The sequence below is a fragment of the Mus musculus genome, chromosome 3 (genome assembly GCF_000001635.26).
Source record: "Mus musculus strain C57BL/6J chromosome 3, GRCm38.p6 C57BL/6J".
NCBI lineage: Eukaryota > Metazoa > Chordata > Mammalia > Rodentia > Muridae > Mus > Mus musculus.
In genome coordinates this window covers 15,460,707-15,604,885 of record NC_000069.6, presented here as the reverse complement: position 1 = coordinate 15,604,885, position 144,179 = coordinate 15,460,707, and the positions used below count along the sequence as shown (strand labels likewise).

The 144,179-nt window shown below is 38.0% G+C and overlaps 1 protein-coding gene and 1 pseudogene across 6 annotated transcripts; one reads left to right on the top strand and one right to left on the bottom strand.

Moving 5' to 3' along the window:
* The first annotated feature begins 29,818 nt into the window (after nt 1-29,818).
* Sirpb1b (signal-regulatory protein beta 1B) lies at nt 29,819-109,132 on the top strand. 6 transcript variants are annotated; one of them, XM_017319689.1, is made up of 7 exons: nt 29,819-30,008; nt 55,945-56,295; nt 61,633-61,950; nt 62,414-62,728; nt 65,665-65,715; nt 101,670-101,784; nt 108,930-109,127. In XM_017319689.1, exons 1-6 carry the CDS (start codon nt 29,936-29,938, stop codon nt 101,780-101,782), a joined length of 1,221 nt encoding a protein of 406 aa, XP_017175178.1. In that variant the 5' UTR covers nt 29,819-29,935; the 3' UTR covers nt 101,783-101,784; nt 108,930-109,127. The 6 variants fall into 6 exon arrangements, with proteins under 6 accessions (XP_017175178.1, XP_006530146.1, NP_001166931.1 ...); XM_006530083.1 differs by having other exon boundaries at nt 29,821-30,008; nt 55,939-56,295; XM_006530085.2 differs by lacking the exon at nt 55,945-56,295 and adding an exon at nt 56,339-56,488 and having other exon boundaries at nt 29,838-30,008.
* On the bottom strand, nt 89,249-90,528 carry Gm21014 (predicted gene, 21014; annotated as a pseudogene).
* Nucleotides 109,133-144,179: the final 35,047 nt, after the last annotated feature.

The window sequence follows — 144,179 nt, the reverse complement described above, 5'->3', positions numbered from 1 at the left end:
AGATGCTCCAACATCTTACAAACATACTTTTTTCAATTACGTTCATATCAGCTGTATTTGTAATAGTCAGAAACTGGAAACAACCTAGATGTCCCTCACCTAATGAATGGATTAAAAAATATGGTACATCTACACAATGGAATACTATTCAGCTATTATAACCAAGATGTAGGTTTTTGTTTTTGTTTTTGTTTTTGTTTGTTTTTATCGCCTGAAGATTTGGGTTATATTTACCTTCACAAGACTCTCATGAAACACAGAGCCATGATATGTTAACAAACATCTGAAGGCATAACCAATAAAAAATGTTAGATATTATTTCATTGCAGTATCCTGTTAGGTGAATATAGGAGAAAAGTAAAACTGTCCAAAGACAGAGTCAAAAAGTTAAGCAAGAAATTGTCTCTTCATTTCAGAAAGTGGGCAAAGGCAAGTGAATAATTCTGTGGATGTACCTTAGATTTATGTGCTTCGTTTTAGTGCTAATATCAATCATATTTATGTTACTTCTACTTGTACTTTGAACATCTGTAGTGCAGTTTTTACATTCTGGAGTTATGGATTTGACTTTACAAAAATTATGTGCTATGAAACTTAGCACAGAGTTATTTTTACAACATACTGTATTAAAACTCATAGGAAGGGGAGACTTAAGATATTGTATAAATGAAGTTATTTACTCAAATGATGGGATTGTTTTTCCAAACTATCTCAACAGGCCCATATCATACAAGGAAATAGAAGAAGCCATTAAAAACCTCACAAGCAAAAACAAACAAACAAACAAACAAAACAAACAACCAAAAATCAACAAACAAAAAATAACAACACAGGGCTAGATGGATTTAGTGCAGAATTTTACCAGACATTCACAGAAGACCTGATACCAATTTTCCTCAAACTATTCCATAAAATAGAAAGAGAAGGAACACTACCAAACTCATTCTATGAAGCCACAATTACTCTGATACCAAAACCACACACAGACCCAACCAAAAAAGAGAACTTCAGACCAATCTTGCTTATGAATATCGATGCAAAAATACTCAATAAAATTCTTGCAAACCAAATCCCAGAACACATCAAAACCATCATTTACCATGGTCAAATAGGCTTCATGCAATGTTGGTTTAATATATGAAAATCCATTAATGTAATCCACTATATAAACAAGCAGAAAGAAAAAAATCACACGATCACGTCCTTAGATGCAGAAAAAGCATTTGACAAAAGATAACACCCTTTCATGTTAAAACTATTGGAGAGATCAGGAGATCAAGGCCCATACATAAACATAATAAAAGGAATTAACTGCAAACCAACAGCCAAGATCAAATTAAATGGTGCCATACTTGAGGCAATCCCACTGAAATCGGGGACAAGACAAGGATACACACTCTCCCCATATCTATTCAATATAGTATTCAAAGAGTTAGCTAGAACAATAAGACAACAAAAAGAGATGAAGAGGACAAAAATTAGTAAAGAAGAAATAAAGTATCACTATTTGCAAATGGTATGATAGTATACATAAGCAACCCCAAAAATTCTACCAGAGAACTTCTCCAGCTTATAAACAATTTCAGCAAAGTGACCAGATATAAAATTAACTCAGATAAATCAGTATCCTTCCTGTATATTTTTCATTCTTAATCCATTCAGCATACCCATATTATTTGTTAAAAGGATCAAGACAATGGACATTTAATATTTTATTAAAAGATAAGTGTTGACGTTGTTTGACTATTGTTTTTCTGTTTTGTATGCATGACCCTAGTTAGTATCTCAGTAACTATAATATAATTTTCATTGAAATTTTTTTGCTGTGTTTATCCCTCTCCTCAGTTTGAAGTGTTGCTTCCAGTATTCTCTGTAGGTTTGGTTTGGTGGACATGAATTCTTTAATCTACTTATATCATGTCCATGTGTCTCAGCCTTGGATCATCTTTTTTCTTAAATTTACTCTCTTATATATTACATCTACATCAAGTTTTCCCTTCTTTCCTCTCCTCTTAGTACCTCCCCCTCCCTCATCTCGTTATATATCTTCTTTCATTCCCAGCAGAAAAACGCCAGGACTCCTAGGATATCGACCAAACATGGCATAAAAAATTAGACTCCCCTCTCATACTATGGTCAGATAATGCAACAGAGTAGGTGGAATAGTGTCTCTAATCCATGAAAAAAACATCAGAAATATCACCCAGTCAATTTGATAGGAGCTTCACAAAAACAGTAATTTATGCTATTATAACATACATACAGAGGGCATTTATTGGACCTATGCATGCTCCTCCAGTCAGTTCAGACTCTGTGAGCTTTTATGAATGGAAGTTCCTTGGTTCTGTGGGTTTTCTGTGGTGTCCAAGACACTTATGGATCTTTCAATGACTACCCCCCAACTCATCAAAATTCCCTGAGCTCTGCCTAATGGTTGGCTGTGGGTTTCTGCATGTTTCCATCAGTTGCTGGAAGAAGGATTTCTGATGACAACTGTGTACTCATCAGTCATATTTCCCTTTCTTGGTCTGGATTAATTAATTCTGGAATAGTTTTTAACTTTCCATCCCTTTGATTTCAAATTTCATAATATCATTTTCTTTAAGAGCTGACTAACACTTCATTGTATAACTACCATATTTCCTCAATCCATTCTTTGGTTGAGGGATATCTAGGTCCTTTACAGTTTCTTGTTATTATGACTGAAGCTGCTATCAATAAAGTTGGGCAAATGTCTTTGTGGTAGGATAAAGTATCCATTGAGTGCATGGTAAGGAGTGGTGTAGCTGGATCTTGAGGTAGATTGAGTCCCAATTTTATGGGGAACTTTGATACTGATTTCCAATGTGGCTGTACAAGTTTGAACTTCCACCAGAAACTGAGGAATATTCCCTTTGCTCTACATCCTAACCAACATAATTTATTTATTTGTTTGTTTGATTATTTATTTATTTAATGTATAGGAGTATACTGTCTCTGTCTTTAGACACAACAGAAGAGGGCATTTGATCCCATTTCAGATTGTTGTGAGCTATCATCCAGTAGATGGGAATTTAATTCATGAACTTTAGAAGAGTAGTCAGTGCTCTTAACCACTGAACCATCTCTCTAGCCTGCCAGCATGAGTTTTTATTTTAACCATTCTGGCATGTGTAAGACGGAATCTCAGAGTCAATTTGATTTGCATTTCCATGATGGCTAAGAATATTGACCATTTGTTTAAGTGTTTCTTGGCCATTTGAAATTCCTCTCCTGAGAACTCTCTGAACCTGTACTCTGTTTAATTGGATCATTTGGTTTTTTGATGTCAGGAAGAAGGTAAGACTGTTTACTATCTCTGTATCTATTCAATACAGTACTTGACGGTTCAGTTGAAGCAATAAGATACTAAAGGAGGCCAAGGATATACAAATTAGGAAGAAGACATCAAAATGTTGATATTTGCTGATGATATGATGTACAAATTAGGAAGAAGACATCAAAATGTTGATATTTGCTGATGATATGATATATATATATATATATATATATATATATATATATATATATATATATGTAAGCAACTCCAAAAAATTCTCAGGGAACTTCATTTGATAACCATCTTCAGCAAAGTATCTGGATACAAGAATAAATCAAAAGTCAGCAGCCATCCTATATATAAATAACAAGTTAGTTGAGAGAGAAATAAGAGAAAGAACACCATGCCCAATACCCATAGATATTAAAAAATATCTTGCAGTAACTCTAACCACACAATTGAAAGACCTGTATCACAGCAACAATGTTTCTGAAGAAAGAAGTTGAAGAAGATATCAGAAGATAGAAAGATCTACCATGCTCATGGATTAGTATATTTAAGGTAATATAAATGACCATCTTACCAAAAGCAATATACATGCTAAACAAAATTGTGATTAGTACTCCAAGACAAGTCTTTATGGATTTTGAAAGTACAATACTCAGCCTCACATGGAAAACAAAACACATTATAGTGAAAAATGATTGCATACAATAAACAAACATCATGATGTATCAACATCCACAATATTTTTTTAGAGACAGGTTTTCTCTGTATAGCCCTGGCTGTCATAGAACTCACTTTGTAGACCAGGCTGGCCTTGAACTCAGAAATCCTCCTGTCTCTGACTCCCAAGTGCTGGGAGCAACCACCGCCCAGCAACATCCACAATTTCAAGCTCTACTGCAGAGCTTTAGTAATAAAAAGTGCAGGGTATTGACATAAAAATAGAGATGTCCATTAGTAGAATCAAATTAATGTCCTAGACATAAGTCTACTCACCTATGGACACCTGTATTTTCATACAGAAGCCAAAATTATACATAGGAAAAAAAAAAAAAAAACTTCAGCAAATGGTGCTCATCTAACTGAATGTCTGAATGCAGAATACTGCCAATAGACCCACATCTATCACCCTGCATAAAACTCAAGTCCAGTTGGATCAAAGGCCTCAACATAAAACAAAGCATATTGCACCTGATGGGAGAGAAAGTGGCAAATAGCCTGGAATGCATTGGAACAGTATATAACTTCTTTTGTTTTGTTTTCCAGCCAGGGTTTCTCTGTATAGCCCTGGCTGTCCTGGAACTCAGTTTGTAGACCAGGTTGGCCTCGAACTCAGAAATTCACCTGCCTCTGCCTTTCAAGTGCTGGGATTAAAGGCATGCGCCACCACGCCCGGCTTAGTATATAACTTCTTAAATAGAACACCAGTGCACTGGCATTAAGATCAACAGTGGGATCCAGATTCAGATTAGGATTATAAATGAAACAATAAAACTGAAAGTTTTCTATAAGACAAAAATCATCAGCAATAGGACAAGATGGCAGCCTACAGAATGGAAAAATATTTTCTCCAATGCTATATAGGTCCAGTTTCTAAAATATATAAAGAAATCAAGAAACTTGGATCTTCTTTTAATCTTTGCTCAATGGTCCTCTTCCAATATGCCTCTGTACACTTCTATGTTTCCAAGTTCTAACTTTCTAACAGATTCTTATTTCTGTAGCCATTCTAGATATTTTTCTCTATTATCTATCATTTTGTAAGATAGTATGTTACTTACATATATATTTATTACTGTCATTTTCCTAGTAGAATCTAACTTACACACAAGTAGCTAGGCAGTCTATTTTACTCACAAATGATACACATGTTCTTATAGTAGCTTCTAGCTCATTGTAAATATCCTGTAACTCTAACTTACAAACAGGCAGGTATGCAGTCTCTTTTATCCACCAATGATACATATGCTTTTATAGCAACTTCTGGCTCATAGCAAGTATCCTGTAATTATTTGCATCATGTATGAATTGCTCAGTGTGACATTACAAAAGTCACTAAAATGCATTGTTAATTGATGAATATGTGGCATTTGTCAAAAACTCAGCCTTGTGAAAAGAAAGCGTTTTTCATGTGTGGTGGAAACTGAAGAAGTACAGGAGAAGAAAAAACAAACAAACAAACAAACAAAAAAAACAAAAAACTCTCCTGTCAGTCCAGTCTCCCCAGTACCCCATGACATAACGTGAGAAAGCTCATAGGAGAGATCAAGGTATCTGAGAACAGTAATGTTGAAGGCATTACTGCAGTCTAACTACCTGAATTTGAACCACATCTCTAGTCATTGTTGCTAAGGGATTTTGAAGTTCTTTGTGTCTTTGTTTGTCTATAATGTAGTAAAAGACAAGTACTTACCTGGACTAATATTTCCACATGAGTCAGAGTTAGTGCCTGCCACATAGTATTTATGAAATAGCAAATCTATTAGTCACCTTCTTGAATCATGTAGGATTTGACTCACATTAGAGTATCTGAATAGACTTACAGGGATGGGTATCAATTTAAAGGTGGATATATATCTAGACATAGATGTGGATATGAACCTGGATGTGGAACAGCTATGTAAACATAGCTGTTGATGTAATTATAAATTCTGAGCCAGGTGGTGGTGGTGCAAACCTTTAATCCCAGAACTCGGGAGGCAGAGGCAGGCAGAGTTCTGAGTTGGAGGCCAGCCTGGTCTACAAAGTGAGTTCCATGACAGCCAGGGCTATTCAGAGAAACCCTGTCTCAAAAACAAATCAAACCAAACCAAACCAAACCAAACCAAACCAAACCAAACCAAACAAAACAAAACAAAACAAAGCAATAAAAATTCTTGTCTTACTTTTGTTGTGGTAAATACCTGACACAATTATTCTGAATAAGATAGGGCTTTTTTGGCTTACACTTTCTGGGACTCAGCATATGGCTGACTAGCTCCTTTACAGTGCTGCTATGTTCATCCTCAAGTTATAGAAGCACATGGTAGATGGAAGTTTCTTACTTAATTGTGGGTATGAAATAGGAACAAGAATGCATGTTTGCTAAGTTTTGACTTCAGGGGCACAGACATATTCCTAACCCTGTAGGCTTAGATTTTTTCAAAGCCTTCTTTAGTAAATGTTCCAACAGAGGTAGGGGAAAAGAAAGGTTAATAGGAAATAGGAGTGGTGGACCTGTTTGAATGCAATTATTTGGGGGCAATTTCAATCCTTCTTCTCAGGATATCAGCAGTTCTATCTAAAAAAATCAAACACAAATCAGTATCTGCAGTCCAATGTAATAGGCAAAGACCAAATCTGAATCAGTAGCAGTGGCTTGATCCGGAAGAGAGCTCAAGGGTTTACCAAACTTTACAGGAATCTGGGGAAGTATCAAACTGCAGCTGGAACACCAGGAGAAATTCTGAGTTGCATTTTTCTCTATGAAGTCACAGCAAACAAAGGATCATAGAATTGCAAGGCAAAGCAATGAGAGAGCATTTTCAGTGAAGACCAGAGAAGTGTTGCAAGTAAATTAAATATAAGAACATTGTCAACTCTCTGTTTTGGTTATACTTATACCCATTTCTTTCTTTCTTTATTATTATTATTTTCTTCATTTACATTTCAAATGCTATCCCAAAAGTCCCCTATATCCTCCCTCTGCCCTGCTCTCAGACGCACCCACTCCCACTTCTTGGCCCTGGCATTAATCTGTACTGGGACATACAAACAAACTTTAGTTTGCAATACCAAGGGGGCTCTCTTCCCAATGATGGCTGACTAGGCCATCTTCTGCTACATATGCATCTAGAGACATGAGCTCTGGGGGTACTCTCAGTACTGATGAGTTCATATTGTTATTCCACTTATAGGGTTGCAGACCCCTTTAGCTACCTGGGTACTTTCTCTAGCTCCTCCATTGGGGGCCCTGTGTTCCATCCTAGAGATGACTGTGAGCATCCACACTGTATTTGCCAGGCACAGGCATAGCCTCAAAAGAGACAGCTATATCATGGTCCTTTCAGCAAAGTCTTGTAGGCATATGCAATAGTGTCTGGGTTTGGTGGTTGATTATGGGATGGAACCCCGGGTGGGGCAATATCTGGATGGGCCATTGTTTTGTATTAGCTCAAACTTTGTCTCTGTAACTCTTTCCATGGGTTTTATGTTCCCTATTCTAGGGAGGAACGAAGTATCCACATGTTGGTCTTCCTTCTTGATTTTCTTGTGTTTTGCAAATTGTATCTTGGGTATTCTGGGGTAATATCCACTTATCATTGAGTGCATATCAAGTGACTTCTTTTGTGATTGGGTTACCCCACTCAGAATGATGTCCTCCAGATACATCCATTTGCCTAAGAATTTCATAAATTCATTGTTTTTAATAGATGAGTAGTACTCCATTGTGTTAATGTACCACATTTTCTGCATCCATTCCTCTGTTGAAGGACATATGGGTTTTTTCCAGCTTCTGGTTATTATAAATAAGGCTGCTTTGAATATACTGGAGCATGTGTTCTTATTAACAGTTGGAACATCTTCTGGGTATATGCCCAGGAGAGGAATTACTGGATCTTCCCATAGTACTATGTCCAGTTTTCTGAGGAACCACCAGACTGATTTCCAGAGTGGTTTAACAGCTTGCAATCCCACCAACAATGAGGAAGTGTTTCTCTTTCTCCACATCCTCGCCAGTATCTGCTGTCACCTGAATTTTGAATCCTAGCTATTCTTACTGGTGTGAGGTGGAATATCAGGGTTGTTTTGATTTGCAATTCCTTGATGATTATGGATGTTGAACATTTTTTCAAGTGCTTCTCAGCCCTTCAATATTCCTTAGTTGAGAATGACCCGTCCAGCAGGTCCAGTTATTCGAGGGTCTCGAGGGGACTTCTCCTAAGAACCAAATGGGGGTTAGAGAGATGAGAACCTTGTGCAATGAAGGACACATGGAAGCAGTCTGAGTAGCATCAAGGTCTCACTATATTAACAAGGCTCAAGGCTTAAATGCACAAGCAAAAGGGGAAGTACTTCTCAGCAGGAGGAATGGGGCACCAGAAATGCACCTCAGCAGGAGGAATGGGGCACCTGAAAAAGAGGAAGTACTTATCAGCAGGAGGAATGGGGCAGCGGAAATTTTTCTTTTGGCAACTACAGGGGGAAGCAGGAACTTGGTGGTATCAGGGTACATCTTGAGGTCAGGACATCCAGTGCTGACTTAGGGCTGGAACAATCTGTGGTTGTTCTTGGAGCAGTACGTTGGTGGCCCGCTTTTGACCCCCTTTTCTTCTTGGAGAGGCCCAATTCAGAGATCAGGACAATTGTGTTGTCTTAATGGCTCCCAACATGAGAATTCTTTGTTTACCTCTGTACCCCATTTTAATGGGGTTATTTGAATTTCTGGAATTCAGCTTCCTGAGCTCTTTGTATATATTGGATATTAGTCCCTTATCAGTTTAGGATGGGTAAAAATTCATTCCCAATCTGTTGGTGTCCTTTTTTGTCTTATTGACAGTATCTTTGCCCTACAGAAGCTTTGAAATTTTATGAGGTCCCATTTGCCAGTCCTAATCTTACAGCACAGGCCATTGCTGTTCTGTTTAGGAATTTTTCCTCTGTGCCCATATTTTCGAGGTTTTTCCCCACTTTCTCCTCTAGAAATTTCAGTGTCTCCAGTTTTATGTGGAGTTCTTTGATCCACTAAAACTTGAGCTTTGTACAAAGAGATAAGAATGGATCAATTCAAATTCCTCTACATGATAACTGCCAGTTGTGCCAGCACCATTTGTTGAAAATGCTGTCTTTTTTTCCACTGGATGGTTTTAGATCCCTTATCAAAGATCAAGTGACCATAGGTGTGTGGGTTCATTTCTGCATCTTCAATTGTCTTCCATTGATTTACCTCTCTTTGGATGTACCAGTACCATGCAATTTTTATCACAATTGCTCTGTAGTACAGCTTTAGGTCAGGCATGGTGAATCCCCCAGAGGTTCTTTTATTGTTGAGAATAGCTTCTGCTATCCTAGGTCTTTTGTTATTCCAGATGAACTTGCAAATTGCCTTTTCTAACTCAGTGAAGAATTGAGTTGGAATTTTGATGGGGATTGCATTGAATCTGTAGATTGCTTTCAGTAGTATAGCCATTTTGCCTATATTAATCCTGCCAATCCATGAGCATAGGAGATATTTTTATCTTCTGAGATCTTTGATTTCTTTCTTCAGAGACTTGAAGTTCTTGTCATACTGATCTTTCCCTTCCTTAGTTAGAGTCATGCCAAGGTATTTTATATATTTATGACTATTGTAAAGGGTGTTGTTTCCCTAATTTCTTTCTCAGCCTGTTTTTCCTTTCTGTAGAGAAAGGCCACTGATTTGTTTGAGTTAATTTTATATCTATCTACTGCACTGAAGCTGTTTATCAGGTTTAGGAATTCTCTGGTGGTATTTTTAGGGTCACTTATATATACTATTGTATCATCTGCAAATAGCGATATTTTGAATTCTTCCTTTCCAATTTTTATCCTCTTGACCTCCTTTTGTTGTCTAATTGCTCTGGCTAGGACTTCAAGTACTATATTGAGTAGGTATGGAGAAAGCAGGTAGCCTTATCGATTCCCTGATTTTAGTGGGATTGATTCCAGCTTCTCTCCATTTACTTCGATGTTAGCTACTGGTTTGCTATAGATTGCTTTATTATATTTAGATATGGGCCTTGAATTCCTGATCTTTTCATGACTTTTATCATCAAGGGGTGTTGGATTTTGTAAAATGCTTTTCAGTATCTAATGAGATGATCATGTTGGTTTTCTCTTTGAGTTTCTTTATATAAAAGATAATGTTGATGGAAATCCAAATATTAAACCATCCCTGCATCCCTGAGATGAAGCCTACTTGGTCAAGATGGATGATCGTTTTGATGTGTTCTTGGATTCAGTTTGCAAGGATTTTATTGAGTATTTTTACATCGATATTCATAAGGGAAATTGGTCTGAAGTTCTATTTCTTCGTTGGATCTTTGTGTGGTGTAGGTATCAGAGCAACTTTGGCTTCATCAAATGAATTGGGTAGAGTACTTTCTGTTTCTATTTTTGAAATAATTTGAGAAGAGTTGGAATTAGGTCTTCTTTGAAGGTCTGGTAGAACTGTGCACTAAACCCATCTGGTCCTGGGCTTTTTTGGTTGGGAGTCTATTAAGAACTGCTTCTATTTCTTTAGGAGAAATGGGGCTGTTTAGATTGTTAATCTGATCCTGATTTAATTTTGGTACCTGGTATCTTTCTAGGAAATGTCCATTTCATCCAGGTTTCCCAGTTTTGTTGAGTATAGCTTTTTTTTTTTAGTAGGATCTGATGATATTTTGGACTTTCTCAAGATCTGTTGTGTAGTCTCATTTTTCTTTTCTGATTTTGTTAATTCGGATACTGTTCCTGAGCCCTCTAGTTAGTCTGGCTAAGCGTTTATCTATCTTGTTGATTTTCTTAAAGAAACAGCTCCTGGTTTGGTTGATTCTTTGAATAGTTCTTTTTGTTTCCACTTGGTTGATATCAGCCCTGAGTTTGATTATTTCCTGCCATCTATTCCTCTTGGGTGAATTTGCTTTCTTTAGTTCTAGAGAATCTAGGTGTGCAGTGAGACTGCTAGTGTATGCTCTCTCTAGTTTCTTTTTGGAGGCACTCAGTGCTAAGAGTTTCCCTCTTAGGTCTCCTTTCTTTGTGTCCCATAATTTTGGGTATGTTGTGACTTCATTTTTATTAAACTCTAAAAAGCCTTTAATTTCTTTATTTCATCCTTGACCAAGGTATCATTTAGTAGAGTGTTGTTCAGTTTCCATTTGAATGTTGGCTTTCTTCTATTTATGCTGTTATTGAAGATCATTCTTAGTCCAGGGTGATCTTACAGGATGCATGGGATAATTTCAATAATTTTGTATCTTTAAAGGCCTGTTTTGTGACTGATTATATGCTCAATTTTGGACATATAATATGTATTCAGTACCATAAGGTACTGAGAAGAAGGTACATCCTTTTGTTTTAGCATAAAGTGTTCTGTAGATATCTGTTAAATCAATTTGTTTCATAACTTCTGTTAGTGTTCATGTGTCTCCCTTGAGTTCTGATTCGAGGATCTGTCCACTCGTGAGAGTGGAGTGTTGAAGCTTCCCGCTATTATTGTTTGAGGTGCAACATGTGCTTTGAGCTTTACTAAAGTTTCTTTAGTGAATGTGGCTTCCCTTGCATTTGGAGCATAGATATTTAGAATTGAGAGTTCATCTTGGTAGATTTTATCTTTAATGAGTATTAAGTGCCCCTCTTTGTCTTTTTTGATAACTTTGGGTTGAAAGTCAATTTTATCTGATATTAAAATACCCACTCCATCTTGGTTCTTCAGACCAATTGCTTGGAAAATTGTTTTCCAGCCTTTCACTCTGAGGTAGTGTCTGTCTTTGTCCTTGAGGTGGGTTTCCTATAAGCAGCCAAATGTTGGGTCCTGCTTGTGTAGCCTTTCTATTAGTTTATGGTTTTTTTGGGGGATATTGAGTCCATTAATGTTAAGAGAAATTTTTAAAAAAAGTAATTGTTGCTTCCCGTTATTTTTGTTGTTAAATTTGGGATTCTGTTCTTGTGGCTGTCTTCTTTTAGGTTTGTTGAAGGATTGCTTTCTTGCTTTTTCTAGGGCATAATTTCCATCCTTGTGTTGGTGTTCTCCCTTTGTTATCCTTTGAAGGGCTGGATTTGTGGAAAGATATTATGTGAACTTGGTTTTGTCATCTAATACTTTGCTTTCTCCATCTATGGTAATTGAGAGTTTTTCTGGGTATAGTAGCCTGAGCTGGCATTTTTGTTCTCTTAGGGTCTGTATAACATCTGTCCAGGATATTCTGGTTTTCATAGTCTCTGGTGCGAAGTCTGGTATAATTCTTATAGGCCTGCCTTTATATGTTACTTGACCTTTTCCCCTTATTGCTTTGAGTATTCTGTCTTTATTTAGTGCATTTGTTGTTCTGATTATTATGTGTCTGGGGGAATAATTTTCTGGTCCAGTCTGTTTGGAGTTCTGTAGGCTTCTTATATGTTTATGGGCATCTCTTTCTTTATGTATGGGAAGTTTTCTTCTATAATTTTGTTGAAGATATTTGCTGGCCTTTTAAGTTGAAAATCTTCATTCTCATCTGCTCCTATTAACCGTAGGTTTGGTCTGCTCCTTGTATCCTGGATTTCCTGGATGTTTTGAGTTTGGATCTTTTTGCATTTTGCATTTTCTTTGACTGTTGTGTCCATGTTCCCTATGGAATCTTCTGCACCTGACATTCTGTCTTCCATCTCTTCTATTCTCTTGCTGATGCTCACATATATTCTTCCTAATTTTTTTCCTAGGTTTTCTATCCCCAGAGTTGTCTCCCTTTGGATTTTCTTCATTGTTTCTACTATCATTTTTAGATCTTGTATGATTTTGTTCAATTCCATCCCCTGTTTGTTTGTGTTTTTATGTAATTCTTTACGGGATTTTGTATTTCTTCTTTAACGACTTTTACCTGTTTAGCAGTGTTCTGCTGTATTTCTTTAAGTATTTCCCGTATTTCTTTATTAATTTCCTTCTTAAAATCTTCTACCACCATCATGAGAAATGGTTTTAAATTCGCATCTTGCTTTTCAAGTGTGTTGGGGTATTCAGGACTCGAATAGTGGGTTTTAATGATGCCCAGTGGTCTTGGTTTCTGTTAGTAAAATTCTTATGTTTGCCTTTTGCCATCTGGTAATCTCTGGTTTTAATGTTCAAGCTGTCTCTGGATGTAGCTTGATCCTCCTGTGATTCTGTTAGCCTCTGTCAGCCCTCTTGGGAGTCCAATTCTCACCTGAGTTCCAGTGATCAAAGCACTCTCTGCAGGAAAGCTGTCCTCTTGCAGGTCAGGTTTCCAGAAGTCTGGAGCTCTGATCTACTTCCTGAGTCCTGGGTTCAGAGCCCTCCCTGTAGGCTGACACTCCTCTGGCAATGAAGGTGCCCAGGTGTCTGGGTCTTAGCTCTGCCTCCTGGCTGAGGATTAAGTCCTGACAGGACCCTGTCCAAGAAGCTCTCTTACTTCTGTCTTCCATGTGCTCTCAGGTGATCATGAGGTCCTGGGTGTGCTAGGGGTGCTGTAGCATGGAGAGTCCTCTGGGGTCCTAGATGCCCTTGGTATGTTCATGCAGAAGATGCCTGGCCCTCGACCTGAATGGATCCCTGCCTCTGGTTGGACGAGGTTCCTTCTTCCCTGTTCCTGCGGGCACATGACCCTCCTTGGAGCTGATGCTGTGTTCCACTCACCTGTGATCCCGAAGTCCTATGGCATGGAGAGTACTCTGGAGCCTTTAGTGGCCCCTGCTGGGTTCAGGCAGAAGATGGCAGGGTGTCCCGAACTGGAATGGATCCCAGCTTCTGGTTGGTCAGGGTTCCTTTGTCTTACACCCTTTTCAACATCATCTGTTCTGTCAAGCATCTGTTCCAGCAAAATATCACACGCCCTTTCACACGAGAGCTTCTAGAAAAGACTACATGTCTTCTCTCAGTAAAGTATCCTCTCACCAGTCTGATTTAACAAAATATCCTCTTATGAAACAACTCTCAGAAAACCATCACATGACACAACTGAGTCTCCAAAGAAACCAGAAATTTCACTTCAACTTTCTAATATTACATCATCTCTCAAAATAGTGCTCTAAGCTGCTTACAAATACCATAAAACAAGACTTTAGAATCAAAGTGCAGTATCTATGTTAGAAAGCTTCCTGATAATAAAATTATTAGGAATACAATTTCTATAGCTAATAAAGAGATGATTTATAGTTTTATATCTTATGATCCATCAGTTGTCCACTTGATATTGGACCCATGGAAAGGCAGATTAATAGCATTAGGGAAAGAGCACTAAGAAAAGAGTGCCCATGGCAACTGTACAAATAGAGAAAAAAAATGGAACACTGAACCACAGTACCCATAGAAGGAATGTCACAAGCCACCTGAGACTTCCCCAATCTCTTCCCTTAAAGGTTTCACAATATTCTACTAAATCTGTTCTAGGGACCAAGTCATTAAAATACATGGAGAACTAAAGAACATATTCAAACAATTGCATTTCTATTCTCCATCCATAAATTTCTCACTTCCATGAACTCAAGAGGAATCCAAGGCCAAAATGTACAGAAGTTCAGTCTTGAGAATAAGGTATTTTACCATGAAAACTTTTTGCTTAGTGTGAGCATTTAGCGCAATTTCAAGAGTTGAGAGAAAAGAAGTGGGTGGGGAAGAGTACTGAGTGAATCTGAACCTGAAACTACAGCACTATGTTAATATTATGGACATTTGAAATGTAATTTAAGTAGTAATAAATAGTGATTTTTAAAAGTCCTGTACCTGTGTGTGTATAATGATACAAATACACACCAACCCACAAGCACTTATACAACCAGAGTTGTATATGTACAAAACATAAAAATATGTGACCTTCCATACTATTATATAAGGTCGTTTTCAGGACAGGAAAATTTAACACTGAAAGTTTAGCAAAGTCTTTGCAGTGATAGAAAGACAACACATTATTTATGAGAATATGAGGACACAGACTGTAGTTTTGACTATAGTCATCTAACTGTTTTCTCAGTGTTCAACGGGATTATAAAGAAAATCTTGGATATAAGTAAATCACACAAATGACTGTGCAGGTAGGTGTCTTGTGAAATCAGATGTCATGTTGGACAGCAAGCAGGAGTAAAGACAATGTTTTTTTCTTTTATCATGTTGACCATTATTATTCATCATAAGGATACAAAGGGGTGGTTAATTCTAAGCGCTTTGATGCATTTTTAAATTCTTTCTGCAGTTAACTTATTATGAAAAGCCTGATAGCACACAGTAGTTAAAGAGTCTATGTTGGAGGTTGAACGGGGTTAGTAACTTAAGAGTGAGCACAAATATAGCATGTGTGAGACAGTGATTTCAATTACCCACTCCAAAACAAAAGAAGGAAAGAGCAAATGAAAAGAATAGTAAAAGGAGAAATTTCAAATTGAATGCCCCAGATTTAAGTCGGAGCTTCTTCTGTGAATAAGATAGGTTATAGAAGGAAATTCCTCTCTCTGGCTCATTCCCTCTCTATCCAAGTGAAAAGGATAATAGGAAAATAGTGAAAGCTATTGTAGAGAGATATGGAGCAGATTTGACAAGTATGGAGCACAAGATGCTAAAATCATCTGAGCTCATTTAGGAATGGCCCAGCACTCTGTGAAATGTAGTGATAATGTCTTTTAAAAGTTAGATGCTCAGAGACTGTCCCACCCAGGGATCCATACCATATTCAGTCACCAAACATGGACACTATTGCATATGCCAGCAAGATTTTGCTGAAAGGACCCTGATATAGCTGTTTCTTGTGAGGCTATGCCAGTGCCTGGAAAATACGGAAGTGGATGCTCACAGTCATCTATTGGATGGAACACATGGCCCCCAATGGAGGAGCTAGAGAAAGTACCCAAGGAGCTGAAAGGGTCTGCAACCGTATAGATGGAACAACAATATGAACTAACCAGTGCCCCCAGAGCGTGTGTCTCTAGCTGCATATGTAGAAGAAGATGGCCTAGTCAGCCATCATTAGGAGGAGAGGCCCTTGGTCTTGCAAAGTTTATATGCCCCTAGCACAGGGGAACGCCAGGGCCAGGAAGAGTGAGTGTATGGGTTGGGGAGCAGGGTGGAAAAAGTGTATAGGGGAATTTCAGGGTGGCATTTGAAATGTAAATGAAGAAAATATCTAATAGAAAATTGTTTAATAAAAAAAGTTAGATGTTGGCCCTCTATGTCTTAAATGGTTATCCTGAGACCTGCTAGATCCAAATATGAGGTGATGGATTTGGATTCATGACAAGACTGTGCAGGAAGTGCACTCTAGGAAATCATAAACAGGCCTCCAGTGTGCCTAATCCTACATGTCACAAGAAGCCGAAAAATAAAGAATACTGGAGAAAGTCAAGAGGATGTTTGCAGAAATGTTATAGATGAAATATATCTAGGACATATGTCAATGCTACACTCTGATACTCAGAATATAACTATGTTAGTTATAGAATCTTTACAGAAAAAATTAAGGTCAATTAAGATCTTTAGGATAGGTTTCAATCAAAAATGACTGGTTTGATGAAAGAATTGAAGAATACACAAGCTAAGGAAGACCGCATGTCAAAAAAGGAGAAAATGTGTCAACAATTAAAGAGAGTAGATCTGTTAACACCTTGGATGTGAGCTTTTAATATGAAGAATTATGAGGAAATTAATATCTGTTGTTTTGTTGCAATTTTACAATGGGACAGGACATCAGCAAGAAAGAAATGTACAAACTTTCTGGATGATACCTAGCACCTTGCCCAGTCTCACTGCCCACGACAACAAAAGTCACCTTGGGCTCTGCCATGACAACCAGTTTTCTCAGAAGGAAGCACCAAATAGATGCTTAGAGACAGAAATAGAACCAGTTCTTTGAAGTGACCCCATTTGGCAATAATTTATTGATATACTCTATAAGACTGCATAGAGCAAAAGTAGCAATGCTAGTCATGTGAGAATATAGAGTTACCTCAGTTTGGGTTTCCATTGTTATAAACAAACACCATACAAGGGAAATTGTATAAAGGAATATATTTAATTGGTCTGGTTTACAGTTTCAGAGGTTCAGTCCATTATCATCATAGCAAGAATGGCAGAGAGGCATGGTACTGGAAAAGAAGTCAAGACATCTACATCTTGATCTCCAAGAAACCAGGAGTATATTTTCCCTTATGCACTGGGTGGAACATGAGCATAGGACCTCCAAGCCTAACCCCAAAATAACACACTTCCTCCAACTATAAAATAACTATTTGAATAAGGACACATTTCTTAATATTGCCCTTCCCTGTGGACCAAGCATTCAAAGACATGAGTATTCAAACAACTGTAAGGGTTATACTGATATGTTGGTTACCATTTTATTGCTGTTATAAACACCATGAACAGGTAAAAATATAAAAGAAAGAAACTACATTGGCTTATCATTCCAGAAATTAAAGGACCATGATGATGTATCAAAGGAAGAAGCAGAAACAACTGAGTGCTCTCTCACACTCCAGAACTTTAAGCAGGAGGTAGACTACATGCTGGGAATGCCATGAGCCTTTTGAAACCTAAAGCCTGCTCCCAGTGATACACCTTCTAACCCTTCACAAATAGTTCCATGAACTGCCTATTATTTAAACATATTAGCCCACAGGAACAATTCTCATCCAAACTGTCACAACTGGCATAGAAATAGGGCACATAGGTCTCTGAGGGAGGTCAAGGGCTATCATATTCATTTCCAAACCCTTTTCCATCATAAGCTTCTGTTCAATCTCCACTGCAGCGTTCTGAGAGTGTTGGGGGTGGGGGTAGATCTCACCTAGCAACAAGGTTCTAGACACAAAGGTGAGAATTATCTTAGGTTTGCCCATGGCCAAATATGTGAGGGATTTTGCAATTTGGCAATTTGAAGAGGGAAGACCCACCTCCCAAGTGGGAGGATCCATTTCCTGGACCCAAGCTCTGAATTGAATAGGACAAAGAGATGCAGCAAAGCTGCAGCATTCATTTCTTTCTTCTTCCTGACTGTGTAAATCATATATGACCACATGTCTCAGGCTCTTACTAACATGATTCCAGTAAAATGTAATATACCTTCCCACTGTGACTCAACATAAAGTACTTCCTCATTTAAATTACTTGTATCACGATATTTCATCTCAGCAACAGGGAAGACCACTAAGCTAGAAATCATCCCTCTCTTGTTCTGAACCACATTTTTTTATCTGAAGCCCAATACTGTGCTTTCTGGTTTTTAAATTTTTAAATCCATATCTTGATAGAGGAACTATTTTACTACAGCCATATATTCAAGTTCCACATAGAAGTTTAGTTACTTAAAAAAAATAAGGGAAATGACTGAGGGAAACTTCAGTTTCTTCTAATCTTTCTTCACTGGAAATTGAATACTCAAATCCACTCCCTCCAAACACTATATCACATATCACAACACTCTATATATCTATAATATGTATCATTATAATATATCACATATCATTATATTGAAGTACATACATTATAATTACAATTTTTGAACCAAACTCAAGATATAAAATTCACAAAAATTAACATTTTATTCTTTTTAAAAAAGATTTATTTATTGTTATATATAAGTACATTGTAGCTGTCTTCAGATACACCAGAAGAGATGGTTGTGAGCCACCACGTGGTTGCTGGGATTTGAACTCAGGACCTTTGGAAGGTTGAGAGCAGTCATTGCTCTTAACTGCAGAGCCATCTCTCCAGCCCAACATTTTATTCTTACATTTCAATTTATATTCTCTAGGATTATGAACATTTTATACTGTGTCTCTTACCTAAATTCCATTTAGTTCCACCAGTGTTTGAAATATAATGCAGAGCTAAATATCATTCGTTGTTATGTAGTAAATATTTTAAACTATTGAATCATGGGAAATCCTTACTTTTGGTACATCATTCAAGTGTTTATTTATTCCAGATTTGTTTAGCAAGATTTTAAAGCTAGGGTCCAAATATTTTAGCAATCCCTAATTTTGAAATAGTAGTTTCTGAAGAGTATAAATCTTTATATATTATGAGTAAATGATTACAATACCTAAGTAAGGTCCCAGGTCTACTTATCGAGTCTTCTTAATGCACTGCTTCATTTTCTTTTCTCTCGGGACTGGAGCTATGTTGGAGCTTGGTAATGTTGGGAGTGCTTAGTATGCATGAAGCACTGGACTCAATTCTCAGAACCTCTGTAAAAATTAAACAAAAATAAGAAGGAAAGAATAAACTGGAGGGAGGTAAGGAATGAAGGATGGAAAGAGGATGACAGGAGAGATGAGGGTAGAGGGGGGAAAATAGTAAATGAAGGAAGGAAGAGAGAAAATTGACAAGTTTTCCCCTTCACCCAATATAGATTTGAAACTTAATCATTGCTAGTAAATAGGTAATAAATGGATTAAAAGTAGAAGACATGAATGTGCATACCAGTTTAACATATGTAGCCACAGAAAATATAAAACTCAAAGAAAGACCAGACGATTGATGATTACATTGAAGAGATTGAAGCAAGGAAGATGTAGACAAGTTTACAGGGATAGTAAATGATTTGAAGGTAAAATAGACTTCTAGTGGCTCATGTTCCTCTAGATTCTATGATATACAATAGGTAGTCTTTTTAGATTTTCTTCTATTACTTCAAGTGATAGCAATGTACACAGCAAGGTCTGGTGTTTGTTTAGCCTTTACTGGGATTTTTCTTGATGTACTATAACAACATGTACAATAACAATATAAAGAAGTACAAGAGAACCAGCTTGGGTCTGTTTTTAATAAAGCTGCCAATGCTCTCATGGAGTTCTTTTCTTTTCTCTTCTTTTCTTATCTTTTCTTTTCTTTCCTTTCCTTTCCTTTCCTTTCCTTTCCTTTCCTTCTCTTTTCTCTTCCTTTCTTTGTTTGTTTTTGTCTTTGCACTTCTTATTTTTTTATTACATATTTTCTTTATTTACATTTCAAATGTTATCTCCTTTCCTGGTTTCCCCTCTGAAAAGTTCCTACTCCCTATCCCCTCCCCCTGCTCACCAACCCACCCACTCATACTTCCTAGCCCTGAGTATAGAACCTTCGCAGGACCAAGGGCCTCTCCTCCTATTGATGACCAAGGAGGCCATCCTCTGCTACATATGCACCTAGAACCATGAGTCCCACCACGTATTTTCTTTGATTGGTGGTTTAGACAAAGGGAGCTCTGGGGGTACTTGTTAGTTCATATTGTAGTTCCTCCTATGGGGCTGCAAACCCTTTCAGTTCCTTGAGTACTTTCTCTAGCTCCTTCATTGGGGACCCTGTGCTCAGTCCAATGGATGACTGTGAGTATCCACTTCTGTATTTGTCAGGTACTGGTATAGTGTCTCAGGAGACAGCTATATCAGGCTCCTGTTGGCATCCACAATGATGTCTGGGTTTGGTGGTTGTATATATGATCTCATCTAACTATCTCAAAAGACCTCTCACCAAATACCATTAACCTAAAATTAGAGGATTAATTTTTCAACATATGCACAAACTTTAGAGGATAGATTGGAACCATAGCATTCTGTCATTTCTCACAAATGTGTGTCTAAACACATAAATTAAATTCAAATAATCTTAAGGTCTTAACCCTTCCTGATAGCACTGACTCAAAAGACCACTCATATTAAATATGGGTGAGACTCAAGGCATGAACTATTTAGGGGCAAATTCACTTCAGTTGTAAAACTGAAATCACTAAAAATCATCTACATATAAATGAAACACTGGGACAAGCAAAGGGCAGCCATATTTTTTCAAAGGGGAATGATTGGAAAGCACAAAATGAAAGGCCCCAGTCTGTTCAAAACAGAGAGAACATGAACACTTAAACATAGAGAACATCGTTCTCAAATTTTGTTCTACTCCTAAGGGTTTGGTGAGTTATGGCCTCATTTCTCTCATCTTTTTGTTAGGATTCTCTTAAGAACTAGAATTCTCCTAATCTAGAATCTATGGTAGGAGTCCTCAGTTTCTAGGTCTCTATAATGGAGCTGTTGCCTCATTTTTTTCCTTGTTTTTTAATTATCTTTAATCTCTTTAATCTTTTTTTTTTTTTTTTACAGTTCAGTCATGAGTCCCCTCCCTTTCCACCCTTCAACACTTTCTCATCCAATTGTTCCAATACCCCATCTGCAATAGGATGTCCCATCACCCATTCAACAAGGCCCCCCCACTCCCTGGGGCCTCAAGTCTCTCTAGGGTTAGGTGTTTCTTCTCTCACTGAGGCCAGACCAGGTAGTCCTCTGCTACATATGGTCCAGGGGTCTCGTACCAACTAGTGTGTGCAGCCTGGTTGGTAGCTCAGTGTCTGAGAGATCTTGGGGGTCCAGGTTATTTGAGACTAGTCTTCCTATGGGAAAACCCTCCTCCAAAACTCCTGCCAGCCTTTTCCTAACCACCAACAGGGGTACCCAGCTTCTTTCCATTGGCTGAGTATAAGTATCTCCCTCTGACTCGGTCAGCTGCTTGTTGGGCCTTTTGGAGCGCAGCCTTGTTAAGCTTCTTTCTGTCTTCCATCCTGAGCAGGGTGGAAGCATCAGGACATGGCTTGGGGATTCTTGTTGGGTCTTTAGCCAGCCCCCACTAGCTGGACTTTTCAACAGTCTGGAAAGTCATTTTTTTTTATTTTGAAATTATCTTCATTTATATTTCAAATGTAATCACCTTTCCCGGTTTCCTCACCCCAGAATCTCTTATCCCATGCACCCTCACCCTGCTTCTATGAGGGTGTTTACCCACCCACCCACCCACCCACCCACTCCTGCCTCTCTGCCCTGGTATTTCCCTACACTGGGGCATTGAATCTTCACAGGACTAAGGGCCTCCTCTCCCATTGATGTTAAATAAAGCCATCTTTTGCTACACACGCAGCTGGAGCCATAAGTCCCTCCATGTGTACTCTTTGGTTGGTGGTTTTGTCCCTGGAAGCTCTGGGGTGCGGGGTTGCTTGGTTGATATTGTTGTTCTTCCTATGGGTCTGCAAACCCCTTCAGGTCCTTCTAAGAATTTCATGAATTCGTTGTTTTTAATAGATGAGTAGTACTCTGTGGTGTAAATGTAGCCATTTTCTGTGTCCATTCCTCTGTTGAAGGACATCTAGGTTCTTTCCAGCTTCTGGCTATTATAAATAAGGCTGCAAGGGCTTTGCCTCAGCATCGGCCAAAGCCATCTTGGTTCCAGGACTCCGTCGAAAGTAGTCTGCACAGGTGAGAGTGTGCACTACAGAAGCTAACAGGCGGGGCAGGCGGGAGCCACAGAGCTTCTGAGGCAGCCCACTTTTCTGGCTCCAGACATCCGGCCACCTTCCTGGCCAGAGGATAGGAGACTGCCAGGCCCGGGAGGGCTTTGCCTCAGCATCAGCGGGAACCATCTTGGTTCCAGGACTCCTCTGAAAGTAGTCTGCACAGGTGAGAGTGTGCACTAAAGATGCTAACATTTTCTGGGACAGGCAGGAGCCACAGAGCTTCTGAAACAGCCCCCTTTTCAGGCTCCAGACATCCGGGCATTTTCATGGCCAGAGGATAGGTGTCCACCTGGCCCTGGAGAGCTTTGCCTCAGCATCAGCAGGAGACATCTTGGTTTCTGAAAGTAGTCTGCACAGGTAAGAGTGTGGACTACAGAAGTTAACAGCTTCTGTGACAGGCCAAAGCAACACAGCTCCTGGGACAGGTCCTGTTTTGGGCCTTCATCTTCGGCCATGAGGGAGGTCCAAATGCCAGATATCTGTGCATTTTCCCTGCAAGAGGAGAGCTTGCCTGCAGAGAGTGCTCTGACCACTGAAACTCAGAGGAGAGAGCTAGTCTCCCAGGTCTGCTGATAGAGGCTAACAGAATCACCAGAATAACAATCTCTAACCAGAGACAACTATAATAACTAAATCCAGAGATTACCAGATGGCAAAAGGTAAACGTAAGAATCTTACTAACAGAAACCAAGACCACTCACCATCATCAGAACCCAGCACTCCCACTTTGCCCAATCTAGGGCACCCCGACACACCCGAAAAGCTAGACCTGGATTTAAAAGCATATCTCATGATGATGGTAGAGGACATCAAAAAGGACTTTAATAACTCACTTAAAGAAATACAGGAGAACACTGCTAAAAAGGGAGAAGACCTTAAAGAGGAAGCAAAAAAATCCCTTAAAGAATTGCAGGAAAACACAACCAAACAGGTGATTGAATTGAATAAAATCATACAAGACCTAAAAAGGAAAGTAGACACAATAAAGAAAACCCAAAGTGAGGCAATGCTGGAGATAGAAACCCTAGGAAAGAAATCAGGAAACATAGATGTGAGCATCAGCAACAGAATACAAGAGATGGAAGAGAGAATCTCAGGTGCAGATGATTCCATAGAGAACATCAGCACAACAATCAAAGAAAAAGGAAAATGCAAAAAGATCCTAACTCAAAACATCCAGGACATCCAGGACAAAATGAAAAGACCAAACCTACAGATAATAGGAGTAGATGAGAATGAAGATTTTCAACTCAAAGGACCAGCAAATATCTTAAACAAAATTATAGAAGAAAACTTCCCAAACCTAAAGAAAGAGATGCCCATGAACATACAAGAAGCCTACAGAACTCCGAATAGACTGGACCAGAAGAGAAATTCCTCCTGACACATAATAATCGGAACAACAAATGCACTAAATGAAGATAGAATATTAAAAGCAGTAAGGGGAAAAGGTCGTTTAACATATAAAGGTAAGCCTATCAGAATTACACCAGATTTTTCACCAGAGACTATTAAAGCCAGAAGATCATGGACAGATGTTATACAGACACTAAGAGAACACAAATGCCAGCTCAGGCTACTATACCCAGTCAAACTTTCAATTACCTTAGATGGAGAAACAAAAGTATTCCACGACAGAAACAAGTTCACACATTATCTTTCCACGAATCCAGCCCTTCAAAGGATAATAACAGGGAAAAAACCAATACAAGGATGGAAACCATGTCGTAGAAAAAGCAAGAAGGTAATCCCTCAACAAACCTAAAAGAAGACAGCCACAATAACAGAATGCCAACTTTAAGAACAAAAATAATAGGAAGCAACAATTACTTTTCCTTAATATCTTTTAATATCAATGGACTCAACTCCCCAATAAAAAGACATAGACTAACAGACTGGCTACACAACCAGGACCAAACATTTTGCTGCCTACAGGAAACTCATCTCAGAGAAAAATATAGACACTGCCTCAGAATGAAAGGCTGGAAAACAATTTTCCACGCAAATGTTCTTAAGAAACAAGCTGGAGTAGTCATTCTATTTATCTTATAAAATCGACTTCCAACCCAAAGTCATCAAAAAAGACAAGGAGGGGCACTTCATAGTCATCAAAGTTAAAATCCTCCAAGAGGAACTATCAATTCTGAATATTTATGCTCCAAATACAAGGGAAGCCACATTCATTAAAGAAACCTTAGCAAAGCTCAAAGCACACATTGCACCTCACACAATAATAGTGGGAGACTTCAACACACCACTTTCACCAATGGACAGAAAATGGAAACAGAAACTAAATAGGGACACAGTGAAACTAACAGAAGTTATGAAACAAATGGACTTAACAGATATCTACAGAACATTTTATCCTAAAACAAAAGGATATAACATCTTCTCAGCACCCCATGGTATCTTCTCCAAAATTGACCACATAATTGGTCACAAAACAAGCCTCAACATATACAAAAATATTGAAATTGTCCCATGCATCCTATCAGATCACCATGGACTAAGGCTGATCTTCAATAACAAAATAAATAATAGAAAGCCAACACTCATGTGGAAAACTGAACAACACTTTTCTCAATGATACCTTAGTCAAGGAAGGAATAAAGAAAAAAATTAAGGACTTTTTGGAGTTTAATGAAAATGAAGCCACAACATAGCCAAACTTATGGGACACAATGAAAGCATTTCTAAGAGGAAAACTCATATCTCTGAGTGCCTCCAAAAAGAAATTAGAGAGAGAACACATTAGCAGCTTGACAACACACCAAAAAGCTCTAGAAATAAAGGAAGCAAATTCACCCAAGAGGAGTAGATAGCAGGAAATAATCAAATTCAGGGGCAAAAGTCAACCAAGTGAAAACAAGAAGAACTATTCACAGAATCAACCAAAGGAGAAGCTGGTTCTTTGAGAAAATCAAGATAGATAAACCCTTAGCCAGACTCACTAGAGGGCACAGGGACAGCATCCTAATTAACAAAATTAGAAATGAAAAGGGAGACATAACAACAGATCCTGAAGAAATCCAAAACACCATCAGATCCTTCTACAAAAGGCTATACTCAACAAAACTGTAGAACCTGGATGAAATGGACAACTTTCTAGACAGATACCAGGTACCAAAGTTAAATCAAGTTCAGGTTAATGATCTAAACAGTCCTATATCCCCTAAAAATTAGAAGCAGTCATTAATAGTGTCTCAACCAAAAAAAGCCCAGGACCAGATGGGTTTAGTGCAGAGTTCTATCAGACCTTCAAAGAAGATCTAACCCCAGTTCTTCACAAACTATTCCACAAAATATAAACAGAAGGTACTCTACCCAACTCATTCTATGAAGCCACAATTACTCTGATACCTAAACCACAAAAAGACCGAACAAAGATAGAGAAATTCAGACCAATTTCCCTTATATAAATCGATGCAAAAATCCTCAATAAAGTTCTCGCTAACCGAATCCAAGAACACATTAAAACAATCATCCATCCTGACCAAGTAGGTTTCATTCCAGAGATGCAGGGGTGGTTCAATATACGTAAATCCATCAATGTAATTCAGTATATAAACAAACTCAAAGACAAGAACCACATGATTATCTCCTTAGATGGGGAGAAAGCATTGGACAAAATCCAACACCCATTCATGAAAGATCAGGAATTCAAGGCCCATACCTAAACATGATAAAAGCAATCTACAGCAAACCAGTAGCTAACATCAAAGTAAATGGTGAGAAGCTGAAAGCAATCCCACTAAAATCAGGGGTTAGGAAAGGCTTTCCACTTTCTCCCTATCTATTCAACATTGTACTTGAAGTCCTAGCCAGAGCGATTCAACAACAACAGGAGATCAAGGAGATACAAATTGGAAAGAAAGAATTCAAAATATCACTTTTTGCAGATGATATGATAGTATATATATATGTGACCCTAAAAATTCCACCAGAAAACTCCTAAGCCTGATATACAGCTTCACTGAAGTAGCTGGATAGAAAATTAACTCAAACAAACACCCTTTTCAATAGTCAGAATAATATAAAATACCTTGGCGTGACTCCAACTAAGGAAGTGAAAGATCTGCATAAGAACTTCAATCTCTGAAGAAAGAAATTTTAAAAAATGTCAGAAGATGGAAAGCTCTCCCATGCTCATGGATTGGCAGTATAAATATAGTAAAAGTGGCTGTCTTGCTAAAAGCAATCTACAGATTCAATGCAATCCCCATCAAAATTCCAACTCAATTCTTCAATGAATTAGAAAGGGAAATCAGCAGATTCATCTGGAATAACAAAAAACCTAGGATAGCAAAAACTCTTCTCAAGGATAAAAGAACCTCTGGTGGAATCACCATGCCTGACCTAAAGATATGTTACAGAGCAATTGTGATAAAATCTTCATGGTACTGGTATAGTGACAGACAAGTAGACCAATGGAATAGAATTGAAGACTCAGAGATGAACCCACACACCTATGGTCACTTGGTCTTTGACCAGGGAGCTAAAACCATCCAATGGAAAAAAGACAGCATTTTCAACAAATGGTTTTGGCACAACTGGGGGTTATCATGTAGAAGAATGTGAATTGATCCATTCCTATCTCTTTGTTCTAAGGTCAAATCTAAGTGGATTAAGGAACTCCACATAAAACCAGAGACACTGAAAGTTATAGAGGAAAAAGTAGGGAAAAACCTTGAAAATATGGGTACAGGGAAAAAATTCCTTAATAGAATAGCAATGGCCTGTGCTGTAAGATTGAGAATCGACAAATGGGACCTCATAAAGTCGCAAAGTTTCTGCAAGGCAAAAGACACCTTCAATAAGACAAAAAGATCACCAACAGATTGGGAAAGGATCTTTACCTATCCTAAATTGGATAGGGGACTAATATCCAATATATATAAAGAACTCAAGAAGGTGGACTCCAGAAAATCAAATAACCCCATTAAAAAATGGGGCTCAGAGCTGAACAAAGAATTCTCACCTGAGGAATACCAAATGGGAGAGAAACACCTGAAAAAATGTTCAACATCCTTAATCATCAGGGAAATGCAAATCAAAACAACCCTGAGATTCCACTTCACTCCAGTCAGAATGGCTAAGATCAAAAACTCAGGTGACAGCAGATGCTGGTGAGGATGTGGAGAAAGGGGAACACTCCTCCATTGTTGGTGGGATTGCAAGCTTGTACAACCACTCTGGAAATCAGTCTGGCGGTTCCTCATTAAATTGGACATAGTACTACTGGAGGATCCTGCAATACCTCTCCTGGGCATATATCCAGAAGATGTCCCAACCGGTAAGAAGGACACATCCTCCACTATGTTCATAGCAGCCTTGTTTATAATAGCCAGAAGCTGGAAAGACCCAGATGCCCCTCAACAGAGGAATGGATACAGAAAATGTGGTACATTTACACAATGGAGTGCTACTCAGCTATTAAAAAGAATGAATTTATGAAATTTCTAGGCAAATGGATTGACCTGGAGGGTATCATCCTGAATGAGGTAACCCAATCACAAAAGAACTCACATGATATGCTCATTAGTCTTTGTTGGACTTACTATGAGCAATGACTGTCAGTGGTTATGTTACTGATGAATACAAATGTAATTCTCCTACTATTTGGATATATTTTCTTCTCAGTATAAGAACTAAGGGCACAGAAGGCACAAATTCAGCCACACAAGTACATTTCCATTCCCTACTTGTTTAGTGTATAATATTATGACACTGGACAAAGTTTCATGGACAATTCATTATGTGACTAAAAAAAAAATCTTTTCAAAGTTAACTTTCATATGCTTTCAGAACAACAACATCATATTCCACTAGAATTATTTCACTGTAGCAAAAATGAAGCAATTAGAGTTCAGAAACCCAAGGTGAAAGATATCACAGTGGCTAAAACAGCCTTTGGCTCAGCCTTGCCAGACTTTGTCAAACATATGTGCTGGCTTCATGGCTCTTGCTCCATTTTATTAGTCATGTCTGTGCTACCCATGGGGCAGCATAAAGTAGGAAATTGCTCAATTGAGGTTCCTGTTTTCAGCTGTTGAGTTCACAGTCAAGATTAACATTTGCACACACTGAAATACCAAATCAAATAGTATTTATTTATTTATTGATTGATTGATTGATTCATTCATTCATTCATTCATTCATTCATTCATTCATTTCATTGGTTGTTTTATCTTTTGCAATTCAAATATTATCCTGCTTTCATTTCCCCTCCACAAATCCTCCATCCCATCCCCCTCCCCTGCCTCTATGAGAAGGCTCCCCTACCCACCCACCTTCCACCTCAGCACCCTAGTATTCCCATACGCTGGGTCATTGGGCCCCCACAGGAACAAGTGGCTACCATCCTATTGATGCCTGATAAGGAGGGACTAAACCACCAACCAAAGAATACACATGGGAGGATTCACGGCTACAGCTGGATATGTAGCAGAGGATTGCCTTATCTGGCAAACAGCTCCTATACATGCATTACAGGAAATAAATTGTATCTTGAGGCTTAGCTTTCCTGCTCATTTTCCTACACACATATCTGAGATTGATGAAGGCGCTTATACCCATCTTACCCAAATTCCTATCTGCATATAGTAAGAATTGAAATATCTTATTTCTGTCTAAAATGGACTCTGACATCATTATGTCCAAAAATAAGCTATTTAATATTCTTTGCAGTATACCATTTCAAACTCCATCAAGCATATACTTACTAAAGTGTTCCCATTTGCTATCTAGAAGAAATCAAAATGATATGACTGAATACCCTGCCAAAGACAATTTAAGAGATCATGGGTTTTTTTGGGCTTAGAACTCCAAATAACAGTTCCTCATTGCAAAGACATCAGGGTGGCAAGATCATGATGCAGCGTGTCACATTATATCCACAGACAGCAGCAGAGACCAGTGAATTAATGCATGCATGCTAGTATTCAACTGGCTCTATTTTACACTTCAAGATGCTCTATGTAGGACAATATTTGACACAAAATTAAGATGAGATTTCCTAAATCAGTTAACTAGAGATAATCCCTTACAGATGGGCTAAGATATAGTCAGACTTCAACAATTTCTCACTGATGTCTCTTGTGGCTTCCTTCTTCTGTGAGAAGTTGGCAATTGATACTAATTATAACATAATTTACTGTGCTTGTGTAGGCAAAAAGACTCCTAAGTTTCTCTTGGACTACATTTATTGATATCAGTAAAGGATATCCAAGGGATCATTCCCAGAGAACCACTGGTTTATTCCAGCATTGGGCTGATCTTACAAATATTATGAGCCAAACTTAGAACTTTATGTGTCACTGAAAAAGAATATGACACAAATCAACAACATCTAGGATCTTACGTGTTTGGGAAACATTCTTTTGTACTGGATTCTAACTGGTGTGTTACCAAGACAAGACACTTGAGACAACATGGCACAAGCTCAGGGTCAAAAGAAAGAGAAAGGATTATGTTATGCATATCTGAGTCCCTCTGAAAACAAATGGTAAATCAGAACTCCTTCCCTGAAGCTGCATGCAACACTGTTTAGCTATTTCAAAATAAGCAGTATGGTTCCTGTTTTCACATAACATTGAAGTGATCTTTATGCAGAACAAGTCACAATACTTCCTTTCTCTACGTGTAAGAACCTGAGATCTCATGAGAACTGATTCTGGTCCCAACAGGGTTCTTAACACCAACCATGCTTCTCCTAGATGCCTGGACCCACATTCCTCATAGTGTCCTGCTGTTGATCCTGCTTCTGGGACTTAAAGGTGAGCATGCCCCAAAAACAGAATAATCTCCCTGCCTCAGAGCTACCCTTACCATTGAAAGCAAAGGATTCCAGTTAATTACCTGAACTGTCACATTGTCTCATATAATAGAGCCAGAATTCTGAGCACTGCCTGAACTGGAATGTGAGCTTATAGCTTTGATACATAGAGTAGAAATGATTCATCCATAATATTTTCCACATATCCCTGTTCTTCATGACCCCCTCCAGTGAGCTTTAGTTCCTTCTATTTGTTTCAAACAGGACTAATAATAATCTGCATGGTGCCAGTATGTTCTTAGGTTTTTCTTTTTCTTTTCCTTCCTTTTATTTATTGATTATTTTATTTATTTACCTTTCAAATATTATCCCTCTTCCAAGATTCCCCTTTGTAAGCCCCTATACAACTCCCTCCCTGCTTGTATGAGGGTGCTCCCAAACAAACCCACCCACCCACTCCCATCTCACCACCCTTGCATTCCCCTACACTGGCAGATCAAGCCTCCATAAGGCCAAGAGGCTCCCCTCCCACTGATACCAGATAAGGCAATCCTCTGCTGTATAAGCAGTTAGAGCCATGTGTCCCTCCATGTGTATTCTTTGGATGGTGGTTTAGTCCTTGGGAGCTCTGGGATTGGGGAGCTCTGGTTTGTTGAAATTGCTGTTCTTCCTATAGGAACCACTATAACCACTTCCTATTGCAAACCACTCCAGCTTCATCAGTCCTTCCCCTAACTCCTCTGTTGTGGGTCCCTGTGCTCAGTCCAATGTTTGTGAGCATCCACATACATATTGGATAGTCTCTGACAGAGCCTCTCAGGGGACAGTTATAACAGGCTCCTGTCAGCAAGCACTTCTTGGCATTAGCAGTAGTGTCTAGGTTTGATGTCTGCAGATGGGATGGATCACTAGGTAGGGTAGTCTCTGGATGGCTTTCCTTTTAGTCTCTGCTCCATTCTTTATCTCTGCAGGACAGGGACAATTTTGTGTTAATATTTTTGAGATGGGTGGGTGGCAATCCCTCAACTGGTGGATGTGCCTAACCTCTGGATATGGTCTCTACAGGTTCTCACCTTTGTTGGGTATTTCAGCTTATGCCATTCCTACTGGGTCTTGAGAGCCTCTTACATTCCTGGAATCTGGTACTTTCAAGTGGCTACACCCAGTTCTCCATTTGCTGCTGCTACACATATGCTTTCGTTTTCCTGACCCTCTGTATTTCTACTCTTATACCCGATCCTGTCACTTTTTTCCCTCCTCCTCCTCTTCCTCCTCCTCCTCTTCCTCCTCCTCCTCCTCCCCCTCCCTCCCTCCTTCCCTCCCTCCCTCCCTCTATCTATCTCCCCTGATTATTTTTTTTCCCCTTCTAAGAAGAACTGATGCATCAATACCTAGGTCTTCCTTCTTTTTTAGCTACACATGGTCTGTGAGTTTTATTGTGTGTATTCTGAGCTTTTTGCCTAATATCCACTTATCAGTGAGTACATACCATGTGTGGTCTTTTATGATTGAGATATCTCATTCAGGATGATGTTCTTTAGTTCCATCCATTTACCTGTGAATTTCAGGAAGTCATTGTTTTTAATAGCTGAGTAGTACTCCATTTTGTAAATGTACCACATTTTCTGTAACCATTCTTCTGTTGTCACCTGAATTTTCATTTTAGCCATTCTGACTGTTGTGAGGTGGAATCTCAGTGTCATTTTGATTTTCATTACCCAGAAAGTAAAGATGATGAACATTTCTTTAGGTTCCTCTTGGCCATTTTAGATTCCTCAGTTAAGAATTTTTTGTTTAGCTCTGTACCTCATTTTTCAATAGCATTATTTTATTATCTGCAGTCTATCTTCTTGAGTTCTTTGTATATTCTGGATATAAGCCTTTTATCACATGTAGTGTTGGTAAAGATTTTTCCCAATATTTCCAATCTTTTATCAGATGTAGGGTTGGTTAAGATTCTTCCCAATCTAGGTTGCCTTTTTTGTCCTATTGAAAGTGCCTTTTGCCTTACAGAAGCTTTTAAATTTTTGTGAGATCTCATTTGTCAATATTTCATCTTAGAGCCTGAGCCATTGATGTTCTGTTCAGAAATTGTTCTCTGGTACTTACCTATTTGAGGCTCTTTCCTACTTTCTCTTTGATGAGATTCAGTTTATCTGTTTTTTGTTGTTGTTGTTAAGTTTTATTTTGTTTGAAAGAAAATGAAATTAATAAAGCTGCTATACAAAAGATAATAAAATGTGCATGCATGTGGCCTACTCTCTGTGATAATTACCAGAAGAATGTGTTCTTTATTGTTCACAGATACAGTCAGATTTTTATTAGATATTTTCTTTATTTATGTTTCAAATGTTATCCCATTTCTCAGTCATCCCCCACCAGAAACCCCCTGTTCTATACCTTCCCCCTGCTTCTATGTTGGTGTTCCCCAATCCACGCACCCTTTCCCACTTTCCTGCCCTCGAATTCCCTTACTGGGGCCTAAGCCTTCATAGTAGCAAGGGTCTCTCCTTCCATTGGTGCCAGACAAGGCCATCCTCTGCTACATATGTGGCTGGAGCCATGGGACCATGTGTATTCCTTGGTTGATAGTTTAGTCCCTGGGAACTCTGGTTGGTTGATATTGTGGGTCTTCCTATGAGTTGCAAACCACTTCAGCTCCTTCAGTTTTTTCTCTAACTTCTCTATTGGGGACCCCATTCCAATGGTTGGCTGTGAACATTCGCCTCTGTATTTCTCAGGCTCTGGCAGAGCCCCTCTATAGAGACAGCTATATCAGGCTACTGTCAGCAAGCACTTCTTGGCATCTACAATAGTGTCTGGGTTTGGTGACTTCATATGGGATGGATCTCCAGGTGAAGAATTCATTGGATGACCTTTGCTTCAGTCTCTGCTACATACTTTGTCTCTGATTTTGCTAATATGGGCATTTTCTTCCCCTTTCTAAGAAGGACTGAAGCACTCACACTTCTTCTTGAGCTTCATGTGGTCTATGAATTGTATTTTGGGTATTTTGAGCCTTTGGGATAATATCCAGTTATCAGTGAGTGAATACCATGTGTGGTCTTTTGTGATTGGGCTACCTCACTCAGGATGATAATTTCTAGTTTTATCCATTTACTTAAGAATTTCATGAAGTCATTGTTTTAATAACTGAGTAGTAATCCATTGTGTAAATTTACCTTATTTTCTGGATCCATTCCTCTGTTGAACAACATCTGGGTTCTTTCTGCCTTCTAGCTATTGTAAATAAGGCTTCTATGAACTTAGTGAAGAATGCATCCTTGTTATATTGTGGAGAATATTTTGGGTACATGCCCAGGAGTGGTATAGCTGGGTGCTCAGGTAGTACTATGTTCAATATTTTGAGGAACTGCCAAAATGATTTCCAGAGTGGTTGTACCAGCTTGCAATCCTACCAGAAATGGAGGAGTGTGCCTCTTTCTCCACATCCTTGTCAGCATCTGCTGTTACCTGAGTTGTTGATCTTAGCCATTTTGATTGGTGTGAAGTGGATTCTCAGGGAATTTTCATTTCCCTTATGACTAAGGATATTGAACATTTCTTTAGGTGCTTCTCAGCATTTCAATACTAAACAATTCTTTGTTTAGCTCTCTACTCCATTTTTATTAGGGGTATTTGATTCTCTGGAGTCCACCTTCTTGAGTTCTTTGTACATATTGGATATTAGCCCTCTATTGGGTTTAGGATTGGTAAAGATCTTTTTCCAATCTGTTTGTTGCCATTTTGTCCTATTAACAGTGTCCTTTGACTGACTTTTAATCAAAGGTTACCAAAAAAAGATAAGGAAGGACACATCATACTCCTCAAAGGACAAATCCACCAAAATGAACTCTCAATTCTGAACATCTATGGTATAAATGCAAGGGCACCAACATTCATAAAAATAACTTCACTAAAACTCAAAGGACACATTGCATCTTACATAATAATAGTGGGAGACTTCAACACCCTACTTTCACCAATGGGTCATGGAAACAAACTAATCAGAGACAAAGTGAAACTTACAGAAGTTATAAACTAAATGGATTTAACAAATATTTATAGAACGTTTGATCCTAAAACAATATATATATATTCTACTAGATTGATCATATAATTGGTCACAGAACGGGCCTCAACAGATACAAGAAGATTGAAATAATACCATCTGATTACCACATGTGATAACCACAGACTAAAGCTGATCTTCAATAGCAACAAAAACAATAGAAAGCCCACATAGATGTGGAACCTGATCAACACTCTACTCAGTGATAACTTGGTCATGAATGAAATAAAGAAAGATGTTAAAGGCTTTCTACAATTTAATGTCAATGAAGGCACATCATACCAAAACTTATGGGACACAATGAAAACAGTGGTAAGAGGAAACTTCATAGTTTTAAGTGCCTCCAAAAGAAACTGGAGAGAGCTATACAATAGCAGCTTAACAGCACCACTGAAAGCTCTAGAACAAAAGGAAGCAAATTTACTCAAGAGGAGTAGACTGGAGGAAACAATCAAACTCAGGGCTGAAATCAACCAAATAGAAACAAAAAGAATTATACAAAGAATCAACAAAACCAAGATCTAGTTCTTTATGAAAATCTACAAAATAGATGAACCTTTAGCCAGACAGACTAGAGTGCACAGTAATAGTATCCAAATTAATTAAATCAGAAATGAAAAGGGCGACACAACAACGGAAACTGAGTAAATTCAAAAAATCATCCCAAAAGCCTATACTCAACAAAACTGGAAAATCTGGATGAAATGGACAATTTTCTAGATGGATACCAGGTGCCAAAGTTAAATCAGGATCAGATAAACCATCTACACAGTCCCATAACCCATAATAAAATACACACAGTAATTAAAAGTCTCCCACCCCCACACGCCCAAAAAAAATCCCAGGACCAAATTGTTTTAGTGCAGATTTCTATCAGACCTTCAAAAAACACCTAATACCAATACTCTTCAAACTTCGACAGAATAGAAACAGAAGGAACATTACCCTATTTGTTCTATGAAGCCACAATTATCCTTATACCTAAACCACACAAAGACCCAACAAAGAAAGAGAACGTCAGACCTATTTCCCTTATGCATATCAATGCAAAAATACTCAATAAAATTCTCCCAAGCCGAATCCAAGAACACATCAAAATGATCATTCACCACAACCAAATAGGCTTCATCCCATGAGTGCAGGCATGGTTCAATATACAGAAATCCATTACCATAATCAACTACATAAACAAACTCAAAGGAAAAAAAAACTACATGATCATTTCATTAGATGCTGAAAAATCATTTGAGAAAATTCAACATCCCTTTATGTTAAAAGTCTTGGAAAGATAAGGAATTCAAGCCCACACCTAAACACGGTAAAAGCAATATAGAACAAGCCAGTAGCCAACCTCAAACTAAATGGCGAGAAACTTAAAACAATACCACTAAAATAAGGGACTAGACAAAGCTGCCCACTCTCTCCCTATCTGTTCAATATAGTACTGAAAGCCCTCACCAGACAACAAAGTGACGTCAAAGAGATACCAATTGGAAAGGAAGTGGCTGTATATAAAATTAGTTCAAACCAATTAGTAGCCTTCCTCTACACAAAGGATAAACAGGATGAGAAAGAAAACAGGGAAAGACACCCTTCACAATAGTCATAAATAGTATAAAAATACCTTGGTATGGCTTTAACCAAGTAAGTGAAAGATCTGTATGACAAGAACTTCAAGTCTCTGAAGAAAGAAATTGAAGAAGATCTCAGAAGATGGAAACATCTCCCATGTTCATGAAGTGGCAGGATTAATACAGTAAAAATGGCCATTTTGTGGAAAACTGTCTACAGATTCAATGCAATCACCATTAAAATTCCAATTCAATTCTTCATAGAGTTAGAAAGAGCAATTCTCAAATTAATTTGGCATAACAAAAAAACCAGGATAGTGAAAATTAGTCTTAACAATAAAAGTTTATTTTGTTTTAAATTGAAGTCCTTGATCAACTTGGACTTGAATTTTGTACAGTGAGATAAGTATAGATCAATTTATATTCTGCTACATGTGGATTGCCACTTAGCTAGAAGAATTTGTTGAATATGCTGTTTCTTTTTCCAGTGGATGGTTTTGGTGTCTTCATCAAAGATTAAGTGACCATAGGTGTGTGTGTTTAATTCTGGGCCTTCATTTTATTCCATTCGTCTACCTTTCTGTTCCTGTCCCCACCCATGCTGTTTTTTATCACTATTGCTCTGCAGTACACCTTGATGTCAGGGATGTTGATTTTCCCAGGAGTTCTCTTATTGTTGAGAATAGTTTTTGCTATCCCGAGTTTTCTGTTATTTCAGATGAATTTCAGAATTACTCTTTCTGGTTTTTCAAGAGTTGAGTTGGAATTTTTTTCCTTTTGCACCAAAATGAGAACTAGATGGTTTTAGTGCAGATTACTGTCAGACCTTCAAAGAAGACCTAATACCAACACTTTCTAAAATACTCCAAAAATAGAAACAGAAGGAACACTACCTATTCTTTCCTTTCCTTCCTTCCTTCCTTCCTTCCTTCCTTCCTTCCTTCCTTCCTTCCTTCCTTCCTTCCTTCCTCTCTCTCCCTCTCCTTCTCCCTCCCTCCCTCCATCCTTCCCTCCCTCCCTCCCTCTCTGTGCCTCCATCCCTCCCTTCTCTCTCTCTCTCTTTCCTTCCTTCCTTCCTTCCTTCCTTCCTTCCTTCCTTTCTTTCTTTCTTTCTTTCTTTCTTTCTTTCTTTCTTTCTTTCTTTCTTTGTTGTTTGCTTTTTCTATTTGTCATTGAGGAAGATTCCCTGACTGACTCCATAACTTCAGATTTGAGCTTAGCAGCCTCAGGTTCCTTTTTGCTTGAGTTGATATGCCATCTATTCTTATAGGATTCTTAGTTTTAATGTATCCTCATTACACTTCCAATGGTCCTGAGTCTATAGATCCTGAGACTACAGAAAGAGATAAGTCCTGACAATTATTTTAGCACTTCCTAAAGCTTTTTGTTTTTATAGTTTCTGAAACTAATAATTACATAATTTCCTTCTCTTTTTTTCAAAATTCATGATTTCTTTTTGCTTCTTTAATCCTTGTCTCTCTGTCTCTGTTTCTTTCTTTCTCTCTATCTCATGCACACACACACACACATACACACACACACACACACACACACAAGCTTATACTTATCACTATTTCCCTAAATATTTAAATACAACTTGTTCATTCTATATCTTACCTGAACAAGGACTATATAAATAAACATGTAAAGAATGAGAAGCAATATCTCAGTGAAGAAGATTGTGTGTCACCACTGTGTTCTTTTTATGCACAATGTTCCTGCCATGCTTTCCTTGACTGATTCTCTCTGCCACAAGTATCTGTATTCCTCTAGGCCCCAATGCAAACAGGACTGACAGTAAATTTAAAATTCTAGAAATGTGTTATGTAGCATAACTTCTGCTTCTATTGGTTGAATTATTTTAGAAATTTGCTTCAGTCCTGGGAAGTTGTTTAGCACAAATATGGTTTGAGTTTCAAATATTTCAAAACCTTTATGGGTTAAGACCTTTTTAACAGATAATTGCACCATTTTGAATGATGTTTGAGTATGTAAAATGTAAGATCTAAGAGGGTAGAAGGTAAAAGGTACATGCTTTTGAATGGAACATTTAGCCCACATCCATTCTTGCCACTCAGTGTTTACTGCCACTATGAGATGAGCAATATTGTTCCATCACACACCATTATGATGTGGCTCTGTGTAAGATGTTAACAGTCAATCATTAGAATACTTAACACTTTTTTATTAGATATTTTCTTTATTTATATTTCAAATGGTTTATCCTAGTTTCCTTTTTCAAATCGTTTTTCTTAGTTTCCTTTCCTAGTTTCCCCTCCAAAAATTCCCTATCCCTTCCCACCTCCCCCAGCTCCCCAACCCACCCACTTCTGCTTCCTGGGCCTCGCATTTCTCTATACTGGGGCATAGAACCTTCAGAGGATCAAGGGCCGCTCCTCTCATTGATGACTGGCCAGGCCATATTCTGCTACATATGCAGCTGGAGCCATGATTCCCACCACGTGTTTTCTTTGATCAGTGGTTTAGTCCAGGGAAGCTCTGGGGGCACTGTTTATTTCATATTATTCCTCCTCCTATGGGCTGCAAACCCCTTTAGCTCCTTGGGTACATTCTCTAGTTCCTTCATTGTGGACCATGTGCTCTGTCCAATGGATGACTGTGAGCATCCACTTCTGTATTTGCCAGGCACTGGCAGAGCCTCACAAGAGAGTGCTATGTCAGGGTCCTGTCTGCAAAATCTTGCTAGCATCTGCAATAATGCCTGGGTTTGGTGGTTATTTATGGGATGGAACCCCAGGTGGGGCAGTCTCTGGATGGTCATACCTTCAGTCTCTGCTCTGAACTTTGTCTCTGTAATCCTTCCATTGTCATTTTGTTTCCCCCTTCTCAGAAGGATCAAATCATTCCACACTTTGATCTTCTTTCTTCTTGATTTTCATCTGTTTTGCAAATTGTATCTTTGATATTCTGAGCTTGTGGGCTAATATCCACTTATCGGTGAGTGTATATCATGTGTGTTCTTTTGTGATTCGGTTACCTCACTTAGGATGATATTGTCCAGATCCATCCATTTGTCTAAGAATTTCATAAATTCATTTTTGTTAGTAATAATGCTTAACTCTTAAACAATGAGCCAGAGGAGATACTAATTCATTTGAATTTCTGTTCCTAGATATTTTTCAAATCAATTACAAGCTACTTCAGCAAGAGATAATTATATCCAGATCCCCATCCATATCTAGAGCTAGACAGAGCTAATAAACTGTACCTAGCTCTATGTTTCTGTGAAGATAATCCAATGTCAGTTGAAGGCATTATTACTCAGAAAACCAATTGAGAAATTACATTTTAATGTTATGACCCTCTCCATGATCAAGATACTATAAGAAGTACTCCTATATCATAAACCAACATCTCAGGTTAATGGTCTTTTCACACTGATACAAATGCAGAAAAAGAATCAGAAGCATAAACAACATTAATTGCAATGTTTAGAACTGTACTTTGCACTGAAGCTGTCTGACTGAGGCCATGAGATTAGTAGTAACTCCTCTCAGAAACTTTGATAAATTCCATGAGCTTTGATGTGAAATGAGGACAGGGTCGATGATTTTTTTTTTCCTGTGCTCTTGATCCTTATATACAAACAGATTTTCTTGAAAATATCATTCTCATGGGGAACTTGGTTTCTATTCCATAGATTACTAACTTAAAATGGATTTCAATAACATTGGAAGATACCACACTGGACAAATCATACACAGGAAGATATTTGTTGGATACTCACTAGGAGTTAGAGGCTGTTCTGGGAACATGTGGCACTGGAGAACAAAAGTATATTGTCTTTCACTACCACTCATACTCTAGGGCATCCTTTGTTTCAGCCCAAGGGAGCACATTAGCATTCCCTACAAAGCAGATATCTCCCTAATAAACTGAGATATTTAACTTTGTTCAGTTTCCACGTGAACGTTGGCTTTCTATTAGTTACGTTGTTAGTCCATGGTGATCTGATAGAATGCATGGGATATTTTCAATATTTTTGTACCTGTTGAGGCCTGTTTTGTGACTGATTATATGGTCAATTTTGGAGGAGTTACCATGAGATGCTGAGAAGAAGGTATATCCTTTTGTTTTAGAATAAAATGTTTTGTAGATATCTGTTAAATCCATTTGATTCATAACTTCTGTTAGTGCCCATGTGTCTCAGATTAATTTCTGTTTCTAAGATCTGTCTATTGGTGACAGTGAGGTGTTGAAGTCTCCCACTATTATTGTGTGAGGTGTAATGTGTGCTTTGAGCTTTACTAAAGTTTCTTTAATGAATGTGGCTGCCCTTGCATTTGGAGCATAGATATTCAGAATTGAGAGTTCCTCTTGGAAGATTTTACCTTTGAAGAGTATGAAGTGCCACTCCTTTTCTTTTTTGATAACTTAGGGTTAGAAGTCAATTTTATTCGATATTAGAATGGCTACTCCAGCTTGTTTCTTTGGACCATTTGCTTGGAAAATTGTTTTCCAGCCGTTAACTCTGAGGTAGTGTCTGTCTTTGTCCCTGAAGTGGGTTTCCTGTAATCAGCAAAATGTTGGTCCTATTTGTGTAGCAAGTCTATTAGTCTATGTCTTTTTATTGGGGTATTGAGTCCATTAATGTTAAGAGAAATTTTTTAAAAAAGGAATTGTTGCTTCCTGTTATTTTTGTTGTTAAATTTGGGATCATGTTCTTGTGGCTGTCTTCTTTTAGGTTTGTTGAAGGATTACTTTCTTGCTTTTTCTAGGGCATAATTTCCATTCTTGTGTTGGTGTTTTTCCTTTATTATCCTTTGAAGGGCTGGATTTGTGGAAAGATATTGTGTGAATTCGGTTTTATCATGGAATACTTTGGTTTCCCATTATGGTAATTGAGAGTTTTTCTGGGTATAGTAGCGTGGGCTGGCATTTTTATTCTCTTAGGGTCTGCATAACATCTGTCCAGGATATTCTGGCTTTCATAGTCTCTGGTGAGAAGTCTGGTGTAATTCTGATAGGCTTCCCTTTATATGTTACTTGACCTTTCCCCCTTACTGCTTTTAGTATTCTGTCTTTATTTACTGCATTTGTTGTTCTGATTATTATGTATCTGGAGGAATTTCTTTTCTGGTCCAGTCTATTGGTAGTTCTGTAGGCTTCTTGTTTGTTCATGGCATCTTTTTCTTTTTCTTTTTAAATATTTTTTATTATTACATATTTTCCTCAATTACATTTAGAATGCTATCCCAAAAGTCCCCCATACCCTCCCCCCTCCCCACTTCCCTATTCACCCATTTCCATTTTTTGGCCCTGGCATTCCCCTGTACTGGTGCATATAAAGTTTGCGTGTCCAATGGGCCTCTCTTTCCAGTGATGGCCGACTAGGCCATCTTTTGATACATATGCAGCTAGAGTCAAGAGCTCCGGGGTACTGGTTAGTTCATAATGTTGTTCCACCTACAGGGTTGCAGATCTCTTTAGCTCCTTGGATACTTTCTCTAGCTCCTCCATTGGGGGCCCTGTGATCCATCCAATAGCTGACTGTGAGCATCCAATTATGTGTTTGCTGCTCACAGTCAGCTATTGGGCATCTCTTTCTTTAGGTTTGGGAAATTTTCTTCTATAATTTTGTTGAAGATATTTGCAGGCCCTTTAAGTTGAAAATAATTCTCCTCTACTATTATCCGTAGGTTTGGTCTTCTCATTGTGTCCTGGATTTCCTGGATGTTTTGAGTTAGGACCTTTTTGCAGTTTGCTTTTTCTTTGATTGTTTTGCTGATGTTCTGTATGGAATCTTCTGCACCTGAGATTCTCTCTTCCATCTCTTGTATTCTGTTGCTGATGCTCACATCTATGTTTCCTGATTTCTTTCCTAGGGTTTCTATCTCCATAGTTGTCTCCCTTTGGGTTTTCTTTATTGTTTCTACTTCCCTTTTTAGGTCTTGGATGGTTTATTTCAATTCCATTACCTATTTTGTTTTGTTTTTCCTCTAATTCTTTAAGTGATTTTTGTGTTTCCTTTAAAGGACTTCTACCTGTTTAGCAGTGTTCTCCTGTATTTCTTTAAGTGAGTTATTAATGTCCTTCTTAAGGTCCTCTACCAGCATCATGAGATATAATTTTGAAACCGAATCCTGCTTTTCGGGTGTTTTGTGGTATCCAGGACTAGTGGGCATGCTTGTTTCTGATGATGGTGATTGTTCTTGGTTTCTGTTGATAAGATTCGTGTTTGCCTTTCTTTATCTGGTAATCTCTTATGTTAGTTGTTATAGTTGTCTCTGCCTGGAGCCTGTTCCTCCTCTGATTCTGTTAGCTTCTATCAGCAGTCCTGGGAGTCCAGCTCTTTCCTGAGTCGCAGTGCTCAGATTAGTCTCTGCAGGCAAGCTCTCCTCTTTCAGGGAAGGTCCACAGAAAGATGTCTGGTACTCAGATGGCCAGTCCCAGAAGCTGTGTTGCTTCTGCAGTCCATGTGGTCACCTGTGCAGACTGGTCTCTAAGAACCCAGGATACAAGATGGCTCTCTTACCTGCTCCAGTGGTCAGAGACATAATGTTAGATTTATACTTCTATTTTATCAAACTAGGAAGATGTGAGAAAATATTTTTTCAATAATATGCCCACACTCCATATTATTTATTTTCTTCCCTGTTTTTGACCATTGTCCCCTAATTTCTAACTAAGAAATATAATTATATCCATTTCTATATTTGTAATTTTTTTCATAAAATGCTCAAATCCTCTGTATACCTTGTAAATTGAATGTCTAAGTTACCATATATCTTGACTTTCCAACATCATTTGGTTCTTGCTACAGGTTCACTCTGTTTTGTATTTTTATTTTGCTGTCCAGACATTTCATTTTCTTTATGGTTTTGCCATACTTTACTTTTGTTATTTTCATATTTTAAATGAAGATTGTATAGTTGTGGTCAAGTAGTATAGTGCAGTGAATGCAGTGCAGTATATGCTTTTTTAATCATTAAACTCCAGGCAAGAAGTAGTCTGAATTGTCAGAGTTATGAGGACAGAGTTACTGAGAAAACAGGGTCCAGTGATGGGAAGGCAGATGATATAGGAGATTAACCTCGGGAGACCAAACCATGTTCAAGGACAGGAACTGGGCCACCTAGACAATGAGGATATGTGTCCCCATGTTCATTGCCTTGAGTCACTGAATTTGAACTTCTTAACAACACAAGATAAAATAATTAATACCTGTTGTGTCAATCTTTATTGAAAGTTATTATATAAAACTTAATATTAATATAATTCAAGGGCCAGAAAGTTGTTCATGGAATAAGTTCCTGCCCTTACAGAGAACATATTATTAAAATATATTATAGTATATTTTAATTGGTAAATTTAAACAAAGTTCTTGTTTCCTTTTTCAATGACATCATTGAATCATAAAATCTTACATACATCATATATGTGATAGCCACTTTAGGTTCCATATGCCCCCTTGATATTAATCTTGGCTAGGGTCCACCTCTCTGTTTCCTGGGCATTTCATTTGATAAATTTCTAACTTATTCCAAAAATGCCCCTCCCAATTCCGGTCTTTCTACCAATATCCCTTTATCTACTGTCACCTGAACCTTTATGTTCCCATACTCACATCTGCCCCCAACCCCACCAGTTTCTCTCATATCTATTCCATTTCCACAACCCACAAAAATTCATGTCTTGCCCCTTGTGCCCTTCTTCCTACTTAGCCTAATTGAGTCTTTTGATTGTAGCATGAATATAAATTATTTTACAGCTAAAATCTACTTGTGAGTGATTACATATTATGTTTTTCTTTCTATGTCTGTGTTACCTCAATCAGAATAATTTTTTTTAAAAATTGTTTTCCATTCCATTTTATCTATTCATTTCCTCCTTAAGGACCTTTACATTTTCATATAGTTGATTTTATGATCATTTGCTAGATTTTTAAAGTTGAAATTACTCAGTAAGCTACATTTCCTTTAAGTACAGCAGACAGAAAGAAGTCCCCTAGTAATTAGATCACCTCAAATCAAATATACAGTTGGTTTTTTAAGAAAAATTATTTTACTTTTTACTCATTCATTTTACATCCTGCTAACTGCCCCCCTCCTGGCCACCTCCCACAATATTTAACAGATCCACCCTCTGTTTGTCCCTCAGCAGGTAGGTTCATCATGGGTACCCCCCACCAATCCTAGCTCTTCAGTCTCTGCTAGGCTAGATGCTTCCTCTTCCACGGAAGTCAGCCAAGATAACTCTGCCAGTAGAACTTATCTCATATACAGGCAACAGATTTTTGGATAGCCTCCACTCCAGTTGTTCAGGACTCACATAAAGAGCAAGATGCACATCTGGTAGACAGTGCAAAGATGCCTAGGCCCAGCCTATGTGTGTACTTTATTTGGTGGTTCAGAATCTGAGAGCACCAAGGGTCCAGGTTAGTTGACTCTGTTGGTCTTCCTGTAGAGTTTCTCTTCCCTCTGAGGCACACAAACGTTCTTTCTCTTCTTTCATAAGAGACCCTAAGCTCCATCCAATGTTTTGCCCTATCTGTCTGAATCAACTGCATGATTGGAACCTCTCACAGGAAAACACAGCCTATGTGCAAGCATAACTGAGTATCATTCATAGTGTTAGGGAATGGTGCTTGCACATGGGATGCTTCATGTGCAAGCCATCATGAATTTGGGAAATATTCTTGAATGCATTAGAGACAATTTTCTGAATGGAAGACCTGCAAAATTCATGATGTCCTTGTTTTTCATAGCTGTGAATTTTTCTGTTCTGTAGAGGCATCACATTTTCTTTATCCATTATTCATCATAGGGTCATTTAAGTAGTTTGCAGTTTCGGGCTTTAATGAATAAAGCTACTATGAACATAGCAAATGTCTTTGTGAGATGCTTTAGCATATTTTAGGTATTTGCCCAGAAATGGTATAGCTGGGTCTCGAGACAGTACTATTCCCAGTTTTCTAAGATTTTGATAGTGGTCCAAATTTACATTCCCACCAGCAATGAAGATATATTGACCTTTATCCACATACTTGAAAACATGTGCTATTTCTTGCAGATTTTTTTTTATCTTAGCCATTCTAATAGGTGTAAGATGGAACCTCAGTGTAGTTTTGATATTCATTTCCATGACTAAGGACTTTGAACATTTCATTGAGTACTTCTCATCCATTTACAATTCCTCTGTTGAGAATTCACTATTTAGTTCTTTACTCCATTTTTAAAAATATTTTTATTACATATTTTACTCAATTACATTTCCAATGCTATCCCAAAAGTCCCTCATACCCTCCCCCCCCCACTTCCCTACACACCCATTCCCATTTTTTGGCCCTGGCATTCCCCTGTACTGGGGCATATACAGTTTGCGTGTCCAATGGGCCTCTCTTTCTAGTGATGGCCGACTAGGCCATCTTTTGATACATATGCAGCTAGAGTCAAGAGCTCCAGGGTACTGGTTAGTTCATAATGTTGTTCCACCTATAGGGTTGCAGATCCCTTTAGCAACTTGGGTACTTTCTCTAGCTCCTCCATTGGGAGCCCAGTGATCCATCCAATAGCTGACTGTGAGCATTCACTTCTGTGTTTGCTAGGCCCTGGCCTAGTCTCACAAGAGACAGCTACATCTGGGTCCTTTCGATAAAATCTTGCTAGTGTATGCAATGGTTTCAGCGTTTGGAAGCTGATTATGGGATGGATCCCTGGATATGGCAGTCTCTAGATGGTCCATCCTTTCGTCTCAGCTCCAAACTTTGTCTCTGTAACTCCTTCCATGGGTGTTTTGTTCCCAATTCTAAGGAAGGGCATAGTGTCCACACTTCAGTCTTCATTCTTCTTGAGTTTCATATGTTTAGCAAATTGTAGCTTATATCTTGTATCCTAGGTTTTGGGCTAATATCCACTTATCAGTGAGTACATATTGTGTGAGTTCCTTTGTGAATGTGTTACCTCACTCAGGATGATACCCTCCAGGTCCATCCATTTGGCTAGGAATTTCATAAACTCATTCTTTTTAATAGCTAAGTAGTACTCCATTGTGTAAATGTACCACATTTTCTATATTCATTTCTCGGTTGAGGGGCATCTGGGTTCTTTCCAGCTTCTGGCTATTATAAATAAGGCTGCTATGAACATAGTGGAGCATGTGTCATTCTTACTGGTTGGGACATCTTCTGGATATATGCCCAGGAGAGGTATTGCGGGATCCTCCAGTAGTACTATGTCCAATTTTCTGAGGAACCGCCAGACTGATTTCCAGAGTGGTTGTACAAGCCTGCAATCCCACCAACAATGGAGGAGTGTTCCTCTTTCTCAACATCCTCGCCAGCATCTGCTGTCACCTGAATTTTTCATCTTAGCCATTCTGACTGGTGTGAGGTGGAATCTCAGGGTTGTTTTGATTTGCATTTCCCTGATGATTAAGGATGTTGAACATTTTTTTCAGGTGCTTCTCTGCCATTCGATATTCCTCAGGTGAGAATTCTTTGTTCAGTTCTGAGCCCCATTTTTAATGGGGTTATTTGATTTTCTGAAGTCCACCTTCTTGAGTTCTTTATATATGTTGGATATTAGTCCCCTATCTGATTTAGGATAGGTAAAGATCCTTTCCCAATCTGTTGGTGGTCTTTTTGTCTTATTGACGGTGTCTTTTGCCTTGCAGAAGCTTTGGAGTTTTATGAGGTCCCATTTGTCAATTCTCAATCTTACAGCACAAGCCATTGCTGTTCTATTCAGGAATTTTCCCCCTGTACCCATATCTTCAAGGCTTTCCCCCACTTTCTCCTCTATAATTTTCAGTGTCTCTGGTTTTATGTGAAGTTCCTTGATCCACTTAGATTTGACCTTAGTACAAGGAGATAAGTATGGATCGATTCGCAATCTTCTACATGATAACAACCAGTTGTGCCAGCACCAATTGTTGAAAATGGTGTCTTTCTTCCACTGGATGGTTTTAGCTCCCTTGTCGAATATGAAGTGACCATAGGTGTGTGGGTTCATTTCTGGGTCTTCAATTCTATTCCATTGGTCTACTTGTCTGTCAGTATACCAGTACCATGCAGTTTTTATCACAATTGCTCTGTAGTAAAGCTTTAGGTCAGGCATGGTGATTCCACCAGAGGTTCTTTTATCCTTGAGAAGACTTTTTGCTATCCTAGGTTTTTTGTTATTCCAGATGAATTTGCAGATTGCTCTTTTTTTTTTCTTTTTAGAACTTTATTTTATTATAATTATTCATAAGAAACACTCATACTGACTCGTAGAATGCAATTACATTTAACTTATACTACACAATCTTAGGTAGTGACTCATTACATGGTTTACAAAAACAAACTAAAAAGAACCCTCGATCTAATTTATTTCATACTACTACAAATGTATGAAAATCCTCAGATTGCTCTTTCTAATTCATTGAAGAATTGAGTTGGAATATTGATGGGGATTGCATTGAATCTGTAGATTGCTTTTGGCAAGAAAGCCATTTTTACAATGTTGATCCTGCCAATCCATGAGCATGGGAGATCTTTCCATCTTCTGAGATCTTCTTTAATTTCTTTCTTCAGAGACTTGAAGTTTTTATCATACAGATCTTTCACTTCCTTAGTTAGAGTCACACCGAGATATTTTATATTATTTGTGACTATTGAGAACGGTATTGTTTCCCTAATTTCTTTCTCAGCCTGTTTATTCTTTGTGTAGAGAAAGGCCATTGACTTGTTTGAGTGAATTTTATATCCAGCTACTTCACCGAAGCTGTTTATCAGGTTTAGGAGTTCTCTGGTGGAATTTTTAGGGTCACTTATATATACTATCATATCATCTGCAAAAAGTGATATTTTGACTTCCTCTTTTCCAATTTGTATCCCCTTGATCTCCTTTTGTTGTTGAAATGCTCTGGCTAATACTTCAAGTACTATGTTGAAGAGGTAGGGAGAAAGTTGGCAGCCTTGTCTAGTCCCTGATTTTAGTGGGATTGCTTCCAGCTTCTCTCCATTTACTTTGATGTTGGCTACTGGTTTGCTGTAGATTGCTTTTATCATGTTTAGGTATGGGCCTTGAATTCTTGATCTTTCCAAGACTTTTATCATGAATGGGTGTTGAATCTTGTCAAATGCTTTTTTTGCATCTAACGAGATGACCATGTGGTTTTTGTCTTTGAGTTTCTTTATATAATGGATTACATTGATGGATTTTCGTATATTGAACCATCCCTGCATCCCTGGGATGAAACCTACTTGTTCAGGATGGATGATTGTTTTGATGTGTTCTTGGATTCAGTTAGCGAGAATTTTATTGAGTATTTTTGCATCGATATTCATAAGAGAAATTGGTCTGAAGTTCTCTATCTTTGTTGGATCTTTCTGTGGTTTAGGTATCAGAGTAATTGTGGCTTCATGGAATTAGTTGGGTAGAGTACCTTCTACTTCTATTTTGTGAAATAGTTTGTGCAGAACTGGAATTAGATCTTCTTTGAAGGTCTGATAGAAATCTGCACTAAACCCGTCTGGTCCTGGGCTTTTTTTGGCTGGGAGACTATTAATAAATGCTTCTATTTCTCTAGGGGATATGGGACTGTTTAGATTGTTAACTTGATCCTGATTTATCTTTGGTACCTGGTATCTGTCCAGAAACTTGTACATTTCATCCAGGTTTTCCAGTTTTGTTGAGTATAGCCTTTTGTAGAAGGATCTGATGGTGTTTTGGATTTCTTCAGGATCTGTTGTTATGTCTCCCTTTTCATTTCTGATTTTGTTAATTAGGATTTTGTCCCTGTGCCCTCTAGTGAGTCTAGCTAAGGATTTTTCTATCTTGTTGATTTTCTCAAAGAACCAACTCCTCGTTTGGTTAATTCTTTGGATAGTTCTTCTTGTTTCCACTTGGTTGATTTCACCCCTGAGTTTGTTTATTTCCTGCCATCTACTCCTCTTGGGTGAATTTGCTTCCTTTTTTTCTAGAGCTTTTAGATGTGTTGTCAAGCTGCTAGAGTGTGCTCTCTCTAGTTTCTTCTTGGAGGCACTCAGAGCTATGAGTTTCCCTCTGAGAAATGCTTTCATTGTGTCCCATAAGTTTGGGTATGTTGTGGCTTCATTTTCATTAAACTCTAAAAAGTCTTCAATTTCTTTCTTTATTCCATCCTTGACCAAGGTATCATTGAGAAGAGTGTTATTCAGTTTCCACGTGAAAGTTGGCTTTCCATTATTTATGTTGTTATTGAAGATTTGGGTTTTTGGTGTCTACCATCTTAAGTTCTTTGTAAATTTTGGATATTAGTCCTCTGTCAGATGAAGGCTTATTTAAGATCCTTTCCCAATCTTTAGGCTGATGTTTTGTCCTACTCACAGTGTCTTTTGCTTTACAGATGCTGGAAGTGTTGAGAGGTCCCATTCATTTATTGTTGGTCTTAGAGCTGAGCCATTGGTATTCCATTCACAAAATTGTCTCCTGAACCAATGCATTCATGGGTTTTTCCTGCTTTCTAATCTATGACATTTAAGGTATCTGGTATTAAGTTGATATCCTTCACCCAGTTGGATTCAAGTTTTATACAGAGTGATAAAAATAGATCTATTTTCATTCTTCTACATGTAGACACCAGTTAGAATAGCACCATGTGTTGAAGATGTTTTAATTTTCCATTGATTTTGGTTTTTCATCAAAAATCAAGTGTTCATAGGTGTGTAGGTTTATTTATGAGTCTTTGATTAGATTCCATTGATCAAAATGTCTGTTTCATTGATTTAAAAAAACTATTGCAATATAGCACAGCTTGAGTACAGGGAAGGTGATTTTTACAGAAGTCATTTTAATTGTTCAGGATTGTTTTGTTTTCTTGTTGTTGTTATTGTTGTTTTGTTTTGTTTTAATATATAAAGGTGAGAATTTCTCTTTCAAGGTTTTTTTCAAAATTGTATTGGATTTTTGATGAGGTTTGCAATGAGTCTGTAGATTGCTTTCAGGAAAATGTAAATTTTCACGATATTAGTTCTACTTATCCATGCGTATGGGTGATCCTTCCATCTCCTAATATCTCCTTCACTCTTTCCTTCAAGGACCTTAAGTTTTTGTCATGCAGATCTTTCACTTGCTCCATAGAGTTCCTCCAGGATATTTTATATTATTCATGGTTATTGGAAAGGGTGTTGTTTTTGTAATTTATTTCTTGGCCCATTTATTATTTGTGTGAAGGAAAGCTAGTGATTTTTTGCATTAATTTTGTATCTCGACTCTTTACTGAAGCTGTTTATCACCTGTAGGAGATCCTGGTAGAAAGTTTGTGGTATGAGGGGGGGGTGTTACTTAAGTATACTATCATATCATCTGCAAATAGTAATATTTTGACTTCTTCCTTTCCAGTTTGAATCTCTTTGACCTCCTTTTGTTATCTAATTGCTCTGGCTTGACTTTAAGTACTAAGTGCTTGCTGACAGGAGCCTGATATAGCTGGCTCCTGAAATGCTCTGCTGTTGCTTGACAAATACAGATGTGGATCCTCTCAGCCAACCACTGGACTGAGCACAGGGTTCCCAGTGGAGGAGCTAGAGAAAGGATCCAAGGAGATAAAGGGGTTTGTAATCCCCTAGAAGAAACAACAGTATTAACCAACCAGTACCCCCAGAGCTCCTGGGGACTAAACCATCAACCAAGGAGTAATCATGGAGGGACCCATGACTTCAGCTACATTTGTAACTGAGGATGGCCTTGCTGGTCATCCATGGGAGGAGAGGCCCTTGGGCCTGTGAATGCTGGATGCTTCAATGTAGGGGAATGCTAGTACCAGGAAGCAAGAGTGGGTGGGTTGGTGAGCAGGGGCAGCGGGGAGGGGATAGGTGGGTTTTGGAGGGGAAACTAGGAAAGGAGATTACATATGAAATGTAAATAAAGAAAATATCTAATAAATAAAGGAAGATAATTTACAGAAAAAAAAGAAATAAATTCATTTGATTATTCTGAATGATCAAATAAAAGTTTGGGATTACTTATATATACTATCATATCATCTGCAAATAGTGATACTTTGACTTCTTCCTTTCCAGTTTATATCTCCTTGATCTCCTTTAGTTTTTGTATTGCTTTAGCTAGAACTTCAAGTCCTAGAGTAGGTAGGGAGAGAGTTGGAAGTCTTGTGTTGTCCCTTAATTTAGTGTAATAGCTTTAAATTTCTCTCCATTGAATTTGATTTGGCCATTGAATTGCTATATATTCTTTTGATTATGTTTAGGTATGTTTCCTTTATGCCTGCTTTCTCTAATACCTTCAACATAAAGGGGTGTTGGATTTTATCAAAGGCTTTTTCAGCATCTAATGAGACAATTATGTGATTTTTTTTCTTTCAGTTTTTATATGGTGGATTAGGTTGATGGATTTTCATATCTTAAACCATCCCTGCATTCCATCCAAGGAATGAAACCTACTTAACCTTGGTGTATAATGTGTTTAATGTGTTCCAGGATTTGGTTTGAGAGTATTTTATTGAGTATTCCTGAATTAATATAATAAGAGACATCAGTCTGAAGTCCTCTTTCTTTGTTGCATCTTTCTGTGGTTTAGGTATCAGAGTGACTGTGGTCTCATAAAATGATTTTTGCAATTTTCCTTCTGTTTCTGTTTTGTGGAATAGTTTGAGGAGTATTTGTATTAGCTATTCTTTCAAATTTGGGTAGAATTCTACAGTAACACCACATGGTCCTGGGCTTTGGTTTTTTTTTTTTGGGGGGGGTGAGGTGGGAGATATTTGATGACGTCTATTTCTTTAGGGGCTATAGGGTTGTTTAAATAGTATGCCTCATCTTGATTTAACTTTGTTGAGTAGTATCTGTCTAAAAAATTCATCCTTTTCACTAAGATTTTCCAATTTTTTTGAGTATAGGCTTTAAGTAAGACCTAATATTATTTAGAGTTTCCTCACTGACTGATGTTATGTTCACTGTTTGATTTCTGATTTTGTTTATTTGGATACTGGATTTGTAGATAGATATTGTTTAAATTTTGATTTGACTTGCTATGTCTTGTTTGCTCCACCTATGGTGATTAAGAGATTTTCTGGATATAGTAGTCTAGATTGGCATATGTGGTTCTTTAGAGGTTGCAAAATATCTGTTGAGGCCCTTCTAGCTTTTAGTGTCTCTGTTGAGAAGTCAGGTGTAATTCTGATAGGTCTGCCTTTGTATATTACCTGGCATTTTCCCTTGTTGCATTTAATATTCTTTCTTTGTTTGGTAGATTGTGTGTTTTGATTATTATGTGCCAGGGGGATATACTTTTCTGGACCAGTCTAATTGGTGTTCTGTAAACTTCTTTTTTGTTATTAGCATCTCACTGTTTAGGTTCAGAAAAGTTTTTTCTATTTTTTTGTTGAAAATATTTTCTGAACCTTGGATCTGGCACTCTTCATCTTCTATCCTTATTACTCTTAGTTAGGTTTTTTTATTTTCATGGTATCCCAGATTTGCTGGATGTTTTTAATCCATCAAACTTTTAGATTTAACATTTTCTATGACTGATATATCAATTTCATTTATTTTATATTCTACATCTGAGATCCTCACTTCCATCTCTTGCGTTCTCTTGATTACGCTTGTGTCTTCTGTTTCTGTTTCCTTTCCTAGGTTTTCCATTTCCAGTATTTCCTCAGTTTGTATTTTCTTTATTTCTTTTATTTTCACTTTCAGGTCTTGCACAGCTCTTCAAATAAGTTTCTGCACTTGTTTAGTTGTATATATTTTAAGCAACTTGTTTGTTTTGTCTTTAAAGAGCTCTATCCATTTGATTATATGTTCCTCTATTTCTTTAAGGGATCTATTAATTTTCTCTTTTATGACCTCTATCATCTTTATAATATTATATTTAATGTCATTTTCTTGTGTTACAGTTGTGTTATGATACACAGGGCTTGCGTTCTTGGGGTATCTGTGCTTTGGCGGTGGCATATTGCCCTTGCTTTTGTTGACTATGTTCTTGAAAAGTCCAGTCGTCATCTGTCTGGTTTTTGTCCTGGATTTTCTTGTTGTAGTATGTATTAGGAGGGGGTGAACATCAATGGTCCCGATGTGATAGGCCACTGATGGATATCATTTGGTTGTGTGGTTCTGAATCTGCAGGTCTATACAGTACAGGAGCTGCAGGACTTGATGAATGTAGCCAGAGAGCTGCCTTTAATGTGGCAGAAAAATGAAAGTCCTCCTGGGCCAGCAGGCCCCTCATTGGAGCTTGGCTTGGACCAGAGGGCTCAGAGATCAGGAATGATGAGTGTTCTAAAGGAAGCTTACATGTATTCCTCAGGAGTCTGATGAAAGTGGAGGGCAGGTGGTGAAGAAATAATGTTCCACCTGGGCTAGCAAGCTGATCAAGAGCACTTGGCTTAGCCCAGAGGGCTCAGATTTCAGGAATGATGGGTATGTGAAGTAAAGGTAACCTGTATGGTTCAGATGTCACATGTCTGATGAAGGTAGGAGGAATGGTGACAGGAGAATGGAGGTCCCCTGGGATAACAGACTGTTTAGGCAACTTGGTGTAGCCCAAATGATTCAGAGAGAAGGCATGATTGGTGGGAAAAGGGAAGCTTATCTGTGTGGTTAATGATCTGGAGGTCTGGTGAAGGTGAGGGGAGAGGTGGCAGCTGAATGGAGGTCTCCCTGAAATACCAGCTTGTCATTACAGCTTGGCTTAGAACAGAGGGCTCAGCAAGCAGTGAAGATGGAACTGTAAAGGGAAGCTTACCTATATGGCTCAGGACCTGCATTACTGATGAAGGTAGTGTGAGAGGTGGATGCAGAATGGAGGTTCCCCTGGTATTCCAAGTTGTTCAGGACCTATGATCATTTTTGTTATGATTTAGCTGTGTTGAAATAGTCAGGGATTGGTGTAGTAGACTAGCCCTTCTTTTTACTTAGCTCCTGGGTCTTTGGATTTTAGCATGATTATAATTTATTTTACAGCTAACACCGACTTATAAGTGAGTACATATTATGCTATCATTTTAGGTCTAGGCTACCATAATCAGGATTTTTTTTTTGTTAGTTTCATCCATTCCATTTCGTCCATTTATTTTCCCTTTAAAGATATTTATCATTTTCATAAAGTTGGATTTATGATCATTTTTATGCTTTAGCAATATTGGAATATTTATGGATTGGTGTAGTAAGATACCTGGACTCTGGTTATGCCCTGTATTATCATGGCTGTTGTTGATTATGTTCTTACACTTGCATCTCTGGATTTAGGATGAATATCATTCTAGGAGCAGATTTCTTAGTTTGTTGTTGTTGGATAGTGATTTGTTCCTTGCTTTTCTTTCCTCGTTAGTCTTCTGGGTTTTTTTTTTTTTTTTTTTTTTTTTTTTTTTAGTCTATATTCCTTGTACCCAACATGACCTTTGGTTCAGCAGGAAATCTCAGTAGAGATGGAGGCTAGATTTTTGGTAGTTAGCATGACATTTGTTCCATCTTTTCTCTTCTGTGTGGTATGGCCTGTACATAAGAATACACTATCCATCTATGTATAGATGAGTTATGGCAACAGAGAGCTGTTGGAAGATGAGGTATCAGAAGCTTGGGTCTTTTTACACTGAAAAGAAGTTGGTGGTGGATTCAAATGGCAGGTGGGGATCATATCTTTTCTTCAGTGTGTAGCCTACACCCAGATAGCCATTGTCTGTCCTAATAGGGGAAGATGCATGGCAGGGGAGAGTGGCGAGCAGGAGGTATCCGTGGCTTAGGCCATGACTTCCAAACTGAGAGAGTAGGAGGGTTAATATAGCAGGTATGACTTTTACTTCCTCTGCCTGTCATGGCCTTCAACTGAGCAATTAATATCTACATGAATAACAGGAGTGTGGGGCTATGGGATTGTGGGGAAATATAACTGTGTGTTGGTGCCAGGAGCCAGCCTACCCTGGAATGATTTGAAGTGGGATACATCATTGGATATAAAGGCAGTTTTGAAGACTGGTTGTTTCTGGCCTTTTCTCACCCTAACTATACTGGATTGTTGAATATAACTTCTCAAAAGTTCTAAAACTTTTCTTGTTTACTCTGTGTTTAAAACCCACTGGATTGGACAATTAATACCAGCTTTCTAGCAGTGCAGAATTAAGTGAAATTTTATTGCTATTGCTTTCTTCCAGGTCCAGGCAGCTGGAAGCCTCTATGGCTAGGCTGGTTAACTCTTTGTGAACCAGAAAGAAAGGAAAGGAAAGGAATTATAATCCTTTCTATAGGCAAATGTGGATATATATATATATATATATATATATATATATATATATATATATCCTTATACCCACACTCTGGCTGGGCTTGACTGTACCACAATCAGCTCCACAAGCATTCACACATGCTTACATGCATACATTTACTTTCACACATACATATAGACAAAGAGACATACACATTTGGATGGATGGATGGATGGATGGATGGATGGATGGATGGATGGACAAATGGATGGACAAATGGATTGATGGATTGATAGATGGAGGGATGGTTGAAGGGTTGGATGAGGCAGAGCTTCCTTAGGCAAACCATCTAACAACATATTGAAGCATAGGCAAAGTGATGGTCAAGGTGTCAAAAGTTTCAGTCAAGGCTTCCAAACCAAGGGAGTGGGAAGTTCAGTCTGTAGGTACAGTGCTTACATTTTGTGGAAGGTATGGCCAGAACCTGTACAGTGAATGTACACTTGAGTAGTGGAACTGTGGATGGGGGGAAAGTAAAGTATGTCAGGAAGTTTAGTTTTGTGTTAGGTGTGATATTGTTTCTTTGGGCTCTAAATCAAGGAAGTGGGAATTGAAGGGTTCAGATAGCAGATGAGGCTCTTACATGTTCTGGATGAAAATTCTATTTCTTAATTAGGGTGCACGTAATTAGAACCTATCTATGACACTATCACTCTACCTGATACAGCAAATGCTATCATAAGGATTTTGTAATCAAATGTATAAGTCACTATACTTAAATACTTATATTAATATCTGTTTGGTGTAAAAGAGTCACATAATCGCATTCAAAACTATTGTAACAGATTTTCCCTAGGCCACATTCACAGAAAAGGAAACAGAAGCAAATACTGGATGAAGCATGATAAATCTTAACAAAATTAGGGCTTCAATGAGAATCTTTCCAAGTTGCAAGTATCTGTTATTCAATTTTCTCTTCTGTACTACAATCTTGTATTAAAATGCACAAGTTAGAAGAACTATGCTCATGTACCTGCTGAGCTCTAGTGAGTAACAGGTTTTTTTTCTTTTTCTTTTTAATTACAAACTTGAGAAACCTGTGGTTCTACATCAAGATGAAAACTAACTGATGTTTTTTGCAGGAGCAGCTATGAGAGAGCTGAAGGTGATCCAACCTGTTAAATCATTTTTTGTTGGTGCTGGAGGGTCAGCCACTCTGAACTGCACAGTGACATCCCTCCTCCCTGTGGGGCCCATAAGGTGGTACAGGGGTGTAGGACAAAGTCGACTCTTGATACAGTCGTTCACAGGAGAACATTTCCCCCGAATAACAAGTGTTTCAGATGTTACAAAGAGAAACAACCTGGACTTTTCCATCCGTATCAGTAATGTCACTCCTGCTGATTCGGGTACCTATTACTGTGTGAAGTTCCAGAGAGGATCATCAGAGTCTGACAGAGAGATTCAGTCTGGAGGTGGCACTGAGTTGTCAGTACTTGGTAAGTACTACATTTTCTCTTTCATTCTTCATTTCTCCTACAGGTCTGAAGACTCCAATACTCTGTGAAAAAGTAAGAAACATGTGTAGAAAGGACCCTAATATACATAGGTTTACTTTATCATAACTCTGGACCAAAGAACCTGAGAAGAAGTGTGGACGTGCTATGTGCTAGAGGTTTCCCCTTTCAGGAAGTGAGTTCAAATTCATACATTTCTCTTCCTGCTCCAAGAAACTTATATTTCTCACTCTATCTCAGATTTGTAGTCATCTTTTGTCAGTTCTATTATAATGTGTACTTGTGTGATTCTCTCTGAGTTCATATCAAAGGAATTAGTTCACAATGTTAAATTTATACTTTTATTTTTTCAAACCAGCAGTATGTAAGACACTATTTTTTCAATAATATGCCCACATTCCATATTATTTATTTTCTTCCCAGTTTTTGACTATTGTCCCTGAACTGCTGACTAATAATGTTACTGTTTCTCTTGTGCACGCTTGACTGGCCAGGAAGAACGACGCTGCAACAGGATCCTTCTGCACACGTTTATTTGGAGAGCTTGATTGTAGAGGCGAAAGACCCTGAGCCCAGAACTGGTGCTGCTTACATAGGCCTAGGAGAGGCATGTCTCACATCTGATTGCTTAACTTGTCTTGGCAAAAGAACCTTCACTGCCTATGTATGTGTGGTGGCCAGCAGTAGCCAACTGCCACTCTGCAACTGCCACTCTGCAAAGGCTTCCCACATGTTTCCATTTCTATATTTGTATTTTTTTTCATAAAATGCTCAAATCCTCTGTATACCTTGTAAGTTTAATGTGTAAGTTAACATACATTTGGTTACTGCTTCCAGGTATTCTTATTTTGCTATCTAGACACTTCACTTTCTTTATGGCTTTTCCATATGTTCCCTTTGCTCTTTTCATATTTTAAATGAAGATTGTATAGGTCTGGACAAGTAGCATAGGGTAATAAATTCAGTACAGGACAGTCTTTCCTGATCATCAAAGCCCAGGGAAGAAGGGATCTGAATTGTCAGAGTTGTGAGAGTCAGAGTGACTCAGTAAACTAGGTGCAGTGATGAGAAGACAAATGATATAGGAGAGTACCCTTGAGAGACCAAACTATGTTCAAAGACAGAAACTCAGAAACTGGCCCACCTGGACATTGGGTATATGTGAATCCATGTTCTTTACCTTGACTCACCAAAGTTGAACTTCTGAACCACACAGGATATAATGATAAATATCTGTTGTGTGAAATCACAAACTTTATAAGAAACTATTATATCAAAGATAAAATTAATATAACTCAGGGTCCAGAGAGGTGATTCTTGGATTAATTAAGCTCCTGCTCTTCAAGAGGACATATTTTATTACATATAATGTGATATAGAAATATATTATATTTTAATTCCTAAATTTAAACAAAGTTCTTATTTACTTTTTGGATGACATTATTCAACCATAAATTCTTAAGCATATCATATATGTGATGGCCAGTTGAGGCTCCATATTCCCCTTATTACTAATTTTGATATCTTGACTAGGGTCATCCCTCTTGATTATTGGACATTTCCATCGATAGGATTCAACTTCATCTTCCAAATGCAAACCCCCAATTCTAGTCTTTGTCCCAATACACACCTTCCTTTATCTACCACCACATGATCCCTTCTGTTTATATACTCACCCACCCCACCAAAGGTCGCCTACATCTATTCTATTACCCAACCTAGGGAGATTCAAGAGTCTCCCCTTGAGCCCTCCTTTCTACTTAGCCTAACTAGTTATTTGGGACTTGGGACTGTCAGAGACTATTTTGTATCAGAGACCTATTCTCACAGGCACTGAAGGATTGAGCCAATGTTGACTCCCTGTGTTTCTCCCTGGAGAAATCTCCATGTGGATCATATTCAATCACCAGATGAGGCAGCCAGGTCCTCACGTTGAATTTTCTGATAGATACATGAATTCTTTTATCTAAGTCTTGATTCTGAGAATTTTACAGCATGAAAAACAATCACACTATCCATCCCAGTCCTGTTAGAAAAGTGAGACCTGTATGCCAATGCCCTGTCCATGATCACACATCCAGTTAGTATTGAGATCTGTCAAGGAATCCACCTCTCATTCCTGGCCAACCTCTTTCTGTTCAAACAAGAGGCACCATCTCCACTTAGGTGCCTGATTCACAAGAGATGTTGAGTCAGTGTGTATGAGCCTAACCCCCAATTCTATTCATCACCACCTCCAAAATTTCAAGATTTTCCTCAAACTCAGATTTCAATATGCAGTAACTATCAGCAAGCTTCACAAATGTTAACAATACTCTTATCCCATATTATTCCTTATGAATCATGTTCTATAAAAATAAGGTCATCTCTTCACTTTAGAGAAGACTCTGTAGTTCAGAGAAAAACCTGACATGTAAACAGGTAAAGAAGAGGCAAGTGTTGATGGCAATCCCTACCTCATAGAGTTACACAAAATAGATGCTTTTCTTCCTGCATATATATTCTCTGGGCAGCATCCATAAAACAGAGCTGCCAATTGTTTCCAGTATTGAAAATATAAAGAAGAAATAAATCAGAATATGCAGGACTCTGGGTTCCCAGGAACAAAGGTCTCTTTCTGCCCAGAGCTACCGAGAGTAGGGATTTAGCCGAGAAATCCTCAAGTTGGATTTATAAAGTAGAAATAGAGATAGGGAAAATGGAATGTCCAAGATCACATGACCCATTAGTAGCACAGTTACAGTGATGAAATATTTCCTAACAGTCAACAGTTTCTCTAAGTATGTTGTATGACTTCACTCCTTCATAGGAGCAAGTCTATATTCTGTGCTAGCAGGGGAAAGAATATGCTTAAGATCTTGTCCTGGATAAATGTCAGAGACTAGCAGTGCTAGGATGCTATACAGGCTGATGCTGGACATTCACTGTTTCTCTGGGTAGACATAGCACCCTCAAAATGGGAATAGGTACCCTCATTCTACAGAAGGAAAACTAAGGATAAGTTTCACTAAGTTGTCCAAGGTTTAACAGTCATAATATAATAACTGTATTTTTACATGTTGTTGTGTTGATTGATATACAGAGGCCCCTCTTTCCCTCTGAAGGATCTGTGATCATCATCATGCTACAGATTAAAATACTGAGCCTGAAAAAAAAACTGTCTTTTATTACCATTGTATCTCAAAGATCATTTTCTGTGACTTCACCTTCATTTCCCAAAAGAAAGCTGTTGTTCTCCACTGAAGCCATCTCACTGACATCGCTCTATTTCTTTATGTCTTCCTCGTGGCTGAGGTTTTTTTTTTTTTTTTAAAGATTTATTTATTTATTTATTTATTTATTTATTTATTATATGTAAGTACACTGTAGCTGTCTTCAGACGCACCAGAAGAGGGCGTCAGATCTCATTACCGGTGGTTGTGAGCCACCATGTGGTTGCTGGGATTTGAACTTCGGACCTTCGGAAGAGCAGTCGGGTGCTCTTACCCACTGAGCCATCTCACCAGCCCGTGGCTGAGGTTTTTAATCCAGTTTTTATGGAAGGGTATTAGGAATAGTATCAGCTCAAGTCCTTATCAAAACCTACCTATCAGCCAAAAGAAAATTTATTTTCCCAGAGTAATAGAGGTCAGTGGATAGGAGACAAAAACAGAAGATAGAGGATGACAGAGAAAAGGAAAACAAAGCAGGGAGAGAGGAGTCTTTGTCCCAGATAAGAAAGGACTGCCTCTAGGTAGAGAGGAGACAGATGTGACACACAGGAAAATGGCAATTAATATAGGTAAAATTGGAAATACTGTGTTATGATGAAGTGTTTAATTTTAATTGGGAATATTAATTTCATGAGCCAAAAAGGGAGGTTTAATTGCCAGACTTCAATACTTTGATAGCTGGACCTTGGTAATCAGACTCAGGAGCAGGAAGTGGCCAAATAAGGAAACAGACCTTGGTTTCTAGCTTTAGTATGTATTCTAACGGCTTTTGATAAGGTAGAGGGTATAAGGAGAAGGGCAAGGTCTGTCAGAGCCATGCTCAAATGGACCAGAGTCCCATCAAAGGGGATGTTTACATGTATTAGTTAAAGATCAGGATTTAGTTAATCACCTGGTGAGTGTCAGATGAATTTTGACTTTAGATGTGTAACATCTCCACCCACATATACTCTGATTTTAATCATACCAAAGATTTGGTTACTAGAATCTTGGCAGTATCAGATTAGCCAGAACCTCCCAATAATTTGTGACTGGCTATACTCCCTCAATCTTGTAGGAACATTAGTTGTGGCGAGATTTAGATATACCGACTTCAGAAAGCACTTGTTTATCTTCCTGTCTGGCTGGTCATTTAATAAGGAATCATATATGTACAAATACAATTGTGTATAGTTGTCAAATGAAGCCTGCTATTCATAATAACCACAGCATAAGACATCTACAAAGCCTAGTGTCTTCCTCCCAACAATCCAGTTCTATGTGTGATTTTAAGACTAGAGATTATTTCTATCTGATCAATGGGCTTGCATCTATTTTCCTTGTGATTGCCAATTTGAAAGGGAATTAAACCTGGCTTCATTGATGGAGGGCGATCTCTGATTTTTACTTCAGACTAAGTACAACTGAAACCTATAAATGGACATGCAGATGGTTAGGCTCTCAATTTTAAATTCATTTCTTAGCAGAGAGAACACATAAGGCAGATGGGTACAAAGAAAAGAAAGGAAGGAAAGGAAGGAAGGAAGAAGGGAGGGAGGGAGGGAGGAAGGGAGGAAGGAAGGAAGGAAGGAAGGAAGGAAGGAAGGAAGGAAGGAAGGAAGGAAGGAAGTGAAAAATAAAAATAACTAGAGGAAATGAGGAAGGGTTCCAGCTTTGTGGCAATACTATTATATGTGTAATTTTCTAGCTTACAATAATTGTAAATCTAGGAACATTTACCTTAGATTGTAGAGGATTCATGAGGCCAGCAGGAATAAGTGATATGAAATTTGAAATACATTTGTAATTACCTTCCTTGGCCCAGGCAAATTGCACCTGGGTTTGCCCTTCTTTGTGTTATCCTCTGGAGACACAGAACATTGTATAGCACAGAAGGATCTGGACAAACCTGGGGCAAAACTTTGAGGATGATGACTTAATGTCTGCTGCTTGGACACAGGTATGACATGGGAGACCAGCAGGTTCCTTGTTGCCTGGTAACAACAATCCTGAGAGTAAACAACAATGTTTAATAATTAATGGATAATATCTAGGAAGGTTCTTCACAATGTTATGTCATCAGTGGTGGCTATCAAAATGACATCTTTGTTTATATGCTGCTTTATAGCTAAACCATCTTCACCTATGGTCTCCGGTCCTGCAGCCAGAGCTGTCCCTAAGCAGACAGTGACCTTTACATGCAGATCCCATGGATTCTTTCCGCGGAACCTCACGCTGAAGTGGTTCAAGAATGGAAATGAGATCTCTCACTTGGAAACTTCTGTGGAACCCGAAGAAACAAGTGTCTCCTATAGAGTTTCCAGCACAGTCCAGGTGGTGTTGGAACCTAGGGATGTCCGCTCTCAGATCATTTGTGAAGTGGATCATGTCACTTTAGATCGAGCCCCTCTCAGAGGGATTGCTCACATCTCTGAGTTCATTCAAGGTAGATGTTTCTGAATTCTAGCTCAGTAGCATACCTAGTCAGAATTGTTTCTTCATAATTCCTAGCAAGCACTGTTATATACTACCTAGATGGATGGGGGTTGGTGGTGGTCACAGAGTATGATCACTACATAATAGGAATTGTACTTATTTTTACAGAAGAAATTAAACCTATACTAATTATGAAGCACATATATCATGCACAGAACCTCTAGGCATTTAGTTTTTCCTAGTGTACCCAATAATTCTTCTTATAAATGTTACCTCTTCATATCCTCACCTCACCACAGCCTGAGTGCCTGTGTGAGAAGAGCTGTACTTATGTTTGCCTTCCTCTGAACAAAACACACATTCTGTATACATAATGCATTTGCAACAGAGGTGGATCCTTAACATTCAGCTCTTCTTTGGAGAATGGCTGTGCCTAGGTTCCATCTATCTCAGGTTCTTTCTGTACTTTTCAGTTCCACCCACCCTGGAGATCAGCCAGCAGCCAACAATGGTATGGAATGTGATAATTGTCACCTGCCAAATACAGAAGTTCTATCCTCCAAGGTTTCAGGTGACCTGGTTAGAGAATGGAAATATATCCCGGAGAGAAGTACCTTTTACACTTATAGTAAACAAGGATGGAACTTACAACTGGATCAGCTGTCTCTTGGTGAACATATCTGCCCTTGAGGAGAACATGGTAGTGACATGCCAGGTTGAGCATGATGGACAAGCAGAAGTCATTGAAACCCATACTGTGGTGGTCACTGAACATCAGAGAGTGAAAGGTACTGCTACCAAGTCTGGTGAGGTCTTCACCCCACCATTATGTCTAAATGTAAATTGGGCTTCATTTTTTATGTATAAGGTAACATTCTTGATTATTGTAGCATTATCCTGACAACTACAAAGTAAAATGTTAACGTCATATTTCATTCCCAACTTCTCACACGTCTCACATATCTTTCCACTAATAGATTAAATAATTAAGAATGGAAGGTATCATCAAATTCCAGTATCTTGCCCCTTCCCTGTTTTACCTAACATTTGTGAACATCCTTATGTTCATGTGTTTCCTTTACCATATCTTTACTGACTCCATTACATTTTAGATATTTCCTAAATATAGTGTCCTAATGGAGTGAAATTTCAACAGGCCACCTGACAACCTGTTTGTGCACACACACACACACACACACACACACACACACACACACACACACACACACACAGAATGTGATCTGGACTAATGAAATAAAGGAAAATCAAATATCCATTGGAGCACTGCTATCACTAGGGTATAAGGAAAACTTGCTAGTAAAGTATTTCTTTTCAACTTGTTACAATGCTAGCAGTTAGTTTGCATTCGATTGGCACCCATTTATGTGAATATCTTTTTCCTTCTCTTAAAACAACAAAAATAGATCCTCAACTCCAGTGACTTTTGAAAAATTCATGTTCCTTGGCATACACCCCTTGCTGTGAGCTCATTGGCTGGATAAGCACTGGGTCGCCTAATTATCTATGAATATGCCAGTTAAAAATGTAAAGGTTAGAAAGCATCAATCCTGAGATTGAGAACTCTATCCAAGCTATATAACAGACCCCTCTGGTGCCTCTGTCATGTGTGCTCATACAGTGCAAATATAGTCCACAGTGTGTGTTCAGGTAAATCATGATATTTTCATTCAAAATATACATTAAGTAAAATTAACTGTAGTTCCCAACAATGATCTGAAGTTGACTCTATTTTGAAATTTGTCTCAAATTATTTTTATACTCTATTTTGCACACAAAAATTAGGGGTTTTTTTTCATCCTTAAATTCTCATCAGCTTTTCCTGTTAATCTCTTTAGAGCTCAAAAAAATATATTTCTATGTGTTAAAAGGATGAAATCAATTTTTCCTTAATGTTTCTAAAAAGTCATATGAGTCATCTGATAATGGGTATATTGTTGAATGTAATATTTTGTGGAGAATGTTATCCATTTTATTTCTGAAATCAATTTCCCTTAAGGTTTATAAGAAGTCATATTACTCATACAATATCGGGTGTATTGTTTAATGTGGTACTTCTGAAGAATTTTTTGCATTTTTCTGAATTTTTAAAATTCTGCACTAGAATTTGTCAAAAGATTTTATTGACATTTATTTTTTATGCATTTTACTGGATGTTTTCTTTATTTACATTTCAAATATTATCTCCTTTTTCAGTTTCCTTCCCCCAAACCCACTGTCCCATTCCCTGTCCCTCTGCTTCTATGAGGGTGTTCCCCCACTCTCCCATACACTCCTGCCTCCCCGCCCTGACATTCCCCTACACTGGTGCATTCAGCCTTCATAGGACCAAGGGTCTCTCCTCCCATTGATGCTCAACAAGGCCATCCTCTGCTACATATGAGGCTGGAACCATGAGTCCCTCCATGTGTACTCTTTGGTTGGTAGTTCAGTCTCTGGGAGCTCTGGTGGGGTCTGGTTGGTTTATGTTGTTCTTTCAGTGCAGTTGTAAACCACTTCAGCTCCTTCAGTCCTTTCGCTAAAGCCTCCATTGATGACCATGTCCTCAGTCCAACGGTTGGCTGTGAACATCTGCCTCTGCATTTGTCAGTCTCTGGTAAAGCCTCACAAGAGACAGCAATATCAGACTCCAGTCAACAAGCACTTGTTGGCATCTGCAGTATTGTCTGGGTTTAGCTTCATGTGATCTGTGAGCTGTATCTTGAATATTCTAAGATTTTTGTCTATTATACACTTATCAGTGAGTTCATACCATGTTTCTTCTTTTGTAATTAGGTTACCTCATTCAGGATGATATCTCAAGTTCCATGCATTTGCCTGAGAATTTCATGAAGTTATTGTTTTTAATAGTTGAGTAGTATTCCCTTGTGTAAATGTACCACATTTTCTGTATCCATTCTTCTGTTGAAAGACATCTAGGTTGTTTCCAGCTTATATTATATTATAATATATATTGTATAATAATATATATTAATATAATAATATATTATATAATAATATATATTTTTTCAGATATATTATATTAGCATATATATATATATATGCTATGAACATAGTGGAGCATGTATCCTTATTACATATTGGAACATCTTCTGGGTATATGCCCAGGAGTGGTATAGCTTGGTCCTCAGGTAGTACTATTTCCAATTTTCTGAGGAACTGCCAGACTGGTTTCTAGAATGGTTGTACCAGCTTACAATCCCACCAACAATACAGGAGTTTTCCCCTTTTTCATCCTCACCAGCATCTGCTTTCATGTGAATTTTTGAACTTAGCCATTCTGACTGGTGTGAGGGGAAATCTTATGATCATTTTGATTTACATTTCCATGATGACTAAGGATGTTGAACATATCTTTAGTTAGCACAACTTAAGATTAACTTTCCTTCCTTGATCTCAAGCTATAAATTCTATTCTGTTGATGTGAATTTTTTATTCTTTAGACTTTGTTGCTACTCTAAAGATATTATTTCCTGCGTTCTGTTAACTCCTATTTTAGCTTGACCTTCTTTGTTTCCTTGAGGTGGGAGGCATCCATTTCAGTGTTTGATTCAAAAGAATTACCATTCTTTGTGTTAACTATTGCATTATAGTTTAATATAAACAATCATACCCAGTGTAGCCATTGGTTTTGTGATTATAAACACCACTATATCAGTAGTCAGAACTGAACTAAAAATTAGAATATATATTCTTCTATTTAAAGGTACTCTCCAGACCACAATAACTGAAGAGAATCTGAAGAATGTTCTCTATGGTAACTATAGAAATTAAGATTATTCTGGATGACTGTGGATAACAACAGATATATTAAACAGATAGTCTAACCAAGATAAAAAGATGATCACATTGCAGGAACCTCAAAAGACATTACTACTACTCAGAGAGATGGGATGGACTCTGAGAATTATTTCAGAGTGAAAAGAAGGGAGGAGGCAATAGAATTTATATTATAACTCTGATACATGAAGTTGGGTGTCTGCTTATTCTTATGGGCCCATCAAGATAATTTGAATTTCCTTGTCTGTCATTTCAGACAAGGATATAGTTTCATGTCTGTTGCTGTGATAAAATATCCTGACCACAAGAAACACAAGAGATGAAAGGTTTTGTTTAAATTACAATTGCAAGTTACATATGGAAAGTAAGGCAGGAATTCATACATCCAATCTACAGTCAAGAACATTGAGAAAAAATACACCCAAAATTTCTGTTTGCTGCCTGATGCTCACCTACATTTCTTCACTGATTTTATGCAGTGTGGGGCCCAGAGTCTAATGAAATGAAGGCAGTTACATTAAGAGTGATTTTACCATATCAGTTAACAATCAAGACAAACCTCCACAGACCTACCAACAGGCTAACACAATTTTACCAAGTCCTTAAAATGCAATGTTCTTACTAGGTAATTGTAGGTTGTGTCAAGTTAACATTTACAACTATCAGATGCTGTTCTATGAACTTGGGCAAGTAAGAAATCATACCCCTGACCTTCTATATTCCATAGCCCAGGTATTAGGATTATAACCCAAATTATGTGTATTGTTGGGTGTGGCTTGTTGGGATTGAGCTGAGGGCCGCTAATATGTTGTGAAAACACTGCACCCAATGAACTATGCAACCATCCTGTTTCTATTCTTAAAAACAAATTTTAATCTTTGATTGACTTCAAAACTAAAATTAGATTTTCATGAGCAACAGAAAGATTTTAGATGGCATCTATACTAGTGTGGACATGGACTACATGATAGTTGAGATTCTAAATCATGAAATCTTTACTCTTGCATTCTTATGTATACAATTTTCATCCTTTTCTTGCATGTTTTCCAGCAAGCATTTCCATCAGGCTGTTTTATACTTCACTAGGATTCTTTTATTCCCCCAACTCTGAAATTTTCCAGGATGCTTATATCTAAATAAGGCAGCTTGTCAACTCTCTTCCTTTCCATTTACCATCCTCTTTCGTGTATATGCCCTGTTCACAGCTTTCCCTGAGTACTTGAGAGACTGAAAACCTCTTGGTCTAAGGATAATCTCTCAGGGATCGTCCAAAATACTACCAAGTAGAAGCATTTCTGGTTCACACTAACCTTGTAACTCTCCCTAGGGATCAGTTCTCCTAGCATAGTGGGAACTATAGTCCCTGACCCACAGGATTCTGAAAATCAAGAATTTAACAGTTGACAGAGATTCACAACTCTCTCCTCAAAGAAGACAAGAAGTGTTTCATGATGAATTCAACTATCAGTGACCATGAAACAGTAACACAGATTTGGATCACATAAAAGCTCACTGTGGAAGCAGTTTATATTTTTTTTGTGTAGTGATAGAAGAAAGAAAGCCATTAATCAAGACTCTTTTTAAATTAATTGGTAAAAACATGGAAGAGGTTGCTTATCACATAGAGAAATCTGGTAGAGATTTAAGTCCTAAATATCTGGGTTGGTTGACATTGGTAATCTGCTAAATTAATACATTCCAAAGAAAAATTTCTGCAAGTACATTCCAGATGATTCACCTAAATTTCCACAAAGCTGTTTGGTCAGGGACAAAGGAGGATAATATATGGCTATTAAGAGTCATAAATATGATAGAAAATAATTTGTTCTGGGTCTGCAACCTGCCAGAATTTATTCAAGTTCTAAAGATCCAACCATCCTTGTTTTTTATAGCACTGGAGCTAATTATATTTGATGTTAATTCCATTCTCCTGTGAGTGGCTGAAAACAAGGAATAAGTCAGCACTCAGGTGATTTCCTATAAACCTGCTTGTTACCTTTGTAAAATAAATGAGAACTGATGATTGGGCAGATAAAAGGGAAGGAGGAGCCGGAGGTGAGGGGGAGAGAAGAAGGAGAAAAGCTGAGCAGAAGCAAATGGCCTGGAGAAACTGCAAGTTCTAAGGGGTCTCACAAGCTGTGGAAGGTGGTAGTGTAGTGGTAGATTTGCCCAATCTAGGCGCACAGCATGTAATTATATTAACTGTGTTGTGTTTTCATTGCCGGAGCATATTTGGGTTGGAGATATTTACCGCAACACATCCTCCTTGCAAAAGTTTCAGTTTGATGGTTCATCTACTTTGTGTAAAATTTATTTGAAAAATATAGTGCTATAATGAACCCACACACCTATGGTCACTTGATCTTCGACAAGGGAGCTAAAACCATCCAGTGGAAGAAAGACAGCATTTTCAAAAATTGGTGCTGGCACAACTGGTTGTTATCAAACCACACATTGCACCTCACACAATAGTAATGGGAGACTTCAACACACCACTCTCATCAATTTATTTTTTTTTTAATTATTCCCTTTACATCCCACTTGCTGCCCCCTTGCAGTCATTTCCTCTCACAATCCTTCTCCCATCTCCTTCTCCTCTAAGTGGATGGAGGTCCCTCTAGTAATCCTTTATCACAAAGGCATGTCCAGTCTATAAAATGCTATGCAGTTCTTTTCCCACTGTGGACAGACAAGGCAGTGCAGCTGGAAGAACATATCCAATGTTAGTGCAACAACTTTTGGTACAGGTCTGTCACAGTAGTTAGAGACCAACAAGAAGTCCAAGCTGCACATCTGTGACTTGTGTGCAGGAAGGCCTAAGTGTAGCAGTTTATGTTCTTTGGTGGCTCAAACCCTGAGAACCCCAAGAGTCCAGATTAGTTGACACTATTATTGTCCTGTGGAGTTCCCATCCCTTTCAGGGCCCACAATGTCTCCTACTTAATACTAGGAATAATAATATTCTTATTCTTTTATACGAATACCAAAACTACATCTGCTATTCATTGGAGGGTGTCTGTATGTGTCTGAGCCAGCTGCTGGGTGGAGCCACTTAGAGGACAACATGCTCCTGTCTGCACACATAACAGTATCATTGTAGGGTTAGGAATTGTTGCTTGCTCATGGGATGGGTCTCAACCTGGACAGCTTATTGGATAGCTATTTCCTCAGTCTCTTTTCCATTCCCAGTTCCTGCATTTCTTGGAGACAGGAAAAATTTTAGATTGGGAGTTTTGTGGGTGGATTGGTGCTTCTATCACTCCACTGCGTTTACTGTCTGGCTACAGATGGTGGCCTCTTTAGATTCCACAACCCCAATGTACTGAGTAATAAGCAAGATCAACCCCATTGATTCTTGGATGCTTCCCTTATTTCAGGTCTCTGTCTCATCATAGAGATCTTCTCACCTGCTGACCACTATCAGTTGCAGATTTCCAATAATTTTCACGGCCATCTAGCCATCTCTCCTATCCTTTTCACACCTGATCCCGATGCCCTAACACAACTCAGCAAGCCTCTCCTTCTCAAATCTGTCTCTCCATCTGCCTCTTATGACTATTTTATTATCCCTTCTACGTGAGATTCAAGATTTCTCGGTAGTGTCTTCTGTATTGTTTAGCTTATTTGGGTCTGTGGAGTATAGCATGGTACCTGGATTTTATAACTAATATCCACATATAAGTGAGTACATACCATACCTGTCCATTTGGGGCTGGGTTACCTCACTCGGGATGATATTCTCAAGTTCCATCCAATTGCCTACAAAATTCATGATGTATTTGTTTTTCTTTTTTCTTTTTTTTGATATTAAATTTTACTTTTTACCATTTATATATCTTTTTAAAATAAAATTAAAGGCCCATGTACATTTTCATTGTTTCTTCTATGTAACCACCGTGCCATAGCTGGTTATTACAATTGTAAAAATTCAGTTAAATTCATTACTACTAAATTACATATACATTAAATTGGTTAAAAACTATGTTTTACCCTAGTTATCCTAATAAATTTTGATGGTCACCACCATTAATGGTTGCCAGATTAGTTCATATTTATGTTTCTTATTTCAAAGTTTCATATCTAAATTAAAATTATGTATTTTGCTCCAAATTTAAATAGTTACTTTCATGATATTACAGAAAATATTTTCACACAATAATTTGAGTATTTCAGTGCCTACAGATATACATACTAAGATATTCTAATTATATCTTAACAATTTTAATCCTAATTTCTTCACCGGACATGCCAAGGATTTTATTGTGAAGTTCATTGTGAGTTTAGTATGCATTTTAAAATCACGTATGATGATGTGACAAGTTGTTCCATGTCTTTATTTTTGTTTTATTTTCTCTAGCTTATTCAAAGTTATAATAGCACTAAAATGAAAGCTTGTATTAGATAAATGAATGATATCTGGATAGCAATGTTCACAGCCTATATTTGCTTTATTTTCCCAAGTTTTCTTTGATTTTTAAAAGAATTTTGTTTCAGTTTTTGATATATTTTATTCTTTTTTATTAAATATTTCCTTTATTTACATTTCAAATGTTATCCACTTTCCTAGTTTCCCCTCCAAAAAACCCCCTATCTCCTCCCTCCTCCCCTGCTCACCAACCCACCCATTCCTGCTTTCTAGCCCTGGCATTCTCCTATACTGGGTCATAGAACCTTCACAGGACAAAGGGCCTGGCCTCTCTTTCCATTGATGACTGACTAAGCCATCTGCTATACACGCAGCTAGAACAATGGTACTGGTTAGTTCATATTTTTTTCCTCCTATGGGGCTGTAAACCCCTTCAACTCCTTGGGTACATTCTCTAGCTCCTTCATTGGGGAACCAGTTCTCCATCCAATGGATGGTTGTGAGCATCCACTTCTGTATTTGTCAGGCACTGGCAGAGACTCTCAGGAAAAAGCTTTATCAGGCTCCTGTCAGCAAGCACTTGGTGGCATCCACAATAGTGTCTGGGATTGATTGTTGTTCATGGGATAGATCTCCAGGTGGGCTATTTCTGCATGGTCATTCCTTCAGTCTCTGCTCCAAACTTTACAGTCTCTGTAACTCCTTACATGGGTATTTTGTTCCCCATTCTAAGAAGGATCGAAGTGTTCACACTTTGGTCTTCCTTCTTCTTGAGTATCATGTGTTTTGTGAATTGTATCTTGGGTATTCTGAGCTAGGGGATTGATATCCATTTTTCAATGAGTGTATATCATGTGTGTTCTTTTGTGATTGGGTTACCTTACTTAGGATGATATCCTCCAGGTCCATCTATTTGTCTAAGAAATTCATAAATTCATTGTTTTTAATAGCTGAGTCATACAGCATTGTGTAAATGTACCATATTTTTTGTATCAATTTTTTCTGGAGGGACATCTGGTTTCTTTCCATCGTCTGGCTCTTATAAATAAGTTTGATATAAACATGGTGGAGTGTGTGTCCTTATTACAAACTGGAACATCGTCTGGGTATATGCCCAGGAGAGGTATCGTTGGATCTTCCAGTACTATGATGCCCAGTTTTTTTTGAGGAGCTGCCAGACTGATTTCCAGACTGATTATACCAGCTTGCAATCTGACCAGCAATGAAGAAATGATCCTCTATCTCCACAACCTTGCTAGCATATGCTTTCATCTGAATTTTTGACCTTAGCCATTCTGACTGGTGTGAGGTAGAATCTCAGGGTTTTTTGATTTGCATTTCTCTGATGATTAAGGATGTTGAACATTTTTTTTAGGTGCTTCTCATCCATTCAGTATTCCTCAGTTGAGAATTCTTTGTTTAGCTCTGTACCCTATTTTTAATAGGGTTATTTGGTTTTCTGGAGTCTAACTTCTTCAGTTTTTGTATAAATTCTATATTAGCCATCTATCAGATTTAGGATTGGTAAAGATCTTTTCCCATTCTGTTGGTGGCCTTTTTGAATTATTTACAGTGATTTTTGCCTTACAGAAGTTTGCAATTTTATGAGGTCCGATTTGTTGATTCTTGATCTTACAGCACAGGGAACTGGTGTTCTGTTCAGGAATTTTTCCCCTGTGGCCATATCTTTGAGGCTTTCCCCCACTTTCTCCTCTATGAGTTTCAGTGTGTCTGGTTTTATGTGCAGTTCCTTGATGCATGTAGACGTGAGCTTTGTACAAGGATATAAGAATGGATCAATTTGCATTCTTCTACAAGATAACCTCCAGTTGAGCTAGCACCATTTATTAAAAATGCTTTCTTTTTTCCACTGGATTGTTTTATACCTTTGTTAAAGATCACAGTGAACACAGGTGTGTGCGTTCATATTTGAGTCTTCAATTCTATTCTACTGATCCACCTGTTTGTCACTGAACCAGTATCATGATGTTTTTTATCACAATTGCTCTGTAGAACAGCTTGAGGTCAGGCATGGTGATTCCACGAGAGGTTCTTTTATTGTTGAGAAAAATTTTTGCTATCCTAGGAGTTTTGTTATTCCAGATGAATTTTCAAATTGCCCTTTCTCACTCTGTGAAGTATTGAGTTGGAATTTTGTTGGGGATTGCATTGAGTCTGTAGATTGTTTTCGGCAAGATATGCATATTTTACTATATTAATCCTGACACTCCATGAGCTTGGAAGAACTTTCCCTCTTCTGAGTTCTTTGACTTCTTTCTTCAGAGACTTGAATTTCTTATCATACAGATTTTTCACTTGCCTAGTTAAAGTCACACCAAGATATTTTATATTGTTAGTGACTGTTGTGGAGGGTGTTGTTTCCCTAATTTCTTTCTCAGCCTGTTTATCCTTTCTGTAGAGAAAGGGCACTGAATTGTTTGAGTTAATTTTTTATCCAGCTACATCACCGAAGTTGTTTATCAGGTTTAGGAGGTGGATTTTTTGGGGTCACTTATGTATGGTCTCATATCATCTGCAACTAGTGATATTTTGATGACTTCTTCCTAATTTGTATCCCTCTGATAATTTTTTGTTGTCTAATTGCTCTGGAAGGACTTCAAGTACTATATTAAATGGGTAGGGAGAGAGTGGACAGCTTTATCTAGTCCCTGATTTTAGTGGTATTGATTCAATTTCTGCTCCATTTAGTTTGATATTGGAGACTAGTGTGCTGTTTATTGTGTTTATTAAGTTTAGGTATGGACCTTGAATTCTTGATCTTTCTAAGACTTTTATTCTGAATGGGTGTTTGATTTTGTCAAATGCTTTCTCAGCATCTAAGGAGATGATCATGTGGTTTTGTCTTTGAGTTTGCTTATATAGTGGATTATACTGATGGATTTCCATATGTTGAATCATCCCTGTATCCCTGGTATGAAGCATACTTGATCATGACGGATGATTTGATTTGTTTTGATGTGTTATTGGATTCGGATTGCAGAAAATTTATTGAGTATTTTTGCATCAATATTCATATGAGAAATTGGTCTGAAGTTCTCTTTCTTTGTTGGGTCTTTGTTTGGTTTAGGTATTAGAGTCAATGTGGCTTCATAGAACAAATTTTGTAGAGTAGCTTCTGTTTCTATTTTGTGGAAAAGTTTGAGGAGTATTGGAATTAGGTCTTCTTTGAAGCACTAATAGAACTTTGTACTAAATCCTTCTATTTCTGGGCTTTATTTGGTTGGGAGAATATTAATGACTGTTTCTATTTCTTTAGGTGATATGGGACTGTTTAGATCATTAATTTAATCCTGATTTAACTTTGGTACCTGTTATCTATCTAGAAAATTGTCCATTCCATCCATGTTTTCCAGTTTTGTTCAGTTTTTGAAGTAGGATCTGATCTTTTTTTTTTTTTTTTTGGATTTCCTCCAATTTTTGTTGTTATGTCACCCAATTCATTTCTGATTTTGTCAATTATAATACTGTCCCTGTACCCTTTAGTTAGCCTGGCTAACAGTTTATCTATCTTGTTGATTTTCTCAAAGAACCAGCTCCTAGTTCGGTTAATTCTTTGTATGGTTCTTTTTGTTTCAACTTGGTTGATTTCAGCCCCGAGTTTGACTATTTTCTGCTCTCTACTCATCGTCAGTGAATTTGCTTCTTTTTGTTCTAGAGCTTTTAGGTGTGATATCAAGTTGCTTGTGTATGCTCTCTCCAATTTCTTTTTCAGGTACTCAGAGTTTTCCTCTTAAGACTGCTTTCATTGCATCCCATAAGTTTGGGTATATTGTGGCTTCATTTTCACAAACTCTAAAAAAGTCTTTAATTTCTTTATTTCTTCCTTGCCCCAGTTATCATTGAATAGTGTTGTTCAGCTTCTACATGTATGTGGGATTCCTATTATTTATGTTGTAATTGAAGATCAGCTTTAATCCATGGTGATCTGATAGGATGCATGATAATATTTCGAAATTTTTGTATCTGCTGAGGACTGTTTTGTGACCAATTATATGGTCAACTTTGGAGAAAGTACTATGAGGTGCTGAGATATCCTTTTTTTTTTTTTGATAAAATGTTCTATAGGTATCTGTTAAATCCATTTGTTTTATAACTTCTGTTAGTTTTCCTGTGTCTCTGTTTAGTTTCTGTTTCTAGGATCTGTCCATTGATGAGAGTGGGCTATTGAAGTCTCCCACTATTATTGTGTGAGGTGCAATATGTGCTTTGAGATTTGTTAAAGTTACTTTAATGAATGTATGCCCTTGCATTTGGAGCATAGATGTTTAGAATTGAGAGTTCTTCTTGGTAGATTTTACCTTTGATGTGTCTGAAGTGTTCCTCCTTGTGTTTTTTCCTAATTTTAGGTTGAAAGTTTATTTTATTCGATATTAGTTTGGCTACTCCAGCTTGTTTCTTTGGACCGACCGTTTGCTTGGAAAATTATTTTCCAGCCTTTTACTCTGAGGTAGTTTCTTTCTTTGTAACTGAGGTGGGCTTCCTGTAAGCAGCAAAATGTTGGGTCCTTTTTATGTACAGAGTCTGTTAGTCTATGTTTTTTAATTGGGAAAACGAGACTATTGATATTAAGAGATATTAAGGAAAAGTAACTGTTGCTTCCTGTTATTTTTGTTGTTGGATTTGGGATTCTGTTCATGTGGCTATCTTCTTTTAGGTTTGTTGAAATATTACTTTCCAGCTTTCCCTCCTTGTGTTGGAGTTTTACTTTTATTATCCTTTGTAGGGCCAAATTTGTGGAAAGATATTGTGTAAATTTGATTTTTGTCATGGAATACTTTAGTTTCTCCATCTATGGTAATTGAGAGTTTTGCTGGGTATAGTAGCCTGGGCTGGCATTTATGTTCTCTTAGGGTCTGTATAACATCTGTCCAGGATCATCTGGCTTTCATAATCTCTGTTGAGAAGTTTGTGGTAATTCTAATAGGTCTGCCTTCATATGTTACTTAACCTTTTTCCTTTACTGCTTTTAATATTCTATCTTTGTTTAGTGCATTTGGTGTTTTTTGTTATTATGTGTTGGGTGGAATTTCTTTACTGGTCCAATCTCTTTGGAGTTCTGTAGGCTTCTTGTATGTTCATGGGCATATCTTTTTTTAAATTAGGGAAGTTTTCTTCAATAATTTTGTTGAAGATATTTACTGGGCCTTTAAGTTGAAAATCTTCGTTCTCATCTATACCGTTTATCTTTAGATTTGTTCTTCTCTTGTGTTCTGAATTTACTGGATATTTTGAGTTAGGTTTTTTTTTGCATTTGCATTTTCTTTGATTGTTGTTTATCAATGTGTTCTATGGAATCTTTCGCATCTGGTATTCTCTCTTCCATCTCTTATATTCTGCTTGCATCTATGGTTCCTGAATTCTTTCCTAGGATTTCTATCTTCAGAGTTGTCTCCCTTTGTGATTTATTTATTATTTCTACTTCCATTTTTAGATCCTGGATGGATTTTTTTTTTCTTTACCTCTTTGGTTTTGTTTTCCTGTAATTCTTTAAGGGATTTTTATATTTCTTCTCTAAGAGCTTCTACCTGTTTAGTTGTATTCTCCTGTATTTCTTCAAGGGAGTTTTAAATGTCCTTCTTAAAATCCTCTACCAACATTATGAGATATGATTTCAAATCTGAATCTTGATTTTATGGTGTGTTGGGGTATCCAGGACTTGCTGTCCTTTGTTTGTGGACTTAGTGGGAATACTGGGTTCTGATGATGTCAACTAGTTTTGGTTTCTGTTGGTTTTTGAATACTTGCATTTGCTGTTAGTCATCTGGTACTCTCTGATGTTAGATGTTCTAGCTCTCTCTGGCTGGAGCTTGTTACTCCTGTGAATCTGTAAGCCTGTGTCAGCACTCCTGGGAGACCAGTTCTTTCCTGGACAGAGGGCTGTGGAACAGCCCCAACTCCTGACTGCAGATATATGCTCATAGTACCCTGCCCCAGCTCTTCTGCTATTCTCCTGAGTGGACCTGCCTTAGAGAGTTGCCTTAGAGAGAGAAAATGATGATCTAACCTGAGTCCCTAGGTCAGACACTTCCTGGAGGCAAGTTCTCCTCTGGCAGGGAAAGTGCACAGAGGACTGTGGATCAGCACCACCTCCTGGCTGCAGATGAAGACTTGTAGCTTCTTTCTTTTTCTTTTGTCTTTTTTAAAAATTTATTTAATTTATTTTCACTCCATATTCCATTCCTCAACTCATCCACCCTCCCACTGCCCCACATACCACACCTCCTTCCCACCCCCTTGTATCCAAGTGGATGCCCTAGTCCCCCACCTTACCTGACCTCTAAATACCCCAGGGCTTCCATCCTCTAGAGGTTTAGATACATCATCTCTGAATGAACATAGACCTAAAAGTCCTCTACTGTATCTGTGTTGGGGGCTTATATCAGATAGTGTATGCTATCTCTTTTGTGGTCCAGTGTTTGAAAGATCTCAGGGGTCCAGATTAATTTAGACTGCTGTTCTTCCTACAGGATCACTCTACTTCTCAGCTTCTTTCAGATTTCCCTAATTCAACAACAGGGGTCAGCTACTTCTGTCCATTGGTAGAGTACAAATATCTGCATCTGACTCTTTCAGCTGCTTGTTGGGTCTTTTGGAGGGCAGTCATGATAGGTCCATTTTTGTGAGTGCTCCACAGCATCAGTAATAGTGTCAAGCCTTGGGATCACCCCTTGTGCTAGATCCCATTTTGGGCCTGTTGCTGGACCTTCTTTTCCTCAGACTCCTCTCCATTTCCATTCCTGTAATTCTTTCAGACAGGAACAATTATGAGTCAGAGATGTGACTAAGGGATGGCAACTCCATCCCTTACTTGAAGCCCTGTCTTCCTGCTGGAGGTGGTCTCAATAAGTTCCCTCTTCCTATTGTCAGGCATTTCATTTAAGGGCCTCACTTTGATTCCCGAGAGCCTCTTACCTCCTAGGTCTCTGGTACATTCTAGAGGGTCCCCCCAACCTCCTATTTCCTGAGGTTGACTGTTTCCATTCTTTCTGCTGGCCCTCTGGGCTTCAGCCCTTTCCCCTCACCTAATGCCAGATCAGGTTCCCCACTCCCTCCCCACTCCACCCCCATCCACTTTCCCTCCCAGGTCCCGCCCTGCCTCCCCACTTGTGATTGCTTTGTTATTTCTCCCAAGTGGGACTGAGGTGTCCTCACTTGGGCATTTCAGCTTCTTGAAATATTTGAGTTGTGTGAACTGTATCTTTAGTATTCTATAAGTTTGTTTTTTGTTTTTTTGTTTTGAGGTTTTTTTGGAAATTTTGTTTTTGTGTTTTTTGTTTTTGTTTTTCTTTTTCTTTTGTTTTGTTTTTGTTTTATTTTGTTTTGGCTACTATCTACTTATTAGTGAGTACATACCCTGCACTTCCTTTTGGTTCTGAGTTACCTCTCTCAGGATGAAATTTGCTAGTTCCATCCATTTGCCTGAAAAGCTCAGGATGTCCTCATTCTTAATAGCTGAGTAGTATTCTATTGAGTAAATAAACCACATTTTCTGTATCCATTCTTCTGTTGTGGAACATCTATGTTGTTTACAGCTTCTGACTATCACACACACACACACACACAAAGACTGATATGAACATAGTGGAACACATACCCCTGTTGTATGGTGAGGCATCTTTTGGGTATATTCCCAAGAGTGGTCTTGAGGTAGATGTTTTTCAATTTTCTGAGGAACCTCCAGATTGATTTCCAGTGTGGATGTACCAGTTTGCACTCCCATCAACAATGGACAAGCATTCCTCTTTCTTCACATCCTCTCCAACATGTGTTGTCCCTTGAGGTTTTGATCTTGCCATTCTGGTTGTTGTAAAGTGGAAGCCAAGGGTTGTTTTGATTTGCATTTCTCGGATCACTAAAAACTGAACATTTCTTTTTTTTTTTAAATATTTTTATTATGTGTTTTCCTCAATTACATTTCCAATGCTATCCCAAAAGTCCCGCATACCCTCCACTCCACTCCCCTACCCACCCACTACCACTTTTTGGCCCTGGCATTCCCCTGTACTGGGGCATATAAAGTTTGCAAGTCCAATGGGCCTCTCTTTCAAGTGATGGCCGACTAGGCCATCTTTTGATACATATGCAGCTAGAGACAAGAGCTCCGGGGTACTGGTTAGTTCATATTGTTGTTCCACCTGTAGGATTACAGTTCCCTTTAGCTCCTTGGGTACTTTCTCTAGCTCCTCCATTGGGGGCCCTGTGATCCATCCAATAGCTGACTGTGAGCATCCACTTCTCTGTTTGCTAGGCCCCGGCATAGTCTCACAAGAGATAGCTATATCAGGGTCCTTTCAGCAAAACCTTGCTAGTGTATGCAATGGTGTCAGCATTTGGAGGCTGATTATGGGATGGATCCCTGGATATGGCAGTCTCTAGATGGTCCATCCTTTTGTATCAGCTCTAAACTTTGTCTCTGAACTCCTTCCATGGGTGTTTTGTTCCCAATTCTAAGACGGGGCAAAGTGTCCACACTTTGGTCTTCGTTCCTCTTCAGTTTCATGTGTTTTGCAAATTGTATCTTATACCTCGGGTATACTAAGTTTCTGGACTAATATCCACTTATCAGTGAGTACATATCATTTGAGTTCTTTTGTGATTGTGTTACCTCACTCAGGATGATGCCCTCCAGGTCCAACCATTTGCCTAGGAATTTCATAAATTCATTCTTTTTAATAGCTGAGTAGTACTCCATTGTGTAAATGTACCACATTTTCTGTATCCATTCCTCTGTTGAGGGGCATCTGGATTCTTTCCAGCTTCTGGCTATTATTATATCATTCATTTGAAGTGCTCAGTTGTGAATTCTCAGTTTAGTTCTATATCACACTTTTTGATTGAGTTGTTTTGGTTTTTTGGCGAATAACTTCTTGAGTTCGTTATATATTTTGCATATTAGCCTTCTATCAGATGTGAGGTTCGTGAAGATATTTTTTTCCCATATGTAGGTTGCCAAATTTTCTTACTATGTCCTTTGCCTTGCAGAAGCTTTCCAGTTTAATGAGGTCCCATTTACCAATTCTTGATCTTAGAGCATGAGTCATTGGAGTTCTGTTTAGGAAATTTCTCCCCTAAGCCAAAGAGTTCAAGGCTCTTTCCCACTTTCTCTTCTATTAGATTCAGTGTATCTGTTCTATGTTGAGGTCTTCGATCCACTTGGACTTGAGCTTTGTACAAAGTGACAAATATGGGTCTATTTTCATTCCTCTACATATAGACAGCCAGTTAGAGCAGCACCATTAATTGAAGATGCTTTCTTTTTTTCCATTGTATATTTTTGGCATCTTTGTCAAAGATCAATTGACTGTAAGTGTGTGGTTTTATTTCTGGATCTTCAAATCTCTTTCATCGATCAATGTGTCTGTCTCTGTACCAATACCATGCAGTTTTTTATCACCATTTCTCTGTAGTAAAGCTTGAAGTCAGGGATGGTGATTCCCCTAGCCATTCTTTTATTGTTAAGTATTGCTTTCACTATTCTGGATTTTTTGCCTTTCTAGATGAATTTGAGAATTGCTCTTTCCATGTCTTTGAAGAATTGTGTTGGGATTTTGATGGGGATTGCATTGAATCTATAGATGGCCTTTGATAGGATGGTCATTTTTACTATGTTCATTCTCCCAATCCATGAACATGGGCAATCTCTCCATTTTCTGAGATCTTCTTTGATTCCTTTCTTGAGAGACTTGATGTTATTGTCTTACGGGTCTTTCACTTGTTTGGTTAGATTTACCCCAAGATAATTTATATTATTCATGGCTATTGTGAAGGGAATTATTTCCCTAATTTCTTTCTTAGCCTATTTATCCTTTGTATTAAAGAAGGCTACTGATTTATTTGAGTTAATTTTATGTCTGGACACTTTGCTAAAGTTGTTTATCAGCTGGAAAAGTTATCTGGTAGAATTTTGAATTTTGGTTATGTATCCTATCCTATCATCTGCAAATAGTGATACTTTTATTTCTTCTTTACCAATTTGTATCCCCTTGATCTCTTTTTGTTGATTTGTTGATCTAGCTAACACCATGAGTACTATATTGAATAGATATGCGGTGAGTTGGCATCATTCTCTTGTCCGCAATTTCAGTGGGATTGCTTTAAGTATGTCTCCATTTAATTTGATATTGGCTGTTGGTTTGCAGTAAATTGCTTTTATTATGTTTAGATATGGGCCGTGGATTTGTGATATTTCCAATACTTTTAACATGAAAGTATGTTGTATTTTGTCAAATGCTTTTTCAGCATCTAAGGAGATGATCATGTGATTTTTTTTCTTTGATTTTGTTTATATAGTGGATTACGTTAATGGATTTTCATATATTAAACCAACCTTGCATCCCTGGGATGAAGCCTACTTGATCGTGGTGAATGAGAGTTTTAATGTGTTCTTGGATTTGGCTTGCAAGAATTTGATTGAATATTTTTACATTGATATTCATAAGCAAGATTGGTCTAAAGTTCTTTTTTTTGGTTGCATCCTTGTGTAGTTTAGGTATGAGAGTAATTGTGGTTCCATAAAATGAGTTAGGTAGTGCTCCTTCTATTTCCATTTTATGGAATGGTTTGAGGAAAATTGGAATCAGTTCTTCTTTGAAGACTTGGTAGAATTATGCACTAAATCCATCTGACACTGGACTTTTTTTTCAGTTGGGAGGGTATTTTTAAAATATTTTTATTAATTATTTTCCTCATTTACATTTCCAATGCTATCCCAAAAGTCCCCCATACCCTCCCCACCCACTCCACTACCCACCCACTCCCACTTTTTGGCCCTGGCGTTCCCCTGTACTGGGGCATATAAAGTTTGCAAGTCCAATGGGCCTCTCTTTCCAGTGATGGCCGACTAGGCGATCTTTTGATACATATGCAGCTAGAGTCAAGAGCTCCAGGGTACCAGTTAGTTCATAATGTTGTTGCACCTATAGGGTTGCAGATCCCTTAAGCTCCTTGGGTACTTTCTCTAGCTCCCTCATTGGGGGCCCTGTGATCCATCTAATACCTGACTGTGAGCATCCACTTTTGTGTTTGTTAGACCCCAGCATAGTCTCACAAGTGAAAGCTATATCTGGGTCCTTGAAGCAAAATCTTGCTAGTGTATGCAATGGTGTCAGCGTTTGGAAGCTGATTATGAGATGGATCCCCAGATATGGCAATCTCTAGGTGGTCCATCCTTTCGTCACAGCCCCAAACTTTGTCTCTGAACTCCTTCCATGGGTGTTTTGTTCCCAATTCTAAGACGGGGCAAAGTGTCCACACTTTGGTCTTTGTTCTTCTTGAGTTTCATGCATTTAGCAAATTGTATCTTATATCTTGGGTATCCTAAGTTTCTGGGTTAATATCCATTTATCAGTGAGTACATATTGTGTGAGTTTCTTTGTGATTGGGTTATCTCACTCAGGATGATGCCCTCCAGGTCCATCCATTTGCCTAGGAATTTCATAAATTCATTCTTTTTAATAGCCGAGTAGTACTCCATTGTGTAAATGTACCACATTTCTGTATCTATTTCTCTGTTGAGGGGCATCTGGATTCTTTCCAGCTTCTGGATATTGTAAATAAGGTTGCTATGAACATAGTGGAGCATGTGTCTTTCTTACCAGTTGGGACATCTTCTGGATATATGCCCAGGAGAGGTATTGCAGGATCCTCCAGTAGTGTTATGTCCAATTTTCTGAGGAACCGCCAGACTAATTTCCAGAGTGGTTGTACAAGCTTGCAATCCCACCAACAATGGAGGACTGTTCCTCTTTCTCCACATCCTCACCAAAATCTGCTGTCACATGAATTTTTTTATCTTAGCCATTCTGACTGGTATGAGGTGAAATCTCAGGGTTGTTTTGATTTGCATTTCTCTGATGTTTAAGGATGTTGAACATTTTTTCAGGTGTTTCTCTCCCATTTGATATTCCTCAGGTGAGAATTCTTTGTTTAGCTCTGAGCCTCATTTTTAAATGGGGTTATTTGATTTACTGGAGTCTACCTTCCTGAGTTCTTTATATATATTGGATATTAGTCCCCTATTTGATTTAGGATAGGTAAAGATACTTTCCCAATCTGTTGGTGGTCTTTCTGTCTTATTGAGGGTGTCTTTTGCCTTGCACAGACTTTGCAACTTTATGAGGTCCCATTTGTCAATTCTCGATCTTACAGCACAAGCCATTGCTGTTCTATTCAGGAATTTTCCCCCTGTACCCATATCTTCGAGAGTTTTCTCTACTTTCTCCTCTATAAGTTTCAGTGTCTCTGGTTATATGTAGAGTTCCTTAACCCACTTAAATTTGACCTTAGTACAAGGAGTTAGGAATGGATCGATTCCCATTCTTCTACGTGATAACAACCAATTGTGCTAGCACCATTTGTTGAAAATGCTGTCTTTTTCCACTGGATGGTTTTAGCTCCCTTGTCAAAGATCAAGTGACCATGGGTGTGTGGATTCATCTCTGGGTTTTCAATTCTTTTCCATTGGTCTACTTATCTGTTGCTATACCAATACCATGCATTTTATATCACAATTGCTCTGTAGTACATCTTTAGGTCATGCATGGTGATTCCACCAGAGGTTCTTTTATCCTTGAGAAGAATTTTTACTATCCTAGGTTTTTTGTTATTCCAGATGAATCTGCCGACCGTCCTTTCTAATTTGTTGAAGAATTGAGATGGAATTTTGATGGGGATTGCATTCAATCTGTAAATTGCTTTTGGTAAGATAGCCATTTTTACTATATTGATCCTGCCAATCCATGAGCATCTTCTGAGTTCTTCTTTAATTTCTTTCTTCAGAGACTTTAAGTTCTTATCATTTACTTCCTTAGTTAAAGTCACACCAAGGTACTTTATATTATTTGTGACTATTTTTTTTCCATTTTTTATTAGGTATTTAGCTCATTTACATTTCCAATGCTATACCAAAAGTCCCCCATATCCACCCACCCCCACTCCTCTGCCCACCCGCTCCCCCTTTTTGGCCCTGGTGTTTCCCTGTACTGGGGCATATAAAGTTTGCAAGTCCAATGGGCCTCTCTTTCCAGTGATGGCCGACTAGGCCATCTTTTGATATATATGCAGCTAGAGTCAAGAGCTCCGGGGTACTGGTTAGTTCATAATGTTGTTCCACCTATAGGGTTGCAGATCCCTTTAGCTCCTTGGCTACTTTCTCTAGCTCCTCCATTGGGAGCCCTATGATCCATCCATTAGCTGACTGTGAGCATCCACTTCTGTGTTTGCTAGGCCCCGGCATAGTCTCACAAGAGACAGCTACATCTGGGTCCTTTCAATAAAATCTTGCTAGTGTATGCAATGGTGTCAGCGTTTGGATGCTGATTATGGGGTGGATCCCTGGATATGGCAGTCTCTACATGGTCCATCCTTTCATCTCAGCTCCAAACTTTGTCTCTGTAACTCCTTCCATGGGTGTTTTGTTCCCAAAAATAAGGAGGGACATAGTGTCCACTCTTCAGTCTTAATTCTTCTTGAGTTTCATGTGTTTAGCAAATTATATCTTATATCTTGGGTATCCTAGGTTTGGGGCTAATATCCACTTATCAGTGAGTACATATTGTGTGAGTTTCTTTGTGAATGTGTTACCTCACTCAGGATGATGCCCTCCAGGTCCATCCATTTGGCTAGGAATTTCATAAATTCATTCTTTTTAATAGCTGAGTAGTACTCCATTGTGTAGATGTACCACATTTTCTGTATCCATTCCTCTGTTGAGGGGCATCTAGGTTCTTTCCAGCTTCTGGCTATTATAAATAAGGCTGCTATGAACATAGTGGAGCATGTGTCCTTCTTACCAGTTGGGGCATCTTCTGCATATATGCCCAGGAGAGGTATTGCTGGATCCTCCGGTAGTACTATGTCCAGTTTTCTGAGGAACCGCCAGACTGATTTCCAGAGTGGTTGTACAAGCCTGTACTCCCACCAACAATGGAGGAGTGTTCCTCTTTCTCCACATCCACGCCAGCATCTGCTGTCACCTGAATTTTTGATCTTAGACATTCTGACTGGTGTGAGGTGGAATCTCAGGGTTGTTTTGATTTGCATTTCCCTGATGATTAAGGATGTTGAACATTTTTTCAGGTGCTTCTCTGCCATTCGGTATTCCTCAGGTGAGAATTCTTTTTTCAGTTCTGAGCCCCATTTTTAATGGGGTTATTTGATTTTCTGAAGTCCACCTTCTTGAGTTCTTTATATATGTTGGATATTAGTCCCCTATCTGATTTAGGATAGGTAAAGATCCTTTCCCAATCTGTTGGTGGTCTTTTTGTCTTATTGACGGTGTCTTTTGCCTTGCAGAAACTTTGGAGTTTCATGAGGTCCCATTTGTCAATTCTCGATCTTACAGCACATGCCATTGCTGTTCTGTTCAGGAATTTTTCCCCTGTGCCCATATCTTCAAGGCTTTTCCCCACTTTCTCCTCTATAAGTTTCAGTGTCTCTGGTTTTATGTGAAGTTCCTTGATCCACTTAGATTTGACCTTAGTACAAGGAGATAAGTATGGATCGATTCGCATTCTTCTACATGATAACAACCAGTTGTGCCAGCACCAATTGTTGAAAATGCTGTCTTTCTTCCACTGGATGGTTTTAGCTCCCTTGTCGAAGATCAAGTGACCATAGGTGTGTGGGTTCATTTCTGGGTCTTCAATTCTATTCCATTGGTCTACTTGTCTGTCTCTATACCAGTACCATGCAGTTTTTATCACAATTGCTCTATAGTAAAGCTTTAGGTCTGGCATGGTGATTCTGCCAGAAGTTCTTTTATCCTTGAGAAGACTTTTTGCTATCCTAGGTTTTTTGTTATTCCAGATGAATTTGCAGATTGCTCTTTCTAATTCATTGAAGAATTGAGTTGGAATTTTGATGGGGATTGCATTGAATCTGTAGATTGCTTTTGGCAAGATAGCCAGTTTTACAATGTTGATCCTGCCAATCCATGAGCATGGGAGATCTTTCCATCTTCTGAGATCTTCCTTAATTTCTTTCTTCAGAGATTTGAAGTTTTTATCATACAGATCTTTCACTTCCTTAGTTAGAGTCACGCCAAGATATTTTATATTATTTGTGACTATTGAGAAGGGTGTTGTTTCCCTAATTTCTTTCTCAGCCTGTTTATTCTTTGTATAGAGAAAGGCCATTGACTTGTTTGAGTTTATTTTATATCCAGCTACTTCACCGATGCTGTTTATCAGGTTTAGGAGTTCTCTGATAGAATTTTTAGGGTCACTTATATATACTATCATATCATCTGCAAAAAGTGATATTTTGACTTCCTCTTTTCCAAGTTGTATCCCCTTGATCTCCTTTTGTTGTCGAATTGCTCTGGCTAATACTTCAAGTACTATGTTGAAAAGATAGGGAGAAAGTGGGCAGCCTTGTCTAGTCCCTGATTTTAGTGGGATTGCTTCCAGCTTCTCTCCATTTACTTTGATGTTGGCTACTGGTTTGCTGTAGATTGCTTTTATCATGTTTAGGTATGGGCCTTGAATTCCTGATCTTTCCAAAACTTTTATCATGAATGGGTGTTGGATCTTGTCAATTGCTTTTTCTGCATCTAACGACATGATCATGTGGTTTTTGTCTTTGAGTTTGTTTATATAATGGATTACATTGATGGATTTTCGTATATTAAACCATCCCTGCATCCCTGGAATAAAACCTACTTGGTCAGGATGGATGATTGCTTTAATGTGTTCTTGGATTCGGTTAGCGAGAATTTTATTGAGGATTTTTGCATCGATATTCATAAGAGAAATTGGTCTGAAGTTCTCAATCTTTGTTGGGTCTTTCTGTGGTTTAGGTATCAGAGTAATAGTGGCTTCATAAAATAAGTTGGGTAGAGTACCTTCTACTTCTATTTTGTGAAATAGTTTGTGCAGAACTGGAATTAGATCTTCTTTGAAGTTCTGATAGAACTCTGCACTAAACCCATCTGGTCCTGGGCTTTTTTTGGTTGGGAGACTATTAATAACTGCTTCTATTTCTTTAGGTGATATGGGACTGTTTAGATGATCAGTTTGATCCTGATTCAACTTTGGTACCTGGTATCTGTCCAGAAATTTGTCCATTTCGTCCAGGTTTTCCAGTTTTGTTGAGTATAGCCTTTTGTAGAAGGATCTGATGGTGTTTTGGATTTCTTCAGGATCTGTTGTTATGTCTCCCTTTTCATTTCTGATTTTGTTAATTATGATTTTGTCCCTGTGCCCTTTAGTGAGTCTAGCTAAGGGTTTATCTATCTTGTTGATTTTCTCAAAGAACCAACTCCTCCTTTGGTTAATTCTTTGAATAGTTCTTCTTGTTTCCACTTGGTTGATTTCACCCCTGAGTTTGATTATTTCCTGCCGTCTACTCCTCTTGGGTGAATTTGCTTCCTTTTTTTCTAGGGCTTTTAGATGTGTTGTCAAGCTGCTAGTATGTGCTGTCTCCAGTTTCTTCTTGGAGGCACTCAGAGCTATGAGTTTCCCTCTTAGAAATGCTTTCATTGTGTCCTAAAGGTTTGGGTACGTTGTGGCTTCATTTTCATTAAACTCTAAAAAGTCTTTAATTTCTTTCTTTATTCCTTCCTTGACCAAGGTATCATTGAGAAGAGTGTTATTCAGTTTCCACGTGAATGTTGGCTTTCCATTATTTATGTTGTTATTGAAGATCAGTCTTAGGCCATGGTGGTCTGATAGGATACATGGGACAATTTCAATATTTTTGTATCTATTGAGGCCTGTTTTGTGACCAATTATATGGTCAATTTTGGAGAAGGTCCCGTGAGGTGCTGAGAAGAAGGTATATCCTTTTGTTTTAGGATAAAATGTTCTGTAGATATCTGTCAGGTCCATTTGTTTCATAACTTCTGTTAGTTTCACTGTGTCCCTGTTTAGTTTCTGTTTCCACGATCTGTCCTTTGAAGAAAGTGGTGTGTTGAAGTCTCCCACTATTATTGTGTGAGGTGCAATGTATGCTTTGAGCTTTACTAAAGTGTCTCTAATGAATGTGGCTGCCCTTGCATTTGGTGCGTAGATATTCAGAATTGAGAGTTCCTCTTGGAGGATTTTACCTTTGATGAGTATGAAGTGTCCCTCCTTGTCTTTTTTGATAACTTTGGGTTGGAAGTCGATTTTATCTGATATTAAAATGGCTACTCCAGCTTGTTTCTTCAGTCCATTTGCTTGGAAAATTGTTTTCCAGCCTTTCACTCTGAGGTAGTGTCTGTCTTTTTCCCTGAGATGGGTTTTCTGTAAGCAGCAGAATGTTGGGTCCTGTTTGTGTAGCCAGTCTGTTAGTCTATGTCTTTTTATTGGGGAATTGAGTCCATTGATATTAAGAGATATTAAAGAAAAGTAATTGTTGCTTCCTTTTATTTTTGTTGTTAGAGTTGGCATTCTGTTCTTGTGGCTGTCTTCTTTTTGGTTTGTTGAGGGATTACTTTCTTGCTTGTTCTAGGGCATGATTTCCGTCCTTGTATTGCTTCTTTTCTGTTATTATCCTTTGAAGGGCTGGATTCATGGAAAGATATTGTGTGAATTTGTTTTTGTCGTGGAATACTTTGGTTTCTCCATCTATGGTAATTGAGAGTTTGGCCGGGTATAGTAGCCTGGGCTGGCATTTGTGTTCTCTTAGTGCCTGTATAACATCTGTCCAGGCTCTTCTGGCTTTCATAGTCTCTGGTGAAAAGTCTGGTGTAATTCTGATAGGCCTTCCTTTATATGTTACTTGACCTTTCTCCCTTACTGCTTTTAATATTCTATCTTTATTTAGTGCATTTGTTGTTCTGATTATTATGTGTCGGGAGGAATTTCTTTTCTGGTCCAGTCTATTTGGAGTTCTGTAGGCTTCTTGTATGATCATGGGCATCTCTTTTTTTATGTTTGGGAAGTTTTCTTCTATTATTTTGTTGAAGATATTAGCTGGCCCTTTAAGTTGAAAATCTTCATTCTCATCAATTCCTATTATCCGTAGGTTTGGTCTTCTCATTGTGTCCTGCATTACCTGGATGTTTTGAGTTAGGATCCTTTTGCATTTTGTATTTTCTTTGACTGTTGTGTCGATGTTCTCTATGGAATCTTCTGCACCTGAGATTCTCTCTTCCATTTCTTTTTTTTTTTTTTTTCAACTTGTTAAACCAGTGAGATTTATTGGAGTTACATACAGGACTTAGGGGAAGCAGTTAGTAAATGAGAGCACAAGGGACTCAAAGACAATTGCTATCCTAAAACTTAAAACCAGCATAAGAAAGAGATAATAAGTAGCGGACATTGGAAGCAAACCGCTTATCTGTAGGCATCTGAACAGGATAAAGAGCATCTTATCTTTGTGGCTCAGTTTGTCAAATCCTCTTTTAAGAAGTATAATTGGAGTATGTTCATTTGAGTTAAACATACAGAATGCTGTCAGTTTCATAGCTATTTTGAGGCATGTATTTCATAGCTTCTTTTTGAAATAGATCATTTCAGTCTCCAGGAAAATTTATACAACTCCATATTCTTTTAGCTTCTCCATCATGACATATTTAAAAGTGAACAAGTAAAAACTTTTAATGAAAGATTTCCTTCATTGCTGCATTTTCAGTTTCTCTGAGCATAAACCCTGGGTTGCTCCTAAAATTTGAGGATTATTTAAATGTTTTCCCAACTTCCTCGCATATATAATAATTCTCTAGTGTGGAGCTTCAAGTGTTGCCAATAATACCACTGGTATAAAGCACATGCCATAGTTTTTCCAGTGGACACTTTTTTCTGAATATAAATAACCAGGTATTTTCTTAGGTCTGAGATTTGGGTAAAGACCTTTCCTCATATATCAAATTCATAAGTTTTTTTTTTTTAATCCTGAATGCATTCTTTCATGTATTTTAAATGGTGAACGAACACTGAAGGATTTGAACATTTACTACATTTATAATTTCCTTCTCCGATATATAGTCTCTGATGAATTCTAAGATGATCTTCCTTGGAAACGGGTTTTTCTCATTCACTTCATTTGTGAAAGTGCCTACTGTAGGCATTCTCTGATAAGAGCTGAGATTGTTTTTGGCTGAAGTATTTGTCACATTCATTATATTTGTAAGGCTTCTCTCTTGTATGAATTCTCTAATGAAGATCGATTGAAATTTAGGATAAAACACACGTCACATTCACATTTGTAAGGTTCTTTCTCCTGTATGAATTCTCTGATGTTTTCTAAGATTGCCTTTATAGGAAAAGCATTTGTCACATTCACTACATTTATAAGGTTTCTCTCCTGTATGAACTCTCTGGTGGACATTAAGACTGTCTTTTCGGGTAAAGAAATTGTCACATTCATTGCATTTGTAAGGTTTCTCTCCTGTATGAATTCTCTGATGAATACTAAGACTGCCTTTGTGGGAAAAGTATTTGTCACATTCACTACATTTGTAAGGCTTCTCCCCTTTATGAATTCTCTGATGACTTCTAAGACTGCTTTTATACCTAAAGCATTTGTCACATTCATTACATTTGTAAGGTTTCTCTCCTGTATGAATTCTCTCATGTCTTCTAAGATCACCAACTTGAATGAAACATTTCTCACATTCACTACATTTATAAGGTTTCTTGCCTGTATGATACATCTGATGAATACTAAGACTGCTTTTTTGGGTAAAGGATTTGCCACATTCACTACATTTGTAAGGTTTCTCTCCTGTATGAATTCTCTGATGTTTTCTAAACCAGCATTTCTGGGCAAAACATTTGGTACATTCACTACATTTGTAAGGTTCCTTGCCTGTATGACGCATCTGATGAATACTAAGACTGCCTTTCTGGGTAAAGGATTTGTCACATTCACTACATTTGTAGGGTTTCTCTCCTGTATGAGTTATCTGATGTTTTCTAAACCAGCATTTCTTGGCAAAACATTTGGCACATTCACTACATTTGTAAGGTTTCTTTCCACTTTTGGTTTGTTTCAATATAAGGGTTTCTTTAGAGTCAAAAACATTATCAAGCTTTGCACTATTGTATTCTTTCTTTCCTATGTTGATTCCTTGATTTCGACTAATGGTAGAGCACAAATTGAAACAGTTTACATGGTTTATATATTTGCAAGGTTTTCTGTTGTTTTCAGTTTCGTGTCTGCTTAGGTTTGATGATTCAACAGATGTAGACCTGAAGTTAGTTTTATAAGGTATACTTCCGGTGAACTCATGGATGACATTGCCAAGCTCATGACATTTATAAGATTTCACTTGGATATTTGCATGCTTGTGGACAATATGCTGTAGGTCTTGATCCAACATGTTCTCAAATTTAGGACACATGCAATGATTCTCCACAAAAAAAACAGATTATTGTAATTCTCCAACATCACATCCATGTACAATGCCCTCTGAGCACAGTCAAGACATTCCCATTCCTCCTGTGAGAAGTCCACAGCCACGTCCTCGAATGTTAACTGACCCAGAATACTGCAATCTGCATGTCCTCACAAACACATCAATGTTACGGTCAGAGAAAGCTGCATACTCCTTCCATCATCTGTTCTTCTGAGGAGCATTTAGGAGAGAAGCATTCATTCTTCTTGTTACTCTCACCTCCTCGTTGGTCTGTGCAGCTCATGCACACAGCATCCAGGCAGCAGAAGAGAGATGGAGTCTGAATTCTGGATATATATAGTTTCCAGGCAAACAGGGAACAGAACCTGGAAACTGGATCCTTTGCTTGTTTCCTCTCTTCACCATCCAGGGCTCTCAGTTTCACAGGTGAGCTGAACTACCTGAGGAGTGTGACTCCTGTACATGGGAAAGAGTCTTCAGAAAGCACCCAGAACTTTTCATGGAACAAAAATGAATGATGCCTGGGACCTTCCGGGGCCGCCGGGCTGCAGTGCTGGCAGCTGAACTGCTGACTCTCCCAGGTCCGCAGCCAAGAAAATGCTTCTGAGGAGACTTTTCCGGGTCCAGAGAGAGCTAGAATGCAGAAACCGGAAGGTAGAAAGACAATCGGTGGAAGTTCCTGTCACTCAGGCCTGGATCTTAGGAGCTGCTCTCCTAGACCCGCCCAATAAAACCCCTCTCTTCCATTTCTTGTATTCTGTTGCTGATGCTCGAATCTATGGTTCCAGATCTCTTTCCTAGGGTTTCTATCTCCAGCGTTGCCTCGCTTTGGGTTTTCTTTATTGTGTCTACTTCCCCTTTTAGTTCTAGTATGGTTTTGTTCATTTCCATCACCTGTTTGGATGTGTTTTCCTGTTTTTCTTTAATGATTTCTACCTGTTTGGCTGTGTTTTCCTGCTTTTCTTTAAGGGCCTGTAACTCTTTAGCAGTGCTCTCCTGTAATTCTTTAAGTGACTTATGAAAGTCCTTCTTGATGTCCTCTATCATCATCATGAAAAATGTTTTTAAATCTGGGTCTAGATTTTCGGTTGTGTTGGGGTGCCCAGGACTAGGTGGGGTGGGAGTGCTGCGTTCTGATGATGGTGAGTGGTCTTGATTTCTGTTAGTAGGATTCTTACATTTGCCTTTCGCCATCTGGTAATCTCTGAAGCTAGCTGTTTTAGTTGTCACTGTTAAGAGCTTGTTCTTCAGGTGACTCTGTTAGCCTCTATAAGCAGATGTGGAGGGTAGCACTCTCCTTAGTTTTAGTGGGCAGAGTATTCTCTGCAGGCAAGCTCTCTTCTTGCAGGGCAGGTACCCAGATATCTGGTGTTCGAACCAGACTCCTGGCAGAAGTTGTGTTCCACTCACTAGAGGTCTTAGGATCCCGTGAGGAGTCCCGTGTAGGCCCTTGCGGGTGTTGGGCAAGACTCTGCTGGCAAGGTAGCCTGGGGCTCGAGTCTATTTGTGACTATTGAGAAGGGTGTTGTTTCCCTAATTTCTTTCTCAGCCTGTTTATCCTTTGTGTACAGAAAGGCCATTGACTTGTTTGAATTAAGTTTATATCCAGCTACTTCACCTAAGTTGTTTATCAGGCTTAGGAGTTCTCTGGTGGAATTTTTAGGGTCACTTATATATACTATCATATCATCTGCAAAAAGCGATATTTTGACTTCTTCCTTTCCAATTTGTATTACCTTGATCTCCTTTTGTTGTCTAATTGATCTGGCTAGGACTTCAAGTACAATGTTGAATAGGTAGGGCGAGAGTGGACAGCCTGGTCTAGTCCCTGATTTTAGTGGGATTGCATGCAGCTTCTCACCATTTACTTTGATGTTGGCTATTGGTTTGCTGTAGATTGCTTTTATCATGTTTAGGTATGGGCCTTGAATTCCTGATCTTTCCAAGACTTTTATCATGAATGGTTGTTGGATTTTGTCAAATGCTTTCTCCCCATCTAACGAGATGATCATGTGGTTGTTGTCTTTGAGTTTGTTTATATACTGGATTACATTGATGGATTTCCATATATTGGACCATCCCTGCATCCCTGGGATGAAACCTACTTGGTGAGGATGGATGATTGCTTTAAAGTGTTCTTGGATTATTATCCTTTGAAGGGCTGGATTCGTGGAGAGATAATGTGTGAATTTGGTTTTGTCGTGGAATACTTTGGTTTCTCCATCTATTTTAATTGAGAGTTTGGCTGGGTAAAGTTGCCTGGGCTGGCATTTGTGTTCTCTTAGTGTCTGTATAACATCTGTCCAGGCTCTTCTGGCTTTCATAGTCTCTGGTGAAAAATCTGGTGTAATTCTGACAGGCTTGCCTTTATATGTTATTTGAATTTTTTTCCCTTACTGCTTTTAGTATTCTCTCTTTATTTAGTGCATTTGTTGTTCTGATTATTATGTGTCGGGAGGAATTTCTTTTCTGTTCCAATCTATTTGGAGTTCTGTAGGCTTCTTGTATGTTCATGGGCATCTCTTTCTTTAGGTTTGGGAAGTTTTCTTCAATAATTTTGTTGAAGATGTTTGCTGGTCCTTTGAGTTGAAAATCTTCATTCTCATCTACTCCTATTATTTGTAGGTTTGGTCTTCTCATTGTGTCCTGGATTTCCTGGATGTTTTGATTTAGAAACTTTTTGCATTTTCCATTTTCTTTGGGTGTTGTGCTGATGTTCTCTATGGAATCTTCTGCACCTGAGATTCTCTCTTCCATCTCTTGTATTCTGTTGCTGATGCTCACATCTATGGTTCCAGATTTCATTCCTAGGGTTTTTATCTCCAGTGTTGCCTCACTTTGGGTTTTCATTATTGTGTCTACTTCCCTTTTTAGGACTTGGATGGTTTTATTCAATTCCATCACTTGTTTGGTCATGTTTTCCTGCAATCCTTTAAGGGATTTTTGTGTTTCCTCTTTAATTTCTTCTGCCTGTGTAGCAGTGTTCTCCTGTATTTGTTTAAGTGAGTTATTAAAGTCCTTCTTGATGTCCTCTACCATCATCTTGAGATATGCTTTAAAATCCGGGTCTAGCTTTTCAGGTATGTTGGGGTGCCCTGGACTGGGTGAAGTGGGAGTCCTGGGTTCTGATGATGGTGAGTGGTCTTGGTTTCTGTTAGTAAGATTCTTACATTTACCTTTTGCCATCTGGTAATCCCTGGAGTTAGTTTTTATAGTTGTCTCTGTTTAGAGATTGTTCCTCTGTTCATTCTGTTACCCTCTATGAGCAGACCTGGGATACTAACTCTCTCCTCTGAGTTTCAGTGGTCAGAGCACTCTCTGCAGGCAAGCTCTCCTCTTACATGGAAGGTGTACAGATATCTGGTGTTCAGACCTCCTCCTGGCTGAAGATGAAGGCCCAAAACAGGACCTTTCCCAGAAGCTGTGTTGCTTTGGCCTGTCACAGAAGCCGTTAGCTTCTGTAGTCCACACTCTCACCTGTGCATACTACTTTTGGTGGAGTCCTGGAACTAAGATGGCTCCCGCCGATCCTGAGGCAAAAGCCTCCCGGGCTGGGTGGACACGTGTTCTCTGGCCGGGAAGGTGGCCAGATGTCTGGAGCCTGAAAAGGGCGCTGCCTCAGAAGCTCTGTGGCTCCCGCCCGTCCCAGAATCTGTTAGCGTCTGTAGTGCACACTCTCACATGTGCAGACTACTTTTGGTGGAGTCTAGTTGGGAAGATTTTAATGACTTCTTCTATTTCCTTGTATGATATGGTCCTGTTTAGATAGTTTACCTGATCTTGAGTTAACTTTGGTATGTGTCGTTTGTATAGAAAACTATTGATTTCACCTAGATTTTTTAGTTTTGTTGCTTATAGATTGTTATAGCAGAATCTGATGACGGTTTTTTTTTTTTTTTTTTTTTTTTTTTTTTTTTTTTTTTTAATTTTCTCCGTTCTGCTGTTGTGTTTCCCATTTCATTTCTGATTTTACTAATTTGGATACTTCCTCTTGGCCCTTTAGTTAGTTTGACTAGGGGTTTCTCTATCTTGTTCATTCTCTCGAAGAAACAGCTCCTGGGTTTTGCTGATTCTTAGTATCATTTTCTTTGTTTTTATTTTATTGATTTTTGTTCTGTGTTTAACTATTTCCTGCCTTCTACTTCTCTTGGGTGAGTTTGTTCTTTTTGTTCTAGAGCTCTTAAGTGTGCTGTTAAGTTGTTAGTGTAAGATCTCTCCATTTTCTTTACCAGGGCACTTAGTGATGCGAACTTTCCTCTTAGCAATGCTTTCATTGTGTCCCATAAGTATGGGTATGATGTGTCAACATTTTTATTAAATTCCAGGAAGTCTTTAATTTCTTCCCTCGTGAAGTCATCATTGAGTAGACAATTGTTCAGTTTCCACATGTATGTGGGCTTTCTGTAGTTTTCATTGTTATTGAAGACCAGCCTTAGGCTGTGGTGATCTGATAGGATGCATGGCATTATTTCATTATTCTTATATCAACTGAGGGTTGTTTTGTGATCAATTATATGGTAAATTTTGGGGAAGATATCATGAGGTGCCAAGAAGAAGGTGTATTCTTTTGTTTTAGGGTGAAATGTTCTGTAGATATCTGTTAAATCCATTTGTTTCAAAACCTATTTTAGTTTCACTGAATCTCTGTTTAGTTTCTGTTTCTAGCATCTGTCCATTGATGAGAGTGGAGTGTTGAAATCTCCCACTATTATTCTGTGGGGTTCAAAGTGTGTTTTGAGCTTTAGTAAAGTTTGTTGTTGTTGTTGTTGTTGTTGTTGTTGTTGTTGTTTTGTTTTGTTTTGTTTTGTTTTATGGAATTGGGTGCCATTGCATTTGTGTCATAGATGTTCAGAATTGAGATTTTCTCTTGGTAGATTTTCCCCTTGATGAATATGAAGTGTCCTTCTTCATCATGCTTGATAACTTTTTGTTGAAAGTAAATGTTATTGGATATTAGGATGGCAACTCCTGGTTGTTTCCTGGGACCATTTGCTTGGAAGACTTTTTTCCATCCTTTTAATCTGAGATAGTACCTGTCTTTGTTTTTTGAGCTGTCTTTCTTGTATACAGAAAAATGCTGGATCTTTTTTATGTATCCAATCTGTTAGTTTAAGTCTTTTTATAGCTGAGTTGTGTCCATTAATATTCAGAGATATTAAAGAGAGATGAATGTTGGTTCCTGTTTTGTTTGTTTTGTATGTGGCTTTATATGCTTGTGGTTCTCTGCTTTTGACTTTGTTGTGAAATGCTAAATATCTTGTCTTTTCTTTGGTCCACATATCTTCTTTGTGTGGAGTATTCCTTTCAAGATCTTCTGTCAGGCTGGGTTGATAGGTAGATACTGTTTGAATTTGGTTTTGTCCTGGAATATTTTGGTTTCTCCATCTATGTTGAATGAGAGTTTTCCTGGGTATAGTAACCTGGGTGGGCATTTGTGTTCTCTTAGAGTCTGAATGACTTCTGATCAGGCTCTTCTGGCTTTCATAGTCTCTATTGAGAAGTCTGGTGTAATTTTGATAGATCTAATTTTGTATGTTACTTGACATTTTTCCCATGTAGCTTTTAATATTCTTTCTTTGCTCTGTGCCCTTAGTATTTTGATAATTATATGATGAGAAGATTTTCTTTTTTTATCCCATTTATTTGGTGTTCTATGGGCTTTTTGTACCTTTATTGCCATCTCTTTCTTTATGTTGGGGAAGTTTTCATATATGATTTTGTTGAAGACTTTTTCAAGTCCTTTGACCTGGTAATCTTCACACTTCCCTATTCTGATTATTCTTATATTTGGTCTTTTCATTGTGTCTTGAATTTCTTTGATGCTTTGGGTTAGGAGTTTTTTATGTTTTGACTTTTCTTGATAGTTCTGTCAATCTTCTACTGTATCTTCTACACCTGAGATTCCCCCTTCTATCTCTTATATTCTGTTGGTAATACTTACATCTGTAATTCCTGACCTCTTTCCTAGTTGTTTTCATTGCCAGGTTTGCCTCCATTTGAGTTTTCTTTATTGTGTTTACTTCCACTTTTAGGTCTTGGATCAATTTATTCAATTCCTTCACCTGTTTCCCTGTATTTATTTCAGTGATTTTTTTTTTTTTATATTCTCCTTACAGGACTCTATTATCTACGAGATAGAATTTTAGGACAGGTTCCTGATTTTCAAGTGTGTTGGTTTATTCAGTGCTTGCTGTGGTGGAAGAACCAGGTTCTGATGATGCCCATGTATTTTGGTTTCTATTGCTTATGATCTTGTGCTTGCCTTTTGCCATCTGGATATTCCTGATGTTTGTTGGTCTGGGTGACTGTATAGAATCTTATTCTTTTGTGCTTTGGTTACTTCAGGTCTCCCAGTAGGCCTTCAGCCCTGGCTGTATCTGTCCACCTGTGAGGCCTTCCAATGGGGGCTCTTCACAGAAGCAGAGAATCTGTTGACCTATAGCTCTGGCTGCAGTAGATCTCCTGGGAGGTCTTCAGATAACTGCTCTGAGTACAGCAGTCCTCAACTGCTCTGAGTGCACCGGGTCCTCCGGGAGGGATCAGGATATTTTCTTTTTTTTTCTTATTTTTTTAAATAATTTAAATGTGTTTTATACATAAAACATATTAACACTATTGAGTATTTTGAGAATCAAATATTACGTAAAATTATATTCATATATTCTTATATTCATATCATTTCATACCCTAAGTTATAATTAATGAATATTTAATATTATCTATAACTGGGGATCCTATATGTAATGTTGAATACTAAATTGTATTCAAAACCTATAAAATATTCTTTGGGAGTTAAGCAGAGTAAAAGAACATAAAATATTAAAAATGAGTCATTAAGAAATATATTCAAAGGCTTTTATATGGAACCACCTGATACAGTGAAGGGTATTTAAAATGTATTATGTATCTGCGTACGTTGTCTAACAATCAGTTTATTTTTTAAAAAAGTTTAGGAAAGAAATTATTTTATCAGTTACTATATTTTTACAATTTCAAAATAGCAAAAACTTTGTAGTTAAACATTAAAAAAATGCAAATTTCAAACATAGTGAAAAAATATCAATAGTATTTACATGATGTTTGTAGAACAAGATTTTAATGTTTTCAACTGTTGATATTCAGCAAACAGAATAGTTAATTTAAGATATACTTTACTGTTAGGTCTCCCATTTCAGTTTTGATTTTATTAATTTGGATAAGGTCTCTGTGCCCTCTAGTTAGTCTGGCTAAAAGTTTATCTATCTTGTTGAGTTTTTTGAAGAACAATCTCCTGTTTTGTTGATTCTTTGTATAGTTCTTTCTGTTTATATTTGCTTTAATTATTTTCTAATGCCTACTCCTCTTCGGTGTATTTGCTTTATTGTTGTGGTTGTTGTTGTTGTTGTTGTTGTTGTTGTTGTTGTTATAGAACTGTCAGTTGTGCTGGCAAGCTGCTAAAGTAAGTTTTCTTCAGTTTCTTTTTGGAGGCACTTAGAGCTATGAGTTTTCCTCCTACCACTGCTTTTATTGTGTCTCATAAGTCTTGGTATGATGTGTCTTCATTTTCATTAAATTCCAAAAAGCCTTTAATTTCTTTCTTTCTTTCTTTCTTCCTTGACAAAGTTATCATTGAGTAGAGTGTTGTTCAGCTTCCATGTGCATATGTGCTTTCCATTGTTTTTGTTGGTATTTAAGACCAGCCTCAGTCCATGGTGACCTAGTAGGGTGTATGGGATTATTTCAATCTTCTTGTATCTGTTGAAGCTTGTCTTGTGACCAATTATATGGTCCGTTTTGGAGAAAGTACCATGAAGTGCTGAGAAGAAGGTATATTCTTTTGCTTTAGGTTGAAATGTTCTATAAATATGTTAGAACCATTTGATTCATAATTTTTGTTAGTTTCACTGTGTCTCTGTTTAGTTTCTATTTCCAGGATCTGTCCATTGATGAGAGTAGGGTGTTAAAGTCTCCCACTATTATTCTGTGGAGTGCAATGTGAGTTTTGAAGTTTAGTAAGGTTTCATTTATGAATGTGGGTACCCTTGCATTTGGAGCATAGATGTTGAGAATTGAGAGTTCATCTTGGTAGATATTTCCTTTTACCCATATGAACTATCCTTCCCTATCATAGTCATTCGTGTGTGTGTGTGTGTGTGTGTGTGTGTGTGTGTGTGTGTAACACTTTTGGTTGAGAGTTGATTTTATTTAATATTGGAATGGCTACTCCAGCATTTTTCTTGGGACCATGTGCTTGGAAAATTATTTTCCAACCTTTTACTCTGAGGTAGTGTCTGCCTTTGTCACTGAGGTGAGTTTCCTGTATGCAGCAAAATGCTGGGTCCTGTTTAAGTATCCAGTCTGTTAGTCTATGTCTTTTGGGGGGTAATTGAGTCCATTGATGTTAAGAGATATTAAGGGAAAGTGATTGTTACTTCCTGTTATTTTTGTTGTTGGAGGTGAAATTATGTTTGGGTAGCTTTCTTCTTTTGGTTTTGTTGTAAGATTATTTTTTTTGGTTGATTCCTTCCTTGTGTTGGTGTTTTCAATCTATTATCCTTTGGGGTGCTTGATATATGGAAAGATATTATATAAATTTGGTTTTGTGATTCAATACTTTGTTTTCTCTCTTTGTGGTAATTAAGGGTTTTGCTGGGTATAGTAGCCTGAGCAGGCATTTATGTTCTCTTAGGATCTGTATGACATCTGCCCAGGATCTTCTAGCTTTCATAGTCTCTCGTGAGAAGTCTGGTGTAATTCTGACAGGTATGATTTTACATGTTACATGAACTTTTTTCCTTACTGCTTTTAATATTCTTTCTTTGTTTAGTGCATTTTGGTGTTTTGATTATTTTGTGAGAGGAGGAATTTCTTTTCTGGTGTAATATATTTGTAGTTCTGTAAGTTTCTTGTATGTTCATTGGCATTTCATTCTTTAGGTTAGGGAAGTGTTCTTCTATAATTTTGTTGAAGATATTTACTGTCCCTTTAAGTTGGGGATCGCCCTCTTTTCTCTACCTATTATCCTTAGGTTTGGTCTTCTCACTGTGTCCTGGATTTCCTGGATATTTTGGGTAAGTAGATTGGTGATTTTTGCATTTTCTTTGACTGTTGTGTCAATATTTTCTATGGTATCTTTTGCACCTGAGATTCTCTCTTCTATCTTTTGTATTGTGTTGATGATGCATGCATCTATGACTCCTGATATCTTTCCTAGGTTTTCTAAATCTGGGATTGTCTCCCTTTGTGATTTCTTTATTGTTTCTATTTCCATTTTTAGATCTTGGATGATTTTGTTCATTTCTTTCACCTGTTTCATTGTGTTTTCCTGTAATTCTTTAAAGGATTTTTGTGTTTCTTCTTTAAGAGCTTCTAACTGTTTACCTGTATTCTCCTGTATTTCTGTAAGGGAGTATTTATGTTCTTACAGTCCTCTATCACCATCATGAGAATTGATTTTAGATATGAATCTTGATTTTCAGTTGTGATGGTGTATCCATGACTTGCTATGGTTGTAGAATTTGGTTCTATTATGCCAGGTAACCTTGGTTTCTGTTGCTTATTTTCTTTCACTTGCCTCCCACCATCAGATTTTTCTCTAGTTCTACTTGCTTTCATTATATCTGACTCAAGCCTGTAGTTCCTATTATACTGGTTGTGTCAGAACGCCTCAGAGTTCAGCTGACTCTATGATCCTGTGATACTGAGATCCTGTGTTCCTGAGATCCTACGTTTGTCTGAGCTCCTGGGAGTAAAGCTGCCTTTGGGACCCTGCAATTCTTGTGTGACCATGTTCCTGGGATCCTGTGGATCTGGATATTTTAGAGTACCCGGAATAGAACTTTTTCCAGGGTGTTGTGAGACTGGATTCAGAGTTAGCACCCAAGGTCTGCTCAGGGCACTTCTGATCCTATGATCCCAGGATTGTTAAAATGCCTGGGAGTGGAGCTTCCTCTGGATGTTGTGGAACTGGGTGCAGAATTTGTGCCCAAGGTCTGCTTAGGGCACCTGCTCAGACTTGAAGGAATCAGTGAAATTGGTCCGGTGGAGTTCCTGGGTGCCTGGGTCCCGCTGGACCCAGTGACTCCAGATTTGGGGGCAGTTATTTTGTCCTCCTCCTCTGATACTATGATCCTGGGGGTGTTAGAGTGCCTGGGAGTGGATCTGGGTTTTGTGGGACTGGGTACGGAATTTGTGCCCAAGGGCTGCTCAGGGTACCAGCCCAGACCAGAAGAGATGTCTATTTTTTCATAGCTGAATAGTATTTTATTGTATAGATTTTTACCATAGCCTTTTTATCTGTTCTTCAGATGAGGGACAACTATGTTGTTTACAGTTTTATGAATAATGCTGTTATGAACATAGTTGATCAAGTATCTTTGGGGGATATTAGATCATCTTTTGGATATATTCCCAGGAGTGGAATAGCTGGGTCTTAATGTAGAACTATTCCCAGTTTGCTGAAAATACACCAAACAGATTTTGAAAGTGGTTATTCAAATTTACACTCACACAAGCAGGTATAAAATGTTGCCCTTGCTTCCCATCCTCACCTGCACTAGCTATCTCTTGAGTTTTTTTGTAGCTATTCTGGAGGTGTAAGACAGAACTTCAGAGTTGTTTTGATTTACATTTCCCTTATGACTAAGGATTTTGAACATTACTTTAAATGTTTGTTGGCAACTCCAGAGTCCTCTGTTGAGAATTTTCTGTTTAGCTTTACAAACATTTTTTAAATTGTGCTGTTTGGTTTGTTAGTGGCTACCTCCTTGACTTCTCTGTATATATACTGAATATTACAACTCTATTAGATATAGAGTTTTTTAAAGATCCATTCCCATTATTAAGGCTGCTGTTTTGTCCTAGTGACAGTGTCTGTTTCCTTACAGAACCTAGGCAGTTTCACGAGGTCCCATTTATCAATTGTTGGTCTTATAGCCTGAGCCATTGGTATTTTGTTCAGAAAATTGCCTCCAGTACCTATGCTTTCAAGGGTATTTTCCAGTTTCTTTTCTATGAGATTTACTGTATCCGATTTTATGTTGAGGTCTTTGATCCACTTAGACTTGAGTTTTGTGCAGGATGATAAATATACATGTAATTTCATTTTTCTACACGTAGACACCCTCTTTACCATGTCTTCTAAGTTGAACTACTGAATTTAATGGTGAAAGAGAACACACTCAAACTCTGCAGAGTTTTGTAGGGATCAGAAGTCAACCAATGGGTCAAGTATAGACCAATGATGTGATTTTTCTAATGGTTTATTGTACTCCTTGATTTTCAGAACTGAAGACGGCAGGTATTGCTAAAATACCTGTAGCTGTGCTCCTTGGATCCAAAATACTGCTGTTAATTGCTGCCACTGTCATTTACATGCATAAGAAGCAAAATGCCTGAATGTAAGTTATGAGGAAAAGAGAGATATTGGTCAAATTTCATTACTATGACAAAACTATGACTAAGATAGTTTGTAGATGAAAGGGTTTATTTGGCCTCTTACTATTTCAATATCTCATGAATCCATCATTCTGGGGAGTAGAGGAAGTCAATAAATAGAGCTGAGTGCACACATTTCTAAGAAGAAAGCGTGAACCAGATTGGAAAAAAAAAAACTGGAAGTGTAAAAATCATTTACTCTCAAACTTCACTATCTGTGACATACTTCCTTTATCTATGCTGTACCACCTAAATCTTCAAAAGAGCACCATCAACTATGAACCAGGATTCAAATATCCAGATTAGTATATAGGGAACAATTCATATTAAAACCACCAGATGGATATTAATCAATGGAGTAACATGGGAGTGGTAGGATGAATAGGAGGGTCATGCTATTCATGACACAATGTTAAGATATAAAGCCTCCTCAAGAATCTTATGATGCCCTTTGAGACACACTCACCTCCAAGAAAGACTTTTTTAAACAATATTTGTGAGATATTTTCTTCATTTACATTTCAAATGCTATCCAAAAGTCCCCAACAACCACCCCCCAGCCCTGCTCCTCAATAGCCATCCCCACCCCTGCTTCCTGGACCTGGCATTCCTCTATACTGGAGCATGTAATCTCTGGAAGACTAAGGGCCGCACCTCCCATTGATGACCGACTAGGTTATCTTATGCTACATATGCAGCTAGAGACATGAGCTCTGTGAGAAATGGTCAGTTATTGTTGTTCCTCCTTTAGTGCTGCAGGCCCTTCAGCTCCTTGGATACTTTCTCTAACTCCTCCATTGGGAGCCCTATGTTCCATTCAATAGATGACTGTGAGCATTCACTTCTGTATTCGTCAGGCACTGGCATAGCCTCACAAGAGACAGTTATATACCTTGCTGGCATATGCAATACTGTCTGGGTTTGGTGACTGATAATGGAATGGATCCCCAGGTAGAGCAGTCTCTGGATGGTCATTCCTTTCATCTCATCTCCAAACTTTCTCTCTGTAACTCCTCCCATGTATATTTTGTTCCCCATTCTAAGGAGGAACGAAGTATCCATACTTTGTTCTTCATTCTTATCGATTTTCAGGTATTTAGCAAATTGTATATTGGGTATTCTAATTTTCTAGGCTAATATCCGCTTATCACTGAATGCATGTCATGTGAGTTCTTTTGTTATTGGGTTACCTCACTCAGGATGATATCCTCCAGATATATCCATTTGCCCAAGAATTTAATAAATTCATTGTTTCTAATAGCTGAGTAGTACCCCATGGTGTAAATGTACCACATTTTCTGTATCCATTCCTCTGTTGAGGGACATCTGGGTTCTTTCCAGCTTCGGGCTATTATAAATAAGGCCGCTATGAACATAGTGGAGTATGTGTCCTTATTACCAGTTGAAACATCTTCTGGGTATGTGTCCAGGAGAATAATTGCTGGATCCTCCTGTAGTACTGTGAACTATTTTCTGAGTAACTGCAAGACTGATTTCCAGAGTGGTTGTGCAAGCTTGCAATCCCACCAACAATGGAGGATGAGTTATATCTCTTTCTCCACATCCTCGCCAGCATCTGCTATCACCTGAATTTTTTATCTTACCATTCTAACTGCTGTAAGGTGGAATCTGAGGGTTGTTCTGATTTTCATTTCCCTAATGATTAAGGATGTTGAACATTTTTTTTCAGGTGCTTCTCAGCCCTTTGGGATTCCTCAGTTGGGAATTCTTTGTTTAGCTCTGTACCCCAATTATTAGTGGGGTTATTTGATTATCTAGAGTCCACCTTCTTGAGATCTTTGCATATATTGGATATTAGTCCCCTATCTGATTTACAAATGGTAAAGATACTTTCCCAATCTGTTGGTGGCCTTTTTGTGTTATTGACAGTGACTTTTGCCTTACAGAAGCTTTGCAATTTTATGAGGTCCCATTTGTGAATTCTCTATCTTAAAGTACAAGCCATTGCAGTTCTGTTCAGGAATTTTTCCCCTGCGCCCATATTTTCAAGGTTTTTCTCCACATTCTCCTCTAAACGTTTTAGTGTCTCTGGTTTGTGTGGAGTTCCTTGATCCACTTAGACTTGAGCTTTGTACAAGAAGATAAGAATGGGTCAATTCATATTTTTTTTCATATTAACTGCCAGTTGAGCCAGCACCATTTGTTAAAAATGCTGTCTATTTTCCACTGGATGGTTTTAGCTCCCATGTCAAAGAACAAGTGATCATAGGCGTGTGGGTTCATTTCTGGGTCTCCAATTCTATTCCATTGGTCTACATTTATGTGTCACTGTACCAGTACCATGCAGTTTTATCACAATTGCTTTGTAGTACAGCTTTAGATCAGGCAGTGTTTGTCTTTGTCCCTGAGATGTGTTTCCTGTAATCAGCAAAATGTTGCGTCCTATTTGTGTAGCAATTCTGTTAGTCTATGTCTTTTTATTGGGGAATTGAGTCCATTGATATTAAGACAAATTTAAGAAAAGTAATTGTTGCTCTGTTATTTTTGTACTTAAAGTTGGGATTATGTTCTTGTGGCTATCTTCTTTTAGGTTTGTTGAAGGATTACTTTCTTGCTTTTTCTAGAGTGTAATTTCCTTTCTTGTTTTGGAGTTTTCATATTATTATCTTTGAAGGGCTGGATTCATGGAAAGATATTTTGTAAAGATCATTTTGTCATGGAATACTTTTGTTTCTCCATCTATGGTAATTGAGAGTTTTCCTGGGTATAGTAGCATGGGCTGGCATTTGTGTTCACTTAGGGTCTGTATAACATCTGTCCAAGATCTTCTTGCTTTCATAGTCTCTGGTGGGAAAATCTGGTGTAACTCTAATAGGTCTGCCTTTATATGGTACTTGACCTTTTTCCTTTACTACCTTTAATATTCTGCCTTTATTTAGTGCATTTGTTGTTCTGATTATCATGTGTCAGGAGGAATTTCTTTTCTGGTCCAGTCTATTTGGAGTTCTATGGGCTTCTTGTACGTTCATGAGTATCTCTTTCTTTAGGTTGGGAAGTTTTCTTCTATAATTTTGTTGAAGATATTTACTGGCCCTTTAAGTTGAAAAATTTTCATCTCCTGTCTACCTATTATCTTTACGTTTGGTCTTCTCATTGATTCCTGGATTTCCTGGATCTTTTGAGTTAGAACCTTTTGAATTTTGCATTTCTTTGGTTGTTGTGTTCATGTTTTCTTTTCTTTTCTTTTCCTCCAATTTTTGTTAGGTATTTACTTCATTAAAATTTCAAATGCTATCCTGAAAGTTCCCTATACCTTCCCCTGCCCTCTGCTCCCCTACCCACACACTCCCACTTCTTGGCCCTGGTGTTTCCCCTGTACCAGGGCATATAAGTTTTGCAAGACCTAGGGGCCTCTCTTCCCAGTGACGGCTAACTAGGCCATCTTCTTCTAAAAATGCAGCTAGAGACACGAGCTCTGGGGGTTCTGGTTAGTTCATGTTGTTGTTTCACCTATAGCGTTGCAGACCCCTTCAGCTCTTTGGGTAATTTCTCTAGCTCCTCCATGAGGGGCCCATTGTTTCATCCAATAGCTGATTGTGAGCATCCACTTCTATGTTTGCCAGGCACTGGCATAGCCTCACAAGAGACAGCTATATCAGGGTCCTTTCTGCAAAATCTTGCTTGTGTATGAAATAGTGTCTGTGTTTGGAGGCTGATTATGTGATGGAACCCAGTTGAGGCAGTTTCTGGATGGTCCACCCTTTCCTCTCAGCTCCAAACTTTGTCTCTTTATCTCCATTTACGGGTGTTTTGTTCCAAATTCTAAGAAGTGGCGAATTTCCCACACTTTGCTCTTTCTTCTTCTTGAGTTTCATGTGTTTTGCAACTTGTATCTTGGATATTCTAAGTTTCTGGACTAAAAAACACTAATCAGTGAGTGCATATCAAGTGACTTCTTTTGTGATTGGGTTACCACACTCAGGATGATACCCTCCAGATACATCCATTTGCCTAGGAATTTCATAAATTCATTTTTTTAATAGCTGAGTAGTATTCCATTGTGTAAATGTACCACATTTTCTGTATCCATTCCTTTGTTGAGGGACATCTGGGTTCTTTTCAGCTTCTGGCTATTATAAATAAGACTGCTATGAACATAGTGGAGCATGTGTTCTTATTACCAGTTGGATCATCTCCCGAATATATGCCCAGGAGAGGTATTGCTGGATCACCCGGTAGTACTATGTCCAATTTTCTGAGGAACTTCCAGACTGATTTCCATAGTGGTTGTACCAGGTTGGAATCTCACCAGCAATGGAGGAGTGTTCCTCTTTCTCCACATCCTTGCCAGCATCTACTGTCAAATGAATTTTTGATCTTAGCCATCTGACTGGTATGAGGTGGAATCTCAGGGTTATTTTGATTTGCATTTCCCTGATGATTAAGGATGTTGAACATTTTCTCAGGTGCTTCTCAGCCGCTTGATATTCTTCAGTTGAGAATTCTTTGTTTAGCTCTGTGCCCCATTTGTTAATGGGGTTATTTGGTTTTCTGGAGTCCATCTTCTTGAGTTCCTTATATATATTAGATATTAGTCACCTGTCTGATTTAGGACTGGTAAAGATCCCTTCCCAATCTGTTGGTGGCCTTTTGTCTTATTGAAAGTGTCTTTTGCCTTACAGAAGCTTTGCAATTTTATGAGGTCCCATTTGTCAATTCTCGATCTTACAGCACTAGCCATTGCTGTTCTATTCAGGAATTTTTCCCCTGTGCCCATATCTTTGAGGCTTTTCCCCACTTTCTCCTCTATAAGTTTCAATGTCTCTGGTTTTATGTGGAGTTCCTTAATCCACTTAGACTTGACCTTAGTACAAGGAGATAAGAATGTATCAATTCACATTCTTCTACATGCTAACTGCCAATTGTGCCAGCACCATTTGTTGAAAATGCTGTCTTTTTTCCACTGGATGGTTTTAGCTCCCTTGTCAAAGATCAAGTGACCATAGGTGTGTGGATTCATTTCTGGGTCTTCAATTCTATTCCATTGGTTTACCTTGAAGTCCTAACCAGAGCAATTTGACAACAAAATGAGGTCAAGGGATACAAATTGAATATGGGGAAGTCAAAATATCACTATTTGCAGATGATATGATAGTATATATAAGTGACCCTAAAAATTCCACCATAGAACCTGATAAACAGCCTCAGTGGTGTAGCTGGATATATAATTACCTCACACAAATCAGTGACCTTTCTCTACACAAAGGATAAACTGGCTGAGAAAGAAATTAGGGAAACAACACCCTTCTCAATAGTCATAAATAATATAAAATACCTTGGTGTGACTCTAACTAAGGAAGTGAAAGATCTGTATGATAAGAACTTCAAGTCTCTGAAGAAAGAAATCAAAGAAGATCTCAGAAGATGGAAAGATCTCCCATGCTCATGGATTGGCAGGATCAATATAGTGAAAATGGCTATCTTGCCGAAAGCAATCTACAGTGTCCATGTTTTCTATGGAATCTTCTTCATCTGAGATTCTCTCTTACATTTCTTATATTCTATTGCTGATACTCACATCTATGGTTCCTGATTTAATTCCTAGGATTTATATCTCCAGAGTTGTCTCCCTTTGTGATTTCTTTATAGTTTCTGCTTACATTTTTAGAACTTGGATCATTTTGTTCAATTCCATCACCTGTTGCTTGTGTTTTCCTGTAATTCTTTAAGGGAATTTTGTGTTTCCTCTTTAAGGACTTCTACCTGTTTAGCCGTATTTTCCTATAATTTTTTAAGGACTTCTAACTCTTTAGCAGTGTTCTCCTGTATTTCTTTAAGTGAGTTATTAATGTCCTTTTTAAATTCTTCTTCCAGCATCATGAGATATAATTTTAAATTTGAATCTTGCTTTTTGGGTGTGTTGCAGTGTCTAGGAATTGCTGTGGTGGCAGTATTGGACTCTGAAGATGCTGAGTTGTCTTGGTTTCTGTTAGTAAGATTCTTACTTTTGCCTTTAGCCATCTGGTAATCTCTGGTGTTAGATGCTCTAGGTGTCTCTGGCTGGAGCTTGTTCCTCCTGTGATTCTGTTGGCCTCTGTCAGCACTCCTGGGAGTTCAACTATCTCCTGAGTCCCATTGGTCAGAGCACTCTCTGCAGGCAAACTCTCCTCTTGCAGGGAAGGTGCCTAGAAGTCTGGAGCTCAGATCTACCTCCTGATTCCTGGAGTCAGAGCCCTCCCTGGAGGCCAACTCTCTGATGGAGAAGGTGCCCAGGGTTCCGGGTCTCAGCTCCAACTCCTTGCTGAGAATGAAGGCCCAAAGGGACCCTGTCCAAGATTCTCTTTATGTCTGTTGCCCATGTGTTCTCCTGCATCCACTGGTCTCAGTGATCCCAAGATCATGGGTGTGCTAGGGCCTGTTGAGTTCATGCCCAAGATGGCATGGAGCTGGCGCCATCCTGAATGAACCCCAGCCACTGGTCGAATGGGTTTCCTTTGTCCCTGTTCCTTCTGGCACAAAACCCTCCATGTGTTTTGGAACATATGTTGTGTTCCACTCACCAGTGAACTCAAGATCCTGGGTGTGCTAGTGTGCCTGCGGTGTGGAGGGTCCTCTGGGGAGTTTGGGACCCTCCACATAGCAAAAGTCTTATCATATTATGGAATTGTTCGGTCCATAATCAATAGAGGTGTCCAATGTGTCCCAGTAGATGTGATAGGTCCAGGCATAGGATAAGGTGTATTGGCTCAGATCTCCTATTTGAGTCAATGATAGTAAAAAAAACGACAAGGAGTTCAAAAGAAAGATCATTCTAGATTATGTGTCCAAAATTTACTGCTTTCATATGGCCCGTAAAAATGACTGTTTCTCCTTTAACCTGTCTGTAATTATGAAGATTAGACTCAGAAGACTGCATGATTCAGGAGCTAGACTGAAATGATGCATGTCATTTTGTTGACATAGATATCTTTTTCATTCAAGACAGCCATGTAGAAAGATAGAAAGAGAGCTGTATCAGGCACACTTTAGCACTAAAATAATTTGTACATGGTCAAAGAAGTATCCAGTCAGAATTGGTTCATCACAATTTTCCTTTTCATCCCCCACCACATTGGATCCTAAATATATACCATCACTTTTCTCGTAGAGGCTCCGAATGGAAATAAGTGCTAATGAGCAGCTATTGAAGACTACTACTAAGGACTCAATTAGAAGAACAACTTCAACTCAGAATTTCTTGTTGTACCTCTGCATATGTATTGCTATCCCAGAACTTTAAAGCTGTGCATATTGAATTGTATTCTTGTTGTCTTTATTTTCATTATTAAAAGAATTTAAGGATGTACATGGTAATGGCTAGTCTTGGCTGTCAACTTGACTATATCTGGAATGAACTACAAAACAGAATTGAAGAGCACACCTACTGAAAAGAAGTTAGAGATACCTGATATTCCTTGCTTAATGTTGATGAGAGGAATTTAAGGCTCAAGGAAATTGCAATGCTAGACTGTATATGTTATGTACAACCTAGTCCTCCACAATGGAAAGGCCCAAAAGATATGCCCTTCATAAATTTTATAAGCTATAAGCTGGTGAGAAGGTCACCAGGACATTTGGAGAGTTTTGTTTTTGCCCTTTTCCTTGTCACAGACCTTAAGGTTGGAGATGCTGATGCAAAATAAGATGAATTAGATATGATGGATTTAATTGGGCCCCGGGGTAGCAAGGTCCAGGCAGCATTGAATCTCCAGAGTCAAGGTGATCCTAGTTATTACAATGGACAGCATAAAGGAAACAATGGATGGCATACTGGGTACTGGCTAATCATTCATAGTGTTTCAAGGCATAAAATAAATAGGAAGCCTACTGCATATCTGTTTGATCTATATAAGCAGAAAAATTCTCACACAAATGAAATAAAGACTTCATTGGATCATTGCAAAAAGTAATTTTGGTCAGTGAATCACTTTTCATACTGGAGCCAGTTTGCAAACCCAGAACCAGCTTGAATGATTCTGTGGCCAGGTTCCCCTGATGATGGATTTTAACAAGACACCCAAAAGTTTTGTTGTTGGCCATTCTCTAGTTCTTCCCCAAAGAAACCTGTGATCTTTTACAAGGTTAACTGTACACCAGGGGAAAATAAATAATCAGATGTTCTAGGGTCTATTGGATACTGCTTCTGAATTGACGTTGATCCCAGGAGATCCCAAAAAAACATTATTGCCCTCCAGTTAAAGTAGGGGTGTATGGATCTATGGTCATTAATGACATTTTGGCCAATGACTGACTCATAGTAGTTCTAATAGGTACTCAAACATACCCTGTGGTCATTTTCCCAGTTACAGAATGTATAATAGGGATAGATATACTTAGAAGCTGGCAGAATTCTCACATTGATTCCTTGACCTGTGGAGTGAAGGTGTTATGACCCCCAGGGGCCCAGATGTTGAGAACATGACCCCCAGAAACACAGCTTGACAATAGATTGCTGCAATGGCACTAGGTTTTTGTTCCAATGTGCATGGGGTTGCTCAGCCTCACAGAGAAAGTCAACCCCGATTGCTAACAGTACAGTTTTTTTTTAATACTCTTTTTTTTGGGGGGGGGAGGCTACAGAACTTTATTATTATTAGCTAGCAAAGTAACAGTTTTTTTTTTTTTTTTTTACTTTTGGTGGTCAGCTATTGGTGTGTCAGAAACTTTTTCATCAAGGTCGGTTTATCTTCAAATTCAAACTGAGGCTGGGGTCCCAGGGATTGCTAATTTTTTATGGCTAATTTTTGATAGCAGCTAGTCTTGCTCTGGCAGTTGTGGTCATGTTGACTGTTAGTGAGTGCCCTCAGACAGGGTAGGGTCTGGGTAGTCTTGAACTCATTTACAATGGCAGGGAAAGGCTTGTTTATACTGGCAGGGACAGGGAGAATTCCTCAAGCAGCAGGGGGAAGGGAAAAGCTTCTGCAAACAGCTTTGGCTCACATTAGCCAGACCAAAACTATATTATTTCTTCAAAGGCTTTTATGGTTAGGAAGGCTAAATGGATGCCTTAGGGTTGCTTCTGCCCATGAAAATAGTGAATTAAAAACAATATCTTATTCTTGGAGGAATTGCAGTAAATGCTCCCACCATCGAGGACTTGAAAGAAGCAGAAGTGGTGGTTTCCACCACATATCCATTAAACTTTCCTATCTGGCCAGTTCAGAAGACATATATATCATGGAGAATGACAGTTAACTATTGAAAATTAAATCAGGTAATAATACCAATTGCAGCTGCTGTACCAGATCTAGTTTTGTAATTTGGGAAAATTAACATATCTTCTGGTACCTGGTATGTAGTTATTTATCTACCAAAATGGCTTCTTAGTACCTGCCCATAAGATCTTCCAGAATCAATTTGCTTTCATTTGGTGAGGCCAGTAGAATACTTGTACAGTTTTCCCTTAAAGATATAGTAACTCTCCTGCCCTATGTCATAACTGAGTTAGAAAAAAATATTGATTTTCTGTCTGTTCCACAAATACCACATTGGTGCACTATATTGATGAGATTATTCTTCTTGAACTAAGTGAGCAGGAGGTAGTAACCACTTGGGACTCATTGGTAACACATATACATATCAGAGGATAGGAAATAAATCCAACCAAATTTCAAGGACTCAGTAGAATTCTTAGGAGTCCAGTGGTATAGGGCATGCACAGATATTGCTTCTAAGGTGAAAGATGAGTTATTTCACCTGGCTACTCCCACCACCAAGAAAGAAGCAAAAGTTAAGTAGGTCTATTTGGATTCTGGAGACAGCACATTTCTCATTTCACATTTGAGAGTGTTACCCAGGTCAATTTAAGAAGTGACTCAGAAAGCTGCTATCTTTTTGTGCGGCCTGTGATAGGAGAAGGCACACCAATACATTCAGGCTCCTCTACCACTTGAACCATATGATCCAGAAGACCCAATAGTACTTAAGTTATCAGTGACAGTGAAAGATGCTATTTGGAGCCTCTGCCAAGACACTGTAGGTGAATCACAGAAGAGATCATTGGGATTTTGGAACAAAGCTGTACCATCATTTGCAGACAACTATTCTCACTTTGAAAAACCACTCTTGGCCTGCCATAGGACCTTATTGGGAAATGAACATCTGACAATAGTACACCAAGTTACCATGCAACCTGAACTGCCCTTCATGAAATGGTCATGATAAAGCCTTTCAAATTATAAAGTAGGACATACACACTGGTAGTCTATTAGCTAATGGAAGTACTGTATATGCAATCAAGCCCAGCAGGTCCTGCTGGAACAGGAAGTTACATAAAGATGCTCTTCAAATGCTTATGGTTTCTCTCCCTTTTACAATGTCATCGGCTGTCAAGCATGCACCTATAGTCCCTCTGATTGGGTGACCAAAGAGGAGAATTCCAGGACTTGGTTTACTGACTTTTCTGAATGCTATGTAGGTGCTACCCAGAAGTGGACAGCTCCAGCATTACAACCCCTATCTGGGACAAGCCTGAAAAATACAGGTGAAAGAAAATCTTCACAGTGGACAGAAGACCAGGCAGTACAAATGGTTTTAAACTTTGCTTGGAAGAAGAAGGGTTCAGATGTACAATTATTCAGTGCCTCATGGGCTATAGCCAATGGATTGGCTGGCTGGTTAGGGACTTAGGAAGATCATGATTGGAAAATTTGTGAGGAAAGACATTTGGGTAATTAGTATGTAAATAGATCTCTCCGAATGGGTAAAGCTCAACAATATTGACTTACACTTACCAAGGTTGACCTGGCTACAGCTGCTGCTGAATGTCAGATCTGCCAACAGCAGAGACCAACACTGAATCCCAGATATGATGCCATTCCTTGAGGTGACCAGCCAGCAACCTGTTGGCAGGTTGATTACATTCTACCACTTCCTCCGTGGACAGGGCAACAGTCTCTTCTTATTGAAGTACATACTTATTTTGGTAATAGATTTCCCTTTCCTGCATTTAATGCTTCTCCCCAAACCACCATCCATGGACTTACAGAATACCTTATCCACTGTCATCTTATTCCACACAGTATTGCTTCTGACCAAATGAACTCATTTCACAGAAGTGTGACTCTGGGTCAATGATCTGTTGGTCTTATCTACAATGCTCCCCACCATCCTGAAGCATCTAGTATGATAGAAAGATGGAATGGCCTCTTGTAGACACAGATACAGTGCTAATGACGTAGCAACAGCATGGAGGGCTGGACAGAATTCTTCAGAAGAGAGTATGTGCTTTGAATCAGCTTCTGGTATACGGTAAAGTGTCTCTCATAGCCAGGATCCACAGGTCTGGGAATCAAGGTGTGTAAAAAGGAATAGTTACACTCACTATCACTCCTAGTAACCCTATAGGAAAGTTTTTCTTCCTTTCCTCACAATCCTAGGTCCTGTTGGCATAGGAGCTTTGGATCCAGAAGGGCGAATACTCCTATCAGAATCCACAACAAGCATTCTATTGAACTGGAAGCTAAGATTTTCCCTTGGTCATTTTGGGCTTCTAATGTCCTTAAACTAACAGGTTAAGAAAGGAATAACAATGATAGAAGGGATGATAGATACAGATCACCATGGAGAAAATGGATTACCTCTCCACAATGGAGGTAAGAAGGATTATGTCTGGAGTGCAGAAGATCCTTTTGGGTGTCTCTTAATACTACCATGTTCTGTGATTAAAATCAATGAGAAACTACAACAACCTAATTTAAGTAGGATAACAAAGGACCCAGACTCATCAAGAATGAAGTTATGAGTTGCTACTTCAGGAAAAGAGCCAAGATTTGCTGAGGTGATTGCAGAGGGTTTAGAAAATGCTGAATAGGTAGTAGTATAAAAGCAGGTTATAAAATAATATGAATGCTTCTGTTTTATTTCGCTAAGAATATATTTATATAGATATTGTCCTTTCTTCCAATTTCTTCACATCAGTCAGTATTTAAGTTGAGACACTAAAATATTGTCCCAAGGGACACTGACCTATTCTAAATTAGTACATGTATTTGTGATTGTAGGAGGAATAGTTATATCATGTTAGTGTATTTATGACATAGTTATTGTTTTGTTTGGGCATGAGATATGATTTGTGTCAAGTTAACAAGGGGTGAATTGTAATGGATCATTTTGGTTGTCAACATTACTATATCAGGAGTGAACTACAGTCCAGAACTAGAGGGCTCACCGGTGATCCAGATCTTCAGGCTGGAATATACAAGTTTCTTACCTGAATATTGGCATGGAAATTTTGAAGAATAGGGGCCTTGAAAAGTTTAGGGCCAGGCAAGATAATATATGCCTTTAATCCCAGGAAACTGAAGCATTTAGATCTCTGAATTCAAGGCCAGCCTGGGATAAAGCAAGTCCCAAATCCACTTGTGGTGCTATATGCCTTTAATCTGGGCCACATCTTCTTCTGGAGGCCTACATAAGGGCATTGGAAGAAGGAAGAATCACTCTTTGACTGCTTGCATTTACTTGCCAGCACATCTATTGGAACCTACTTCTACAGAAGACCAGCTTAAACAACTATCCTCTTGAGACTGAGCAACTAGTAGATACTTGGACTTCTCAAATGCAGATGCTTATTGTTGGGTTAGTTGGACTACAGACTGTAAGTCATCACAAAAAATTCCCTTAATATATAGACATTCCATAAGTTCTGTGACTCTAGAGAATGCTGGCTAGTACATACATGAAGTTAACAGTTACTATATTCAAACATAAGAAAAATTCCCTGGACAGGCAAAGTATAAATATCAGGAACTTCATGGAAGAGAATGTAATTGAAAAGGGGAACACCTTGCTGTTGCAAAAGGCATGGATGACACACACACACGGCAGATGAACTGTCACTTGGTGCAAAGGGGGAAATGTTAGAAATTATTGAAGAAGCTAAAAGTATCAAAACTGATATACTTGGGTTCTTGTAGGGGCATGTGGGGTTTAATAAACAAACAAAGAAACAAAGAAACAAACAAATAAAAAAAAAAAGAAAAGAGAAGTTATTCTTGTTCAGCCTAACCAAAGTATACAGAACTAGCTGATTCACAACATACAATTTAGGTCTCTGCTGGGTAGGAAGAGTTCTCCGAAAGTAAGAAGTAGTAGATCCACTACTGTAAAAAATAATTATTTTGTTTTTCTGAGACATCGTCTTTCTTTGTAGTTTTGAAAGTTTTGGAAATCACCATGGAGGCCCAGATGGCCTTGAACATATAAGATCAATTTGGCTCTGCCACATAAGGGCTGGAATTGATTATGTGATGAACCATCACATCCATATTCCAGAAATATTCCACTTGTTTCTTTACTGTGGTATAAAAAGGGTTCTTTGCCTGGGTGATTCACCATGCCCACCTAGAATGGTAAGTTTCAAAAAAGGTCAAAATTAAGGTCTCCAAACCATCAATTGTCTTTAATGTGATGGTTTTTGGTTTTTGTTCTGTTCTGTTCTGCTTGTTTTGCTTTGTTTTGCTTTGCTACTCTAAAGCACCTCTGAACATCATTTAGGAACTATATCATGCATCAAAGCCTCCAAACACTTTTGTTATCACTAGCCCTTCAAAAGGAGGATGCTGAAAAGAACCTGGGGGACAATTTTAGCTTCTAGACAAAAAAGAAAATGTTTCTTTGAGGTGTTTTTACACTGAATATTCTGTTCATCTTCTATCTCTTATTCTTACCACAAGGTCCTCAGAGCCAGTAGAATAAAAAAAAAGTTCTGAGCTCCTGTTCACAGTATGAACAGTTGTTTTCTGAGTGCATCTATGTGTCTGTAATATATTGCCATGGGGTTGACCATCACTGCACACTATAGTCCATGTTCTCTGATGCAACTCTGTCTGGATTATACTCTCCACAATTCTCACCAGTATTGATGCTTCTATTTAGCTGTATCATACTTTGAAGTATAAATTTTTCTGGTTCATATGTTCAAAATTGCTCAACAAAAAACACATAAATAAGTAAGTACTCTTCACTGTAAGATGAGACATATGAAATTTAATGTTTTCATTCCCATTGCCATGGTAGAAATGCAATGAAAGTTGAAAGCTTATGAATTATTTAGATTTATCTTCTCTCTCACACACACAATGAAGCTCCTTGGGTACTTTCTGTAGCTCCTTCATTGGGGGGCATTGTGTTCCATCTTATAGATGACTGTGAGCATCCACTTCTGTATTTGCCTGGCACAGGAATAGCCTCACAAGAGAGAGCTATATCAGAGTGTTGTCAGCAAAATCTTTCTGGCATATGCAATACTATCTGGGTTGGGTGGTTGTATATGGGATGGATCCCTAGGTGGGGCAGTCTCTGAATGGTAATTCATTACAGCTGAGCTCAGACCTTTCTCTCTGTAACTCCTTCCATGGGTATTTTGTTCTCCATTCTAAGAAAGAATAAAGTATCCACACTTTGGTCTTCCTTCTTCTTGAGTTTCATGTGTATGCAGATTGTATCTTGGACATTCTAAGTTTTTAGGATTATATCCACTAATCAGTGAGTGCATATCATGTGTGTACTTTTGTGATTTGGTTACCTCACTCAGGATGATATCCTCCAGATGCATTCATTTATCTAAGAATATCATAAATTTGTTGTTTTTAATTGCTGAGTACTCCATTGTGTAAATGGACCACATTTTCTGATATCCATTCCTCTGTTGAGGCACATCTGGGATATTTCCAGCTGCTGGCTATTATAAATAAGGCTGCTATGAACATAGTGGAGCATGTGTCCTTCTTACCAGTTGGAATATCTGGGTATATGCCCAGGAGAGGTATTGCTCGATCTTCATGTAGTACTATGTCCAAATTTCTGAGGAACTGCCAGACTGATTTCCAGAGTGATGGTACCAGCTTGCAATACCACCAGTAATGGAGGAGTGTTCCTCTTTCTCCACATCCTCCCCAACATCTGCTATCACCTGAATTTTTGATCTTAGACATTCTGACTGGTGTGAGGTGGAATCTCAGGGTTGTTTTGGTGTTGAACATTTTTCCAGTGTTTCTCAGCCATTCATTATTCCTCAGTGGAAAATTCTTTGTTTAGATCTGTACCCCATTTTTAATAGGGTTATTTGATTTTCTGGAGTCCATCTTCTTGAGTTCTTTATATATATTGGATATTGGTCCCCTCTCGGATGTAGGATTGTTAAAGATCCTTTCCCAATCTGTTGGGTGCTTTTTGTCTTATTGACAGTGTCTTTTGCCTTACATACATTTGTGATTTTATGAGGTCCCATTTGTCGATTCTTGATCTTACATCACAAGTCATTGCTGTTCTCTTCAGGAATTTTTCCCCATATCGTCAAGGCTTTTCCCCACTTTCTCCTCTATAAGTTTCAGTGTGTCTAGTTTTATGTGGAGTTCTTTGATCCACTTACACTTTGACTTTGTACGAAGAGATAAGAATGGATCAATTCCCAGTCTTCTACATGATAACCAACAGTTGAGCCAGCACCATTTGCTAAAAATGGGGTCCTTTTCCTCTGGAAGGTTTTAGCTCCCTTGTCAAAGATCAAGTGCACATTGGTGTGTGGGTTCATTTCTGAGTCTTCAATTCTATTCCTTTGATCTTCCTGCCTGTCGCTGTACCAGTAACATGCAGCTTTTTGTCAAAATTGCTCTGTAGTACAGCATGAAGTCAGGCATTGTGATTCCACCAGAGGTTCTATATTGTTGAGAATAGTTTTTGCTATCCTAGGTTTTTAGTTTTTCCAGATGAATTTGCAAATTTCCCTTTTTAACTCTGTGAAGAATTGAGTTGGAATTTTGATGGGGTTTTCATTGAACCTGTAGATTGCTTGTGGCAAGATAGCCATTTTGACTATATTAATCCTGCCAATCCATGAGCATGGGAGATCTTTCCATCTTCTGAGATCTTCTTCAATTTCTTTCTTCAGAGACTTGAAGTTCTTATCATGCAGATCTTTCACTTCCTTAGTTAGAGTCACACCAAGTTTTTTATATTGTTTATGACTATTGTGAAGGGTGTTGTTTCCCTACTTTCTTTCTCAGCCTGTTTATCCTTTGTGTAGAGAAAGGCCACTGATATGTTTAAGTTAATTTTGTATCCAGCTACAGCACTGAAGCTGTTTATTAGGTTTAAGAGTTCTCTGTTAGAATTTTTAGGGCCACTTATACACACTATCATATCATCTGCATATAGTGATATTTTGACTTCTTCCTTTTCAATTTGTATCGCCTTGATCTCCTTTTGTTGTCTAATTACGCTGACTAGGTCATCAAGTACTATATTGAATAGGTAGGGATAAAGTGGGCAGCCTTTTCTAGTCCCTGATTTTAGTGGGATTGTTTCCACCTTCTCTCCATGTAGTTTGATGTTGGCTACTGGTTTGTTGTAGATTGCATTTATTATGTTTAGGTATGGATCTTGAATTCCTGATCTTTCCAAGACTTTTATCATGAATGGGTGTTGGATATTGTCAAATGCTTTCTCAGCATCTAACAAGATGAATATGTGGTTTTTGTCTTTGAGTTTGTTTGTATAGTAGATTACTTTGGTTGATTTCCATATATTAAATAATCCCTGAATCCATGTGATGAAGCCTACTTTATCGTGATGGATGATTATTTTGATGTGCTCTTTGATTTGGTTTGTGAGAATTTTATTGAGTATTTTTGCATTTATATTCATAAGAGAAGTTGGTCTGAAGTTCTCTTTCTTTGTTGGGTCTTTATGTGGTTTAGGTATCAAAGTAATTGTGGCTTCATAAAATGAATTGCGTAGAGTACCTTCTGTTTCTATTTTTTTTTAATAGTTTGAGGAGAATAGGAATTATGTCTTCTTTGAAGGTCTGATAGAACTCTGCACTAAATCCATCTGGTCCTGAGTTTTTGTTTGTTTGTTTGTTTTTTGTTTTTGTTTTTTTGTTGTTTTGTGTTTTTCTGGGGGTGGTGGGAGAGTACTAATGACTGCTTCTTTTTCTTTTGGTAAAATAGGATTGTTTAGATCATTAATCTGATCCTGATTTAACTTTGGTACCTGGTATGTGTTTAGGAAATTGTCAATTTCATCCAGGTTTTCCAGTTTTGTTGAGTAACAGGCTCTGAGGATGATTTTTATTTCCTCGGATTCTGTTGTTCTATCTCCCTTTTCATTTCTGATTTTGTTAATTAGGATACTGTCTCTTTGCCCTCTAGTGAGTTTGGCTAAGGGTTTATCTATCTTGTTGATTTTCACAAATAACCATCTCCTGGTTTGGTTGATTCTTTGAATAGTTCTTTTGTTTCCACTTGGTTGATTTCAGCACTAAGTTTGATTATTTGCTGCAGTCTACTCCTCTTGGGTGAATTTTGCATTCTTTTATTCTAGAGCTTTTAGGTGTGCTTTCAAGCTGCTAGTATATGTTCTCTCTAGTTTCTTTTTTTTTTTTAATTAGGTATTTTCCTCATTTACATTTTCAATGCTATCCCAAAGGTCCCCCACACCCACCACCCCAATCCCCTACCCACCCACTGCCCCTTTTTGGCCCTGGTGTTCCCCTGTACTGGAGGCACTCAGTGCTATGAGTTTTCCTCTTGGGAATGCTTTCATTGTGTTCGATGAGTTTGCTTATGTTGCTGCTTCATTTTCATTAAATTGTAAAATGTCTTTCATTTCTTTCTTTATTTCTTCCTTGACCAAAGTATCATTGAATAGAGTGTTCTTCAGTTTCCAAGTCAACCTTGGCTTTCTATTATTTATGTTGTTATTTAAGATCAGCCTTAGTCCATGGTGATCTGATAGGAGGCATGGGATACTTTGAATATTTTTCTATCTGTTGAGGTCTGTTTTATGGCCAATTATATGGTCAAATTTGCGAATGTACCATGAGGTGCTGAGAAGAAGGTATATCCTTTTGTTTTATGGTAAAATGTTCTGTATATATCTGTCAAATCCATTTGTTTCATAACTTCTGTTAGTTTCATTGTGTTTTAGTTTAGTTTCTGTTTCCACAATCTGTCCATTGATGAAAGTGGTGTGTTGAAGTCACCCACTATTATTGTTTGATGTGCAATGTGTGCTTTGAGATTTACTACAAATTTGCTCTGATAGACAAAGCCCAGTAGAAAATCATTTCAGAAAAGATTTCTGCTATTAATATGCTTTTCCTCTTATTATTAAACATATATGACAGTCACTAGGTATTACACCCCTCCTTTTGAACAGATCTCTGCAGATCTACAAAGATTTATAATCTTATATTCATGCTGTAGAGACAAATAGATGACTTCTTAATTCTTAATAATGATTCTTAATAATGATCCTTTTGGGAAATAAAGATTTCACAAAATTATATCTTTATTTCTTAAGCTCTGTTATAGTAGGACTACTATTCAGTCCTTTTCTGATGACCAAAATGCAATGTGAACTATGTCAAAACTCCAACTCAATTCTTCACTGAGTTACAAAGGGCAATTTGCAAATTCACCTGGAATAAAAAAAAAACAAGGAAAGCAAAAAAAAAAAAAAAAAACTTTTCTCAACAATAAAAGAACCTCTGGTGGAATCACCATGCCTGACCTCAAGCTGTATTACAGATAAATTGGGATAAAAACTGCATAGTACTGGTACAGCAACAGACAGGTAGATTAATGCAATAGAATTGAAGACCCAGAAATGAATCCACACACCTATGGTCACTTGATCTTTGACAAGGGAGCTAAAACCATCCAGTGGAAAAAAGACAGCACTTTCAACAAATGCTGTTGACACAACTGGCAATTATCCTGTAGAAGAATATGAATTGATCCATTTTTCTTTTTTTTAATTGGGTATTTATTTCATTTACATTTCCAATGCTGTCACAAAAGTCCCCCACACGCTCCCCCACCCACTCCCACTTCTTGGCCCTGTCGTTCCCCTGTACTGAGGCATATAAAGTTTGCACGAATTGATCCATTCTTATCTCTTAGTACAAAACTCAATTCTAACTGGATCAAATAACTCCACATAAAACCATAACACTGAAATTTATAGAGTAGAAAGTTTGGGAAACCTCAAAAATATGGGCACAGGGGAAAAAATCTTAAATAGAAGAGCAATGGCTTGTGCTGTAAGATCAAGAATTGACAAATGGGACCTCATAAAATTGCAAAGTTTCTATAAGGCAAAATACACTTTCAGTAAGACAAAAAGGCCATGAACAGATTGGGAAGGGATTTTTACCAATCCTAAATCTGATAGGGGACTAATATCCAATATATACAAAGAGCTCAAGAAGCTAGACTTCAGAAATTCAAATAACCCCATTAAAAATGGGATACAGAGCTAAACAAGGAATTCTCAACTGAGGAATACCAAAGGGCTGAGGAGCACCTGAAAAAATGTTCAACATCCGTAATCATCAGGGAAATGCAAATCCAAACAACCCTGAGATTCTACCTCAAACCAGTCAGAATGGCTAAGTTCAAAATTTCAGGTGAGAGAAAATGCTGGGGAGGATGTGTAGAAAGAGGAACACCCCTCCATTGCTGGTGGGATTGCAAGATTGTACAACTGCTCTGGAATTCAGTCTGGCTGTTTTTCAGATAATTGGACATAGTACAACAGGAAGATCCAGCAATACCTCTCCTGGGCATATACCCAGAAGATGTTCCAACTGGTAGTAAGGACATATGCTCCACTATGTTCATTGCAGCCTTATTTATAATAGCCAGAAGCTGGAAAGGACCCAGATATCCCTCAACAGAGGAATGGATACAGAAAATGTGGTACATTTACGTCATGGATTACTACTCAGCTATTAAAAACAGTGAATTTATGAAATTCTTAGGCAAAAGGATGTATCTGGAGTATATCATCCTAAATGAGATAACCCAATCACAAAAGAAGTCACTTGATATGCACTCACTGATAAGTGGATATTAGCCCAGAAACTTAGAATACCCAAGATACAATTTGCAAAACACAAGAAAATCAAGAAGAACGAAGACCAATGTGTGGGTACTTCATTGCTCCTTAGAATAGGGAACAAAATACCCATGGAAAGAGTTACAGAGACAAAGTTTGGAGCTAAGTCGAAAGGATGGACCATCCAGAGACTACCCCACCTGGGGATCCATCCCATAATCAGCCACCAAACCCAGATACTATTGCATATGCCTGCAAGATTTTGCTGAAAGGACCATGATATAGCTGTCTCTTGTGAGGCTATGCCAGTGCGTGGCAAATACAAAAGTAGATGCTCACAGTCATCTATTGGATGGAACACAGGGCTCCCAATGGAGGAGCTAGAGAAAATACCCAAGGAGCTGAAAGGGTCTGCAACCCTATAGGTGGAACAACAATATGAACTAACCAATATCCCCAGAGCTTGTGTCTCTAGCTGCATATTTAGTAGAAGATGGCTTTGTTGGCCATCATTGGAAAGAGAGGCCCCTAGGTCTTGCAAACTTTATATGTCCCAGTACAGAGGAACGCCATGGCCAAGAAGTAGGAGTGGATGGGTAGGGGAGCAGGGCGGGATGAGGGTATATGAAATTTTTGGGATAGCATTTGAAATATAAATAAAGAAAATATCTAATAGAAAATAAAATAAAATTTTTAAAAAGAACTCTGTCAATCTCACATGTGTCACCAGTTAATTGCTTCTATATAGTTGTCAGATTTTATACTATTCATAGCACACTTCAAGAGGTTGCCAAACCATTAAGCAAAGGTCATAAAAGGGGAACTAACAATTTATTATAGGTGCTAGGACAGAAGATAAAATATAGACTGGGTTTATCTATACAAAACTTCACTACTATCTTAGTTATGATTTTAACTCTCGATGAACCTGTGGTGCTGAGACAGGTAATGAATGTTTAGTCAGATGAATTCTTCTAATGGATATGCATGTAAACATTCACTGTTGTAAACTTCTTTGAATTATAATTTAATTTTATGTGTGAACTTGTGATGAACTTTTTACCATATGATCACATATTCTGAAAAAAATGTTTAAGTGGTGAGGAAAAAGAGAAGACTAAAAACTGAGCTGAGGAGAAGTTTTTGGACAGAATCCTTTTTAAACAAAGAGGTACATGAATTTTTTTCCCTTTAGCCCTCTTTTTCATGAATTTAATTTTACCCCCTTTTTCTTAGGAAGCTTTTTACAACTTAACAATAAGCATTAAAATCCCTTTTTAAAGTGTCCCCCTTTCTTCCTGTAGCTTTGACTTACAGACTGAAAATTAGAGCCATGGTACTGCTGAGATAGAACAAAGGCTTCACTACTTAGTCTCTCACTGTTAGCCTATAGGTGTTAATCACCTAAGTCAGTGCTGCCTTTAACCCTCATCATTATCAAGAAAGATTTTAGGACTTTTTAGAAGTTATTATCAATATTTCTGTATAGTTAGAGAGCTAGAACATCCAGAGATCATCAGACTTTAAAGTCACAATAGAGTCTTACTCTTTTTCAGTTTCAGCCAGCTCCAGGCTGGGAGGCTCATGGCATTGTTTGATTAATAACTTCAAGTCTTTGATGAAAGGAACTAAAGATGTCAAAACATGAAAATATCTCCAATGCTCATGGATCTATGGGGTTAATGTAAGAAAACTGGCCATTCTACCAATGACAATCTACACATTTAATTCAATACCTATCAAAATGCCAATATAATTGAAAGAAAAATTTGCAGCTTTGTATGGAAACAAAAAAAAAAAAGAAAAAAAAAGGATATCTAAAGCACAGCAGAATAATAAAAGAACTGCTGGAGGTATCTCCACCCCAATTTCATGTTGTATCACAAAGGTATAGTACTAAAAATGTAAATACTAGACATGTTGATCATTATATCCAAACTAAAGACAAAAAATTAAATCCATACATCTATTGATATTTGATAACAAAGGTAGATACACATTTTTTGGGGGGAAAGAGCAAATTTTACTGCTTAGCCTAGTTTGCTGCATGAAGTAGAGCTGTCTCACTAAAGTTGCCTCTGGAAAGACTGTTCTCCTCATGCTTACCATTGAGGTCATTTAGCTCATGGCTATGATGTCTTGTGGATTCCTGTCACGATCCACTTACTGGGGTCATGAACAGTCACACTGTTATAGTTGGTATTGCAGAACCTGAATGACAAAGGAGTACTATATTGAGCATTGTAGCATTAAGAAAGTTGGGAACCATTGCTTTAATGATATTTGAATAAAGAAAATGTGGTACATTTTCAAAATGCAATATTAGTCAGCCTTTAAAAGTTAAAACATGAAACACACAGGTAAATAGATAGAATTAGGAAAGTGTACCCTGAGTGAAGTATCCCAAATCTAGCACAACAAAGATAGTATCTGTTCCCATATATGTGTATGTTATCTCTTAAGTCAGCAATGTAAATAATACACAAGCCATAGTCTATAAAACCATAGAAGTTAAAGCTCTTACTGTGTTGTAACAACAACAAGAACAAGGGGGTACTGCAGAATGAAATAGGAAATATAGTTATGGATAAATAGGGTGGTAAGAATAAGAAGATCATGTGGGAAGAGGGAGGAGAAAGGGTAATGAAGGAGTGAATATTTTCACTGTTTCTCCAGGTGAAAATTAAGTCATTTGAGGGATAGTATGGGAACTATCCAAATACAGGAAAAGCATCCTAAGTCATATACAAGAAGAAAATCCAAATGAAATTACTAAATTGTTGCATCAAAATGGCCATATCTTGTAAGCAAATGAAGCTTCCAGTAACAAGTTGAGTTACATATAATTTTGTTTTTTCTCAAATGGGTCTTATGGGAATCCCCAAAATCTTAGGCAGTTGCCCAAACTTGAAGTGGTTCTTCAAATTGATTTAAATTACTAGAGGTGTTAAAACACAAAATGCCTATGGAAAGATCTAGTATTGTGTATAATAAGTAACAGGAAAACTGAGTAACTTTAAAATTATCTAAAAAGTTCTGACTTGGTACAAGCTGAATTCCAACAAATCAAAGGACAAAACTTGAATCTGAAAGATAGTACATCAGCAAGGAGTTTGGTGCTTTCTTTTTTTTTTTTTTTTTTTTTTCCTTCTTTTTTATTGTTTTTTTGTTTTTTAAATTTATTAATTTTTACTATTCATATTATATCCATCTCACTTTATACCCCCGTACAGGTCACCCCTCCCACAACTCTTCCCTCATCCCCCGCCCTTTAACTTTCGAGCAGGTGGGGGCCACCCTGGGTATCCACCATCCTGGATCGTCTAGTCACTCTAAGACTAGGCACATGCTCTCCCACTGAAGCCAGACAAGGCAGCCCTACTAGAAGAAAATAACCCACTTATAGGCAACAGCCTTTGGGATAGCCCCCAAATCTAGTTGTTCAGAATCCATGTGAAGACCAAGCTGCATATCTGCTAAATATGTGAGGGGAGAATGAGGTCTAGCCTGTGGATGCTCTTTGGTTGATTTTTCAGCCTCTCAGAGCCCCAAGCATCCAGGTTAGTTAACTCTAATGGTCTTTTGTTTTGTTTTGTTTTGTTTTGTTTTGTTTTGTTTTGTTTTGTTTTGTTTTTAAATTTTTGAACATTTATAAGAAATAAATGTAATAAACCAAGTACCTGGACAAAAAGTACAAGAATCATGATCATCTCTTCAATTTTCAATTGAAGAATATCTTATCTTATACCCAATGTTCCCAAAATTTGACTAGAAAAAAATGTAGAAATTATCAATGATTTCAGCAAAGTGTTATGATACATAATTTACTTACAAAATTTACCAGTCTTAATAAAATAACAAGCATGCTGAGAAATAGATCCTGGACACACTCCTCTTCCCAGTTTCTAGAATAAAGTGAAATATTTAGAATGTACATATCAAAAGAGGTATAAAAAAACCCTCTATGTTGAAAATTTTAAACATGTAAAGAAAGAGATAAAGAAACATACTGGAATTTGAAGACTTCCCAAGCATATAACTTGGTAGAATTAACATTGTGAAAAAAGGGACCAAAACAGTTTACTGATTCAATGAACTCACAATTAACATCCTCATCACATTCTTCACATAAATTGAAAAAAAAATCTTCAATTTGATATGGAAAAACAAAAAAAAACCCAGAATAGCCAATTAGTCCTAGATAAGTTTTTGTTTCTATGCATTCTGCTCATTTGAAGTGCTAGGTGAATCTGTCTATGACCCCAACTTTAATATATTTGTTTCTATAGAGTCGATTTTGTTTGATGTTAGAATGGCTACTCCAGCTTGTTTCTTAGGACCATTTGCTTGGAAAATTGTTTTCCAATCTTTTACTCTGAGGTAGTGTCTGTCTTTGTCACTGAGGTGAGTTTCCTGTATGCATCAAAATGCTGGGTCCTGATTAAGTATCCAGTCTATTAGTCTATGTTTTTTTATTTTTTTTTTAAACTGGGGAGTTGAGTCCATGATGTTAAGAGATATTAAGGAAAAGTGATTGTTACTGCCTGTTATTATTGTTGTTAGAGGTGGACTTATGTTTGTGTGGCTATCTTCTTTTGGGTTTGTTGAAAGACTACCTTCTTGCTTTTTCTAGGGTGTAGTTTCCTAGTTTCCCTTGTGTTGGTGTTTTCCATCTATTATTCTTTGTAGGGCTAGATATGTGAAAAGATATTATGTAAATTTAGTTTTGTTGTGGAAAAATCTTGTTTTCTCCGTCTATGGTAATTGAGAATTTTGCTGGGTGTCATAGCCTGGGCTATCATTTGTGTTCTCTTAGGGTCTGTATGATATCTTCCCAGGATCTTCTAGCTTTCATAGTCTCTGGTGAGAAGTCCAGTGTGGTTCTGATAGGTCTGGCTTTATAAGTTACTTGACCTTTTCCCCTTACTTCTTTTAATATTCTTTCTTTGTTTAGTGCATTTGGTGTTTTGATTATTATGCAACAGGAAGAATTTCTTTTCTGGTCCAGTGTATTTGGAGTTCTGTAGCCTTACTGTATGTTCATGGGCATCTCTTTCTTTAGGCTGGGGAAGTTTTCTTCTATAATTTTGTTGAAGATATTTACTAGCCCTTTAAGTTGAGAATCCTTGATCTCTTCTATACCTGTTATGATTAGATTTGGTCCTCATTATGTCCTGGATTTCCCGAATGTTTTGGGTTAGGACCTTTTTGCATTTTGCATTTTCTTTTACTTTTGTGTCAATGTTTTCTATGGTATTTTCTGCACCTGAGATGCTTATTTCTATCTTGTATTCTGTTGGTGATGCATGCATCTATGACTCCTGATCTCTTTACTAGGTTTTCTATCTCCAGGGTTGTCTCCTTTTGTGACTTCTTTATTGTTTCTATTTCCATTTTTAGATCTTGGATGGTTTTGTTCATTTCCTTCATCTGTTTGATTGTGTTTTCTTGTAATTCTTTTAGGGATTTTTGTGTTTTCTCTAAAATACTTCTAGCTGTTTACCTGTATTCTCCTGTATTTCTTTAAGGGAGTTATTTATGTTCTTGTTAAAGTCCTCTGTCATCATCATGAGAAGTAATTTTAGATCCATATCTTACTTTTCCCGTGTGATGGTGTAACCAGGACTTGCTATGGTGGGAGAATTGGATTCTGATGATGCCAAGTAACCTTGATTTCTCTTGCTTATGTTCCTACACTGGCCTCCCACCAACTGGTTCTTGCTAGTGCTACCAGTCCTAACTATATCTGACTGGAGCCTCTCCTTCCTGTGATCCTGAATGTCAGAACTCCTCAGAGTCCAGCTGTACCTGGAATCCTGTGATCCTGGTGTGTCAGAACTATGCGATTAAAGCTGCCTCTGGGACCCTGATATTCTGGTATTACCAAGTCCCTGGAATCCTGACTGTGTTAGATCACCTGGGAATGGAGATTCCTCTGGGTGTTGTGGGACTGGCTTCAGAGTTTGGGCCCAAGGTCTGCTCAAGCCTCCAGCCCAAATCAGAAGAAACCCATGCCACTGGTCAGGTGGAGTTCCTGAATCTCTGGAACATGCTGGCCCCAGTTATTCCTCGTGGTGCTGGGACAGGTAAGAGTCCCAAAGGTCCATTCACTCTTTGGTTGTGGGTATCTGTATCTGTCTGAGTCACCTGCTGGATGCAGTTTCTCAGAGATCAGCTATGTTAGACTCCTTAAAAGAATATCATTATAGTATTAGAGATTGGTTCTTGTCCATAGGACATGTCTAAAGTTGGGCTAGTTATGGCTTGGCAGTTCCCACAGAGTGTGCTCTACCCCCCTTTCCTGCATTTCTTGTAGATAGCATAAATAAATTTTGGGTAAAAAAAATTGAGCGGTCGGTTATTCAAGTTTACAATGCTTAATAAAGCTATAGAGGGAGTAAAAGGTATGCCAAAATAGCGGTTAAAAAGGGGGGGTCTTGGCTATTGGGAGAATTTCCATTCTAGGGACCAGTTTGCACTCCAGGTAGCAGGAATTTAGCATTTATTTTCCCACATCCATGTTAGCCTTTGCCATCATTTTTATTCTTAGCCATTTTGATTTAAATAAGAAAATTTAATTGGTCTTCCATAGTGTACTGAAAAGTAAAACATAAGGGGTAAAACTGTATTCTCTTTTTGCCGTTGTATTTTAGCTACAAAGATTCATTCCCTATCCTTTGTCGAAACAATCCCTGATCTTTTATTGCATACATATAGGTTAGTGATATGAACTTGTTTACTGGTCTCATTTGATTGGGATACAATTTCCAAACTTTCAGTTTAAGATGGTGTCTATCTTTAACGCTAAAATAAGTTTCTTGTAGACATCAGATAGATACATTCAGCACACCCATATCATTTGTACTGGCTGGTTTTGTGTGTCAACTTGGCACAAGATGGAGTTACCACAGTGAAAGGAGCTTCAGTTGGGGATGTGCCTCCATGAGATCCAGCTGTAAGGCATTTTCTCAATTAGTGATCAAGGAGGGATGGCCCCTTGTGGGTGGTGCCATCCCTGGGCTGGTAGTCTTGGGTTCTATAAGAAAGCAAGCTGAGCAAGCCAGGGAAGAAACATCTCTCCATGGCCTCTGCATCAACTCCTGCTTTCTGACCTGCTTGAGTTCCAGTCCTGACTTCTATTGGTGATGAATAGCAACATGGAAATGTAAGCTAAATAAATCCTTTCCTCCCGAACTTGCTTCTTGGTCATGATGTTTGTGCAGGAATAGAATCCCTGACTAAGACATCATTTTATTAGAGGATTAAGGCCATTGACCTTTAAAGTTTCATTAAATGTAAGAGTTGATTGCAGTTGTTTATTGCTATATTCTGGTTTTGTTCATGGTCCTAGTTTGTATATCAGTAACTTTAATTTTGTTTTCATTGAAATTATCTTTGCTATGCTTATACCTATCATCAATCTGAAGTATTGCTTCCAGTCTTCTCTGTAGGTTTGGATTGGTGGACAGGAATTTTTTTAACCTATATCATGTCCATGTGTCTCCTATTTTCTTCATTTTTTCTTATATATAGCATCAATAAAAATGTTTCCCCTCTCTCCTCTTCTCCCAGTACCTCATGTCACTTCACCATTCACTCCTCTTCTTTTTCCCTTCAGAAAAGCAAAATCTCCCAGTATATCGACCAAACACACCATATCAAGTTGCAATACATTTAGGCACTTTACCTCATATTAAGGTTGAATGAGACAACTTAGTAGAACAAAGGTCTAAAAAGCATGCAACAGCATTGGAAGCATCATTGAGTCCCTCTTTTAGCAGTTCCACAAAACCATTAAGCAACACAACTATACCATATATGTACAGGGTATGCATTAGACACAGGCATGCACCTTCATTGTCAGCTCAGCCTCAGTGAGTCTTTATAAGTACAAGGTTGTTGATTCTTTGTTTTTGTTTGTTTGTTTGTTTTTGTTTTGTTTTGTTTTGTTTTTGTGGTGTACTTGACTCCTCTGGATCCTCCAACCATTCCTTCCCCTATTCAACAGGATTGCATGAGCTCCAACTAATGTTCAGTTGTGGATCTCTGAATTTGTTTCCATCATTTTTTTAATAAAGACTCTGATTATACTTGGGCTAAGCATAACTTCTGTTTCACTTTCAGTCTAGATTACCCAACTCAGAATGAATTTTGCTTCTTTATCTAGTCACTTGAATACAAGTTTCAAGCTGTCATTGTCGATTTGTAATACTCCATTGTGTAACTGTACCACATTTCCTTTATCCATTCCTTGGTTGAGGTGCATGTATGTTGTTTTCAGTGTCTAGATAGTATCAGTGAAACTGCTATGAACATAGTTGAGCAAATGTCTTTTTGATACGATGAAGCATCCATTGGGTACATATTCAGGAGTGCTGTAACTGGGTTATAGATTGATTCCAAATATTCTTAGATACTGCCATATTGATTTTCATACTTACTGTACAAGTTTATATTTCCACGTGCAATGGAGGCGTGATCCCTTTGCTCCACATCCTAGTCAAAATGAGCTGTCCATTGAGATTTTGATTTTAGTCATTCTGAAGGGTGTAAGATAGTACTTGGAGTCATTTTGATTTGCATTTTCTTGATGGCTAAAAATGTTGAACATTTATTTAAGTATTTTTGGCCATTTGAAATTCCTCTGTTGAGAATTCTGTCTGAATCAGTATCGCATTTTTAAATGGATCATTTGGTTTATTTGATGTCATGAAGAAAATAACACCAACTCTTTCTGTATATATCCAATAAAATATTTTAATTTTTAGTTGATTCAAGAAGACAACTAAAGGAAATCAAGGGTATACAAACTGGAAAAGAAGACAAGTTTTGCTATTTGTTGATGATATGATTAGTATACATAAGCAGCTACCAAAACTCTACCAAGGACTCCTAAAGCTGATAAATATCTTCAGAAAAGTTGCTGGATAAAACATTAAATCAAAAATATCAGCAGCTGTCCTATATATAAATGATAAATGGATTGAGAAAGAAATTAGAGAAATAACACCTCTTGCGATAGCCACAGATATTATAAAATATCCTTGGGTAACTCTAACCAAGCAAATAAAAGACCTGTGTGACAAGAACTTCAAGTTTCTGTAGGAAAAAATTAAAGAGGATATCAGAAGTTGAAAAATCTCTCATGCTCATGGATTGTAGAATTAACATAGTAAAAATGCCCATCGTACAAGAACCAATCTACACATTCAATACAATTCCCAGGAGAATTTCCAGACAACTCTTTACAAATCTTGAAAATATGATATCTGATTTCAAGTGGAAAAACAAAAACAGTAGTTTAACCAATTCTCTACAATAGCAAGAAAAAAAAAAAAAAAAACCTAGGGAGGTATTAACATTTGAGATTTTAAGTTCTACCACAGAGATCAGTCTGGCAGTTCCTCAAAAAGTTGGACATAGTACTACAGGAAGATCCAGCAATATCTCTCCTGGGTATATACCCAGATGTTCCAAAATGTAATAAGGACACATGCTTCACTGTGTTCATAGCAGCTTTATTTAGAAGCTGGAAAGAACCCAGATGTCCCTCAACAAAGGAATAGATACAGAAAATGTGGTACATTTACACAATGGAGTACTACACAGGTATTAAAATCAATGCATTTATGAAATTCTTAGGCAAATGGATGGATCTGAACGATATCATCCTGAGTGAGGTAACTCAATCACAAAAGAACTCATATAATATGCACTCTCTGATAAGTAGATATTATCCTAGAAACTTAGAATACCCGAGATACAATTTGCAAAACACATGAAACTCAAGAAGAAGGAAGACCAAAGTGTGAATACGTTCTTCCTTAGAATTGGGAACAAAATACCCATGGAGGGAGTTACAGAGACAAAGTTTGGAGCTGAGATGGAAGGAAAGACCATCCAGGGACTGCCCCACCTGGGAATCTTTCCCATAAACAGCCACCAAACCCAGACACTATTCTATATGCCACTAAGACTTGTTGACAGGACCCTGAAATAGCTCTCTCTTGTGAGGCTATGCCAGTACATGGCAAATACAGAAGTGGATGCTCACAGTCATCTATTGGATGGAACACAGGGCCCCCAATGGAGGAGCTAGAGAAAGTACCCAAGGATCTGAAGGGATCTGCAACCCTATAGGAGAAACAACAATATGAACTAACCAATATCCCCAGAGCTCCTGTCTCTAGCTGCATATGTACTAGAAGATGGCCTAGTTGGCCATCAATTGAAGGAGAGGCCCTTGGTATTGCGAAGATTATATGCCCCAGAACAGGGCAATGCCAGGGCCAGGAAGCGGGAGTGGGTGGGTTGGGGAGCAGGGCAAGGGGAGGATTTAGGGGACTTTCAGGATAGCATTTGAAATGTAAATTAAGAAAATATGTAATAAAAAATCAACAATTAGTAAATGGGACCTCATAAAACTAAGAAAGCTAACGTAAGGCAAAAGATACCATCAATAAGACAAAACAGCAGCCTACAAAATGTGAAAATATTTTCACCAACTATACATCTGACATAGGATTAATTTCCAAAATATATGAAGAAACCAAGAAAATTGCATGGTCATTTAATGTTTGCTCAAAGGTTGTCTTCCCAGTGATGCCCACATGAACACTTTTCAATTTTCATATTCTAAGTTCTCAAGAGATTATTCTTATTTCTGTAGCCCTCTGAAAACTCTTTAATCATGTATCATTTTATTTATTTTATTTTATTTTTATTAATTAGGTATTTTTCTCATTTACATTTCCAATGCTATCCCAAAAGTCCCCCATACCTTCCCACCCACTCCCCTACCCACCCACTCCCACTTTTTGGCCCTGGCATCCCCATGTACTGGGGCATATAAAGTTTGCAAGTTAAATGGGACTCTCTTTCCAGTGATGGCCAACTAGGCCATCTTTTGATACATATGCAGCTAGAGTCAAGAGCTCTGGGGTACTGGTTAGTTCATAATGTTGTTTCACCTATAGGGCTGCAGACCCCTTTAGCTTCTTGGGTACTTTCTCTAGCTCCTCCATTGGGGGTGCTGTGATCCATTCAATAGCTGACTGTGAGCATCCACTTCTGTGTTTGCTAGGCCCTGGCATAGTCTCACTAGAGACAGCTATATCAGGATCCTATCATCACAATCTTGCTAGTGTATGCAATGGTATCATCGTTTGGAGGCTGATTATGGGATGGATGGAGAGATGGCTCAGCCGTTAAAGGCTAGTCTCACAACCAAAAATATGTATCATTTTATAAGATATTTATGTCATATATATATATATATATATATATATGTTATGCTATGTTCATATTCATTTATTACTGTCTTTTCTCCTAGTAGAAGCTAAGTTACAAAAAGCCAGATATACAGTCTTTTTTTTCCACCAATAATACACAAGTTCATATAGAAACTCCTAGCTCATAGTGAATATAATATAAATATTTGCATCATGTATGAATTACCTTATATGACATTATCCATGTCATAAGGTACATTTTAAATTGATGATTATTTGGGAGCTGTCAGGAACTCAGTTTCTATGTATACAGCCTTGTGAAAAGAAAGCATTTTTCACCTAGGGAGGAAGCTGAAGAAGACTAGAAGAAAGAAAAAAAAGCTCTCCACTCAGTCCTCTCTCCACCTTACCCCATACCAGAACTGGAGAATACTTGTAAGAGAGATTAAAGTATGTGACAACAGTTATTTTGAAGCCATGACTACAGTCAGACTACGTGAATTTGAACAACAACTCAAGTCATTGTTATTAAGAGATTTTGAATTTTTTTATGGCGTAATATAAGTCGTGTACTTACCTGGAATACCCACATAAGGCAGAGCTATAAAGTGCTTCCTTAATGCCTGCCACATGATGTTTTTGAAATGGAAGTTATGTCAATTTTTGAGTCATGTAGATTTGACTCACATTAGAGTATCTGCACAGAGACATGTGATGGGAGTCAATTTCAGGAGCCTAGCACATGGTTGACTGTTCTGATCCTCATGCTATAGAAGCAGATGGTAGATAGAAGTTGCTTGTTTAATGTTGGATATTCCTCAAAGAGAAACAATAATAAGTTGTTTCCTAAATTTTTCTTCAGAGGCCTGTCTCAACTGGTCTTTTCCTAATGTCACTCACTAATATTACATCATCTCATCAAATCATGCTGTATGCTGCTTCCAAAGATTGCAAAACAAGACATTAGAATCAAAGTATAACATCTATGTTAGACATCTTCCTAATAACCAAATTATTTGGAATAAAATTTCTGAAGCTAATAAAGAGAAGTTTTATACTTTATAACTTTATAGTTTTACAGTATATAATTTTATAACTTATGATCTAGCAGTAGTCTGCTTGATATTAGACATGTGCAAAGGCAAATTAATTGCAGTAGGCACATAATGGCAAAGCAAAGAATGCCACTGCAACATTACAAACAGAGAAGAAAATGGACCAGGGGTCCACAGTCCCCAGGAAAGGCATGCACTAAGCTATCTGAGTCTTTCACATTCTCTCCTCTTAAAGGTTTCATGATCTCCCCCCCCCTTTTTAAACTAGACATTTTCTTTATTTACATTTCAAATGTTATCTCCTTTCCCTTACTGAAACCTCCTAACGTAAACCCCCTCCCCTGGCTCACCAACCCACCCTGCTTCCCTGTCCTGGCATTCCCCTACACTGGGTCATCTAGCCTTCACAGGCCACGGGCCTCCCCTGCCATTGATGTCCAACAAGGCCATCCTCTGCTACATATGGGGCTGGAGCCGTTTAGTAAACCTACTTTAAGGACCTAGCTATTAAAACTCATGGCACACTAGAAAATTTACGAATATGTATTCTCCCTTCATAACTTCTCCTTTCTTCCCATCAATGCAAGGGAAGTTCAAGGCAGTAATTTGCAGAAGTTACTGAGAAAAAGTTATTTTACTGAGAGAAAAGTTTGCTTAGTGTAAACATTTCAAGAATTAGGAAATAAGAAATGGGGGGTGGACAATTCAGGGTGAAACTGAACTTGAAACTACAGTCCTATGTGAATATTATGCAAATTGAAAATTAAGAAACAATAAAGATTTTTAAAAATCATGTTTCCCTGTGTGTACACTGATGCACACACATATAAAAGCACAATTGTTATATATATATGTATGTATATATATGGAAAGGTAAAATATATATATATATATATATATAATCTATTCAATAAGATCATTTTAAGGACATGAAATTTTAAGACTAGAAATCTTGGCAAATTATATGCAGCAAGAGAAAGCAACACATTATTTATGAGGTGAGAATAAAGAGTTTTGACTGCTGTCACCTAATAGGGATTACTGGTTTTGAAATTAGTTTTAATGAAAATCTCCTTGGAAATAAGTAAACTGCACATCTGACTGTGTCTGTGTCTCATAAAGTCATAAGTCATGTGGTCAGCAGCAGGAGCTAAGAAAGACTTTTTTTCCTTTTAAACAGTTGGCCATTATAATTTATCATAGAGATGCAAAGGGGTGGTTGGTTATTTCTGTCTGCTTTGATGTATTTTTATTCTTTCTCTACTTAACATATTACCAAAAATCCTAATAACTTACTGTAGCTACAATGAAGAAATGATGGTGGAAATAGGGCTGGGTTAGTAACTTAATAGTGAGCATGAAATTAACAAATGTGAGGAAATGATTTCAATCCTTCACTCCAAAAGAGAAGAAAGAAAGAACAAATGAAAGGAAGCATATGAGAAGAATTCTTAAATTGGCTGTCCTAAATTCAAGTCTGAGCTTCTTTTGTGGATAGGACAAGTTATAGCAATTTTCTATCTGAATCAAACCCTATTCAACCAAATGAACAGGATAATAAGAAAATATAGAGGAGAAAGTAGGGGAAAGCCTCAAAGATTTGGGTACAGGGGAAATATTCCTGAATAGAACAGCAATGGCTTGTGCTGTAAGGTCGAGAATCGATAAATGGGACCTCATAAAATTGCAAAGCTTCTGCAAGGCAAAAAACACTGTCAATAAGACAAAAAGACCACCAACAGATTGGGAAAGGATCTTTACCTATCCCAAATCGGATAGGGGACTAATATCCAATATATATAAAGAGCTCAAGAAGGTGGGCTCCAGAAAATCGAATAACCCCATTAAAAAATGGGGCTCAGAGCTGAACAAAGAATTCTAACCTGAAGAATACCGAATGGCTTAGAAGCACCTGAAAAAATGTTCAACATCCTTAATCATCAGGGAAATGCAAATCAAAACAACCCTGAGATTCCACCTCACACCAGTCAGAATGGCTAAGATGAAAAATTCAGGTGACAGCAGATGCTCGCGAGGATGTGGAGAAAGAGGAATGCTCCTCCATTGTTGGTGGGATTGCAAGCTTGTACAACCACTCTGGAAATCAGTCTGGCAGTTCATCAGAAAATTGGACATAGTACTACCGGAGGATCCCACAATACCTCTCCTGGGCATATATCCAGAAGATGTCCCAACAGGTAAGAAGGACACATGCTCCACTATGTTCATAGCAGCCTTATTTATAATAGCCAGAAGTTGGAAAGAACCCAGATGCCCCTCAACAGAGGAATGGATACAGAAAATGTGGTACATTTACACAATGGAGTGCTACTCAGCTATTAAAAGGAATGAATTTATGAAATTCCTAGGCAAATGGATGGACCTAGAGGGCATCATCCTGAGTGAGGTAACCCAATCACAAAGGAACTCTTACAATACGTACTCACTGATAAGTGGATATTAGCCCAGAAACTTAGGATACACAAGATATAAGATACAATTTGTTAAACTCATGAAACTCAAGAAGAACGAAGACAAAAGTGTGGACACTTTGCCCCTTCCTAGAAATGGGAACAAAACACCCATGGAAGGAGTTACAGAGACAAAATTTGGAGCTGTGATGAAAGGATGGACTACCTAGTGATTTTCATATCCAGGGATCCATCCCATAATCAGCTCCCAAACGCTGACACCATTGCATACACTAACAAGATTTGCTGAAAAGACCCAGATATAGCTGTCTCTTGTGAGACTATGCCGGGGCCTAGCAAACACAGAAGTGGATGCTCACAGTCAGCTAGTGGATGGGTCACACGGCCCCCAATGGAGGAGCTAGAGAAAGTACCCAAGGAGCTAAAGGGAACTGCAACCCTGTAGGTGGAACAACAATATGAACTAACCAGTATCCCGGAGCTCTTGTCTGTAGCTGCATATGTATCAAAAGATGGCCTAATCAGCCATCACTGGTAAGAGGCCCTTTGGACTTGCAAATTTTATATGCCCCAGTACAGGGGAATGCCAGGGCCAAAAAGGGGGAGTGGGTGGGTAGGGGATGGGGGGGTGAGTGTAGGGGACTTTTGGGATAGCATTGGAAATGTAAACGAGGAAAATACCTAATTAAAAAAAAAAGAAAATAGAAAATGCTAACACAGAGAGATTTGGAGCAGTAAGTAAAGAGCATAAAGACACTAGGTTCTTCTGAATTCATCATTTTGGAATGGCCTTGCATGCTGTGAAAATGTAATGATAATTATTTTAAAAGCTAAATGCTGACACTCTGTGACTTAACTTGGAATTCTGAGAGCTGTTATGTCCATCCACACATGAGAGCATTGGTTTGGATTCATGACCGGAAAGCAGGCATAGGCCTTGAGTGTACCTAATCCTACATGTCATGAGAAACAGGAAAATAAAAGATCCTGAAGAAAGTCAACAGGACCCGGGATGTTTGTGCACATTTTGTAAATGATCCAGATCAAGGAGATAGGCCAACACCACAATCTGATACTCAGGTGTGACTATATTAGTTACAGAACCTTTAAAGGGGAAATAAAGATCAATTAAGATAATTAGGGTCTCAATTAAACATGGCTGGTAGTTACATGATGTGGATAATATTTATGTTAAGGAAGATCACGTGTGAAGACAGAGAGAAAATGTAATCAGCAACTAAAGAAGAGAAGTCACAGAAGAAAGAAGCTATGTGGACAGCTTGACTCTGAGCCTCTAGGCTACAGCGTTATGAGGGAATAAATATCTGTTATTTTATGGTAAGTCTAGCAATGAAACACAGGCATTATCAAGAAACAAATGTATAAACTCTCTGGAAGATACCCAGTATCCCGATTCAGCATCATTGCCTATGACAGCAAAAGTCACCTAGGACCCTGCCATGACACTCAATTCAGTCAGGAAAAATTTGCTAGTATATGCTCAGAGATAGGAATGGAACCATGTTTTTGTTGTGTTGTTGTTGTTTTCTTTTTTAAAAATTGGAAACGTTTTATTGATATACTGATAAATTTATTTGAAGTGTAATCAAATTGGATGTTTCAAACTCTATAAGCCTGCACAGAGCAAATACAATCAGTTCCTAATATCTCACAGGGAAAAAACTGGGAATATTTGTTTCCAAGATGGTCATAGTATGGAAGCATGGTCATAGTATGGAAGTAGCATTACTGGTCATATGCAGTTAAAGGGTTGTCTTAGTTTGGGATTCCATTTTTGTAAAGAGAAACCATGACCAAGGCAACTCCTATAAAGTACAACATTTATCTGGTGCTGACTTACAGTTTCACAGGCTCAGTCCATTATCATCATATCAACAAATAAGGCAGCATGCAGACAGGCATGGTGCAGGAGAAGGATCCAAGATTTCTACATCTTGCTCCAAAGGGAGTCAGAGGACACTGCTTCCTCTACACTGTGTAGAACTTGAGAACAGGATATCAAAGCCCACCCCATAGTGAGACACTTTCTTCCACAAAGGTACACATATGCCAACAATAATACACCTCCTTCTACTGTCACTCCCTCTAGGCCAATCATTCACACACATGAGTCTATGCAAGTCAAACCTATTCAAACAACCACAAGGGTTATACTGGTGTGTTGGTTACTTTTCTATTGCTGATAGCGAGAAGTTATTATTTTAAAAATAGGGATGGTTAACATATTTGGACCCTAGCTTTTGAATCTAATTATATAGTGTATATTTATATTTTCAGACCAACTCTAGAAAAGAAGTGTTTTTAATGCATTCTTTCATCCTTTATGTTCAAACTTTCAGAATTATAAAGAATTGTGTGGCTTGTTTCTGTAATTTTTATACATGTAGATATCTTTTCTCCTGAAGGACAGTGTCATGAATATTCTTCTGATATCATGTATCAAAAGCAAGCATTTCAAATGATCCAATATTTTAAAATATCTATTATATTCCAAGGTATGATACTGAGATCCGCCTTACATTTCAAACACTGTTGGAGCTATGTATCATTTAACTGAGAGATATAGTATAAACCATTCATCATCCTATAAATGTGAATGGAAAAATACTGTTAAGTATAACATATTAGTTTTTGTGATTTTTTTCACACTCAAGTAACGCAATTAATTTAGCTTTTATATTTATAAATACATATATATTCATGCATACAAACACATAAGACATAATTTTATACATATATACAAAAGCAGATACACTCATATAAATGCTTTAAAATGAGCTAAAATTTGTTTCAAATGTATTAAAAATGGGCAAGTCATTTCTTTTCCAAAATATTTAAAATTTTTTGAAAAACTTTATAGGTTTTTATTTTTTCTATTTTTTGTTTTATATTCTTATTAGATATTTTCTTTATACATTTTATATGATTTTATATTTTGATATGAGTCAAACATTTGCAACTATATTATCTGTGCTTCAATATAGTGATATGTAATATATATATATATGTATATATATATATAGTATGTACATACATGCATATATGCAATATAGTGATATGTATATATCTATCTCTATCTCATCTATATAAAAATATAGATATATAGACAATACTGATATGTGATTTCGTTTTTGCAGGCTCCTGGACTTGATTCTTTCATTTCCAGTGAAAGAAAATGAGAAGAAACTGAGGATGGATATTTCCCTTTTCAAGTAAATTACTTTCTGTGTGGAACTTTAATATAAGGTTATGGTAAAATAGTTCCTCCAGCAAGATGAGGATCTAGAAATATGCAAATAAGAAACCACAGGACTCGATTTCAGATCACAATGTGGTTCAGACCAGAACAAGGATAATTTCTGTCTAAGAGACCTTTTCTATTTCTGGTATGAAATATCCTGATAGAAGAAATTTAAATAAGGAAGTACTCATTATTTTGGCTCACTGTGGGAGGCTCATCTGTGTGTGTAGAACCCTTTTGCTAGATGACATATCTAAACTGTAGAGTTTAAACATAAGCTTTTAATATAGAAGAGTTTGGAAATGAACATGACATTCCTCAGAAAACCAGCTGCCCTATTTCCATCTGAGTTATGATGTACATTTTAGTATGTACATGAGAATGAAAACAGTCCTTGTGTGCTAATACGTTTAAATAATTCATCCCAGTTGGTGGAACTATTTGGGAAGGTTTAGAAAATGTGTCACTAGGAGTGGACTTGATGTTTCAAAAGACTCATGTCATTTCCTTCATTTTATCTGCCTTCTGTTTGAAGCTGTGGTATGCAAACAGCTTTTCCTGCTTCTATGGCTTTGGTCTACCAACATAGAGTCTAAACCTTTGTACCTGTAGGCTGATATAATTTCTGCCTTTCATAATTTGACTTGTTCATATGTAGCTCCACCATTGTTTGAAATGTAAGGCAGATCTCAGTATCATACTTTGGAGTATAATAAATATTTTTAAATAATGGATCATTTGAAATGCTTGCTTTTGATACATGGTATCTGGAGAATATTCATGACACTGTACTTCTGGAGAAAATATATCTGCATGTATAAAATTACAGAAACAAGCCACACAATTCTTTATAATTCTGAAAGTTTGAACATAAATTAAGAAAGAATGCATGAAAAAATGTTTCTTTTCTAAAGTTAGTCTGAAAATGTAAATATACACTATATAATGAGATTCAAAAGCTAGGGTCAAAATATATTAACGATCCCTAATTTTAAAATAATAGCTTCTGCATAGTAAATCTTTCTCTTTCAAGTGTAAATTTCAATAATTAAGTATGGTCTTCTCAGATCTTCTCACAGGCAATGCTTGATTTTTGTTTCTGTAGAACATGGGCTGTGGTACAGCTCAGTGATGCAATAGGTGCTTAGTGAGCATGAAGTACTATGTTGAATCCTCAGCAATACAACAAAAAACAAGTCAAAACAGGAAGGAAAGGACAGAATGGGGAAAGGGAAGGAAAGAAGGATATAAACAGGGAGATAAGACAGAAGAGGGAAGGGAGGGGAAGATAGAAAATGAATGAAGGAGGAAAGGGAGAAAGGATAAGGGCCATGAATTTCCCCCTCACTTTAGTTTGCTTGAATTCTAAGTGGTGCTGTTTGACTTGATTTTTAAAGCATTTTTCTTTTTTTTTCATTTTTCCCCTTTTTTTATTAGATATTTTCTTCATTTACATTTCAAATGCTATCCCTAAAGCCTCCTATACCCTCCCCCCACCCTGCTTCCCAATCCACCCACTCCTGCTTCCTAGCCCTGGCATTGCCCTGTACTGGGGCATATGATGTCCTCAAGACCAAGGGCTTCTCCTTCCATTGATGGCCAACTAAGCCATCCTATGCTACATATGCAACTAGAGACACATCTCTGGGGGTTACTGGGTAGTTCATATTGTTGTTTCTCCTATAGGGTTGCAGACCCCTTTAGCTCCTTGTGTACTTTCTCTAGCTCCTTCATTAGGGGCCCTGTGTTCCATCCAATAGATGACTGTGAGTATCCACTTCTGTATTTACCAGGCATTGGCATAGCCTCACAAGAAAGAGCTATTTCAGTGTCCTGTCAGCAAAATCTTTCTGGCATATTCAATAGTGTCTGGGTATGGTGGTTGTATATGGGATGGATTCCCGGGTGGGGCAGTCTCTGGATGGTCTTTCCTTCTGTCTTAGCTCTGAACTTTGTCTCTGTAACTCCTTCCATGTGTATTTTGTTCCCCATTCTAAGAAGGAATGAAGTGTCCACACTTTGGTCTTCCTTCTTCTTGATTTTCATGAGTTTGGCAAATTGTATCTTGAATATTCTAAATTTGTTGGCTAATATCCGCATATCATGAGTGCATATCATGTGTGTTCTTTTGTGATTAGGTTACCTCACTCAGAATGATATCCTCCACATCCATCCATTTGCTTAATAATTTCATGAATTCATTGCTTTTAATTGCTGAGTAGTACTCCATTGTGTAAATGTACCACATTTTCTGAATCCATGTCTCTGTTAGGGACATCTGGGTTCTTTCCAGCTTCTGGCAATTATAAATAAAACTGCCATGAACATAGTGGAGCATGTGTCCTTATCACAAGTTGGAACATCTTCTGGGTATATGCCTAGGAAAGGAATGGCTGGATCTTCCTGTAGAACTATGTCCAATTGTCTGAAGAAGTGCCAGAATAATTTCCAGAGTGGTTGAACCAGCTTGGAATCTCACCAACAATGGAGGAGTGTTCCTCTTTCTCCACATCCTTGCTTGCATGTGCTGTCACCTAAGTTTTTGGTGTTAGCCATTCTGACTGGTGTGAGGTGGAACCTCAGGGTTGTTCTGATTTGCCTTCCCCTGGTGATTAAGGATGTTGAACATATTTTCAGGTGCTTCTCAGCCCTTCAGTATTCTTCAGTTGAGAATTCTTTGTTTAGCTCTGGACCCCATTTTTTAAGAGGGCAATTTGATTTTCTTGAGTCAATCTTCTTGAGTTCTTTATAAATATTGGAGATTAGTCCCATATCTGATTTAGGATTGTTAAGGATCCTTTCCCAATCTGTTGGTGGCCTTTTGTGTTATTGACAGTGACTTTTACCTTACAAGAGCTTTGCAATTTTATAAGGTCCCATTTGTCAATTCTCAATTTTACAGCACAAGCCATTGCTGTTCTGTGAAGCAATTTTCCCCCTGTGCCCATTTCAAGGATTTTCCCCACTTTCTCCTCTATAAATTTCATTGTCTCTGGTTTTATGGGGAATTCCTTGATCCATGTAGACTTGTCCTTAGTACAAGAAGATAAGAATGGATCAATTTGAATTCTTCTACATGATAACCGCCAGTTGTGCCCGCACAATTTGTTAAAAATGCTGTCTTTTTTCCACTGCATGGTTTTAGCTCCCTTGTCAAAGATCAAGTGACCATAGGTGTGTGGGTTCATTTCTGAGTCTTCAATTCTATCCCATTGATCTATTTGTCTGTCATTGTACCAGTACCATACAGTTTTTATCACAACTGCTTTGTGGTACAGCTTTAGGTCAAGCATGGTGATTCTATCAGAGGTACTTTTATCATTGAGAATAGTTCTTGCTATCCTAGGTTTTTCGTTATTCCAGATGAATATACAGATTGCCCTTTTGTAATTTGTTGAAGAATTGAGTTGAAATGGGGATTGCATTGAATTTGTAGATTGCTTTTGGCAAGATAGCCATTTTTACTATATTGATCCTGCCAATCCATGAGCATGGGAGATCTTTCCATATTCTGAGATCTTCTTTGATTTCTTTCTTCCTTTGGCTTCTATTCTCCATAGATTACCAATTTAAAATGAGTTCCAGTGACTTAGAAAATGTCAAACTGAATGAATATTACATAGGGAAGATGTTTGTTGGATACTCACTAGGAGTTAGAGGCTGTTCTGGGAACGTGTGTGGCAATGGGGAAAAGAATTAGAGGCATAGTCACTCATGTAGAACTTAGATTCTCTTAGGGTAAGTGATAATAAAATAATTGTGAAATGTATAATATTTTAATGAAGTATATTTGGACATACGTCCAATTGTCTAAAAAAATAAAAAGACTTTTGGAGACTTAGATATCAAAAACTGGGTGATGAGTATGAACATCATTGAGAAGAAGAAAATTGATAAAACATTAGAGATATATAAAGATAAAAATGGAATATGAGAATGAGTCATGTGGCCAAGCATTACTGAAAAGCTTTACTGAAGGCATTAGTATATGTAAAGGCCATAAGTGGAGCTTCCTTCCATTTAATGTTAGCGTTTTCAGTCTAAGAAAATTGGAGCAACTTCAGGCTGAGCTTAAAGAAGCACCATAGCATTATATGAATTTTAAATTGATTTTTTTTTATCTCATGATTGAACACAAACTCTTCAAGGAGAAATAGAAGAAGGTTAATGCATGTGAGAATTGAGCAAAGACCGCTTGCCCAGGATACTGGAAGGAGAGGGACAGGAAGAGATCTCTGTTTCCATAAGTGCTGAAGTAGAGCCTGTAGAATTTTCTGAAGGATCACACTTGATGTGAGAGTAAAGAACCTAGTCTTGGGACCCAGGCATCTGAAAAAAAGGAATTTCAGCTAAAATATACAGGTCATGCAGGATATTTCCCTGGACTTGTTTAGCCTGAGCTGATCACTTCGCTTGAGATGCCACTCAAGTTCACTGCTAGATAAACCTAGATGGCTATTGGGGGAGTGGGGGATCGCTGGCCTTTAGCTTTTTCTTCTAAGTGTATTCATTCATGTTTCAGTACTGACACCT

What these genes read in the sequence shown, in the direction of transcription:
- Sirpb1b (XM_006530083.1), top strand. Translation starts at nt 29,936, where the DNA reads ATGCTTCTCCTAGATGCCTGGACCCACATTCCTCATAGTGTCCTGCTG. An exon ending in CATCTCTGAGTTCATTCAAG is followed by an intron (nt 61,951 to 62,413) that starts GTAGATGTTTCT and finishes TGTACTTTTCAG; the next exon opens with TTCCACCCACCCTGGAGATC. An exon ending in TCTGAAGAATGTTCTCTATG is followed by an intron (nt 65,716 to 101,669) that starts GTAACTATAGAA and finishes CTTGATTTTCAG; the next exon opens with AACTGAAGACGGCAGGTATT.